The sequence below is a fragment of the Hippoglossus hippoglossus genome, chromosome 6, assembly GCF_009819705.1.
Source record: "Hippoglossus hippoglossus isolate fHipHip1 chromosome 6, fHipHip1.pri, whole genome shotgun sequence".
Taxonomy (NCBI): Eukaryota; Metazoa; Chordata; class Actinopteri; order Pleuronectiformes; family Pleuronectidae; genus Hippoglossus; species Hippoglossus hippoglossus.
The window spans coordinates 5,956,432-6,100,610 of record NC_047156.1 but is presented as its reverse complement, the minus strand read 5'-3'; the positions used below and the strand labels follow the sequence as shown (position 1 = coordinate 6,100,610).

General features: G+C 43.2%; 1 protein-coding gene across 1 annotated transcript; it reads left to right on the top strand.

Moving 5' to 3' along the window:
• The first annotated feature begins 23,861 nt into the window (after positions 1–23,861).
• tmtc2b (transmembrane O-mannosyltransferase targeting cadherins 2b) lies at positions 23,862–119,165 on the top strand. Its single transcript, XM_034588348.1, has 12 exons — positions 23,862–24,358; positions 66,079–66,655; positions 86,589–87,435; positions 89,648–89,762; positions 90,169–90,254; positions 92,265–92,449; positions 93,586–93,664; positions 98,088–98,209; positions 105,145–105,226; positions 107,039–107,153; positions 111,835–111,898; positions 117,909–119,165. The coding sequence occupies exons 1-12, from the start codon at positions 24,276–24,278 to the stop codon at positions 118,086–118,088; spliced, it is 2,535 nt and encodes an 844-aa protein (XP_034444239.1). The 5' UTR covers positions 23,862–24,275; the 3' UTR covers positions 118,089–119,165.
• Positions 119,166–144,179: the final 25,014 nt, after the last annotated feature.

The following is a 144,179-nucleotide window of genomic DNA, read 5'->3' as shown; positions in this document are numbered from 1 at the left end:
GTATTAATTTAGTGTGTTGGCCTTGGGAGTTTGTGTTTCATTTTTCAAAACAAGACACAGACTTAACTGATTTCAGGGAAAACATCATTCAAGCTGTCCTGTGAGCGTGCGTTCGCTGCCAGGAAACCTAAATCTAATGAACAAAAAAATTCCATTTCCAACAAAAGAGACATATTCTGCACATATTCAGGTTGATCATTTTAATTTGGGTTATTACTTAAAAGAGGTTTTCATGCAATAATCACTTTCCTCACACCGTCCATTGCTGCAGCTCCTCTCTTCAGCCTCTGTCAGAAACACTTGAGTTTAGCTCCTTCAACTTCTTCTCCTTTAGATTGTTTTTTTTTTAGCTACTTCAACATTTCCCGCCTTTTGCATACATGTACTTATACGATATCGAGTATAGTTTCCTCACTGAAATCTTTTATCAGCGTCGTCGCAGTTATTACAGTCCTTGTGGGCTGTTTCAGAGGCTTCGTTGCCATTTGTGATGTCACCAGTAAGAAACATGAATGAGTACGACAGTCGACTAGTTTGTGTTTACGTGGAGAGGATCTGCTATATTCAGACACTGTTTACTTGGGCAGCGCTTCAGAATCACGTCTGGTTTACTCAAAGAGTACAAGTGAAAAATCTTTTGGCTCCGGATTAACAATAACTGTTTAGAAATCATAATAAACTGGTAATTTGTTGGCAACCTGCATCCTCCCGTTTGGCTTCGAAAGCATCTTCTCCAGTGCAAATGCTTTTAGGAGACGGTTACCACAACTGAAGTTATGGTAATTTACAGCAATATAATCTGTTTACATTTATACAAATTGGCATTACATCCTCGATATGCACCCAAAAATGCAGCTTTTCCAAGTCAGAGGTGAGGAACTGCATAAAGCAGACATTACTGGGACCATCATCCTCAAGCCCAAACATTTCTATCAATCCACACATCTCATCTGGAAAATTCCTTTCCCTTCAATTTGACAATGTCCCTCAGAGGACGTTCAGATTCAATCAAAAGACAATTTATGTCATGTCAAACATCGATATGTCACCTTGAGCCAATCCGTTCCATGGTGTCATGGAAAGTCTACAAGGCCGGAGGCGTCGGTGTACTTTTCAGATCCAGTATCGGTGGATTCGGAGCGTGAGTCCTCACAGGTCCCGCTGACAGGGGAGCTGGTGTTTGGAAAAGTGGCCACATTCTCTGGTCGTCCCCTGTAACCTCACACCCGGTGTAGCCTGGTCGAGGGGAGCATGAGGAGCTGTGGGAGAAGGCCGTGGGAGCGCACTGTAATCCAGCTGTCAAACGAGTGAGGGATGAAGGCTGGATGTTCTGCGGGGGGGAATATGGTGGGAGCGGATTGATATTGAGGCAAACACTGTGGGAGGATATTACACCCCAGATTGTTAATTAAAGTCATACAAAGGTCTTCTGCATGTCATAAACAGACACAACCCAAAGTAGTGATCCTCCTCTTCTCTGCTGTTGGGGATAACGTCTAATTAGAGAGCTCGGGACGATTGTCTGAGCGTCGGAGCGAATCCAATCAGAAACACATGACTTTTATAGTCTCGATGAGTTTGTGTAATTAACCTTGTTTATGTCCACGTGTTGTTTCCTTCGGTGGACCCTGTCAGAAATGTGTCTGTGTAACGGGGCATCTGTGTTGTGGTAATATTTATGTCATGAGTTTTATGTTTCCCACCGAGGACACACATCTGCACCAAAGGTTCTGCGGTTTCGTCGTCCAAGGAAAGAAATGCTTCTTGTTTTTGTTTCATGCATCTGATGGTGATTTAATTTGACTAACATCAACCTGTCATTTTTCAAATTACTTTAAGTCCAGCAGATGGGACCGATTCATCTTCGGAGTTCATTCTTTATCTGTGCATGTGTGCATTGCGATTCCTAAAGCCCCTTGAGTCTCTGAGCAGCTGTTGGGATTTTACTCCTGTTTACCCTTTCAGTGAACATCTCCACATCTACAGGGAGAATTATCAATAAGTACGTTGCAAACATTTAATTTCACTTCACAATTAAATGTTTTAATTGATGATTGATGACTTGACATTCGCACCAACTTATCTGTCTTTGTGTTTAGCACTAATTAGTAGATGTTAGCCTGCAAACATGCTGCTATAGCTACTAAACACCATGTTAGCTTTGAAAATAATACTTGTGCATGTGAAACGACAATAAAGTTTAATCTAATCTAACATTTGTTACCACTTAGCTTCTTTTATTTACAGTTCAAACATTCTCACATGACTTGACATGATTTTTGTCTATTTCAACTTTTCAGTGTAAGAATCTCATCACATTCCACAGGTCAGCGAAAGACACGCAACCGACCACTGGGATGTTTCTCAGGTGCATCGTCCTCCAGCAGCTGCATGTTGATCAAAATAACTCTGCCTCTGTAGTTTCTCGTTTATGTACAGAACATTCAGACCAGACTTTGTGCAGGACTTCAGATCATCAGGTCAAATGTTTTTCTCCGTGAGTATCTATCCTTCATCTTTACGGCTGACGGTCTCATCGAGAGGAATTTCCTGTAGCGCAGTATACGGCCAGGCTGCAACAAATCAACTCCACAACTCAAACTTTCATTGGGACTTTTTTCTGTGTGTTGCTACTGATAGTTTTAATCATAATTCATCAACTTTTATAACATTATATAACCCTTTTGCATTAAAGGTTGTTTGGCTGTGTCTTACCCATCTTTGTAGAAGCCCAATTAGCTGATATGTGTGTGGGTGCGTATGATTGGTTGGTTTATCTTTTCACTGCCATAAACCTACCTTAGCTGGGGCTAATGGGTAATATCCACCGTTAAGTTGTGTTTCAGTTCAGTGAGTTTACTCATTCAGAGCTTGATAGACTTTGTTTTTTCTCTACTTGAAAACCACTTTATTGTTCGTACAAGGAGCCCGACAGAGTTAATCACCACGTGTGGCTGCAGGGGGCGCTACTGCTCAGTACAAATCATATGGGGTTGCTTTAAGACCAGAAAAGTGCTATATAAATACAGTCCATTTCTATATAAATCGAAACACGTCGGTCTAACGGTGAAGTTGCTCTATATCTTGCAAGTAATGCTGGAATTGCTGCTTCTCTGTCATACAGTGCAACCGTCTGCCACTTGCGTACATAGTGAAATCGATTGCTATTCCTTACAGACCAAATCCCAGGAGAACAGCAGACATCACCGCAGCCTATTACAGGTCAAATCTTGCTGTTGTGGACGCTACTGGACGAGACCTCGCACACAAAGGGAATTGTCTCGTCACTTAATTGTCTTGTCACTCACACTCACACTGACTGGGGTGTTAGTGTGTCCAGACCTGTGGGGGGGGGGGGACACGACTGAAGCTCCTCTTGTGTATCAGGCTCACACATTATCTCGTGTTCTCTAAGAACAACAGTCCATTGCTATGTGGGAGTATGAGTGGTAAGTTCTGGACACGATTGCTCCCCTGTGACCTCCGAGTTAACATCCCACTCCTCGTTCTGCTGAATTGTTTGTACTGTCAAATAATCTGCTTACTCAGCACTGTGGTCTTTACAGCAGAGCTACGAACAATAGTTTGCTTTGAATTGAAATACGAAAAGATATGCTGCTTCGACCATTTGAGGTTTGAATCATGTGCCATTGGGTTCATCGCAAATAACAAACACAGAGCTGTTATTGATTTTCCTCTGCTTCTCCCTGGGCAGATGTTACTACAGCAGAGATCACTAATATAGATGTGTCTTTGTGGAGCGGCAACAAAGCCTGGCACAAAGGAGCGTCTCTGCACAGCGGAACAAAGTTTTCAAACGCACCTAAATTACAAACGCATTTCTCGTTGCCTTTTCATCTGTCCCACATCTCCCTTCAGCGCTGTCGTGTGAGCACAACGGTGATGGGAACATCCACGTATCCCAGCCTCCAGCAGTTTTAGTCTAATTCCAGCAGTATCACTGTATTTTTCCATGCAGAGGTCTCAGATGCGAGAGGGACCACAAACACCGCCCTGACTGAATTGCTCTGATGGGAGACAGCAGGAGAAATTGCCCTGTATACTCACACATTGTGGAAGAAATATGTGAATCAAAAAAAGGGCCGTGCAGCTTTTTGCAATGCTGACAAAATTCAAACAGTTAAATCAACAACACATTGTTTAAATCCTCAGGAGTTGATACATGTAGGAAGTAAATGTTCACGTTTCATTAGCCTCTCTGTCCTTCATGCTTTTGGTTTACTGAAGGGGGATAGAACCCCTTGTAGAGCTTTATCTTTATAGACCGTGGCACTAGTCAAATAGACAGGACAATAGATAATAAGGCACAAGCTACATAAATAACGAAAATGTATTATCGAGACCAGAAAATAGTGGGCATGAAACTTTTAGGTTTGCTGTATTTCGGTCAAGTCTCAAGTACTTTCACACCTGAAACTCTCGACCATGGTTTTGTCTTTGTTATGACTTTCGTACGTCCTGTCATCATCACCATGTAAGTTGCGCCAACCTGTTCTTGACCTTGATTGGTTTGTAGACAGGAATGCGTCTGACGTGAGCATGTTGTCAATTCGGTAAGTGGTAGTCTTTCCGTTTGAATGGTGAGATGTGATTGAACCGCTCCACTGCTTTAATTTCGTTGCCACTTTAATAACAGTATGGAATTACTACCAGCAATCCTGTGAGCTACTTCCTTTTGTTATTCCCCCTTTCTTCCATTGTTTAAGGCAGTCTCATCTTTTTGCAATTGGTCCAAAAGTACGAACTGTCCAAAAACAGTTTTCACACTGAAAAACTTTTGGACCATGGTTCATTTGATCAGGACCGAGTCCACCTTCTTTGGTCAGACTATGTCCATAGACAGATCTTTGTCCATTGGACTGAGGCACCTTTCATAACTGTTATTTTGGTTCAGACTAAACTGAAAAGTCCCAAACTCCAGACCAAACAAGGTCGATGTGAAAGTGCCCTCAGATAATAAGGTTTGAAACTAACCCTGGCTGTATTTTACCTTTGTAAATCAATTGAATGAATATGTTAAATGAATACAGTTGCAGTATCTACTCATTGAATGTTAGCTTGTTTTCTTGACGTCTATAACAGTGAGTTGAATAGCCTGTGATTTTCTGAAAGTGTTTGGTGCCACCTGGGATGCGCCACCACCCAGATACATAAACAAACGCCAACGTAATGGAGAGGTAATTCATCTGTCAGTATAACATTTACGATAATTACAGGAGCCGCTGTGAATGCTTAATTACCGCTATGAAGACATTCATCTCTGCCTGTCCTTTAAATGTCAGTGTGACTATGTTCCGTCTGTGAGGTACGATGCTCGAGGCTTCAGGTCAGAGAGGTCAGCTCACGTCAGGAGGTGTCGTCGAGCTGCCATCGTTTGACGTGTCATCCGGAATTCATCTGCATTAATTAGCATCATTGAGAAGTCATCGTCCTCACTAATCAATAGATACTGTTTATCCATAAAGGAGAGGGGGTGCACCTGACCGATTTGTCACATGAGCCGATTAGTGTCTTTTTTTATGCAAAAACAACACCACACTGTTATTTCATAGGGGGAATCTGTGTGGGTTTTAGTAAATCTCACTATCAAGGGTCAGTAGTATGAGAATCTGTTTCTCTGAGGAATTCACAGACCTCGTTATGAACAGTTTTTATAGTTCCAATAAAAACTGCTTACAGATCCAGCAGAAATCTACTTTATTCCTTTATACTTTTTTTAATCACTTAATAAATCAGCTTCACCTAGGAGCTTATGTTTTCACCCTGTCAACTCTGAAGAAAGCTTGTTTCTGGCATTTTCAGCAGGGAATAAAGTATGGATACTAATGGAAAATAATAAAAGACATATTTAGGGGATGATATCCATGAGTGTGTCCAATTATGTGCAGCCTGATTGATATTAAGGGACTGTTGGGCCTTGGCGGAGGTATCCGCTCTACTGAGTGCCTTTCTAGTTGTGCACTTAAATCCCCATTATAACAGTTTCGTTAGCATGTATTGTTTTTTTAATCAGCTCTCCAAATAAATCACCTTGACATACCTTTGCACTCAAATCTTAGGTGTCTGAGAAAGACCAGGATAAAGTGAATATTGAATGTTTGGTCCATCACTCAGCTCTACACAAATATCATGAATCATCTTTTTCTAATCCAGCTCCAGCCTCCAGTGTTCATTTGTTTCACTCTGGGCAACCTCCCGATGTCCATCTGTTACCACAGCTCTGCTTTCAGCAAAGCTCCCATGCCTGGGATACTTGTTTTATTTATATGACAGTTCAGAGGTTTTATTTTGAGCAAGTCTAATATTCGTGCATGTGTTCTGCAAGAGTGCACCGCCAGCCCCTGCACCTGTTTGAAAATATGAAACACTAAACTGCGAATTGTCAAAGTGAAATGTAGCTCGCGAGCAAGAGACTTGGAGACGGAGGTAAACGAATACCTGCCTGATGCACACACACACACACACGCACGCACAGAGCTGTGAGTTACTTAAACCTAAAAGCCGACGACTGAGCCGAGCTCCCTGAGTTAAATTCTTCTTTGAAGCAGAGAAATGTGACGCTCGTCTTTGCAGAACCTTCCACTCTTCAGTCATCTCCCTGTTTACCGGATCACCCCTCCTCTCCTGCGTGCATGCACTGCAGTGTGTGTGCATCAGGTTTTATAATGGAGAAACTCAATGAGTGTGCACAGATGAGCCCGTGTTTTTACAATGAGACAGGCCCGGAGTGATATCATGCTCGAAGCCCTTGTACGTGGGACTTGTGCGAGTGAGGTCAGTGCCTGCGAGAGGGGGTTGGAGTGTCAGAGTGTGAAGATGGGCTCCAGATGGCTGGACGGTGGATTTATGGATGAACAGTGGCTTTGTCAAGAGAACGTGTGGGATGGGAGAGAGAGATGTGTGACCTCAGTGCTGCTGCTTCCAGTCTGTCTCTGTGTCACAAGGTTTGTCTCTTCTCTGCAAAACTGGGAGCGGGATAACAAAACACTTCTGGCATTGATTATGATTCTTGTGAGAAATAAATAGAGATGTTTTATTACCAGCATTGGAAATTCCTCAGATACTGCTGAATATGCCGTGTGCCGGGCATCTGCATGTGCACAAATCTATGAAAACGGAAATTTTCTTTCCCTGGAAATCGTTTCTTTTTCACACCAAAGCCGCAGATGATGAGTGTTGATGATGATCTCATAAAGCATTTAACAAGGTTATGACAATAATAGTAATCATCACTTCCATACAGGGTTAATAACATACAGCTGTAAAAAATATGTTTTATTTTCTTGGATCGTACAATGAAGTATTGGGGCCATGTTACAGAAATAAAAACCTGAGATTTCAAGAATAAAGTTGATATATTATGAAAATATTAATAATATCATGCAAGAATGTGATTTTCCCTTTTTAAAATGACACATAGTCTAAAATTATTACTTCATGCTCAAAATCAACATGACTCTAATCGTCCATATTGGATCGATCGATATGCAAAGTCCAGGTATTGGAATTAGTAGTCAGAAGGAAATGTGATATCAGAGCATCTCTAGATATAAAAGCTTTATATTCAATAACCTCACTGTAGTTTTTGGGTGTCAATTTGACGGTGTCACTGTGGCGCACCTCCCCTCCACAGTTCAGTGCACCTGTATCTAGTCTCCTTCTGCATTCCCTCCTGCAGGAGATGCTGTTTCTCTAACTGCAGGAACATCTCTGGAGATAAACCACTCTGCCCCCTTATCTTCAAAAGCTTTAACCAGCGGCTAATTGGTTTCTCACAAGCCTCAGTCATCACTTTCTGGGTTGTTGCATGTGGGTGGAGTGGGTTCGGTCCAGCCGGCCTGCCTGCCACTTCTAAAGCACAGCGGCTGCACGAAGAGGGAAAAAACGACGCCTTGATGGGATTAAGCTCTTCAAGATGTTCACAAGTTGGTGTAAAGCCGAGGGAAAGAGAGAGAGAGAGAGAGAGAGAGAGAGAGAGAGAGAGAGAGAGAGAGAGAGAGAGAGAGAGAGAGAGAGAGAGAGAGAGAGAGAGAAGGCCACTCTGGGCATTGCATTGTCACATCCTGTTGTTTGTCAGGGTGTGCGCTCTCCGACTCTCTGAAACTCACGCAAAGCACGCAAACACAAATCAACAGTGACTCTGTGTGTCTGGCAGCAGTAAACAAACTCCATCAGCGCCTCCAGACTCAGGAGCAGAAGAAAACGTGTTGGAATATTTGGAGGAGGATGCACTTGACAACTTTTGCAGGATCCAAAGAGAAAAAACCCTGTATGGGAAGTGGAAAGTGGAGAAGTTGTTGCTCAAATCGAATGGAAAATGACTTGCACCGGTTGCCAGATGTCATCTTAAACACATTAGTTACCTGCTCCGAAGGCATGAAACGTTTGGTGTCATATTATAATCATGTGGCAGGACTTTCACCTTTTTTTTTCTGGTCTCTAAGCAGCGAGTTAGAGTCCAAAACGAGAGCGGTTGGGTTGGTTAATGTTCGGCACGCGAAGCGAAGCCCTGCAAAGCCTCTGACGCAGCCTTAGGCCCAATGTCCTGATTTGTGAGCTGCCAAAGATTTCTAAAATTGCATGTGTGTCATTTCGCTTAACAGAAGTTTATTCCCATGACAACCGGCTTCTTTGTACTTCTGTCTCTTGGTGTTGTTACAGGCCGTGAGGTAAAAGAACCTGTGCCCAGAGAAGCTGTGTACGGAGAGCTGGACGTACTGATGATGGGAGATAATGGTACATTGGTTGAGGGCCAATAATGTATATATGGACACCCGAGCTTCAGCTTGTTTCCTGCCTATCGTGAGGCCTCAAACTTACTTTGTTTATATATTAATTGGATTTAATACTTTTAATTGCTTTGAAACAATCATTTGCATAGTTCACTGTATAGTCAAATTAATTATATGTAAATATTCTTCTTCCTATAGTGAAAACATTTTGTTAACTTGAACTCTGTGTAACCTGCAGTAAATGACTCCGTCTCCACAAAGATAGACCATTGATTGATTAGATGACTTAGATGGATGGATAATTATCAGTCAAAAAATCAAGACTGATCCACCCGCCTATCATCATCATCATAATCATCATCATCATCATCATTAATCATCATCATTTCCTCGCATGCGGCATCTAGAATTCAAAGGCTTTCGGTTAGTGGCAGGAAACCGAAATCTTGCCAGTTTCAAATCAGGAAATATTTATAGTATGTTTGTAAAAGGCAGTTTACACTTGATGAGAACAATTTAGTGTCCAATACATTTTCAGAGTGATTGGACTTGTCTGCTTCGTGGACACCAGTCAATCAGTTTAGGTTTCATTCATCAAAATAATGACTTTGTCCTTTTAAATCCTCTGGCTGTATATCGCTCAGAAACATTCGAATAGAACGAAGCTGGTTCTTCTCCAGCGATTTAATTTCGTACTTCTGATAAGTTGCGGACGTGCAAGAGGTGGATTTTTAAAAAGTGTTCGGAATCAAACATATGAATCCAAGTCCCATATGAACCAAGCTGCAAAAACACACCAATCCTTCATTTTCCATAATGCAACTCAATAGTGTTGATTTAACAATTGGTTTTTCAAACTTGCGAAAGCTCAAAGACCAGTGGAAGAGATTATATAACAATTTAACTGGGTGGGTATTGATAAGAATAAAACCAGAGAGCACAATATATTGGAATGGATGTGTTGAGAAATGACACAGTGTTTTTACTGCAAAGAGGCCGTTAATGCTCTGTGAGTCATCCTGCAGTGCATCTGTGGGTGTTTAGTGAGCATCATCACAGCACAGGCCGTAAAAAAAAACACATTCACATAACTTCAATTCAGTGTGAGAGTCTGATGTCCCTCTTCTTCTGTGATCTGTGGGTTTACTCTGTGAAACACGGCGAGTAAACACCACGCAGCAGGGGTTGTTGCAGCCGTGTGCGTGGCTGCCAGCTCCGAGTGGGGAATCCTGCCCAGTCATAAAACACTTCCTGCTCTCTCAAGTGGATTTGTGAAGTGCTTTGATAGAGCCACCAGAGGACAGATGATACGGAGAGGATGCTGCACGCTGCCTGTAGCTTGTAACCGAAAAAATAATCGATTGATGACTAATATCATTTCTACAGGACGAGGATCCGATTGTTGTAGTTCCAGGGACTCGGACAATTTTTATGACCCTTTCTATCTGAAGACGGCGTGTCCACTTTTGTCCCACTAAGCCATAATATCCTGGATGTGAACAATTCCATCTTGCGTCATTTGGAGCCAGACTTTCAAGGTTCAAGGCATTTTTATTATCCCAGAGGGCCAAATGGTTGTACAGCCAGCAGGTAACCACATAAAAACAATAAATACATCAACAAATACATAAAAACAAGGCATTTAAAAGGTTGATGGCGGCCGGGATAAATGACTGCACAGGTAGTGATGGTGGAAGCTATCGATCACGCCTTATCATGACATCAAGTAACTATTTAAAACCAGAGTTGAGCCACTGGAACATACAGCATGACAGCATCGATCCAAAATGAGAGAAACCATCTTTGAATGAACTTATCTGACATCTGTTTTGACTGTTTAGTTTGGTCCATGTCCCATCTGCTAACATTGAGGAGGCAGGGTTTATGACCTGTGTTGCAGCAAGCCACCAGGGGGCCATTGAGAAGCTTTGGCTTCACTGTGTGTGCGCTGTTATATCGTCCATCCTTATACAAAGTCCAAATGCTTTGGACTTATGGGACATTTTCATCATTTGAAAGGATAAGATGGCTTCTCCTGAGTAGCAGAGGACTCAGGGAAGGACTCAGTGGGGGATTTTGTAACATCCAGTTAAGTTTCTGCACATTCCATTTCCTGTTTTATTTTGTTAATGATATCCTGTCGTTTCACTTCCTGGTTCACGACCACACACCTCGTACCTGATAAGTTTCCTGTTCCTGTTTTCCTGGAAGCTCTTCTCTGCAGCCCCCCCCCCCCCCCCCCCCCATGTGAATGTGTTCGAGTGTTTTTTCTCGTGTTGCTTCCTCCTTTCTGACCTTTTATTGTGTTTATGGACTTTTGATATTTGTCTCATCTGGACTCTGTGACTGTCCAGATGCGACTGAATTGTGAGTAAAGACTAAAACCTTCGACCTTGGCTCCTGGGCTTTGTTCAGCCCACACAACACATAGCGAAACGTTTATTTCAAAGTAAACCTTGGTGCTTTGATCTCACCCTGTCATACACAAGCATTGCAAACATGGCAGCAGAGAAGGTCATCCTTGAGGGAGGTGACGTGGGTTAAACATGTGTTGAATACTTTGTCAGAACACCCACATCACGTGAGGGAATTTCCAGAAAGTTAAAATCATACAAAAGGGTTTGTAGAAATCAGAAACACTTGAAATAAGTGATATTAACTATTATCAGCTTATTCTATTTAATAACTTCAACATGTCTTTCAACATCTTCAATTGATGCAAACACCAATAAAAGCAGCAGCTGCCTCATTTGTAGGGAACTTCAGGACCCAACGTGTGCACTGCCTTTTAAATACGCTGGGGTTCATGTGCAGGTCACCGCTGATCAGGTGACATCTCTGACACACCCACCAAGCAAGAGTCAACCGAGTCTGTTGCACGTTATTCTGAGCAAATGTGTCGTTCAACCTGGAAACCGAAGATAAATGGTGCAAAACTATTTTGAGACTGAACGTTCCCCAGATCTCCTGATTTTTATCTAAGTTTAACTCCGCCTGTGTCACAGATTCAAATTCATATTTGAACTTAATGCCACAAATTTAAGGTCTTGTGTGTTTGTATAAATTCTACACGTAGTTGACGTGAAATTTAAAAAAAAAAGGAACCAAAAAACACCAAGTAGAAAAAGTAGAAACTGTCAATTGAATCACTTCCAGATGTCCGGGACATAAATAATCTCAAACACGATCCCTTTCAAAATTGAAATGTTGCATAAAAATGTCCAAACACGACGAAGCCACTGTTTATCGCCAGTCAAAATATTTTCCACGACATCCTCCACATCTGTCCCCACCCATGTCTGCCGCGCCCGGCTGCGCTGTTGAGAAGACGGGCAGATTAAAGGGCCCATTAGAGGCTCGATGACACCCTATCCCGTGCATCACTGGGGGAGCGCGGTGGACTTCCAGTAATCCTTGTCAACGATGTAAACAGTTTGGAGTATCACAGCGCCCCAAAAATGCAACAAAGGACAAAAGATGTCATTATACGTGTGGAGGAATTTCCCTCGTGGTCATTATTCGTGATACGAGCTGCAGTATCGGAGCACTCTGTAATTTCTTATGGGAGTTGGAAGCATGTTTCTCTTGTTATTATCTCCCAGGCTTTGGCAATGAGGCTCCGCGTGTATGGACTGTGTGTTCTCTCTCTTTTACTGCAAGTCACTGGTTCAGTCCTAATGAACAATAATGGCCGATCGCATAAGCGTGTTGGAAGCACAACACTGGAGTTTAATATCTGCTCTCTGGGGGTGGGGGGGGGGACTATAAATCGGATCTTTATTTTCAAACAGTGGGTTTAAGATGGACTGCTTACAAGAACTTGGGGAGTCTTAATAATCACCGGCAAACAAACGTCTGCAGCACTCCATTAGAAATTATGATGTTGTAAAATAGTCTCCTGTAACAGTTAGAAAGCCAAAATAAAAAAGGCTAGAAATCCCTCAGCAAAACAAAAAAAACTCTCATTCATTTTTTAAAACTTGGCCATCTCATAAAAAAGCGTCTCACAGTCAGGAGTCTATGTACATCGGGCTTGGCAGACACTCGTGTGTGTGTATATGCAACATTTAAATCCAATTTCATTACATTTGACGGAAAATATGTCGAGGCTGTTTGTGGTATTGTGGTGTTTTGAGAGCTCGGCCTTTGTTTAGTATCTGTCATCTCTCCGCCTTGCATTGCGTGAGCTGGCAAACACGGCTGCGACGAGAGCTCATGTGCTGTTGTTCTCAGTTTGTTTTACAGAAATGCGCCACGGACTCAGACGTATCAGATAAGATCTGATTGTTTTACACTGAAGACGTCGTCTTGAATGAATGCAGAGGCCCCGGTTGGGAGCATCTGGTTATATCAAGGCCGATCCTTCAGACTTGACCCGGGTTCAACTCTCTAAGGTTGACGTGTTCACATTTTCCTCATTGGACTGTTGTTCACTGACAATATGCTGCAGACGAGCTCAGCTCAGCTCTGCCGAGACTGAGATCTGTCATCAGGCTCCGCAATAACTGAGAGCAGCTAGAAAAGCAACTCGTATAGTTTTATATCATTTCCATTCACTTGAAACAGTCACAGCGTAGACAAATAGACGATGTGGCGAATATAGTCGAGTCTTGTGAGTTGTGATATGATGAAAACGTCCTGAGCATTAATAGATGATTTCCATTTATTCTGGGTCAAAAAATGAAATTGTACTGTTGATTGTTTACGTTTGGTTCATTAAGCCCCTTCACAAGTTAAATAATACAAATATGTTAGCATACTACACAATAACTTTAAGCTAGCAAGTTAAAATAGGGGTAATAGGGGCGAGGTAAAATAGGGGCGAGGTAAAATAGGACTCTGGTCATTTCAGTTAAAATCAGGTAACATTGCATATTACAAATGCATATTTGACTGTTACATATTTTTCTCGGTGCAAAGCTGACATTATTGTTCCATGAAGTCTGTCTTGTTTGAATCATAGACTTTTGCCTATATAAAGATGGATAACACATCTTAACTTCTTCCCACTAGAAATGAACCCATTTTATTCTGGATATGAACTCAGAATCTCACAGAATCACTTTTGTAGAGCTGCCATTGTGTCCCATCTTACAATCTACGGTTTGAACAGTAGTGTCCATTACATTGAAAATCTACATTCATTTCAACCCAGACGGGACAAAATCATTGCAGTCTGTTGCTTGATCCCAGAATTAGACGTGTGACACGTGAAACTTATCCAGTATTTAGTTTGAAAACAGCTGATTCTGAACTCAGATGACACATATCCCTGTTCTCTCAGACATGTAATATTATTAATACCAGTGTCAAAAATGTTGGTTTCCTCTGATGTATAATAACACATAATCCCTGAGCCCACATCATATGGTCAAATTACAGCGTAAGTGTCGTCCTCTTTGACCCCAAACAAGAGGTTACTGCATGTCCCCTTCATATGAGGCCAGACTGAATTCCTGATGTGTGGCTCCACTCAAGTCCTGGAGCACCATGTGGATTTCTGGCTCTGAACCCGAATGGAGCAGAGAGGAAAAGAGAGACGGAGACAAGAACAAAAGAGAAAAAACGTTGGAGCAACTTGCTTTTCCTCGCCTGTGAGCCCGTCTTCATCGCTGAAACTATTGCGTAGAAAGTGTAAGCGTGGCCCAACAATTTGTTGCGCATGTGTGCGAGAGCGGAAAAGTAAGTCGGAGTGACAGGAAGCGAGAGGAACCGAGACAGAGGAGGATGGAGGGAGAAATTGTGCGAGAAGTGTGCTGGCAGAAGGGGGGGAGAGGGAGGAGGACACATTCGTATGCAAGGTTTAACTTTGGTACATTAGCATTCAGAGACGAGTCACTCTCCATGATGTGTTCAGTGCACTATAAATCAAACAGCATGTTTACAGTGTGGGAGTGCGGCGATGAAGGGGGTTATTGCCGATGCAAGGCACACAATGAGGCCACTCCGAGCGCTTCACATTTGATTTTGATTTTATGTGCTAAGGCGGCAGTTTGAGGCTGTTCTCGATGCTAATGGCGTCCAGGAGAACATCTTGATGAAATTGATCTGACTGATAATTGGCATCCGACAGACAATAAAAACTCTTTTTGCCAGGGACATCTTCCAGTGATTCATTGAATTCAGTTAACTCATTTTCCTTCTGAATGTTTTTGTGAGCAAACGCTTTTGTGGCACGGTCCCTCTGATATCATCTGTGGCTGCTCCTCACTAACGTCCACTTGTTTAATTCAGTGGGATCTTTCTGTTCTTCATGCACGGATTAGGGAAGGGACTGGATTGGTCCCAGTTTGTCCCACAAGCCATTGTAGCTTGTTGAAATGGAATATAAATATATATATCATAACATAAATACCAAACCGATTACGTCACTGGTTTCAATGGTTGATTTAGATATTTATTAACATTATTAGCATTATTCCATTATGTCTGCCATAAGTATTTACTTTGATCTTTTTGATAAAAACCATGAAAACAATATCAAAGTAAGAACAAATATTTAAAAAAGAACATTACTCATACGACTGGTGTACTTTGAAGATTGTTAACCATCTTATTTCTTCAACTGGTAAAACACAAATTTCTTTTGTTCAATTAAAGTTGGCAATTTTGTTAAAACTTTAATTGATTTGTGTGCTACGAATTGAAGCATTTTTCTTATTTTTACTCTGTTGTGACAAACTTTAGAATTTCCTTTCGGGCAATCAGGTGAATCAAGTCTGTTCATTCTCTTTTTAGCTGTTGTTTTGGTCTCCACCAACCCATGAAGAAAACATCGGGCTCTTCAGCTGCTAAGTGCTACGTTGTGTTCACCAGCTAGTTGCTAAATGTTTGGTCCTGAGAAGGGAGTGCACAGTGGGGTTTTGAAAGTTTTTCCATTGTAAATAGCAGCAAGCTGACGCCCAAAATAATAATATGGGAGCAGTGAGAGTGAATGAAAAGAGTGAAGTTGACAGTCAGAAACCAAAACAGTGAGCTCAAAGATGCTATAAACACTTCCACTTAAGCTTTGTCCCAATTCAGGAGCCACATCCTTCAGAGGCCTTGGTCCAGGAGAAACTAAAGAAGGGAGCAGACTGCGAAGGCTGTACCGAAATGAGAAGGACAGAGGATTTCCTATTTGCGTCACCAGGTTCACCTCTTCTTACCACTGTATTGTTAGCAGCTTTGAGCCTCTGCACTTACACTTACTTATCATGACCTGCGGGTCAAAATCTGGAGAACTGGCTACGGAGTTTGTGTTTGCACATCGAATTCTCCTGGATTTCTACGGACTTTATACCAGGAGGACCGGCGGAGTAAGTCAGCAGAAACTGCGGAGGTCTCACTCGGACATTTGCGTTCACACATGCACCTCCTCCTGCGAAAATAAAGAGGAACTGCAGAGTTCAGTGCACGTCTGGAAGCAGCTTTACTTAGTTCATCCACCGAAATAGCTAGCTTGTTAGCCAGTAATCCTGGGATAGATTAGCCCGATGAGGATTCAATGATGGATTCATTTGTCTGCCAAGTTTGAAGAAGACTTCAAAATGGGATGGCCTAGTTGAGCCAATTGGTTCTCAAACACAGCCTCCGAAGGATGTGGCCCCTGAATTCATTAATTTTGTTTCATAGGCCTCTTCTCAGGCCCTTGTGGGTGTCATGACTGGGATTAATTGACAACTCCTCACTCTTCACCTTAATAATTGTTATTGGTAGATTATTGAATTGTAATTCGTGGCATAACTCAGCCCATTGCCACACTGCACTTTACCAACATGTGCGTTTGTTACTTTTAAAAGTAGAAACGTCTGCTGTGACAAAGGCCTTGTAAAAAAAGCTGTTTTATTTTTTCTTGGTGGTATTTTTAGTAACATGTTAAAGAGTATTGCGTATTACGAGTATTTACGATAATGTGTCCTTATTTCCTCCCTCTGGTTGCTCGTTCAAACATCTGCCAAACTGCAGCGGAGCCAACAGACTCACGACGTCTAACTCGATCACATGACGTGACATCAAAAAATACACAATTCCATAACATCAACAAGACTCTTGTTCACATTAAGCCCTCCTCTAGCGTGTACACTCACCAGAGGAGTCGAGGCTGGGGCAAAGGAGCCGACGTTTAGAGGATCCCTCGACTCCGCTCCCCTCTTCCATCTTCTGCTGAACACATTAACTCGGATCAGCTGTGCTTCTCATCAGCGGCACTCAGACTGAGGACCAAATGTTACACATCAAAAAAAACGGCCGGGACGGATGTATAAACACACGCCCTTGTAAACAGCCGTGCTGGTTTATGTGCATGTGAGCAGCATCCCGACACACACTCTCATACTTTCACACACAGCTACAGCCCTGGGATTCACAGGCAGCGTAGGTATACAAGGACAGGGCTCAGGGAGCTGTGTGTTCATTCAAATGATTGTGCGTCCTCCGTCTGAATACATCTGTGGGGTTTAGGTGGGAAATATGCTGGCAAAGTGTAAGCTGTCCGTTGGGCCTCGTTAAAAATGAACATTTACCAGGTTTATGGTAACGGTTGCTGCTGCAGATTGTAGTTTGCAGTTTCACAGATAATCATACTTGAATTTATGTGTATAACTTTGAATATTACTACTTTTTGACCATCTCTCGGTTTTATTTAACTTATTTATAGAAAAGGACAGACGCATGACGTTGAGTCATCAAATCGACCTCCAAACATATCATCATTTCTGGCTGCATTGAGTATCTGAGAGATATTCTCGAGCAGACTGGAGGACAGGCAGATTTTTGCTCTGCAGAGAGTTCGTCATCTGAATGTCCTTGGGCCAAAGGCTGTAATTTTTGCAGCTTTTAAAAGTCACAGGAGGATCCTGTACAAGTCCACACAGCTCTGGTGGAACCTGCCAGTTGCCAGAAGTGTGGGAAACGAAGGTTGGCTATGACAGAAGTTTCAGCGATTGTCTCTGGAGTGGAGACGCTGATTGAACCGTGGAAAGACCTTGCTGCGGGTGATTTTCATCGCACAGATGAGTGTGAGCACCCCTGTGTGCTGTGACCGTCCTGAAAAGGACACGGGCGGTGTGCGGCTGGCAGGACACGTCTGGGCTGGCAGAGATTGTCCCGCCACCACCACCACAATGATCTGATCCCCTTTCCTTGGGTCGAGTTAACAGGGAAAGATCGGCATTCGGAAAAAGCCACAGCATTCCTCTGACAATGCCTATGTCTGTATAGCATAAACAGATGGGAGCTCTTGGCTTCGCAGCATCCCGGCTTAACGTTGCTTTAGGATCTATTGTTTTTATTTATAGCAGGCTGCTGCTGTGCTGGCATTTTCATCCTGTGGAGAATCTGGTGCCTAATCAAAAAGAACTGGAAGTTACTGAACCCTCCGCATAGTTAATGATAACACAAATTAAAGCGGACGTTTAATATAACAGGTTTCGTACAATGTGTCAAAACGCACCATGGAAACTGTTCATTTTGCTGATAATTCGCTGGCTTTCTCTTCTTGTAGAGAGATTTTATTGTTCTTCTTCTCTGTCTCTGAGCCATAAATAACCCCCCCCTGCTCGCTGGCCATCGAACCTTAACCATTTCTCCCGTTGTCATTTTAAAGCTTCACGGCGAATGGTTAAACGCTGAGCTGCTACTTGGAAGGTAGAAATCAAAGGTATTCACCCACGCCTCACCCACTCCAGCTTGGTTTGATTTCACCTGGCAAAAAAAAGGCGAATCTGCCTCAGAACTCGTGGCTTCAGAGAGATTTAAAAAAAAAAAACAAGCGCTCCCTTCCTCGCCAAAGATAAAGACTCCCCCTCTCTGTGTAGACTTGAGAGGGAGGGAGGCAGCGGCGTGGCGGCTGCTGCAGGGGGCATCTGGGTTCAAAGCAATACGCAGGGTGTGCTGATGGATTCCTAAGATGGTGGTTACTCGAAGAAAAAAGTAAAGTATAGCTGCTTATTTTAAAGAGCCAAAGAACCTGTGGGTTATGTGCCACAGATGTAGGCAGGTTCATCCTAAAGATAATAGCAAGCCTCTCTCTGCACTCCTCTGCTCAGGATTAAATTGGTTTTTAAATTGGAAATGTTGTTCTCCATGCACCATCGCACACTCAGACCCAGTAGAGCTCAAGCAGCCATCACCTTGTACATTAGGAGGGAGCAGGTTCAGCGTAATCTTCCTAACAATCTCCAAAGATCTTTTTCTTATCAATCCATCAAACTTCCTGCTCCACCGTCTCCGTCACACTTAATGAAGCTGCCACGTCGCTAACTCGAGTGGGGGGAAAAAAAGCGAAGGACAAATTATACTAATGGAAATGCCACTACGTGTTGTTTGACGGACGCATACTTCGCCCCCCTCCTCTCGATGAGCCCGTCGGCGTTACGTTCCCCCTGACTGCACCATCAACTCTGAAGTGAAAAGTAATTTACAGATGATAGTTGCTGAGTAAGCTGCTTTCAAGATGAATCCTCAGAGCTGATGTCTCGCAGTAAAGATTTATCCTGATTAGTCTCTTGGCAAACACGTTGGAAATCAGGGCGTTTTCTCACCTGAACCACGGCTCATGGTTTCGTCACGTTGTTCACACCAGTGCAGTGCCCATTGTAAACCTGCCTGTGTGGAATGGACTGTGGTGACGCTGGTTGGTTGCATCTTTCTTTCCGAGTCTGTAAAAGGGGTCTGCTACAGTCGAGCCACTGCAAGAAGAAACCAGCAGATCCCCAAACCTGAGAACACCTACATGGGCTGCGTCTACCTATTCTTTGTTTTGATTGAAGGAAATGAATAAACTGTTCTTTTTGTTGCCACTCTAAGATCATCATGGTATCACGACCAGCATCCCCAACTTCAGGCGCAGAACTCGTAGTACGAATGACCAAACGTCCTCGTTGTTCAAACGTTACATCATCAGCGTCTTCAGACTGAAAGTAATCCGGTGAGCCTAGGCTACTCTGGAGAATCCGGTCAGTTGTTCTGAAAGTCAGCACTATCCCAAGAAGTGTTTTCACACTGCAAACAATCAAAACCACCTCTTTTGGTCGTATAGAATTTTGGCCCGTTGGTCCGAAGCACCTTTCACATCTGTTATTTTCGTACAGACGGTCTGAACCAAACAAAGCAAGGGAGGTCTGAAAGTCCCCCTCAGATCACACGAGGATGAAGAGCAAAGAAAGAGTTACGGATACAAAAATATGGGGCAACAATTGGCGACAGTTCTTTTGTTTCCATCTTGACTCAACATGAAACACCACGTGCAGGCATTTACTTGGTTTTATTCAAGTTATCGTTCATTAAGACGCTGCCTGATAAAAGTTGTTTGTTTCATACTGAATGTCAGTCGCTGCAAAACACCAACAAAGCACATTAAGCCTCTTGGCTTCGTGCAAAGCCGTACTTACGAGCGCCTGCGTAAAGCATCACTTTCAGTTTCACCGCACTCGGTTTTTTTTCCATGCAGAAGTGATTTGGCCCTCAGACGTTGGGTCTGAACCTGTAATTATCTAACAGCCAGAGCAGTGTCCCTGTAATTCCTTTAAACCGTCCAGGATCCAGAGACGTGCAGGGAGGTCTTCCTCTGTCACACTCATCAGGCAGAGCCCCACCCGGCCGCCCTCTGTCTCTCCTCCACACACATGCACATGTTTTCACTTTGGTCCGGACACTTTACATATGTGAAGCTGAGAACTGGTAAAGATAACGCACAGTGACTGTGATTCCTTAACAAGGATGAAAGGATTTAGTTTACTCTAAATATCAGTTTGATTCCCCTAATCAATAACTCTATATACTTAGTTATTTATAATAGATTTTATATACTTTATAAACCTCACCAACGATGCATCATATTTTAGAGACGTACAGTATACATGTGCTGTGCTTACATACAACTTTGAGGGACTTGCACTTAAAAATTTCAAACCTCATAATAATTCCACTAAAGCTCAAAGAGAAATATTGTGCTTTTATCTCTATTAAATTTACTTGTTACTTTAGAAATGTATAATTTATATACTGGGCCAATGATAAGCTTCTGAAGAATGATGCATTATAGTAAATTAATCTGCTGGACTGTGTGAATTTGAATTTGCTGAAAGTAGAATTGATTTGATGACAAAGGAAAAACTACCGAAAAAACCCAAAACAGTGGGAGAGAACGTTGAGACATCAGAGAGACAAGTGAGGATGTCCCCTCCCAGGACGGACAGAAGTGCAACAGATGCCACGTGTAACTGAACACATCAACAAAATAACAGTTTGTAACATAATGGAAAAGTGTGTCGATGTTTAAAGTATTTATACATAAGAAAATGTCTGATAGAGATGAAGGAAGCAGCAATGACAAATTAAAAGGAGCAGTTATTGTCAGTAATAGTAGAATATGTGAGAAGGCATATTGTAGTCTTGTTGTAATCATTGTTCACAATCAGCCGCCTCCACAATCCACGATCCAAGATCAGCATCCAGAAGTAGAGAGAAGCAGTTACACGTGTGCATATGAATTATTTGATCAATCATTTCTCTCTTTGTAGTTGTAACAGTGATGGTCCTTTTTTTTTTAAGTGAGACATTAAAGCACATGAACGCACGTGTATTTAACCCAGTGGGGGAAAAAACAGCATCGGCTCCTTCGTGTTTTGATATTTCTTCAGTGCTTGTGAACTGCAGACGAGAAGCAAAGAAGAACAACAACCTTGTGCCGGTTGCTCTGATCGGTCTAATTAATTCCTGAACTGTGTTACATCATAGTGTCCTGCTGCCGTCCTGTGAAAGGCCACTGTCTGTACTGAAACAACCCTGAATCACTACGCAGCGGGTCAGACCACTTTCTTTGTCTGTGGAGCACTGTTTGTTTTTTTTACAAATATTCTCTAATGTCTTTATATTGTGCAACATCCCCGAAGGAAGGTCGTCCAAGAACATTTCAATGGACATAGAAGAAGAGTTTGATCATTAAATGCAGAATATTGTTTCTGGAAATGAAAACATGTTGTTCATCCTGAAATTGATGATCCAATCTAGGAGAAGGTATAATAATAAGCAGATGCTGATGTTGTTCGTCATGACGATGTCGTTTTGTTATTCTACAGTATTTAAGTGTTTGAAAGTAATTTGTAGCAGTGACATAATCACTGGATAATTACTAGAAAAATAATTGTATTTATGCATTTAATTGCACATTAGAGGCTGCAATTAGAACTCTGTATGATCTCTCCACTGACATTATGAACTGTGAGCCCTCTACTGGTCACTGTGGGACCTGCTGTACAGTCGCTTTCATCCTGGCCCAACCCTAAATCAATAGAAAACAATTACTGGGAGGACACCGTGGAGCCTCTCAGGGGCCGAGGTGATGAACCTGTCACCTTTTCTTCACATTAAATCAGGGGAAATATTTTTTTTACCTCTTATGATTTAATATGACAGCTTGTCTTTTTTCATTCGAAAGGGGTCAGAGGTACATTCAGAAAACTGTGATTTCTACTACAAGCTGACTATAAGATATATTTTTAATAAACAAATTAGGAATCTTCCATCTTTTTCTTTAATTTTCTTTTTACTTTCAACAGAAGAAACAGCACAACAATGTAGTTGCTGTTTATGATCATTTATGTTTAGAGTATTGAAGCCAGAACAGTATAAGAATATAAGATTTGGCAAAATAATTCACAAACACAATGATATAACAGCGATGCCACACAATCATCTTGGAGATCTTTAATGAGTTAGGTTTTTCTAATTATTGAAATCAGGATATAGATATTAGCCCAAACCATAATTTATTCTGCACTGTTGGAGATACATGAGCAATGTGACAACACTGATTATAATAATAAACCACTAATTATGCTGCTAAACTCTGAGGGAATGAAATGATTATGAAATGAAATGAAACCTTCATGGTGTCGCTCGGTGAATCAGTGGGTTTATACCTGCAGTGACAGGACCACCTCCACATTAAGCACTACTGTTGGTGAGTGAACCTCATGGGCTGTGATTTATCCACAGCTCAGGAGGAGGAGGGGGGGAGGGGGGGCAGTGCGCATGCGCCGCAGATCTCCTCACCACATGCGTTTGGATCACAACTGCGTCAATAGACCGGAGAAAGCGAGAGAAGCAGCGGAAGTGGAGCAGATTGTCCTCCATAATAAAACCTAAATCATTATAAATGAAGAGTCGAGCATTTCCATGGGGGAAATGGATGATAAATATAAATTAAATATTAATTCATGAAGTTGAGAGAATAAAGTAATTAAACTAAAAATAGTATTTCATTTACATTTCATCTGCAAATGGAATATTCATGTTTATGTTAAAAAGAAATAATCCATGTTATATATATTCGCATTCTATATACATATTATGCAGCTTAAAGTGCAACAAATGACATAAAATCTAAGCATAGAATATATAAAAGCATATAGAGGCACACAAGTTATGGGAAATATAGATGCAAACACCTTTTCTCTGTAAAATAAAGTTTTATTTTATGAATTGAGAAAATAAACACTAATGTAAAGTTGCTTCAGGATTTATATTTAATGAAATTTGAAGAAAACATTAAGATTTATATTAGCTTCGGTTGAAGTGTGGTTCATTAAGATAAGATAAGATCCTTTATTCATCCAACAGCGGGGAAATTTACAAGAGGGCGTCAGTAAAGTGATCATAAGTAGCATGCAATACTTAAAAATATAAATGAAATAAAAACTAATATATATAATTGTAAACAGAATATGTAGCCTGTGAAAAAGTGTATAGTGAATTTAATTGCACATTAGCCATTGAGTCTCACTGACAGAAATTGACAGTTCAAAATACAATGATTCATGCGCAATCCATTCACTGTACATATGTTTTCATGTTTTTACACTGTATATATTAGTTTGTATTCCATTTATATTTTTCTATATATTTTATATTCCCTTACACTTCATGATACCTATTATTACTTACTTGACTCTTGCTGCTGTAATATTGCAATTAGAGGATTATCTCATCTTATCTTATCTCATCTCATCTCATCTTAAACATTTTTCTCAGCACGCTTTATTTTCTAGGTCTGACCGGATGTGCCACGCGCGCCCCCGGCAGCTTGACCGCGCTCCCCATCACGACGCTCCTCCAGCGGCGGAGCATCAGAGGCCGAGTCCTGCCGCTCGGCGTCGGGTGAGGGAGGAAGGAAGCACGGCGTGCGTGTGCGTGTGGCTCACTTTCCCCCCCAAACGCTGCTCGTGTTCTCACCTCCACGCACCCAGCGGCTCCCCGCAGCACCTCGAGCCCGCGCAGCTCGCACCCAACATGGGTTAGAGAGGCGGCCGCGCACGGGATTATCCACTTTGTGCACTTCGGAGGATGATGGAGGGGGAGACGGACTTGTTTTTCGCGGAGACATCCTGACAAAGACGCGGACTGAGAGGGAGGAGAGCTCGCTGTCTCTCCCGGTCTCGCTTTGCACTTTTTCTTACATTTTGTTTTTATTATTATTATTATTATTATTATTATTATTATTATTATCCTTATTCCCTCGGGTGTGAGCGACGCAGAGAGATGTTTGCAGAATTGCTGTGCGGCGCCGTGGCTCTGGTCCTGTATGTCAACACTCTGGGCGCCGATTTCTGCTACGATGACAGGTACTTGGTGATGAATGAATGAATGAATGAATGAATGACGTGCAGCTCCCACGTTACTGCGAGTCCCTGCACCTGATCCCTCACCTGTAACAGGGATTCTAACTGCTGGACAACAAACATGGAGGAATACTAACTTCAGTCGTTTGTCTTGTGCATCTAACTCCAGTGAGCTGAGCTTTCTTCACTGACACATGCAGGAAGTTCCAAGTGCAAATATCAGTCCATCAATCAGAGCATGGTCCTGTCAGTTGAAAATCTGTTTTACTTTTAGCTCTCAGTGACTTTGCAGATGTCATAATAATCTGCTCCCACATGTCCACATTTAATGATAACTTTATTTATATTGCACCTTTTTAAAAACAGCTTTAACAAGGAGGTAAAATAAATACAATCCAAGAATACAAAACATCAAAGGCAAGAGGCAAATTTAAATCAAAGACAGCGTTTGATATCAAACAAAATCTGAAATTAATGACAGTAGATATAATATTACAACATCATTTGAAATGAATGTCAAAAGATAAAGGAAACGTAAGCATAACTAAATGAGTAGTACCTACATTTCTTATGGTAGCTGCTAGTATAATGGTATATATTCCTGCAGCCTGCATGTTTTTATATCTTTACATTTCCACTGTAGTCTTCTATCTCCTGGAATCAATGTGCTTAGAAGCCTCAGTGCAAAGTGCTGCAGTCTCCAGAGCTTGGACTTGCTCCGAGTCTTGACTTGTTCCGAGGAAATAATTGATCTCTGGAGAAGACGCACACTACGTCTCTTCACTCCGCAGCAGGAGTCCCTTTGTCCAAACATGTCCTGCAGACACTTTGAGCAAAGTCTTTTTCTAATTTCATTATTTATTTGCGTAAAGAATAGCCGCGGTTACAGCGCTCGGCTCAGCTTCTGCGATGGTTTACTCACTGCTGGCCCTTCTGATATCTGCTGGCTGAACGGTTGACAGTGCCTCAGGCTCAGTTATGCTCCATCCGTGCCTTGATGTAGGTCAGAGCTGCACCATGGTTCTCCTGCCTATATGTCACTGTATCGTCTTACTATCACTTTTCACAGCTAATACAGGTCTTATTCAAGCACATGAGGATTAAATGCAGCTGCTCCGGCCAGAATTTTGTGTAGCACTGGATGACAGGTGTTGTGTGACTATTAAAACACACTCAGAGGATATAGCCTAGTGCACAAACAGTACATTAACACCCTCCACTCCTGCTACAGTTTATTTCCTTAGCAGCTGCACTTACTGTTCTGTGCAGATTTAACATTAACACATTCCCCGAGGCCTTTTTTGCTGAGAGTCTGATTCTCTTCTTGTGGCTGCACGTTGCACTCAGGGGTCAGGTGATCCCCGCTGCCCGGTGCAGGAAAAAGATGGTGTTGTGTGTCCATAAACCTGTCAGGGAGTGGCAGCGCTGTGGAGAGGTGAGAGGCTACTGGTGCTGCCGCTGCAGAGTCAGCTGCTGCTGCAGAACCACGCGCCTCCAAGTTCTCAAAAGTGAGACAGAATGCCAAACTCTTGATTATTCTGCGAGGAGATGTTAACATAATGTTATTTATTACGGCACGAGGTCTGGTTCAAGTTAGTGCAGGTTTCTTACGAAACAAACGAATGACAGCTAGTGGTTTAAAAAGAAACACGTTTTTCTCTGGCATGTTCTTTCATAGCAGGCTGTATGATCTCCAGCGTTATCTGTTTTTAACACCGTGTGTTTGGTTCAACTCGCAATTAGCAGCCGTCTCCTGTCCCCTCGGGCTCCACTGGTGGAAGGGAGGGAGATAGAGGGAGGGCGGGTGCGATTGAGATGTATGATTTTGCTAAGTGAAACAGTCCTGGACGCAGAGGCTCATCTAACTTGCTAATGCTGAGCCTGTGCAGAAAACAGGCTTGTAAAGAAGCTGTCATAATGGGAAAAAAAAAAACTCAATGTGTTAGTGACAATAAATCAAACTGCAGCAATCTGCAGCCTGGAAACTGGATTTAGACTCGAAGGACGTCAGAATAAAGGGCCACATACTCCTGCAAACGCTGATGTTTCATTTAAAGTCCTTCCTTGAATATGATAAATAGTCGCCTGATGATTTGTTTATGGATATTTTCTCACAGTGCAGCATTGATTCCTCTCTGTGGGAAGACGGATTGTGCTTCCCCTTCGCTTCCAGCTGTGAAGCCAGGGCATTGACTTTGCTCATCTAGTGATTAAAAGTTTGCAGTTTGTTTGTGTCTGTGTGTGTGTGTGTGTGTGTGTGTGTGTGGGTGCACGCCTTGGGGCTACAGAGCTGGCATAAAAGTCACCTGAGGTTTTGGAATCGATTGGGTGTTATTCTCGGTATGGAGCTGGAATACGTAATGACTTTGTTGCTTTGTAAAGGGAGTCGACAAGCACAGAAAACATAACCGTGCAGCGTACTGTGTTTTCTTCTTATCACAGGTTTGTTTAGTGGTTACACATTAATGTGAGCAAACCTCAGTCTATACATAGCAACCAAGGCTATTAGGAGGTCACGGTTAAACGAAAGAGTTAACACGTGTTACAAGAAATGTTATCCTCCGGGCATTAAAAAAAAAAAATCTCATGCAAGGCAATTTTCGGACCCTGCAGTCAGTCATGGCCCCTCCCTCGATAAAAACGACAGGCTGGAAGAGTGGCTGCTCCTCGGTGCCAAATCTCCCCGGGGGAGCTTTTCCCCTCTCGCTCTCCCCTGGTCACACTCATCATTAGCACATACACAACTTTGACACCTGCTCCGGGAAAATGGGAATCATACATCACGATGTTCATATCTCTGCTGCTATAATCTACAGTCGGAGCTAAGTGAAGGAATGGGGAAAGCCCAGATAAATGTCAGAGGAGAAATACTGGTCCAATATTCTGTGCACTAAGCCTGCACATTAGAGACCTTGCGGGGGGAGTGGCATTGTTTGCTTGATTGCTGGTGGCAAAATTTATATCATGCTCCTGGGGGGAGGGGGTGACCTAAAGGGGCAAACAGCTAAAGCACATACAACATGGGTTGGATGCCCTCAAGCTGCAGGTCCCTGGTTTGACTCCCGGCCAGCGGACCATTTGCAGAAGTGCCTGTTTGGAATGGGCTGTCTGCTTGGCCTGTGGTGATGCTAGTTGCAGCTTTCTTTTTGAAACTATAAAAGTGACCTGCAGTATTTGAGTGGCGGCTGCAGGACTCAGTCCACAGACAGAACCCTGACGCTGCACCTCCTGCACAAGGAGCTGTTCACCTGTTTATTCAATTAGGTAAACGGTCCCTTACGTTGATGAGTCCCAGCCGCCGCCGCTACCGAGCACTGGTCTCCTGTTTCTTTAAATGTTATTAATATTGAACGTATCCTGTATCCAAATCGCACAAACGTCAACCCTGCCCTTCTCTGGGCCTTTCACTATACAAATTTCAAGTGTGATAAATGATAAATAATAAATTACTCTAGAGATATGCATTCCACAGTCACACAGACATGACAGTTTTTTTTTTCTCCCGACCCATGTACACTGCTACCATGGATTACTGTTCCCTGTCGGTAGGCCTGATGGATGCGATGAACTGCAGCCACCTCATTTTTCTGTCCTCATTCAATGTCGTGAGGTGCGACTGGTCGAGGATGTGTGTGCAGGTCACGCTGAAGGACGCAGCCTCCCTGGGCACTGGCGATGATTTATAATGCTCAGACACTTGGTGAAGGCGAGTCGCTGCCTCGCCTTCATGCCCTGAAAGCTTTATTAGTGAATGAGTCTGCGATGGGGGGGGGGGAGAGGCGAAACCCTTCACGGCTGATGTGGTTTTGTTGTGAGCTCCGACTTGATGACGGCAAAGAAGCCACACAGGGCGGGTGACTCATGTTGTTTAATGATCAACGGAGACAGAAAAAAAGTAGTGGATGTCTATTTTTGGTGTCCTTCTATTTTTCTCAGTGTTTTATTTTATTTATTTTGACTCCTGCAACATTTTATCAGCCTCTTGTCGACTGTAGGCCGTGTGTGATCCTCTCTCTTGACTGCATCATGTATCGTAAAAGCCCTAAAGTTGAATTCTAGCCTTTATGGAGCTTGTGTTACTGATCTGAAGACTCAGTGTGGTTCCTGTCAGGTGGACGCTGGCCTGCGTTGGCCGACCTGCACCGACATGGATTCTGCGTCGCTGTCTGTGCCCGCGACCGCCACCTCCTTGGCTCCATGTGTCAGTGCACCGATCTGGAACCCTACTCTCATGGCCTCTAGTATACGATGGGCTGGTTAGCATTGTGGTTATGTTGAGGGCCCAAGGGCGGCAACCCAGCAGTCTGAGCATCTCTGCTTTTTTCCCCCAGTCAGGGTTTCTCCGTCTGCGCCCTGTAATTACCGTCCTGCTCGCAGAGAGGACTCACGACATGGTTTGGTAGACGCAACCGCTCCACTGTCTCTCCATCTCGCTCTGCCTCTCGTTTTCGCTGTCTGCTTTTCCTTCTACCACCCCCCAAAGCCTTTCAGGGCGCCATCTTCCAGCAGCCAATGACTGCCTCCAGATGGTCCCGTTTGGTGTGCAGTTTTTTGGTTTTTCTCCCTCCTGCAGTTTAGAGGGGGACGGTTTGAAGTGGATTCAAATGGAAGATGTTGAATTTGCTCGTAATTGCCAGGATGGAGACATCAAAGTTCCCAATGACACAGACAGTGCGTAAAAGAGTCAGTGAAGACGGCCCCTAGACTAAAGCATATACTGTACATAATACCTCAAATGACCCTGTGTAGTGTGAATAGAATCACTTTAACTAACAACAGAAAATGATCACACACACAGTGTAAAGAGCTTTATTACATTTATAGGTTCATAATTTTAATTTGGGTTTTTCCCTGAAAGGTTAATATTCTCTAATGATCAGAAAACACATCACTTTCCTTATAATGTCTATTGCTGCAGCTCCTCTTTTCAGCCTCAGTCTGAAATGCTTGGTTTTAGCGCCTGTCTCTTTAAGTTGCCCCTCTCGATAAAGCTCAGTCTTCTATGATCGGTCATCTGACCCACTCTGTTGTGATTGGTCAATGTCAGACTCTGACTTGGCTTTGTTAGGGGGCGTAACAGACTGACCGCGAGGCATACATCTACCAAATATGGGGCATGGTGACATCACAATGATGGACTGTGACATTACGACTGGATGAGGTGATTCAGGAGCAGTGGGGACTTTCCAGACCTTTTAGATTCACAAAAAACGATATATCACCAGAGGGAATTTTTATATATAATATAAACACATTCTATGTCTTCTTTTAAAAGAAACAACCCTACACTACTTGCCGAGGACCAAATAGACAAACAAAGTTGGCTACTAGCTAGAGTTTAAGATCGTGGAGCAGATATGAAAGCTATAAAAGACACATTTGTTCTTTAAGATTTGTTGAAAGGCCAAATGTTGCTAAAAGTAGGCTGAATAGTAGACTTACATTTAACAGTTTGCCAAAAAACACAACTTCAAATCAAAGTTAACGTGAAGCCATATTTGCTAACAAATTGGCCATAGCAGGCTAAACGTTAGTGGTTGATAAAGGTTGTGTTCACAGCTTGTTTCTGCTGCCCCCTTGTGGCCAAAGGTATCAGTTATTGCTGCTTTAAATTCAATGTCAACTATAAAAAGAAAACAAAGAATTGATATAAATGACTGAAGACCAGTGCGGTAGTGGATGTTTTGGTAGTGGTTACAAGGGCCCTGAAGGCTCAGCTCAGTTTCCACCACAGAACGATCGAATCTTCATTTTTCAAAGCTCTCGTTTTCCAACAGATAGACGATCAGGGAAGAAATAGTTATTTTCACTCTCGCCACAATTGCAGATAAGCTAGTTTGGCCAAAATTCATTTGTTTCTAAAAATACCAGTAATGAGGGGTTCAGATATGTTTCTTACTTGTTTGATTTACCCACAAAACCCTATAGAATTACTAGTATTTGAGTCTTGGATGGATATTTAAATAAACACACTACTTTTTTTGCCCTTACTGTCATCAGGGCCTCAATAAGACTTCATCAAATTGTGTCTTGGTTATTGAATTTCACCTCTTAAACTCAATTTGAAAATGTTGGCCCTTGTTCTCAGTCCCTTGTGGGTGAGACAGAAAATAATAAACTGAAAATGTGCAATAGAGATTAGATTTAAGAAAGTGTCTTATTGGTGCACTTCCGAACATGTGAAGACTGTTTAAGATACACACGACGCAGCAGAACTCTGGATTCACGTTGCTTTATTGTGGAGTTCCTCTTCCCTACTTTTCCTTTCTGGGTCACCAGGTTTCCCAGTGACTGTCAAAGCCGTTGTTCAGCCGCTGCTATTCGAAGATGATTTATTTTATTTCCTACAAGAAACTGGAAGTGACGATTATTTTCTACTGTCAATACTTTGTACGACTGACTGTAAATCAGCCATTTTGACCAATACTACATTATTTCAGATGCAGAAATGCTGAAGATGATAAAAAACAAAGACGAGGAGAGAAGCTGTTCTGGGATATGACAACACTGAAATAAAACGAATGTACTCTTGATGCATGAGTAGTTATAACACTGTTCACAGTGGAGAAGCAGAGTCCATCTTTATATCCACCATACTATGGTCACACCATAATAACAAATTGGCAGTGAGGCTGACCTTATGGCTGAGTGGTTAGGGCACATGCCATATGGATGCATATGCCTCGGGCAGCTGGCCGTCACTTTGACTCCTGGCCAGCTGAGCCACTTACTGCTCGTGATTCCGTGGTCTCTACATTTCTCATCTCTCCTTCGCTGTAGTTATAAATAAAAGCCAACTAACGGGATAATCTGGCATTCAGAACAATAGCATTTTGTCCCGCTGAGCCCGGTGGTCACAGTAATCCTGAATGACATTTTACATCGGAAAACATGCTCTTGTGACGCCACCGGACACCCGCAACCTCCGGGTCCAGATGGCGTCTAGACTCTTGAGATACATGATACATACATGAGTCTTAAGTACCTGTGATATCTTGATGTGGAGGTGATCACACAGAGCGGAGGAGAGGACAGCCCTACGGGTCTCGCTGTGATTACTGGAACAAACTGCTATCTGCCACTGGATGAAACTGAATATGCGTGGCGGCGTGCAGGGGGCTGAATCTCTCCAGTGCTCGCCCGCTTCAGCTGATGGTCATTTGTGATATTCTACAGCGGTAAGGCGATGTTCTTACTGTGGGATTGGAAGCTGCTCACCAGCAGTTGCCGTGTCCTCGCTGTGCTCCAGCCAGGCCACAGCAAGCCGCTTCAAAGCTGAATTAATCAGGCTCTGATGCTTTGTAATCACCCCACTGGTATGCAGCAGTTGGATGAGAAATGGGCCATATGTAGATGTTGGGTGGGTTTGCCTGGTGGTGGATTGAGGCGTTAGAGATTGTCTCCGCTGCACTGCACAAGGCGTTGACCTCAGTCCTCTTTGGATATTCTCAGTGCTCCTTGCCTGGCTATTTAATTAAAAGCAAACAGATAATCTCTCCTAGTACATCATGTGGTTATAGCAGCACACGCATACAGTATACGACTGCCGGCCCCCACACACGCACACACAGACACACAGTGATAATAATCGCCTTAGATGGGGAATAATGTGTAATACCAAACTAAATCATCTAACAAGTAAATCCTTCCTTTGCCTGGTCTGTGTCGTGTGGCAGACATGCAACCCAACAACTCAATAATGTGACAGAAAATGAAAGCTGCCATCAGATATAATTATGCATCAAATCCCCCCCAAAAAATAGTTGTTTTTTATACTCAAATAATTTGCGTCAGTTCTGAAAACGTCCTGATCGGGAGTAATGATCGTTAAGGATTCGCTATAGGTTATGCTCCCATCATTAGACATGGGTCTCAAATGATTTGACTCCACAGGGCTAAGTTGTTAATGGGTCTAGACAAGGGTTTGGATTTCGAGGGCTAATGCTGGCTGATGGCTCTTAAGCCGTGGCCACTCTCGGGCTCTTGGCCCTCTTCATATTAATGGGATTAACGGGACTGTGGATGAGAGGGGGCATGACGTGTAAGCAGAGAACCCAAAGCCATTGGAAACAAAAACTGCCCCTGTCCCCCATATCCAACAGGGATGCTATAGTTGGCCCTTTTCAGTGAGGAAGAGGAGAAGGTTACCCCTCTTCACGGGGCCCTCCCCATCTCGGTGGTCCCATTCTCTGACGAGGAACACTGGCTCTTTTCGATAAGGTTATGACACAAGTTGGCCCGTTTGGGTGAGATGCCTTTGTCCATTGTGAGAAGAAGGGGCTGTGTGGTCCCTCTGTTCTCTCTGGACCCGGAGAAGGAGGCCATTTGTCGTCCCACACACAGGAGGAATTAAGCCCCCGGTTGTTTTGGCGCGTTGTTTACGAAGGACAAAGAAACAAGACCTCAGTGTTTGAACAGAGCAGAAAATTGCTGCAGTTTTGCAGACCAAACCTGTCAGAACCAATTGGGTGAGCTCATGCTCTGGTTAGCGTTTTTCAAGTGGTGAGAGAGGAAACAGGGCAGAGGATTCACAGTTAGTCGGCCAACAGAAGCATCATTGTGTTCCCGAATAAGCCAATTCAACTTGTTTGTTTTTGGGTGGGATGTAAAAATGATGCTCCAGTCAATGCCCTTGGGGAAATGAGGCTTCACACGTTTTAGAGCTGGTTGGCTGCTTGGTTGGAATCCAGTCATCTGCTTATTGTTGCCATATTTCACTCAGTTATAATTGGAGCAATTTTGGTCTTGTGTAATTATACAAGCCATGTTTACCTCCGACGTGGAGGTTATGCTTTCACCCCTGTCCGTTTGTTTTTTGTTTGGTTTTAAGCAAAATTGTGCAAAAACTGTTGCACGGGTTCCCACGAAACTTGGTGCAAGGATGCTTCATGGGTCAGGGAAGCATCTATTCAATTTTGGTGCGGATCTGGATCAGGGGGCAGATCCAGGACTTTTCTTTAATCCTGTTTTCCATGGTGCACGGCTCTAGCCTTGCCCATCTGTGTTTGCCATGCATTGCCTTTCAAAGACTCAGGGGAATTCCTACTATTTTTATTCTTATTACAGTTCTCTCTTGTGTGTTATTTCTGCTGACAGGTTATTGTGTGTCTTAATAAAATTGATAAAATCTGTGCAGCAGCAGCACATTCACCCAAGTGGACGATTCTCCGCTCAGGGATACAATCAGTTTTTTTGTTGCACAGGGAAAACAACAAGCCCAGAATAAACCTGAATCTACTCTAAACCTTGTTGGTTATGACGGATGAAAAACACAGACTCAAATTTCAAAATAATTTAACACAATTATTGTTGAGGACTTTTTCCGTTTCTTGTCAGATTCAGCTTCGTTCCCTAAAGGACACGTGTGTTTGAATTGGTCTGACTCATGTTATTATTGTGGTCAAAGTGGATTTCAGATGTGATTACAGTATCCTGTGTTGTGTGTGTGTGGGAGGTGAGTCAGATGCAGCACAGATGGGCCTGCGGTCTGGCCACTTTAGCAACTGTAGGTAACCTGCTTCCCCCGTTAGCCCTGAAACACTAAGAAACACATGAACACTTGCCCCTTGTGCCCTTTATTGTGTGTTTAATCACAACAGCGAGAGAGAGCATCATTGTACATTCATCTTAAGGGGGGACTTAACACTTCTTTATTTGAGGGCCTGCAAACAAGCTGACAGACCAAGTCTACACCAGAATACTTGTGGACAGGGACAATCTCGGCTTTCGGAGCTGCTTCCCCTTCCTCCGTGTCCCTGGCCTCACTTCCTACCTCTGACCAGACCACAGCAGTGGAGGAAGAACATCTTTTCACAAGCTGCCCTAATTGATACTGTTGGGCCCTGGGAACCCAGCACGTGGTTTCAGTACTCTGCAAAATGCGTGCAAAGCACAACAGCCTGCAGTGTGCCACCCTCCGGGACACCACAGGTTATTTACGACCAGACAAGCAGTCTGGCTCAGGTCCTTGTATAGTTTCATTTAAGTACGTTCGAAAAATACCCACCGCACTTGTGTGTGTGACCCTTCCCAAGTCTGTCATCAAATAGCAACACAGAGATTGGGCAAGAGTTGAATCCAATCCAGAGCTGAAATCTCAGTCTCAGGGGGCTTTTCATCAAATGTGTGTGTGGGAAATGAAAGAGTGAAACCGGATATAGGTATTTTTTTTATTGGATTCCTACTGTTGGTACTGTTTTTTCTTTTCTTTATGTATCAAAATATTTTATTAAATTAAGTGCAGTGCCTGTAACTGTGGTGATGCTGGTCGCGTCTTTCTTTCTGAATCTGTAAAAGTGACCTGCAGAAGTTAAAGAACAGCCACTGATGCTGCAGACAGAGCTGTTCACCTGTTTATTCAAAGTTCAGTGACGCGTGACTCAGTACGCAGAACCCCAAGAGTATCGGCTGTCGCTGCTGTTGCCGTGAACGTACTGTAGTCAAGACCGAGTAGAGTTTATATAATATATAAATATAATAATATATATATAATATTAAATATATTGTGTGCAAATTGCACCCAGTTTGGACACTACACTTCCTTCCTTCCTTAACAACACACAGGCCAAGTGTGAAGCCTGATACGATGACCAGCTCTTGAGAAATTCCAGCCACAGACAGATAGACATAAGATGTTTTCTGGGTCATATATATATGTTTTATGTTTGGATTTGTGTGTGGGACTTCACCAAATCCAATCAAATGTCGTATATATATATATCGACTGCTTCTAATGTAGCTTGTCATGGCTCGGCGAGGCAGACGAGTCTGACATGGGAACGGCTCATGTTGTATTGTGTTTCACAGACACAGCCAACTCTCCCATCCTCTCTCTCGTCCTCTCTCTCGTCCTCTCTCTCCCTCTTTCTCTCTGTCATCTGGAATAAAATCGCAGCAGTGACAGATTGATGGAGTCGTGGTGGTTTAACAGGCTTGATTTCAGTGGTTTACTTTGGCCGAGCGCTCACCCTCAGTATCTGCGGCCCGCCGTGTTTCTCCTCATCTTTGACCTTTCGCATGTGTGACTTTCCCTCCCGGGCTATTCTGCCAAGTGAGGTCTTCCTCCTGCAGCCGAAGATGGATACACACAATTGGCCGGAGTTTATGTTTGATCTGCTGAGGAAGTTTGGGTTGGGAAGAAAAAGTGAGCAACTGTTTTTCCTTCAGCAGCCCCTGAGGTTTTGAGGGGTCTGGAGAGAAGAAGCGCTGTCAGCCGCTCTGACAGAATAATGAGACGCCTTGAATGTGCTCTCAAGAAAAATAAATTTCTAATCTGAGGGAGATTGAGGGTGTGCTAAAGAGGGAAGAGCAGAGCTGGCAAGAAGGGTAGAATGACTGATGGAGCATTATGGCATTATATGAAGGTCGGGGCCCTGATTAAGTGTGACTGCGAGGGCCTTCAGGCTATCTGCACTGAGCATGTGCTGTTCTGACTGTGAACTCCTGCTGCTCAGGGCCTCACAATATTAAGTGAGATGAGATGTTAAGAGGGTCCAAAACCACAAGGAAGCCCCCCGTGTGCTTCCTCACAACCTGTCTGGCCTGTACAGTAGACACGTTTCCCACCACCACCACATGGTAGAAGCATTAGTGGCTGTTTTAATCAGGCAGCAGCTTAAGAGGAACCCATCCTCTGTGATGTCGGCTTGGGAGCTTTGTTTTCATTTGCGTGAGTGACTGCTGGGGTCTCCGGTGAAGACCCTCTTCCTTCAGACACATGAAACTAACGGCCATTCAAACTAAATCTCTCTGAAACCTACAACCTGCTCTTTTTCAGCACAAGAGAAGGGGTTTGACCGCAATGAGTCTTTTCGCCTCACGGTCAAACTTAATCTTTTATTTTATGGAAACAAGCTCCATTATCTTGGAAGAAGACAAATTACACCGGGAATGGCAGTTATATCAAGAAACGTCTCGAGGCGAGTCAGATTCTGTCGAGGCTGAAGTGAAATTATCTCAGCCCGCTGGCAGATTTCCTCCACTTGAGCAAAGAAAAAAAAAAAGACATTATCAGCACAAAACACGAGATTAAACCACCGGCGAAGTGCTCGCTCTCCCTCCGCTGCTCATTTAGTGCCCCTCTGAAACATTTGCTAATGCAGCGCGCCCGTCACTCCGCTTGATTGATGGAGCTGATGGTTCTCGTACATGACAGCAGAAGTAAAGCAGGGCGGCCTCGGGTACCTGCCACGTGGGCCTGTCTGCTCTCCCCCGACCGAACGGCCCTCAACTGGGCGCTAACGTCATGTCACCTCCTAAACTGCACATCCCGCAGCTCTTATTCTCCTCAGGAACTTTCGCGTCCGCCACCGGCAGCTCATTGAGAGGTTATTGATTTTTAGACGAGGAATAATCTACCACAGTTTCCCTGTGAGCACACAGATGGCTGGCCCCTTATTAGGTGAATAAGGATTTCATTTATTATCTTCCTGCGACTGTTGCAAAGGCCATCCATTCATTCAGTGAAGTGTAAATCCATATTGGTAAATTAATGGCCTATGTGTCTGCAGCCTGCAGGGTCACACTTTGCATACGTTTGTATATAAAATGCATCTTCTGTGGGAGGGGCGACCCTTTCCAAAATGGCTTAAATTGGATTTTTACGACTGGATTTAAAATCGACGTTCATCTAGCAGAGAGAAACTAAAAGACACGTTTTTTGAGTGCGTGTTTTCTATGTGATCTGTTGCATGTGGCCAACGAGTAAAGATCAGATTTATGTGAGAGATTATTGTGTATCTCACACTCTGCTGCTGGAGAAGTTTGGCTGTAAATCATGTGGCTGAATGACGGATGCCAGCTGTCACCGTGAACAGATGAGTTGGAGCCACGCTGGCATGTTTGGCTGCTCGATGAGCTTTTTAATTTGTGGCAACGACTTGACATCAGTGTATTAGTTTTTTGGGGGGAAATGACAAAATGTGACGTCTGTGGAGGAATAAAGAACTGCTTTATATACCTGTTCTTAAGGTTCTGGGGACTGCGGAGGAAATGACTCATCTTGTGTGGACACCAAGTCAGAGAGGGAAAGTTTCAAAAGGCAGAAACAGAGTTTACTGGACTCAACTTTTAAATAACAGGCCTTTCAGGGATCACAGCAGTAGAGTAGTCGGAGACACATCTTTAGGAATGTGGCACTATTTAATAAAAATAATGCAAATCATTTGTTTTGTAGAAATACAAAAGAAAACTTCGTGGCACCTGGAACAGAAAGATGTTTCACATGAGGTATTTATTCACAAAATTATCATTTTTTCTTTAAAGAGGTTCTAATAGAGCTGCTTGACTTGTTTTGGGACAATTTACAGGCGCTGAGTGGTTAGCACTGTCTCTACAAGATGTGATGTTCTTGGTTCGAATCCCGGTTAAACCTGAGCCTTTCTGTGTTTTCTCATGTCTGCGTGGCTTTTCTCTGGTTACTCCGACTTCCTCCCAGTCCATAGACGTGCAGACTGGGGTTTGGTTAATTGGAGACTCTAAATTGACATCCACCCAATGTCTGGCTGGGATTGGTTCCAGCCCCTCGGTGACCCTCGAAGGATGAGCGGTATAGATAATGGTTGGATGGATTACAGTTGCCGTCTTTTTTACATTTATTGCATTCATTTATTTAACAAACAAAATTATCCCTTCTTCTTTTTTGGGCTGTGGTTCCAAGTTTGTTTTTTTTCCAGAGTAATTGGCCGTTGTTTTCATGGGCGCTTTGTGTTTTACACTAAATTGCAAACTTGGCTTTCACTCTATACAATTACAAATCCCCATCTCAGTGTTGTGATGAAGCTTCACTTGGTTCAACTCCGGTCACAGTTTGTCAACAATTAATATATTTGCCTGGGATTAGGAATATTTTGAGTAGTGATGTTCTGTAAATCTCTTCCTCAACACATTGCTCAAGTTTTTGTCGTTCTGACAGATACACTTCATGTTGCCAAGGCCTAATAGTTTTACAATTCACTGTCTGAGTGACTATAATTTTGGAAAGGACGTTTCCAAAGCCGTTCCATAATCACATAATCATCATTATGAATGATCTCATGGTATTTATTAAGAACACTTCTGGTTTTCGTCAAGAAACCACCTCGGCCGTCGCTCATCAGTGTCTGACTGATAGAGAGAAAATAACCATTTGAAATATTACCTTTTTATTCTTGGACGCCATCGGCGGTGAATTTTTTTCCCACAATATTGCTTTTCCAGTTCAACACAACCAGTTCATCTCTATTTAAATGCACTTAATCATTTTGAGCAGGAGAATCCTCGGCCGGGGGAATGAAAGGCGGTGAATGGGACACTGTGGGGAGTGGAAACCTGAGCAGGGCTGAAGAACATCCACAGATCCATCGACTGTCCCAGTGTTGTCTACACTAATCAAAAACAGATTTTTATATGTGGATCTGCAGGTTCTGAAACCTGCGAATTATCCTCTAACAATAATATTGGCAGCGGCACCTCTTCTTTTTTCTTACATTCAACTCTTTGTAAAACTATATAGCAGATGGACGATGTTTTTCTCGTCTGAGCAGCTGCATCCGCAAAATAGATTTGGAATGCATTCATTAATAAAATGCACTATTGTCCCTCAAGCTGTAATTATTTGCAGATTTGTCAGACTTAGGAGGTTTTCTGTGTAACTGTCAGTGGACTCCCAAGGGAGAGTCAGCTGCTGCAGCGTGGACGCCCGCAGTCTAAACCAGATTAAGTGTTTAAACCTTTTAGTCCCCAGTCGAGAGGCTGTTGAACTTCTCGAGACAAAGATCCATATGTTTCTCGTGTGGGATTTCTGGTTTTTTTCCCCTGCAAGAATTTATTCAGCATGTCCCAGGAAATATGTCAATGTAATGATTTCTAACCTCACGACTACATTAAATTCTTAAAGGTTTAAAAAGAAGAAGCTTGAAGGCAGTGGCGAACTTGATCTTGATCAGAAGATTCTGCTGAGGCTTTGATTGAACGCGTTATGTATCAGAACTGGTCAAACATCTTGATCTTATTTTGAAAAATTTATCAAAGAATGATCGTGTTTTTCTGTCCGCAGCTGGAGATACAGAGATAAAACCCGGTTCTCCGTTCAGCACATGCACGGAGTTTTCATCCCAACACAGACACACACTCCGACAGCTCTGAACCTTGAAGCGAAGGTCACTTGCATATTCATAAACCTTGGTGCTATTTACCTACGGATGTTCGGCTGCACATGTCGGATAATGTGTTGTGGTGGTTGATGTGTTAAGGATCAACATTAACGCTGACAAAATAAGCGGCAGCCGCCTTCTAGGTAAATACATCATGATGCTACGTGTGTCACAATGAGTCGGGAGTTGTCAGTCTCAGCTCGATAAGTAAACACAATCTATCACAACAGTGGGAGCAGTATGACAAGATGGTAAATGGTAAATAAGGAGCAGCTGAGAGCTTTCACCTTGTCAATCCGGTAAAGCCGCTCTGATGCAAGTTCAGCTGCGTGTGGTGCAACAGCACTCTCATCGCCTCTCCAGCTCTGTGCAGTAGCCTCCATTAGTTTCACTCGAAAACCTTCATGAACTTCATAAACATGTGATATGATGATCTGTTCGGCTCATTTTTCATTTTAATTTAGTCAGGGAGGGTTTTCTAATGCCCTCATTAGCTGATAGTTAGGAAGCCTCTCAGCGGGAGCACACAGTGTGTTGCATAATTTCTAAAGCAGCAAATTACACCTGATGACGTTAGAGTGTTACTAAAAATGCTGCAAGGGTAATGAGGACAAAAGGGCCAAAATAAAAATCAAGTCATCCTGTACATATACTAGAACATTTCTAATACTCACAGCTTCTGTGGTTGTGCAGGGGGCGCTCACGAGGTAGTCCAGAATGAACGGGAGCCTATGGAGCTTTAGCCCCAGGACATAAACTTTAAGGGGTACAAGAAAATACATGTTATAAATATAAGGGGTAGAAACTATAGATAAAGTTCCATTATATTCAATTTGCACAAATAAAACACGTTTGTGTGAGTGTTTTTGGCGTCACCAACACAAACGGCATTCGCCATGTTGCATTAACCAGAGCACATTTTGTGTGAACGCCACCATGACTTTTACATTTGCCAGATTTACATGTGGCTGTCAAACACAAGAATCCTTTGACTACTTGTGGTGGGTGTCCTACTGTCATAAATTCTTAACTGAGCGTGATATGCGCGTGATACCGCCATCGCTGGAAGAAAAACAAAGGGTCATATCATATATATCATATTATTTTTTTCATTCGGAAATGTAAATATGTTTTAAGCCCTTCAGCTCCATTCACTTCATTTCAATGTACATTGACGACTGCCTTGCTGCTGCTGCCCCCCGAGGTGAATTGCATCCAATTTTCGGCATTAATAGGAAGTGGAAAAGTACTAAGTAAAACTTACTTTCAAATTTTTCTCATTCTAAATAATTTAAATTATTCATTACATTTGTGGCCACTGTGGACAGATATCCTGACATGTCTCCGGCATTACTTCATCTAAACACTATTCCCTCACATACACATACAACAGCCTGACACCACATACTTGCTTGATGATGTGTTTATTGCTGCTGGGACTTTATTTATTTAAGAAAGATAGAAGTGGGTTGTTTATTTGGGAGTAGCCTCTACACAGAAGGCCCAGTGGGATAATTGTGAGATTTATGAACTGGATTAAACACCAGTGTTCAGCAGTGTTGACTATTTTGGTGAAGCTAATTCATCTTTCATGATTCTAATTCCTTTGTTTTGTTATTCTTTCCTCTCTGTTGATTTTTGCACAGGAATGAACAGAAGGTACCTGTGAATTTTCCCAGAATGCTCTGATTGTGAGGAGACAGGATGCAATAATCCAGTTTCTTTTCCATCCAGCTTTACCCTTAAACAACCAGCATACGTTTAATGTCCTATACTCTGTTTCCTCACATTGCACTCAAAGCATCCAGCTTAAATTCTACCATACTTGTTCCTTATTATCCTTCATAATCCTGCCTTTTGAGGCATGATGGGAGGTCAAAGCGAGCGTTCTAGACCATGTGCTTACATTGTCAAAATTAGTCTCGAACTATAAAAAAAATATGCAGTTTGGGTTTGGAGCATCATGAGTTTGAATGAGTCAAACAGAGATGTTAGCGTTCCGCCTCAAAATCAAAGTCCAGTGGTGGCCTGTGATATGGCTACGAAGCAGGAGGCTGGTAATTGATTTGTTCGAGCCTCTCCCCCCCCCCCCCCCCCCCCCCCCCCTTCACCGCTGCCTTGGTGAAATGAGATGACATGTACAGTCCTTAGGCGTCGTTGAGCAGAGGGAGTGATGAGGGGGAAACGAGGGGGTCCGTGACCCACAGGACGATCGATAGCCTCCTACATGACGGGGGGGGGGTCTGGAAACGGCGCTGCAGCTCTTTGTTCTCACTCAACCAAACATTTCTCACTGTACTACACTTGAGATGTTATTAGAAAAACAAATCTCAGTGACACAGGCAATTTGTTTTTACTGGCCATATGTTTGACTATATGCTCTTTCATACAACAGGCATGGAACTATTTATTTTTCAGCCGCCCATCATTATAAGTGATATCAAGGCCATAAAATGCAACGTGGATCCCAAACAAAGGCTTTTTAATACACCATTACATGGATTCCTGCTATGAAAGGAATAGAGACTTCACACACGCGCTGTGTGGGGTTGTGAAGTTCAAATTCCACATTAGAAGTCGTTACGAAGATTAATAACCACAATTCCGCTCTATTGGAAATGGATGAGCTCATATGGTTGGGATGTGGGCTTGATTGCAGTGTACAGTACCTGATGTCTGGGGAAAGTAGTGTCCATTAAATCCACCGTCCACGTCTGCTTGAGGCAAGGCCGGAAAACTTTGTCAGCATAACATGAATAATGCAAAGAGGAAGAGGTGAAAGCACCGAGTCAGATGTTGTGAGGCTGTTGTTTTGTCCTGGGTTGTGGGTCTTAGAATTGTTTCATGTATACGTTGCATGTACAGTATACAATCTCAGCCTACATCCATACTACAAGGTAGGAATTTCTCGCATTAAAGCTTGTCTTCTGAGCATGTAATCATCGTAGAATGCAGAATTTAACTGAACAGCAGCTGTTGGCAAAGACGACAGGCACAGCAACTTGTAATTGAGTGTCCATGTTGCGTTCTACACTGGTAGCCGAGGCTAATGCTGGTTGTCTACCTCTGGAAAGGGGTCATGTTGGTGGGAGCTTGTTGAATCGGCGAAGTAAAGCAGCAAGTGGGTGTGTGAGTGTCTTTGTCATCGTGTCAAATAATCTCAGTTTTTTGCTCGTCCAGATTCTCACCCTCTCAGTTTTAGCGACTCTTAAACTCCGGAGTAATTTGGACGCTTTAAAAAGAAAATGTATTAGAATGGACGTTGCCTTCAATGCATTGCAGTACTTAGCAACATTATTCCAACTCAGCTTTTCTCAGCCAAAAGAGGGAAGAGGTTAATTGCAGGTGCACTTTTCAAGTCATAAAAAATCCATATACAAGTATTTTTCTTGTGGGTTTCAGAGAAAATTCCTCAGCGCCAGGAAAGGCAGCTGAAGTGTTGGAAGGAGTAACGGCTCTTTTTGCAGCTCATAAAAAAATCTGCAAGCACACCTTGAGTGTTGTTGAAGGCCTCTCGCTGAAGGTCCCTCACTTACAGCCCTCAAAAGAAGTCCCTGAGGTTTATAGGAAAGCCGGGGGAGGGCAGCTCAGAGGATATCTGCTTTCACACCACGGATGTGTGTTTAGTCCTCTTCCTGCCGCAGTTTAAGTGTCATACAAGAATGACAGGACATCACATCATGAATACCTCCGACCCTTTATTTTGTGAGTGGCAGCGGAGCAGCCTTTTCCTGCCGGCTCCCCCCCTGCATGACCACAGCTGCCAGTCGACACCCGACACATCACACAAAGTGCTAAAGTGTGTATTTCTTTGCCCAAGATGCAAGAGTCTGGCCTGCACTGTTGGCTACTGGGCTGAACTAGATGTGTGCAGTGTGTTGTGTGTTAACCCAGTTTGCGTGACTTGAATTTTTTATATCTGCTCCATCAAGAAGAATGCACTGTGTTGCACCGGAATAACAGGCATGGGCAGGGAGCCGGGTCTCCATTGCTGCGAGTGTTTTTATTATTCTGCAGAGGTGAACGTACACCCACTACTGCATTTGGGCTGGAGACTAAGATGGAACTGAGCTTAACTGAAAATCTAGCACTTTATTTTATTGCACAAATTGGAGTTGTCTTCTTTGACAAAAACTTGCACAGTAAATCTCTGCAAGCATGTTTTTTGTTCTCTGTGCTGAAGCATCAGAAAACTAGAGTAAGCTCAGATTCATGACTTTTCATGCATCAAATGACTAAATAAATCCAAACTTACTGGAAACATGAATACTTAAACAAACATTGTGATAAGAATGACATTCTCTTTGAGAGAAATGTATTTGAAGTGCACTATGACTTTTTACTTTGATCCACGTCCCATCTGCTAACATGGAGGAGGAGGCAGGTTCACGACCTGTACTGCAGCGTGCCAAAAGGGGGCGATCAAGATGGTTTAGCTTCAATCTCAGGGGGTCGTCATGTCATCCATCTTTATCTAGCATGTGCAGATGTTGATTAGGAATAACGTCTGTTGATCTTGACCATGTTCGTGTAGCGTGTTAGCATGCTAACATTGGCTAATTAGCCCAAAACGTAAAGTACAGCTGCAGCGGATGGGCAGGTCAAAAAAACAAAACATTTGACAAACTGAAAATTCATTTATCCTCTCGGGATTTAGAATATCTCCAGGTAATTTCTCAATACTTGACATCAAACGTTTAGTGGCACTAGAGGAGAAGTCAAAGAAAATTGTATTTAATAATGACACAAATGTTTTTTTTCTCTGCACCTGGACTCTAAGTCGACATTTAAGAGAGAGACGGTCCAGGGTTCGTTGCCAAAGATGTTTCGCCAAACCATAATTCTGCAGAGTGTATACGCCTCACTGGGTAGGGGGGGGGGGGGCTGAAACGAATCCTTCCTTCCTCTCTTAATTCGCTGACTTATTACGGGTCAAGCAGGCCGGTAAATCTCTCCTGTGAGGAGCCTCGTCCTCCTCTGAACTCTGTTATCTGTGATCTGACATGCGAGCGGGGTCACATAATTAAACCCTGCTGCTTTGTACACATCTGTATGCAGCTGTGCTTTACATGATCCCTCCATGTCTCTTTAACACGCGCCGCCCTCCAGTGGGTGTCCGTCCATTGTTAAGCATGTAGTTTGCAAGTAATTAAGTGCATCAGTGGATTAATCAGTGGTGCTGATTTGCTCTGGAGATTCTCTGGAGATGAGTCTCTGTCTCTGTCTGTTTTCAGGCACAGATATATTCAAACTCAAATAGCTTCCTGAGGCTGATGGGGGATTTTGCCGAGCACCTGATCTGAGTGCAACCAAGAGTTGTGCCACAAATAGCCTGTAGAGACGTCACAAGCAGGTGCTGCTCTGGATGAATCCACATGAACAGAGCCTCGGGAACAGAGCAACAGCATAGCTCCTCTTTACCAGCAGGATTATAATTATTACCTCGGCCAAGGAGGATATGTTTGTTTGTTTGTTAGCAGGATTACACAAATCCTACTTGACGGATTACCACAAAATCTGGTGGATGCAGCATTGGTCAGGAAAGAGCCCTATTAAATTTGGGTGCAGATCCATATTAGGGGGCAGATCAATCTATCTTAATCTTTCTTTTTTGGTTGTTGATTAACCACCTAGTCAGAAACCTGATTTAGGGCTAACTTTTAATTTTGTTTATTTTGTCAAACTAACAGTCGAAAACCCAACTTTATTCCTTTTCACAACAACATGAAATTGCGAAAAAATGAAAATCCTCACATCTGAGAATAGAAATGTCTGCTTCTTAAATGAAAATGAATCAATTACCAAGATCGTTAATGCCTGACTTATGATTTCAGCACCAAATTGCTTGTCTTGTACATTGTGTTTCTATCCTATCCTCCACCACAACATCAGGTGAAAAGGGAAGAAAGTGTATTCATCCCCACAGCAGTACTGAATATTTCATCATTACTAATCTGCCGCTCAGAGAATCATGTCGGCGTGATTTCCCTGCTCCTCACTGTTTCGGTCATTACCACGACACCGGTAGCAGGACGGTCGCACACCTTCTGTCAACATGTTATTTTGGGGATTATTGCTTCCTCGCTCCGTCATGGGGGGAAATTGGGTTGACACAGTGATTTTCTTTCCATTTAAGCAGCCTTAATACTTAATGCTGTTTTGTCTGCCCCTGGGGCCCCGCTGAGTGCGCTCTGCACTTTTCTGCGCTGGCACACACTCTCATTACCCCTGGAAAAAAAAACAAAAAGGAAAAAACTTCCCGTGTTCATGTAAAACAGTGTAACCTGATTCCCGAGACCCGGAGTCGTTTGTGGGAGATTTAACATCGTGGTTGAGGCGATGCTGGTTCCCATGTACAGTCACAGAAACGGGGAAAAGAGCCCAGCAGATGATGAAGAGAAAAAACATGCACATGTGTTAACACCTATAAATATACGAGATGAGAATAACATCATCTGTTTGCTCCAGTGAGAGGGATTGTGGGAAATCAAAGGAGACAAAGGGACTGGCACAGTGCTGCTATTCCAGCTATTTTAATGCAGCCATTAAAAACTATGGATCCAGTGAATGAGGTAAAAAACAGGAGAATATCTGAAATGATAAAAACTGCTTTCAGGAAAGCGCCTCGTCTTGTAATCCCACGTCAGTTCTTCTCACGTTGGACCGACACATGTTCAGGGACGACACACGGGCTCAAGATCACCACGAGTACGACTACATGCTGATGACGTCAACTCCAATCAGAAGAGCGAGATTGCAAAAATTGTTCAGGAGACATCATCCATTATGCGCTGAAAGAAGTTATGTCTTACTCCCCTGATGAGATAATCTACTTTCACCCACGACGTGTCGAGCTGGAGCCACACAAACAGAAAATCAGCCCGCTGGATAATGGGCCCTTTAGATTCCTGTAGGAGTGGTGATTGGCTCTTTGTTCAGCGGAAAGCAATTTGAAAAAAGGTGAGAGACTTGTGTGTGTGTGTGTGTGTGTGTTTGCTTTTTATGAGCTCATCTGAGTGATTTCCCAGTGAGAGTGTGTTTTACAGCCGGATTCCTCCAGGATGAGTCTTGACTATTTGATAGGACGGCCCCGTGGCAGCCTCCCAGTCTCCAGTCTAATGAGCATCATGTCTAACAGGTGGTCCATCTGACGCTGAGGACAAGCGGAATTAGGGTGTTGCTGTGTAAAGTGCTTGTGTGCAGCACGTTCCAGGAGACTTTCCCTTTCCAGTAGCTCCACTTTTTTCTCCTTCCAGAGGGGAAATTGAATCATAAACACAACCTCTCTCGGATCAGTGATTGGCAGCCGGAGAGACTGTGTGTGGTTTATACTGAGTGACTGAACTGTTTCTGAAAACCTGGAACTGCATGAGTCCACTGACTGAGTTAGAGGAGATTTCAAACACTGTCTGGATTCTACTGGGACACTTTGTCTCCTGATCCCACTAAACGTATAAAAATTTACACAGCTGGATGGAAAAGAAGAAACTATAAAAGTGTTAATTGCTTCCAGATCATGTGATTGTACACAACTCTGGTTTGTTGCAGTAGAACTGGAGCGATATGGATTTTTTGGGGCCGATGTCGATACCGGAAACATGAAAAAAAAAAAATGATTTCCCCAAGATGTCGATATCAAACCCTGATGACTACAAAAATGTATTGATGCTTGGTATTTAACAGGTTAAACATAAACTTTATTATTAATATCAGAAAATACAAATACAAGAAAATAACTTGACTTCAAAAAAATATATTTCCTTCTTCTACTTCCATGTGTCAAATCATTCACATACAGGAATCACAGATCAAATTAGGGGTTAAAAACAAAGTTATGTGACTAAAACACTAAAAGACAATTATTTGCCACCATGTAACCTATGAGCCAACAGGTTTTTTTAAATGTTTCTGCAGAGCTTCCAGAGTTTGAAATCCTGAAAAAGAGACGAGAAACACGGAAGCATGTTTTTGGCTCAGGCCCAGACGGAGCCGCCGCTTTGGTGAATGTCTGAGACCTGATGAATAACTCCCATCTGCAGTCGACTGTTTTATCTGCATGATAACTGCAGTGAGGATCTTATCTCACATTACATTTCATTACCTAAACTTTTATTGGGTTTAGTTGATTTAATTACTCGATTACTTCTCGTGTCTTATCGTGATAACATCTCATTTCATGCAAAAAAAAACTTAGCCAGGAAAAGAAGAAAAGAAGAAATGAGCTTTGGAAATGAAACAGAATGAGATTTATTGTGAAGCTGACAACAAGTTTGTTTTGTTTAGCCGTAATAGAAACATTTCATCTCGCCAATTGCTAATTTCTAACCCTTATTCTTCTGCTGATGCTTTTTTTTTTTTGCCGCCTGCACCTTCACAGTCTTTTCCCTTTTTTTTTCATGAATTTATTGTTACAGCTGCGTTTAATCCCTCTGCAGCTCCAACGATTCACAGGACAGTCGGAGACAAAGCAGGAGCAGCAGCGTTCGTCGTGACCAGCGCACGTCTTTTGTTTTGTAGTGCAGCTCATTAAAAGTGGTGTGTTAGAATGCAAGGCCTCCGGACGGGACGGGGTCGCGTGGGTGGGTGGAGGGGGGTGCTTGTGCCTCCCTCCCCCTCCCGCCCCTGACCCACTCCCCCTCCTCTCCATTGCCGCTGCAGCTGACTTTTAATGGAATCTGATTTGAAAGCTTGTGAATAATTCCCGTGGGGTTGCGGTTTGTAGGTCATTGTGCCATTATGGTTTGTTCCTGGTCTGTCTGAGGGACGATGCATGTATGCGTGTGTGTCTGGTGGGGGAGGGGGAGCTGGAGCTGCGTTGTCGTCGTCTGGTCGAAGCATCGAGCTATCCTCTCTCTCTCTCTCTCTCTCTCTCTCTCTCTCTCTCTCTCCGTGCTACTGTAGGTGGACAAGGCCAACCCTCACCCCCCCTCCTCCACCCCCCTCTCAGGCTTGACCCACAAATCCTTTCCTCCAGGCAACAAAGGGATTATGGGAGAAATAGACTAATCTACTTCTGCGACTTTACTTATGCGCAGTGTTTGCCGCACAGAATATGGCATTGGCTTAATCTGAGGGAGCAGAACCTGTCTCCGATATTGTTTTTCTGTTTGTTTCATCACCCAAAGCTGCACCTTCTGTGCTTTCTACTCAATGGTGGAGCAAAGGAAGAAAAAAAACCCGCTGCACTTCCATCCTGAGAGGCTTTGTTTTCTTTATTCGGGATACTTGAGAGGGAACACTGGGCTTGTAAGGGGCCACCTGCAATAACAAATTACTCCCTAGTGTGTAGGAAACATCCAAAAGCAGCACTCCGGATGGTTTTTGTCTTGATTTATTAATATTCTGCTTATGCCTGAGAGCTGTGCATGAATTATAGCTTGGGGGGGGGGATGTTGCAATATGAAAAATATACCTGTGCGAAAGGCTTCCCAGTCTGTTACGTTCAGTAGCACGTACCAGAAATGACAGTTTGTTGCTTGGATAAATGCGCGGAGCACAACTTTCACCTCCGAATGGTATTTCTGGCTCGCTCGTTCCAAACATCTTTTGATCTCCTCTTTCAGTTTATATCTGGATGTCATGTCTTTATCTGCCGCGGAGGTGGGAGGTGAGTGATGGTGAGCGAAGGCGACTGAGCACGGATGAACTTATCGCCCTGTCTTTGGCCAGACACATCGGATAGAGAGCGTTTCACCATAGCTGGCTCCGTCTCGCTTGTTTAAATGTTCCTGTCTCGGTGGTGTGATACGCCGTATCCCAGGCTAATTCAAACAGTCCAGAGAGAAATAAGCCAAGGGATTTTCTGCAGTAAAGGTTAGCACGCCGGAGTTACGGGGAAAAAAGGCTTCTTGGCAGCAAACATGAACATTGTTCAGACTTCCCCAGACATTTGGAAATTATCATAAAATTATTGTTTCCCTGCACATTCGGCCTGATGATGAAAGATGGTGTGATTTTGTTCTTGGGTGCTATTGGTCTTTGAGGGAATAGTTTGGATTCGGCACCAGGGGAAGAACACGTGAGTCGTTTTTTTGTGTTGCGCAGTGTTGGACTCACTTCCAGACCAGATCCCAGATGCTGGACCTGGGTGGCCACACCCATAGCGATGTTGCCCAAGGCCTCGGTTTACTGCCTCTTTGTTTGTTAACCAAAAAGAGTTTCTGTGTTTTCTAGGTTAAGGAAAAAAAAATCATCCAGACACTGCAGTGAGCGTTCAACTTGTCGACCACTCGATTTAACAGACGAGGCCACTAAACTGTCAGTGATATTCTCTTTCCAGATGTTCTAATGATGTTCTCATCAGCTCTCACCACCTCTGTTTTCACAATGTTTCACAATGTGAGCCAGATGTGTTGTTCTGAGGATGTGAGGACATACTCTCCCGATATACTGGCCCGATTATATGATTTTTTTTTGCTATTAAACATTTTTATCAACAAAAAAATCACCTTTTCAGAACCGGTGCTCGTTTCCCTGAGATATACAAGGATGAGATATCCATCAGCTCTGCGGCTTTTTGTCCTGTAGAAGTGAAACATTAAATTCTTTCATTAAAGCAGAACATAAATCCCTGTATGTGTGGGATGGTCTGTGCAGCCAAATCCAGTTCATCAGTCATATTCATACTCAAGCTCTTAGAAACGGTCCGAATATTTTTCTCTTGCAGATATCATTTTTCTTTTTAATCCCCTATCGTGACACCAGTCGTGTTGATGAACATTATTTACGTTTGGTTTTTAAAAGAATTGTGACTAAGATGCGCATCAAAAGGGGCATTTTACACTGAATGCTTGTCAGTGTTCTCTGGTGGAGAAAGCATGTTATTATAAAGCTGTTCCACTGTCTAGTTAAAAAAATTTTGCGACAAATTATTGTTTGACTTATATTATGATGATACAGATCTGCTTGGGTAATCTAATGAAGGAGCTTTTGTTAGAATTTACTGGAAAGCTGAAATTTAGTAGCGGTAATTGAAAATGATTGGATATACACTAAAAAAGATAAAAAGCAAACTGATGAGATTATTGTCAGTTTCAATATGACATTGAAACACGGAGCACATGCAGACGGGTAATGGCTCGGAAAGGTTCGGACGTGATGTCAGCCGGCAGGTCTCTTGCAGAAGCTCGAGTTTCTCTCAACTCTCAGCTCTCTATAAGAAAGCGAATGAGCCTCTGGTGACTTGTTGATTTTGTAGCTCATGGTGTGAACCCACTGTTACACTGACTTGTTCCTTTTATGACATGAATGTTACCAAGAGAGTAGCCTGGATCACAAAAAACTGAGCTTTTACAGCTGTGTTACATCAACTATCATATTTTACAATATCAAGTCACACCGGTCTGTCCAAGAGCAAAAACTGTTCTCAGCGTTTCCCCGTTTGTTTAACCTTATCGGCGCTGATTTCAATCACAGCCTGTCGCGTGGAAACAAGGGAACTGTTAAGCTTCCCAAGCACGTCCAGGCCACTCCCCCGGCATCCGTCACACCCTGGAACAAGCTGCTGAGATGAGGCTGCCTGTTTCTATACATGCTCAGCACTGACGGATATATAATGACACTTGTTAGGTGTGACCCGCTGGACAGGATGGTGTCTGAGGAGCAGCATCAACAGCCTGCTGCTCTTTGAACCCCCGTCTTATCCGCTGGTGGATAACGCAGCTCTAAAGCCTCTTGTGTAAGAGACCTGGTCAGTGACACTGGGATGGAAGGGGACAGGGGATGACGTAAGCGTCCTCTCGTTCTTCCTTCCATTCCGCCACGATCTCTAATCCTAGGGAGGTCAGCTCCTCTGCTCCGAGGACCCTAGTTCCTTGAAGAAAGGTTTTCCTTGGAAGACTCGCTGCCCGCTCCCTGCCCTCGCATGGCGGCTGACCTGGAAACGGCAGCTGACGCAGACGAGGAGCTGAAGGGCCTGAACTGCCTCGCTGTTTTTTATTTTTTTGATCTAATGAAGGACACGGCTCCATCTGTTTCCTGCTGCCGAGGGCTGCGGCACTCGCAGTCAGATCGGATGAAGACAAATGGATAAACGGAAGGATGAGTCACAGCTTTGTTCTCGTGTTATGACAGGTGCTTCTGCTCGAGCGCGTGAGACTGGAAATATTGACATGTTTGTTAAACGACTCTGAGGGTGTTTGTGTGACACTCGTCGTCATAAATGGGTAAACACAAATAACAGACACTTCTGCTGACAACATTTTTTTTCGTCTGTAGCGGTTTACCAATTCAGCGTCACCATGTTTACCGTGTAGGCTTCCATTGTTTGCTCTGTCAATAAACAAGCCAACTCAAAATGTAGAACGCAAACACTTGTTGTGCTTCCCCTCAGGAGGCCGTTGTCTTCTCAGGAGTGTCTCTCCTTTCTGTATGCCTGCCATCAAAACCCCTCCGTCTCCCTCCTCTGGCTCTGTCCTCTTGTCTCTTCCCCCGACACCTGTCAGCTCCATTGTCCTCCCAAGAAGAAGAGTAAACCCTATGCAGACATGCTCCTGCAACCTTTTCACTGGCCCCCTCCCAATGCGACGGGTGTCTTTGTTCCTCGAGCCTTTCTTACCAGGTTTTGGGGGAATCAGCAAGAGGGCATCCGTCTTCCCATTGAGGGAGGCGTGGTGCTCGCTGCTCGCTGCTTGTGATAATGGACCACACATGGTTGTGCTTCAGCGGCTCAGCAAGACCCGGGACTCAGTGCGTGGGCACAGGCCCTGGGTCTGCATCCTCTGTCCTCCCCAAACCACCCAACCCAGAAAGCCACCCTTCTTCTCAGGCTTTTGTGAGGACCCTTTCACTTAGCCCGGGCTCCACTGGGCTCCTTTGTGCTCCTATCTGGGGGCCCGGTGCCTCAGCGTCCACTCCCCCCGCCTTTGTACACTCCACCTCCAATATGCCACCAACAAGTATTCCAGAAATGCAATGAATGCAAGTCTTTCTATCTGATTGAATGTGCCTAAGCAAAGAGGAGAGAAAGAGGTTTTTGATTTCACGTGGCTCCGGAGGTTCTGCCGACGATTTGTTGAGCTGAGCTGATAATGTGGATAAATTCATTGGGATTTCAGTAATATAATAAAACTGTATTAAATTAAATGAGATGTTTGCTTTAAGGAGTTAGATTAACATTTTTCCTGAGTGAGGGATTTCTGTTTCATTTCCAGAATTAGCTCAAAATCGAATCCACTAATTAAAGTGTTATAAGTGAATTAAACCCTTCTGCACTTCAGCACAACTCAACAATTCAGAGAACGCCACAGTCCCAGGAGCCGCCATCAGTTGAATAACCTCCACAACAGGCGTTAGAAGTCTGGATACTGCTTTAAAAACCTAATATATGCTCCTCTGTCTCCACGACCCTCTAACATGTCTGACTTTGCATTCATAAATCTTTATATCCCCGGACTTTTTAAGTTTCCTTTTTGTCCCTTTTTCTGAAGAGCGGTGTGTTTTGATGTTTGACCCACATGTCGGGGAGGTTTCTTTCTTCTTCTTTCATTACATCGGAAGCCTCGCTAATTTACAAAACTCCTGTCGAGGGCTCGTTGCGATGGCACCACCCTGAAAATGTATTAACATGAGGCATGTATATGGTAATGATCGCAAATTTAATGAAATCTCCATCCTTCCTGAGCTAGAATTTCATTGTGATGGTTTTAAACTGTAGAAGGGATGTCATTTTATGATCCTCCATAAAGTCATTCACCAGTTTTCTCCGTTGGACCACATGAATGGCATCTGCCCGCACAGATCTGCAAGAGTGAGGCATCACATGCAGTTTTTTAATGCTGCGGTCCTCTGCACCACACGGCCCTTTGTTGTTCTGCCGCTAACCAGGAATATGTGTGGAAACATCAAAGTGAAGTGACTACCCCTTGGAATAGCCCGAGCACAACACATTCCTTGTTTCATGTATTCAGGTCACCGTCCTGCCTGTAGAATTTAACAGTCTTTTTCAGATACAAGTAGTTTTTTCAGGAATTGTTGGGCTGAAAAATCCTCCATCTACACACCGGGCTTAGAATTTCTTTCCAAAATATCAATTGGATCTGTGGTTTAGAATTCCACCCTGTATGTCTCAGCATCTATTTACAGCTACCAAGGCGACATCCAGGCTGCTACTTTCTAGTTTTAAAACGCATCACTGCTTGCTACGTGTACGCCTGCCATACAAGCTTCTCTGGAGTTTTTGAGCGCCTGAAATTGAGAAGTTTGTTAATGCTGCTGGCCCCGTTCTAGTTTAAAGACTCCAGGGATAAAAGTATATGAACAAAAAGAAGGACTTCTGGAAAAGATGACGCAGTCGTCTGCATTTGCTTCCTTATTGGTTGAGGCACGACTTCCACTATCAACGACGAAGACAAAACATTGCAACAGCTCGTCCTCGTCGCTGGTCTTACTTGCTCTGTTTCATTTGCTGTAACTAAGCAACCAACTGCTTCCTGTTTACTCCAGCACGCACATGATGTGGATCAACATCATTTTAGTTTCAAAACTTATCGGTATGGATGCAGCCCAACTCTCTGTAACATCTGATCTCAGTCATGTCAAAACCTTTAATACCCCTCATCAAAAAATACGAGTCCCGAAACCTCTGAGGCCGGTGTTGCCGCCCTGAACTTCCACATTTGTAGTAGGATCTAAAAAAATATGTTTTGCTTCATAAAATACAGACGTCATTTAATGAAAAGAAGATGTAGGTGTATGCTCAGAATTCCATCATCGCCGAGGGATGTTTCTCAATTTTCAACCCAAGTCCCTCAGGGTAATATTGACATGGAGCCACTCTCCCTGTAATCGTTGTGAAAACAGAAACACAATCAGGTGTCTGTTTTACCATTAACCAGCTCGGCCCCCCCGACTCCAACACTATGGATCTGTGTTGTGTGGTACCTGCTCTCTGAAGAGGAGACTTAGCCAAACACATTGATTTCTGCTCACTTCATCCAATTGATTGTGTTAAGTTCCTTCCACAGTAATTCACAGTGAATGATACAACCTCATTAACACCTGACTTTCTTTATTTTCTTATCAATTCAATTATCATGTGCTATTCTTTTTTTATTTCTTTTGTTGTGTACATATTTTGACGAATGCGCGAAAACCTGACAACTGCCACTATTGATCGAGTGGGTTTAAAGAATAATCAAATTGTGCTGACTGTTGCAGTTTCTGCTGTATTTTAGTTTGGAATTTAATGTAGCCCGTCAGTGGGAACAAAAGAAAATTGCTTGTGAATGTTATTGACTCGGAGAAAGAGATTAGCTGAGGGAAAGTCTTTTGTGGTGCGTATACAGACAGGAGTGACAATTCAATACGATACAAAGGAGACACGAAGACACAAAAGCATTCACTGCTGATGGAGGAGGTTTTTCCATTTTAGGCCATTTCAGGGCACAGAGACCTGTTATTAGATACATGTACACTGAAGATGTATTATACAAATGTCTGTTTTGCATTTCTTAGATAGGTCTTTTAATATTTGGAAAATAAAAAGTAATAACAGATGTTTGATTTTGGATGGATTCAAGTCATCAGTTTAGTAGTGAAACCTGCAGGGAAACAATTACAGTGACAGTTGGAGTCGTGCTTTTGTGTAAAATGCAACGCGAAGAGTTGGTGCGGGACCAAAGTGAAGTTATGATTTCATTGCGTGGGATCAACTTGCGTCCCAGCCGTGCATTTTCGCTGTTTTGATTTATGCATTTGAGAGATTCTGCACATTTTCTACATGGAAAAAACGAAATGAGGAAATCCAAAGTCTGTAAAAAAGCACAGGCCCTGGTTACAGAGGCGTTGCGGTTTTGTGTGATTTTGGTGGCTGTAAAAATCTAAATGCGTAAAAAGAGCTCCTTTGCAAAAATGCTAATTGACACCATGTGGAAGACAAAGCGTTTATTAAAAAAAAACACACAAGAGGCTGTTCCTCTCTGACATGTTTATGGGTTTACAAGGTGGTGCAGTCTCACGCTATGGCAGGCGGTCCCCTTCGCATCCATACCGAGCTCCAGGCCCTGGAGACGGAGCTAATGTAAGGTTTAACTTTCCTCATTGTTTCTTTACTTTTATCTTCATCTGTTTCAGTTGTGTATTTAAACTCTGTTTACCAAGTGTTAGCCCACGGTAACAGCTGATCTTTCATCTCCTCGTGTAGAATATAAGCATCTACTCCCCCGAAGCCTGGTTTTCCTTTTCCAATTTAAGTTGAAATAAATAACAGATTAGCTTTGCACCGACCTGATTTCCTCCCTGTGCACAGGTTCACACGGGCCGTGACTATCTGAGAGCAAGCGAAAGTTAATGAGGCGGCGATATCAGCCATCAGAGCTGCATTAGTCGAGTCCTGTTATTGAAAGACCTGCGCTCAGTCCTGAAGGAACATCAAACCCCCGTCCTTCCACTGACAGGCTCCACACACACACACACACGTTGTTGTCGACGGGGGCTCCAGATCTCTGTGTGAGTGGGTTACATGTGCCTTCAATTAGGGCCTGGACGTGGAGCCCAAATGGGAGAGCTGGAAAAAGTCTGGGTTGAGAGCAGTGTGAGAACACTGGCCTGTTGTGATGGTATCTAATGAGATCACTCAGAGCTGCATCCTTGAACACTGCCATTCATTAATGTAATGATTCTTTGTGTGTGTGCGCGTGTGTGTGTTTGTGTACTTCCCAATTTACCAAATAAGCTCTCATGCTGTTCTCATGTTGCTGCCTTGTGGGGAGCTGGGAGAAGCTACAAAGCAGCTTCAGGGCTGTAAAGGTTTATACAAAGTTAATAACACTATGATCTGGGCTGAGAGAGACGTAAGCAGCCCCGGTTTAGGGGGTGCAGGATGTTTTCTCCTGCACCGTTTTGGGCCTTAAGCTGATTGGTTCTCTCTCATATTTGTGTTTGATTGATTGCACAGGGCTTCTAGAAAACAGCCACTAATCACAGCGCCTGCAGGAGGATGAGCTTCCTGAGTCCTCTTGCACTCAGGCAGCTTCTTCATATTTAAACAGAAGAGCCGAGAGGAGGAGGACGGGGACATCACACAGCTGTTTCAAATGCTGAACATGTAAGATGGTCGGGGCACTAAAGATGTCTTCTCCTTTCTGCTCCACTGGCATTCTCAAAGGCTCTTGCTGCACTTAAGCCTCCATGCAATAAACATCAGTGAGCGGAGGCCTCCACGGCGATGCGCCCATGATTCAGGCTCATCCTTCAGGGTTGCTGTGCCTTGTAAAGCCCCTCCATGCAAAAAGGTTTGAGAAGAGGGATGGCGGAGGAGATCTATTCCAAGCCCCGGCATGTGCAGGGTTTTTCCATCCCGCAACGCTGGTCCCATCTGTCTGGTGAAGGTCTCGCTTAACCCTTGCATGGGTCAACATCCTCCATCTCCAAACCAGAACACTTAAACAGCCTGCTGGTGGGTCGGGCTGTGTTGGTCTGGCACGCAACAAGGCCACAAGCCCTAGAATAGCAGCCCTGCAATGATCTCCCTTCCCATGCGAAGGAGAAGCACTCTAAACAGGAGAGGAGGAACAAATCAAACTAATTTATTACCACATGGCCAAAAAGGTCAGAGCGTGACAAAAGCCCTCCTGTTGTGAGGAGTGCTGTGGAGTGGCCCCATCCAGGCAGAGTCTGGGTGACTACCGCAGCATTAGACATGGGTCAGGCTGAGGGGAAACACAGAGGTAGAACTAGTTGGAGAACAAAGACCTTGTTCTTGGTTTTTGTTGGTGTGTGACTTTTATTTGATAAAAGCCTGCTTGGTCAAGTTTTTCCATTTTAGTGATAAATTGGATAAAACGCCTGAGATGACCTAGAGAAAATTGAATTTTTCAATTAGGCGACCGTAACGTTGTCATTGTAAGAATCTACAAAATATGGTCAAGTAAAGTTCACGAGAAAAGCAAACATAGCTCAATGTGTAATATCTTTATTAAATGATAGTTTTTCCATAGATCTCAGTAAAACCTAAATGAATAGGCTGAATGCTTTTTTCTGTGGTCAATGATAATTTGTGCCTGTGCTAAAGACGTGTGCTGGTTTACTGATGGATTGCGATGACGTCTCATTATATATTCAGAGTCTCCATCAAGAGATCTACATTTGTGTCTTGAAGGAAATGTCTGAACAACTTTTGAGTTGCCATGAAGTTTGACACTGATCTTCATGTTCCCCTGAGGATCACTTTCAATAACTTTGGTTCTCTCCTGGCTCTTCGTCTAGCACCAGCATAGTAGGTAAATACTAACACGCTAATATGCAAAACTAAGATGGTGAACCTATACTTTAAGAAGGAAGATGGATACCACTGTATTTTAGATTTTTGACATCATTTGGAGCCAGAGTTGGCGCCGTAGTGAACGTGGTCCGGAGCGGCTACTTTGAGGTCCTGTCGATACAAGTTCTTGACCAATCACAAGTCTGTATCAGCTGTCAATCATGAAGCTTCACCCCCATGTTTTAGCATCCAATTGCTAATTAAATCCAAACATACTGTAAAGACCAACACATACACGCAAACATAGACTTTTTCGGCCCATGTCCCGTCCACTAACATAGAGGAGGCAGGGTTTAAAACCTGCACCCATTAGCATTGTAGTAGTGTAGTGTGGACAGCAGGTGTTTTTGCGTCGCCATGTGGAAGTGCAAAGTGTCCGTTTGAATATCGCCCTCAAGGACTAAACCATCTCTTATGAAAACCATCTGAACTGGAGCTGGGGAAAGTCGACTGCCCACTGCGCTTCGCCGTCTGAGGCTGCTGGTGGAAGATTAGAGGCAGTGACAGATTCTGTTTAGCTGGAAGGAAAGAGAGACGAGTTGGTGCTTGGGAAAGAGTGGGATGTGTGTGAGGGGGAAAGAACGAAGGCGAGAGGGAGAGAGAGGCCCACAGGGGTGACCCAGCAGCTCTCTGCTGTCTGGCCACTGCCCTGCACATGCTGACAGATTTATTGGATACAATAATCACAGTGTAGCCCACTATATCACCCCGCTCTGCTCTCTCTGCACCGGCAGCTCCTGTAATTGGCTTTTGCACCTGGAACTGACTATAAACATCACCCAACTTTACACTTGGACCGAAAATATAACTTTGACGTCAACGTCATTAGTTTAGAATACAACAGTAGTGATGAAGGACGCTGTTGTCGCTTGAGTTTTTAGGTTAAACACCAAAGTGCAGCAAAGACATTTGAAAATTTGGTAATTTAAACTAATGTATGCAAGTTGAATGCGATATGCTCCCTTTAGTAGAGTGAGTGACATGTGCAGTTGAGTGAGCAGAGAGCTATTGCATCTTCATCATTCACGTCAGACTGCATTAAACATTTTTACAAGCAAGTTTTTAAGAAGAATTTAAACTTTGAAAATTTGACATCTGTTTGTCAGAAAGTCATAATGAAAATAATAGAGATGGACTTGCAGGCAGCTTTATCACACATGGCAGAAGCCCTCAGGCCTTTGCTGGACAGTAAAGAATTGGGCAGGTCTCATAAGTACCTCTGGCAACTTCACACCATGGGATTCAATGCCGGGCTGCCAGGATTCCTGCTCTGTCCGCCTGGTTGGTTGGGAAAGAAGTGTGGCTCACTGGTTGGTTGTTTGGTTGGTTTGCTGGCTGCCATGGTTAGCTCTGGTGATCAGTATTCCGGCCATGCCTTCCCCTGCCTGTCCTGCAGAGAACAAAGGGCTGATCAGGGATGCTAGGCAGCAGGCGCGGGTATTCACCGAGCTGAAGCACTCCGTAGAGCTGGATGAGCTCGCCCTTCTCCAGACTCTGTGTCTCAGTATCCCAGTGTTTGCTTGTCTACTGTGCCATGAAATGGAGTGAGTGTGTATGATTGTGCCAGTGGAGCAATGCAAATACCCTCCCTGAGGGGAAGACCTCTTCCACTTAGTTAGGGAGTGCTGCTGGGTGAAACCAACAGTGTTGCATCTTGAACTCTGGAAAACACTTTGCTTCCTTTTAGTACGATCTCTTTCTGTGCATTTTAAATGTGTGAACACACATTCAGGATATGAACACAAAGTAGGTTACTAAAACATATATTCATAAATACATAAACATGCCCAGGAAGCTTAGTGGATTGTGTATTTATACCTTCACCAAAAGATGGATGGGACATGGACCAAGTAAGAAACCATTACATTTTGCTGAGGAACTATAAAAAGAGGTTGATCCAGGAATATTTTTTTATCTTTCTGTAACATTGTGAGATCGAGTGTCCGCTGACATTTTTGCCAATTTACGAGTAACTAATTCATGGATATTGATGGAAAAAAATCAATTTGCAATTTGGTGCAGATCCAAACTAAAATCTGGATGTTGCTGATTTACTTGTGGTTGTACTTGTTAGACATATTGGCTCCACAGAGTGTAGTCGATTTGTCAAGTGCTGTTCTTTTCTCCATGAAATGGAAAAAATGAAGGAGTAAGAAAGTGAAACCATCCAAACTATCAATAATAAACATTTTACCTAGAAATTAAACAGAAGCAAAAGGGAAGACACATTTACATTAAGGCAGGAAGCAGAAGCATGGATACACAAAGAGGTAAACACAACAACACTTGTGAAATGATATTGAGGGTAAGAATGTTGAAGGTCAGAATCCTTCAGGCCCAGATTCGGCCTAATTACCGTCGTCCCTGACCTTTACCACCATCACCAGTATCTCATCCATCCTGAATCTCCTGCCTTTCATTAATTACAGTGACGGAGGGCAGGCAGGTGTCCACAACCAGCGATCGGAGTGTAACAGCCTCTCAGGAACGGTACATTTATATAAGCCAAGAAAATAAGGTTGGATTTGTACAACTATATCATTTTTAAGTCCTTTAAATCAATTTCAAAATGGCAATTTTTTATAGAAAATGTGATTTAGTTGAGGTTTTCTCTCAAAACACCTGTTAATATTTTGAGAATGATAAAAATTCTGTCTTGTGGTGAAAAAGGAAAAAAAAAAAACAACGTCCTCTCCAGTGCTCCCTCAGGCTGTTTTCTTTTATTGAGAGCTTTTACTATAGGCTTACTAATCGCATATGTCAAATGAAAGAAAGCAGCCATTCATTCTGGACAATAGGGATTTTACGGCGGCCCGGTGGTGCTGTGTGTTTGCTACAGTGACTAACAAACGTTTTTTTTCTCACCGGCCGTCCTCTTTCACTCACTGTGCTGCTCGGCCTGTTGAAGCTAAGACACCCCAAACATTCACAGACACTTTTTATTAATTACATTTTGGCCTGAAAATTCAGAAATAGCGAGTTGTGAAAACCGGGCCAAAGGAAATCTGGACCGTTTTTCTCCATGTTGAACGGGACCCAGGTGTTTTTTTTTTCTCCCTGGCTGAGCGAGTCTTAAAACGTTAACGCTTGATTACATTTTATCTTGTTTGGCTCGCGTCGCCGATGGCTGGCGGGTCCCATCTTTATCCCCATGCTTTGGGAAGCTGTTTGCAACAATGCAGCAAAAATAGCACACAGTAAATTTTACCCTTCTTTCTTTCTTTCTTTCTTTCTTTCCTTTTTTTACAAATTCTGTTCCTCCATCTCTGTGCTTTTCATCTCCGTCACCTTTTGCATTAATAATTGATGTATTCAAATTTTTTTTCAGAGTTGGATTTGCTTTTCTGACGCACTGAATACATTAATCACTTTAATCCAAAAACACAAAATGGGACACGATTTATTTTTCCATGTCATTAAAAGATTTCGGCGCATGCCAGACTAATATTTTCTTAAATAGCGGATTAAAATTATGGGGGATTAGACCTTTTTAGTGTATTTTCTCTGTTATGTGTTTTTCTACTTAACTATGTCTGCTAATATTAGCTACTGTGAGTGCAATGGAGCTTTGCCTTTAATGACCTGCTAGCCCATGGGAAGAAACGTTAGACAAAAGCGTGCCGGAAACAGTGAGCGGGCTACCCCGGTGTCTCCGTGGGCAGTCTAAAAATACCACTGTGCTCCTTTCACATAGTAAAGCCGGGCGGTGACATGTCGTTGGCAGACCTTTGATCACGTTCTCCAGACACCCGCCACATTTGATTTCTCTTTTCACATGCTATCACAAATGGAAATCTTTATGTGCTTTGTATTTGAAATGGCGGCTTTTCCATTCTTCGCTATCCAGAAAGAGCATCGGTTGTTCTGATGTCTCCCACTGTGGAGCCAGTGGGAATATGATTAATTGATCGCGTCTTGTCTGCACTTAAGTTTTTGGGTCAACGGGTTCAACTGGCAGGATCCAGTGGGAACTGCTGACTCATACTCAGGCGGCTGCTTTGCTTGTGATTTAGATTTCAGTTGACGTTTTATCTTGATATACATGTACGTACTCTCTACTTGAATTATCATCAGCTTGCTCCCATATGATGAGCTGCGTAAAGCATCTGTTACTTTTAAACAAATCTTTTCTCATGTGTGTGATTAACTTTAATGAGGATGGTTTTCATTACCCCTTCCTCAGGAGGTCATGTTTTCCCCTCTGTCCGTTTGTTTGTTTGTTGGGTTGTTTGTTTTTTAGCAAGGTAAAAAAAAAAGGAACTCAAATGGGTGTTTTTTATGTTTTTGGGTTGTCCGTCTATCCATCCTGATGTGAACACGATATCTCAAGAACCCCTGGACGGTATTTCTTCAAATTTGGTTCAAATGCTCAGTTGGACTCGAGGATAAACTGATTAAAGTTTTGGTGGTAAAAGGTCAAAGGTGCAGATCTGAACTTCAGCACGTCTGAAAGTGGACATCATCTATTTCTTTGCAAAAGACTTTTTTCCCGAATTCACATTTTTATTTAGGGAATAATTCATTGATCTTGATGAAAAAAATCTGGTTTATTTATGGAACTGCTATCTGAGTGTGTGGAATTTGGTGCAGATTGATTGAATTTAAGGGAACTGTTGCCATTCTAGTGTTTATTGCTGTGTCCTTCAGATTTGTTTTTTTTCACCTCCATATCGCTCCCACCTTCATCTCATATTCATTGAGCGGTTGTAAAGGAAAAGCCCTGATGACATGTCCTTGGTTTTCAATCTGATCTCCAATATCAGTCTCATCTCTCATGTGGGCGAGTCCCGCCCAGAGCGAATCAATCTTCAATTTTTGAAAGCCTCTTTACATGGGATCTTGCTGTCATTGAACCGGGCTATTTTCCTCTTCATCCTGCTTGTGCGTTCACATGGTGAGTGAATCTGTTCCAGGGGTTGGCTCTCACATGATTATTTCTCAGCTAAGGAGATAAAGAGATGGCAGGAAGATTTTTCATGGAAATGCTTTTAAACTCAGCAAAAAAAAAAGGGCTCCGGTTTTTGTAGGAAATTGATTTTACTCTGGGTTTATAATTACATGGTGTACTGCTCTGTGAAAGCAATCCCCCTTTGTTAGAGGCTAATTTATGCAAGTGATGAATTTCCAAACAGAATAACACAAACAAGACTCTTGTTTCCATCTTGGTTTAGGGGTCGGAGGAAAAAAGAAAAACTAATAATGCAGCTTTGTGACAAACTGGGAACAGAAACAAAATGCTCGGTTTTGTGAAGTTGTGAGAAGAGTGAGTCACACTGATGATACAATCAACAGACACGATTTCTTCTGCAGCATCTTTGGTTTGGTGAATTTTATTACGGAAACATCTTGGGTCTCTGAGTTCAAAACAGTCTTTCAGATAAGTGGTACAGTGTAATGTGTACAGCAGGCACAAAAGCCTCATATAATAACCTTAATCTCTCTAGCTGAAGACGAAAAGCTGCTTTCACACGTGCACTGAAGTCCGAACATTTTCCTGAACTTTTCTGGAGGAGGGGCTGCATGTGAGAACACAAATGTCCAAGTGTCTTGCTCAGGACATTTGCAGGACCTTTTCCTGCAAGTGCTCTAGCATTGTCCGAGTCAGCCTAAGTGAATACAACAGAAAATGTCCAGAAAATAGAGGACATGTTGATGAAGATATGAAGAACACAGACATCTCAGTATGAAAAAGAGGTGCCATCGATGTAGAAGACGCAGACATAGATGTCAACGTGCAAAGGCAACGAAATTCATGACTTTTTGGGGATGAGGGTAGACTCCAGGGTCAATGTGCTGTGAATAATAACAAGTCTATTTACAAATCAACTCCTACTTCTACTGCTACCCAAATCTCCTGTTGTTGTCTGACTCTGACAATCTGCTGCTGCGTCCTTCATACGTCAGAAAGATAAACAAACCGGAAAATGTCCAGAAAATTGGGTCTGAACAAATTTCATGTCTGAAAGCAGACTAAACAAACAGAGCTGTACTTAAACAATTAGAGACTTCACATAGAAAAGAAATTGTTTCATATTGTGACGAGCAAACGGATTGTGGTGCGTGGCCGTGATCTAGAGGAGCTGAGAATGAATCGACGGTGGCAGAATCAAGACACAGTGAAGGGGAGGCAGAGAAGTTTTCAGGGGCTGCTCTTGTTAGCGGCGACATGATCCCCCCCCCCGTTCCTGTGGGAGTCGGCGTGCAGGCTGGCGGTCAGGGGAGGAATGTGCTCCCAGCTGGAAATGGTCCTCCTCGCTGCCAGCTCTGCTGAGAAATGAGCCCGAGCAGCCGCAGAAACTCAATCTTTCTCTCCAACTGGCCTCTGAGCTGGTGGAGACGTGGGACGATGAAGAAATTTCAGCGGATTAATGAGTCGCCGTAGACTGAGGAGACTCGCCATGACTCGTGTGGTCATGGTGAGTTTACAGAGGAATCAATAACAAACGTGTTAATCAGCTGTGGGCGTATCCCCCTTTTTTTTGTTGTTGTTTCAAACGCTAGGTGCTCGCCGGTGTGCGTGACATAAGCAGGAGACAGTCTGAGAGGGAAACGTCAAGCACAGCAATAAGCCAAGGCCATAAACTCGGTGGGCTTCTGACTGGCACTGGCGTTCTGTCTGTGCTGTTGCTGCCAGAGACAAACAAAAAAATCTGCTGTGGTTTTGAGGCAATATATAATGTATCTGGCCTCACTGGCTCCTCCGCAGCGCGCAGTGGAAAACGGGCGCACTTGTCTCCAAAACAGCTCGGAGATGTAAATGAACCATAATGCCTCTTATGCGAGCATCTTGCGGTGGAATGAAGATCTCACTCGACAAATGGGCCAGAGGAAATAGACTGGCGCGCGTGAGTCATGAAGTGGAGAGCGGGGCTATACGGCCTCTTAAAGCCTTTGGCCGCCTCGCCAGAGAAACCCAATCATGTGTGCGCTGACCTCTCAGGCGTTTCTATTAGATCCCAGCTGTTTATTTCTGTGCCCCTCCTGACGTTCTTTGGCCAGGTATTTATTTCCCTTGGATCCATCACGAGGTTCCGTTCACCCTCCGCAGCTCATTTTTGTGATTAAGCTGCAACCCACAGAACCCCCCCACCAGCTTTCTGGTACTGAAGCGGTTGTTCGTCGGACGTCTGCCAAAATGAAGTGTTATTATCCTGAAGGAAGCAGCTCATTACTCTTGAGTCGACCGTTTTGGGGTTTTCTCACTTTTATGCTTATTTAAAACTATCTATTCAAAAGCGTAATTTACGACTCTCCTTGTGCTACTTTTAGACGTCGGCGTCTTTTCCCCACCCGACTCTCCGAACTAATTGAGTGTGTTAATTGTGGCTGCCGTTGAGGACACATTACAACCTGGTGCACTTGGCTTGTTATCACTTGTCATGTCCCATTCATCACACGTTTAATTACAACACTTCTGCTCTGCCGTTGCCAGCCACCTCCTCTCTGCGGGGTCTTACTCTGTTGTCTTCAAATTATCAGCAGCGCCATCTCCCAATGGAAGCAGCAGAAGTCTGCGGCACCTCTTACCGAGGCAGAAAAGACAGAAAATGCGCTTAACGTTACAGAGCTCCTGCAGGGAGAGTCATGCCTTTCTTGTCCCCGCTTTGACCCCTGCCGGACTTCCCCTCAGCCTCCGACACTAACACAGCTTGCGGCTGATGTAGCAGCATTAGGTTGGGTCACACAGGTTCATCCCTTTAAAGAGGGAAAGTCCAACTGACCTCTTACGTAGCCTAATAGAGGCTAAAAATACGTGTAATCTGTTTAGGAAAGTCCTTAAACAATCTAATCTCGTTGTTTAGCTCCGCTGCTGCTTCGTCCTCTTATGAAAACCTCAGAGCTGCCGTATAGTCGAGTGTCTCGCCCCCTTCTCTCGAAGTCTGCATTTTGCCAACATGGCGTTCCGCTACTGCGATGCCTGTGTTTGTTTGTGGTTCAGGGTGTGGTGCTCTTGCCTAATCCCCTGAGTCCACAGCTGTAAAGGCTGTAGCTGCGGCGGCAAAGCTGCCCAGAGCTCAGCGCTGGCACTCTGCTTCTTTGTTTGTGAACGCCACATGACCACACTCTCATGGGGGGGGGGGGGGCAATGAAAAGTTTCATTTCTCAGCAACCTATATTTTCTGCTTAGTCCACACTGGTAAAGAATAACTGTGCACTCTCCTCAGAGACTCTGCAGTGCAATGTACAATAAACTCTTTTATTGAATGTGGCACAGCGGTGAAGCAGCGACATTCCCTGAATCGACTGAAATGTCATAAGTACTCCATCAAATATCAATTCTTTATCCATCCATCATCAATAAATCATGTTTTTCATTTGTGTTCTCTTTACAGCCGTGCAATCAAGACCAATCAGGACCTGCTCCCAGAGACGCCCTGGATAAATATCTTCTACGATGACTTCTGGGGAACCTTACTCACACACAGTGGCAGCCATAAGTCTTACCGGCCCCTCTGCACCCTCTCCTTCCGCCTCAACCATGCTGTGGGGGGGCTGGAGCCCTGGGGTTACCACCTGGTTAACGTGGCCCTCCATGGAGCTGTGACAGGCCTGTTCACCGCGCTGGCTCGCCTGCTTCTCGGAGGAGGCCTGTGGAGCCTCCTGGCCGGCCTCCTCTTCGCCTCCCACCCCATCCACACGGAGGCGGTGGCAGGCGTTGTGGGCAGGGCCGATGAAGGCGCCGCTCTGTTCTTCTTGCTGTCCCTGCTCTGTTACATGCGTCACTGTACGCTACGGGGCCACGCTGGGCCCTGGCGGCTCGTGGCGTGGCTCCTCTGCAGCCTGGCCTGCGCCGCCTGCAGCATGCTGTGGAAGGAGCTTGGAGTCACCGTCCTGGCTGTGTCAGCGCTGTATGACGTCTGCGTTTTCCACAAGCTCAAGCTGCGACAGGTCATCATGCTCCTCTACAAGGTAAACAAGTTTGTTCTCGGCCCTGTGGTGCAGCTTTTTCACTTTTATCTGATTTCCTGCATCTGCTCTGCTGTCAAGATTCTGGCAAACTTGTAATATATCTGGCACTCGGCAGAGCGCATACTTCCGCCAAGGAAAGGAGCACAGGCCCAACAGTCCCCTTAAATTCAATCAAGCTGCACCAAATTGCACAAAGATATCAGAACTTTAAGTATTTGTTTCATCAAGATCTCCATTATTTCCTCAAAATGTTCGGAAATTGTCTTGCGATGTTTAAAGAAAGTACAAAAATATTCCTGGATCAACCCATTCACTAAAATCCGCTCCAAAGAATGACTGGTTCTTCCTTGGCCCGTTACCCTGTAGTTTTAGCGTAATCTTGCTAAAGGACTAACAAACAAACAGCAATGATCACATAATCTCCTTGGCTGAGGTAAAAACATATGTATTTATGTTTGAAAGGAAATCAAACAGCTGAATATTCAACTCTGAGTCTGTGCATGAGGCACATTCAGTAATGATGTAATGACAGCGATTCCAATTTAAGTTAATCTATTGATGTATATTCTGAAACAAATGTCTGATTACATTTATGAATGATAACTATCATTATGGCTTTAAAACTCGGAAATACTTTTATCTTTACAAACTTCACCTTTTCAGCCTCAGGACTAAACTGACTTAATTGGTAACAAGGTTAAAGTCTCGTCTCAGGTCACGACTGCAATTCAATTCTAAATCTGTCCCATCATGTGGCTCCATCTTTAAAATTACTTTCTTCTTGCTAGTAAACATCCAAATTAAGAACCAATTAAGTCAATTAAACTAAACTCAGGATGAGAATATAGCTAATCGCCCATCGACCCCTAGATGTTCATTGCTTCTTGATGGATAGTGTCTTTGGTTTAATAGAGGCTGTGCACAACACAACTGTTGAGCTATATAGATGATTTGCATCTGTGGTCCCTGAGCTGGAAAATGTGTGTGTTTGTGTGTGTCTGTGCATGTGCCCACGTTTGCTTGTATATTCACATTTCACAGGCCAATTGAAAGAGAGGAAAATTAAAACATTTGTCAAAGGAAATTGTTGAAATAATATAAAAGTGAAAGCTTTTGAAGCATCCAGCCGTAAATGACCCTTTCGCCCGGCAGCTCCTGTCAGAAGTATTTACTGTTTGCTGTCTGGGTTGTGTCACATCCATGACTCTCCGCCCATCATGACAAATTCAGCAGTGCACGCAAACATGACGTAAAGTGCACCGGAGCAGCCGATGAGAGGGTCAGGTGGTGAGGAGCGATAGGTGTCAGCAGGACGAGAGGTGAAAACTACGAAAGACAAAAACAAGGAGAGGAAATAGTTGAGTTGAAGTGAGAATTCCTCCCCCCCCCCCTCCACCTCTTTTTTCTGCTCCTGCAGCTTTGTGTGGTAATGAAGACCGAGGGCCTCTGCTGCTGCTGCCTTCTCCACACTGTCCTCTCATGATTTAAGTCTTATCTGACTCCCCGTGTCCTCTGGAGTACGACTCATCCATTGCTGCGGGCAGACAGGCCCTTTAATGGCTTGTCAGCCATGGCTAGACCAGAGAGGAAACAGGGCCGAGAGGGCTGGAGGAGAGATGATGCCTCAGACCTGACAGATTCTCAACTTTTTGATTGAAAATCCACAAACCCTGCTGATCTCGTTGTCTTTTGAAAAACACATGGACTGGCTGACAGATGCAGTTCTGGCGCGGAGCAGGAGCCGTCTTTTCTTTCATGGTTTGTCACCGCGGTTAACGAACTTGGCAAGTGTCTCCGGGGCAGATGTGTTCACAGCACATCCAGTGTAGCCATGAAAATAACAAAGTGATGATCATTAAAAGAAATAAATTAAACTCTAGTCATGTGGCACTTTTCATACTAACACACAGCTCAGGTGCACTAACATCTGAAAAACATCTGAAGGAGGATTCTTAACCAGCTGATCAACACTTGGTAACACAAAATAAGGTTGTGTTAATACAACTTGTTAACTTTAATTCATGTTTTACAAAGTGTTTTTGAAGTTGGTAAACAGTTTCCTTTTTGTATTACATAATATTTCATAAAAGATTAAACAGATTTAAACAGTCTAAGCAATTCAGATCCATCTATCTATCCATCTATCTGATTCAGAATTAAAGTTGTCAAGAAAGGTGGTTTTATTTTAACAAAATTGAAAACCCTAAAGACTTTAGATACGTGTCCTTATTTTCCAGGCTACAACTGAACATCTGTATTTTCTTGTACACATAAATCACAATGAAAAAGTATCATGTTCTACTAACATGATAAATAGTCAACGAAAGGAGGAATCTCGTTATATTTTGCAGCAGGGGGGGGGGGGGTGAAGTGAGGCCACAGCTCGCTCACACTTGGCATCGAGGAGACAAAGAAGGAACTGCGTGGGCTGTCAGGCACTTTTGGAAAAACAAGAAACTTTTCTGTCAGTTTGCTGAGAGAGACAACTGTAAAGCAGCACATCCCCCCTGGAAGTGATGCTGCAGCACATCCTGCAAACATGATGCAACTCTCAGCTGACAGTTGCCGTTGCCGTAGCCGGTCGTCTGAGCTGGCACCTCAGTCACATCACCTTGGAGACGCATCTTTCCTCTGAGACTCGTACCAGTATTGTGACCCAGCCTCTCGTCCTCACGGCAAACGGGTCTAATAACTAATGCAGCGTGTACATTTGTCTCTGTCTCTCTGCAGTGAGGCCGTTACTTTGACTGATAATGAGCAGAGGGAGTCGTTCCTCAAGGCAAGTCGAGCCGTCAACCCGCCTGTACGAACATTAATTCCTGTACACAGCTGAAAGGGATCACAGGGAGAATAAATACAGGGCTGGAGATCTATCAGGTGCTGAAAACTTGGCCGCAAACTCCCCAAAACAGGGTGTAAGAACGGGAAAGCTGCGTTGCAACATTTATATTCCGTGATAAGAGGGAAACTCGGCATGAAACAGAAACTGTCACCGTGTCTCGGCCTTGTCCTCGTTGGAGAACATGCATCAGTCGGACTAAAGAGCTCGTTGCGTGACAGACAGGCCACAATGGGCCGGCGCTCCGTTTTTTATTACTGCGCTCTCCACTGGGCTCGAGTCATTTGACATTTAACGTTGGAAATAGTGAAACGAGCCCTCTTATCTGATTGTGGCGTGCAGTCAATTACATTAGAGTTTTATATCGGCTGCAAATCTCCCTTTGTGTCGTTACGGCTTCTGTGTGCGGTTTGAAGGTTACAGGCAGCGGAGATTCACGGTAATTCACGACGCGGCTCCTTCATTTAACTGCAGACTCTATGCATACAAATCAGAGGGTAATGCGTGCATATTATTATGATTTATTTCTTATATGTTGCATGAGTTTAATTTTACATAACTGATCTCGGAACTGTAGAATCATGCACAAAAGACTCTTTTTCTTTAAGGATTGTAGTGAAATAAAATATAGAAAGTAGAAAATAGACATTTCATATTAAAGCACGGTATGGTTTAAGTGAGGTCAGGACGAACTGTCATATTGAATAAAGTGTAATTTTACTGTGCATGTGTGTCCTCCTGCAGGCTTTTGTCTGTGCAGTGTCCGCGTCTCAGCGATCCACTTCTTCCATTCATAAACTCTAATTGTCCCTGGGCAATACAAAATCTTTTAAAGGGGATTAAACATTAAACATTCGCCACAGGACCGTTTCTCTTTGTGTTCATGTTAGCGTTACACAAACTCCTCCAGCTGAAAGAACGAGAGAAGACAGAGGGAACCGGAGGGAAACAATGGTGCACAGGCAGTAATTGAATAAGCATATGTCGGGTTCACGGTGACGCTGCAGTCCAAGCTCTTGGCATCGTTTGTCATCCAAACTCTGCTGAAAGCTTTTATTAAGAGATCTGGTGTAACCTTAATGTGTTCTGCTGCAGTGTATCGTGCTCTTTGGGTAAATCAGGGTCAACCATCAGGATAAAAGACACTTTCATGAAAATATATATACATGTGGAGAAGTATGACCTTGCATAAGGGAAAGAAAAACTGAAAGTAAAAGAATAAAGCCGAAATATTACAAGAGTTAAACGTATTATTACAAGTATGAAGTTGTTATCTTACCTGTATAAAGTTGTAATGATACAAGAATAAATACGTAATATTACAAGTAAGCCTATAAAGTTGTAATATTTCTAGAATATATTAATAAGAGTCTAAAGTTGTGATATTATGAGAATAAAATTGTAATACTACTAGTATAAAGTCATAGTATTACACGAATGATTGAATTATATTATTTCAATATTAATTTGTAATATGAGAATAAAGTTGTCATTTTAAAAGAATAAATAATATTATCTTGTAACATTATGACCATCTCATCAAAGTGAGACTTTATTCTCATACTGTTACGACCTTATCTCAGAATCTCTGAATTCTTTTCTTCGATATGTCCCTGATAAAATACCTTTTCCGTACAGAATGTTCCTCCAGTAAGTAGCAGTTAAGCTTTTTATGACACATAACCTCCTATATAACAAACATGTTTAGCGTTGAACCCACAAACACTTATAGTGTTGATAGCCGGGGCCAATCACACACTACTGCTTACATAATTAGTTCTTTCCAAGACGTGTCCTGTGTTTAAAAGTGTAAAAGGAAACAGTCATTAAATTGTTTACTCAAGCTGACCTTTACTATGGTGATATTCAGCAGTTGCCTGATTAAAGCCTTTATAATCATGTGTTATTATGCATCCAGCTACTCACAGGCAATGACTTTATAGCCTTCACATGTAACACAGTTGGCAGCAGCGAGTGCGTGTGGTGCAACCACAGTTTATGTGGAAAAATATGCTTTTTACGGGACCGTTCCTGCACAGCCTTGGTTAAAGGGCTCATTTTCAATGAGAGACACTGAAACATAATTTGAGCTCTTAATTTAGCGGAGGAAAGAATTCTCCTTAACGTAATCTCCGAGTGTTTAGTCCATAAGTTAATGCAATAAAGTGTCTGTCCCGAGGTGTTCTGTCTTTGTTAGTTGAGCAGTAAAATAAATGTTTAGACAGTTGTTGAGAGTGAAATTGGCCTGAATGGAAGCTGTAAATATGGGAAAACAAGAACTGTCTGGCTTTATAATTCTATCGAAACATTTTCACTACAATTTTTACCCATTTTCGTTTGATGAGCAGCTTTGTTGAGTCATAAAATCCATTGTTTTAATTTGTCTGAATGCGGACCTTTCCACATAGTGTAATGTCCCACTGCTCATCCACATCTGAACCTGAAAGAGAAAGTGTCAGTTGTTTTCTGTGGAGAGGCGACACTGGTTTGTGACATGAAGGTGCAGTTTGAGCCAAAGTCCCCGAGGGGCTGACACTGCTGACGTGACCATGACAAGGACGACCCTTTGAAAACACAATACAGAAGCCTGACGCTTTCAAAGTGTGAACTGGATGAGAGAGATATCATCTCAGTGATGTCATGTCAACGCTGTGCATCCATTGGTGCCCCCTGAACACACCGAGGCTCAGGTTTATCTTCAGAGGAACTTGAGATGTTCCTCTGCACATTTCTTTGTTGTCCACGTCCAACATGCGACAACGCAACCGCTGGGAAATGATTTTCTAAATGTGGGACAAGACCCAGCTGGCCCCTCCGTGAATGTCGAGCTTACACACTTTATCTTTTCACACCTCCGGTTTTCTGTTCACACTTTGGCTATTAGTGCAAGGTCAGTGCTTGAGATGTATGTGTGTGTGTGTGTGTCTGTGTGTGTGTGTGTGTGAAATATGTCTGGAGGGTGAGAGGGGAGCTGGACTGTGAGCTCAGGTGTTGAGCTGCTGGTGAGGTTCCGACGAGGCCTGACCTCGGGGGTGTCGGAGATGGATCAGAGTGTGAGATGGGAGGTCCCTTCAAACATGTGTACATGTGATATTGCATGATTACACACTGCTCGGTGTGTATGTATATGCGCTACAGACCCGACATGCAAAATATGACATTGTTGTGTATCAGATGAGGGAAGAGCAAAACAAACCCTGCCACATGCGTTCTTACCTGGGGCTCCACAGATGCTCCTCCATGCTCTAATGGCTCCTGTCACTGTGTGATGGATTGGGCTCGGTGGGCTCAGCTAGCGCCCCCTGCCCTCACCCACCTGCCTCTCACATGGGGATACAAACCACCGCTTCTCGTCTGGAGGGAGACGGCCAGTAGGAAGTGTGCAAAAACAAAAACACAGTTGTCGGAAAACAAAAAAGTAACAAAGGTAGATGATACAACTTAAAGTATTGGCTCAAAATTTTGGGATACATGCAAATTTACTTTTAAACACTTTCATGTCTGTTCTTTTGAAATCAAGCTACAGTTAGTGGAAGGTTAGCTTAGCTTAGCACATAAGCTGTGTCCCAATTCAGGGGTCATATCCTTCTGGGACTTGTTTTCATCAATCTCTGACGGGAATGGTCTTTGTAGACTACGAAGGCCAAACTGAAATAAGATGATCGTCTGCATCACCAGTTTATCCCGACTTTACCGTTGTACTGTTTGCTACTGTACCGTTGAGCCACTGGGATAAGTTGCCCCAAGAGGAATCCAACATTGGAAGGAGCCTTCGACATTGGCTAACGTAGTCGCAGCACTGTGAGGCCATCGGTCTACACATGTAGCCTTCGAAGGAGGTGGCAACAGGTAGCCTGAAGTCTTGTCGTAATTTATGTTGTTGAGAGGCAACCAGTAGAGACTCCTTGAATTTTCTGCTCCCGGCCAAGAAAGCACGCAACCCATCATGAAACCACAACATGTATTCCACTGCAGGAGATGATATGACTTAGTGAGCTTTGATCATGGCGGCAGATGTTGCTTCCTTTTAGTCCTGTTAACAGTTTCCTGTTAGCTGCTAAGCTAATGCTAACCCCTTGCTGGAGGCATATTAACTGAAGAGACGTCAGAGTGGAAAGCAAATGAGCATTTTTTTCCAAAATGTCAAACCGTGTCTTAAGCTTTAACGGTTCTGTCTCTTTATCAGTTTGGATCCGAAGCACATAAAGGTAATAAAGACATTCCCCGCACAGATGATTGAACCGGTCTCTCGATCCCTGAATGTCAAAGCTTTTGGGGTAAAATGAGGCGAGAGCAGCCCCAGTGATGAAAAGTGACTTGAGCTGGGTTTGCTTCGGTCGACCGTTCATCAGGCGTAAGTGAACCTGACAGGCTCAGTGCCAGCGACAAGCCAGCACCACGACCCTGCCTGTGCCGACTGTGAGGAGATGAAAACAGAGCGCAGGACGAAAATGCCTCAAACAAAACCTTGTGTTGGTTTAAAAACCGATGCAAAGATTTCAGATTTCCCCCCTTTGCTTTGCTTGTGGATGAAAATGACTGCTTCCCAGTTCTTTGTATAGCCAGCGTGTCTGAGAATCGATAGTGGCATGTTATGTAAGAGGTTGGTTCTGGAAAGGAATGTCCCACAGCACCAATGTCCTGTCGCGTGTCCTCGTAGCAAATGCACACAATGTCCTTAACGGATATATATAATCTTGCAGCAACCGGCTCACAGTAATTAAATGATTTTAATTAACCGAGACAATCTCCGTGTATTTTCTCTCAACCTCTTCTTACGTCAATGAAGTTATCCTCTTTCCTTCAGCACATTCAAAGGGCAATTAAAAGCATACATTTTGAAGCTTTTTTTCAAACTATGATATAAGTGCAAATACAATGTGGTCCTTTGTTTCTGTGTCCGACCATATAGCTCTTATTTATGGTTCCTTTTTATGGCCTCAGCAAATAGACTGCCATGTAAAATCAGTCAGCCAGAACTGCATTACTTGAGTCTTCCAGCTACAATACCAGTGTAAAACAGGGCTTGTGTAAGCCTTTGTCAGCCATTTTGTGGAATATCTATTTATCTAAATTTTTTTAAATATGAAACTTAAAGGGGCCCTTTCAACAAAAACAATGCTCAATTAAAATAGATATAATTTTAAACATCTTCCAAAACCCCAGTTGTAGAGCAACACAAATTATGTAGAAGTTGTGTTATGTAAAAATGGATAATAACAAGTTGTTCAGAGCCGGATGAGTTGTGCTTTTGGGAGTTTCTTTTTTTTTTTTAAACTGGCTGTTTGTATACTCACCAGAGTAAATAAGGCTTTTTAGGAATCCTCATCAACACAAGCGGCCACAGATCCAGTAAACTATATAAACTGCTGCCAGAACTCTTAAGAGACGGACAAGAGAAATGTAATCATTCAGATGCAGGATGGCCAAACTGCCACTTTACACAAACAAAAGGGAAAAGGGAAACAAATGACGGGGCCGATCTGCTGATCCCCTTCTGCTGCATCATCTCATTGTGTTCCCATTGCATGAGGCTTGCATATGTTTGACACGTCTTCAGGAGGAAGTGTGTGTAGTGATTTTGTCAGATGCTCTGTCAGCCACTGATTCAGAACATTTTTTACCCTTAAAATAATTTAATTCTGGAGACGTGCATTGTCATATTTTGACAGAGAAATGACGAGGTTGCCCCAACACCCACGTCACCCATGTTACACTTAACTTAACACTTAGATTTGAAATGATATTGTTTTTGGATCAGGTTTGGACAGAAAAACACAGCACGAGCTTCATGGAGATTGTGATCAGATGTCGTTGAAGATCCTGCTGATGTGTAGTGACGCAAAAGATACGTGTTACTCGAAATGATAAAACAGAAGTTTATACAGCTGCGATATTTTCATGACAGTGAATATTCTTCTAACGGCTCCTTCATCAACTACACTGAGAAGTTGTTTTATGATGAAGAATGTGTCTCTGATCTGAGGAGAACACCGAAAAGATGGGAGGAATAATTTAGAGATACATCTGTGAAGTGACTTCCAAACAACTTCGAATACATTCTTCTCTTAGTCTGTCTTTGTTCACGTCTCTTCTCATTTACATGATATTTCAGTGATTGTGGAGCAATGTAGTGAATTTTCAATATCCCCTGTGATGAAGCACCAGTGGAACCATCTTCAGCTATTTTCCCCTCGTTGCTGCTCCTCTCGTACCCTCTAACTGTTTTCCATTCTTTCTTCTTTAGTGCTGAGTTGCAGTTTTCTGTCCTTAAACAGTCAGTCGACCATGTGGACTAAATGGACTCTGGCCCTCACCCAATTTCTAATTTCTCCACTGCGACACACTGGAGTGATTATCGCAGTGGTGAAGCGAAGCCACACGGGACAATCCATCGGTTGTAAACATGCAAATTGTGGAAAGAATCCCTCTTCGCATTAGGATCTGCAGAAGGAAATTCCAGCATAGTTTTGAGACCTAGAATAATTAAATCCCTTCGTTTTGCAGGATCAAAGCAGCAGCGTGTCCGTTCCTCGCTGCAGCTTTTATACAAATTGAACTCTGCTGTGAATCTGATTGATCACATGTAGAAATGTTCACGTGTTGCGTCTCATCGTCCTGTCGCAGAAGGATTGGGTGTTGCAGTAAAAAGGCACACAAGACATACAGGTGCCTGGTTTCTGTGCCAGCACATCTGGGAATTCTTCTCTCAATCCCCCAGATTCATTGGTAGTCTCCGGGCATGCTGCTGTAGAATTGAGTTATCAAGCTCTCGAGTTCGGGGACGTGTGGATGCTCGGGGGCCGACGGAAAGCAAAGCGCTGCCTGCATACACAGCATTAAAGCTCCCTCACTTCTCTGCTCCATCGTTTGGGGTTTTCTTTCTTTTCACTCTGTCATTTGTATCTAGCGTTCTTCCTCTTTCTCCCTATTCCTGAAGATCTTGTGAGTCTGATCAATGGAACCTCTTCTTTGGAAATTAGACCTGAGTTTGTTCTATCGGACATTTTAACTTGATTGTGAAAAACTGCATCTGTATAATCTCTTTTATTTCTCATTTCTGAACCGCAATCTTTATGTCATCATAAGGTCATGGTTGAGATTAGCTCTTAAGTTGCATCTACCTCAATTAAAACAACTAAAATTCCCATTCCAGCCACGACTTCTCTGTCCCCTTCTTGCATCAGCGAGGTGTTCGCCACCTTTCTTCTGCTTCTCTTCATCCCCGTCGTGACAGCAGAGCTCGTAAAGCTCAGTGTCGGAGGAGCAGTGAGACCAGAGAGGCTGAGTGCATTGGTTTTATTTTACAATGAGAGCGAACAAGCTGAGACGTTGGATTTGAAGCAGATTGTGGAGGACTTTGCAGCGCACGTGACTCACAGAGATCTTTGAACAGATGTGTAACTCATTGTTCAGAGGAGAGAATCCACAGCTACAGTGTTGCCTAGCAATGAAGCGTTGTGTCTGTGCCGGTTGGCTGCAGCCGCACTGGACTTCTGAAACCTCTTCTGAAACTGGAACTGTGACGAAAAACAGCCACAATATCCGTTGCGATACTCCCAGACCAGTCCGCTGCCACGGCTACAGTGACAGCCTGTTTAGTTCTTATTATTACAGTTTACAAATGTAACAAAAACTTTTTCATTTGACAACTTTCTTGGTTGCACCTCATAGTTATTCTTCTGTTAATTCTTTAGGAAGCTGCAGGTGGATTTATGTCTCTGAATAATATATGGACATTCCAGATATTAAAGTGATATGACAAACATCTCTCTGTATAATGCAACACAGCACAACAGCCACACATAACATCCCATCACCAAACAGTTGAGCCTTTACTCTCTCTTAATAAATACTCAGCATTTTAACCACAGTGAAGTATTTTTGGCAACGATGTATGAGACAGCGTTAATTTCACCTAGATGGACACAATACACTGCCGACTGTGTGTATTTGTAATGATCAGTTGTAAACAAAGGCTGCAAAGTGCCTGACTGGAATTAATTGGTTGCTCTTGGTACTCGCACTTAGGAATAGTGTGTAAGCCTTGAAACAATAATGTGTTAGAGCCTGGTAGCCTGAAGATGTTCTTTAATTAACTTCATCATATAATTCATATATTCCATCATAAATAATTATGAATATAGAATTGGTATCACATATTTACCCTCACTTTTCCCCTTTTTTAAAAAAAAATGAAACACTACTTACCTTGTGCTTACATTTACTTGAGTAGAATGTGAACGTTTCTTTAAAGTAACAGTACTTTACAGTACTACCAGTACTTTATCCATTACTGCATAGTATTTTCAACTTCCTAATATTCACTCTCTTAGCTCTGTTTTTGGTCTCTACCAAGTCCCGAGGGAAATATCTGCCTCTAAATTTGCAAAATGCTTCGATATGTTGACCACAGACTGTCGCTCTGCTCTATGTAGCTGAGCAGTGGATTTGAAACAAACGTCCTACAGCCCAAAATGGGGCTTTGAGCACAGTGAGAGTGACAGTTGAAAAGTGGAACCAAGTCAAGTTTTGACCAGACAGCTGAACAATGAGCAAAAATCCCCTCTAAACCAACAGGAGCTTAAGATTTGGATGATGTGATTTTGGACGACATTTTTCATATTGCATCATTGGAATTGATTTTAATACCTTTGAGTACTTTAAGCACAGCCTTGTGGAATCAAGTCTCTCTCCAAAAACACAGTCACAGTGGTTCAGTTTCCTGTGAAGAAACACAGCTCTTATTTTGTCGTTCATTTCCCAAACACACACTCACTCACCCGTTGTCAAGTCCACTGGCAAACAAGTGGAACATTATCATTTCATCAGTCATTTTGGACTGAATTTTGAATCTGGACTGCTTCATGGTCGACGCTCACTCCCGCTGTTCGTCATCTTCCCCGAACCACAAGCGCTCTTTACGCTCCATGTTTGCCGAGTTTCTCCTGTTCTTGTTACTAGCCAGTGTAAACAGCAACAAATAGCATCCTGTCGCGGTCGACCGTTACGGGACACGCTGGAGAGCTATTTTTCGTAAAAGTGGTTCATGGGAGGAAAAAAATACAATCACCGCAATTTTCTACATCCAGTAACCGACATCCCCCCCTACGGTAGATCTGCTTAACTGTGGACCCCAGCTCTGGCTTTGTGTGTCTCATTCATGCATGTTCTGTGGGAGCGTCTCTAAACCCCTGCAATAAAACGGCTCTGATCTCCCAAATGCGTCGTAATGACTGGGAATCCATGCATGGGCAGGACTGATCTTGTCGGGATACAACTGGCAACGTGCTTCCAAAACAGTGCTCCCCCCCCCCCGCCTCCCAGGACCTTGAATCAGCATCTTGTCACAGCAGATTTGCAGTAGCGGCCGTACAAACTGGTTGGCCCTCGCGGTAGAAAATAAATACGGGGAAGCGAAAGACCCGAAATCAGGAACAGTGAGTTTGTTTTTCAATCCGTGGCTGTGGTTTCACTCAATAAATATCTCCTCTGAAATGTTAAGGGTTTGAGTTGACTTTGGTTTTCCATTGTGATTATGTTCTTATTGTTTGGCCTGTCTGACCCTTTACTGCCGTCGCTTTTTTACCGAGTACTGCTGAAGATGAATTTAGAGTCGTTTCATTTTCAGGGGGCTTTTCAGGGAGTGAATTATGATGCAAGACCTTCGTGTGGCTGCGTGACCCGTGCAACAAAAGCAGAAAACAGAAAAGCAAAAAAAAAAAATGGCTGACTTGGATCTTGGTTGTACCAGTCAGCGGCTCGTGCACGAGTTTAACGTGAGGAGGACAAATTGACGTACGGAGAAGTTTCTCTGCTTTTCCACAATTTGTCAACTCGGGTTTCGGTGACCACTGAAAACTTGGAGAAGTGGAGGATTTTCCATTGATTAACTGTTTATGTTCCTTTCCTCGGGCCCTCCCTCGACTTCAGCCCCCATCTACCTACAACATATAACACAGTCCCGTCCCGTAAGTTCACATTTCACCCCCCCCTCCAGAGGCACCTTCTGGTTGGGGCAGAAAGCGATGTGTCTTTCCTGTGCCATTATCTATCTATTGATGTCTGATTGCCACTGATGGGAAAATAAATCCACCCTGATTTTGGCACTTGGGCAGTGGAGAGACCCTCTCGCGGCCCCTAACCCAGGGGTCATCTGGCTTCGGCATGGAAAGAGGACATTTATTTTAGCATGATTGGGACATCTAGAATAAGTGTGTTTAAAGAGGGTGAGTTGAAGTGAGGCAGAGCGAGGCGAGCTGGAATGTTGAGTGAAGGTTTAGAGAGAAATGGATCCCGTGTTGGTTCAGTGATTATGGTTAATAGAAGCACGACCGAAAGAGCATGAGCTGATGTGTTTGAAGATGTCTTGGTCAGAAGTTCGCTTGCTGAGATTTATTTGCTTTCAGCACATGCGTTTTAATTCCAACTACTTTTTTTCACATCAGGTCTTTGGGGACAGGCAGCGAGAATCAAACGAGACAAATGTTTAGCATGGATGTTGAGCACCACATATTGTTGTGTGGGTTCGTTTCACATTGTTTTTTACCTCCTCCGTGCTCTCACACCCCCGCATGGATGGAAACTCTCATCTTTAATCTTTTACAGTCAATAGTCTCCAACAAATTCCTGCTCATCACTGTACCGTTTCCCGCCCCTTTGCTCTTTCTCAGACAGATCCCCTCCCTCCCTCATCTTCACAGCTCTGTCTATCCACCAGTCAGACCAGCTGACTCTCTGGGTTTTCTGATGGGTTCACACGGGTTAAAAGCTTTGATCATGAGCAGTGCGAGGCAGGTCCAACACGGGGTTGGACTCCGTGACCCTTTCGCACCACGTGTCCTGCAGTCCAGCAGCACTTCACTTGACTTGAGGTCAACTACACACTGTCATTTATCTGGGGTTATCTGTGCCGAAGTGATGACAGACTCCATGCAGTTGGTCTCAGGAATGAGAATTTATCACATGTGCCATGAGATGATTCATGGTCTGATCCGTCTTGTGTCAAACATTGTGTTTATACACTGACTGTATATCAGTCACCACAGTCTTGTTTAATGTAAATGGATACTTCAACATTTTGGTGATTAAACACTTGTTTTTGAGCATTAAATCATGGATACTACTGTCATGTCTGTACAGAATTTAGCTTAGAGCATGAAAAGAGCACGAAAACAATGGTGTGAGATCGAGTAAATCAGTATTTCTTAAGCCCATTAATTCACACGTTATATCTAAACTTTGTGGATTTTGAGGGAAGTTATGATTAGCAGCAAAGTAACTTCTTGAATGAACCCTCCGTAAAAACCAAAATGTCCTTTTCACACTTTCATTTTCAGATTTATTGTTTCACATTAAACAAACGAGATATAACATGTCAATTCACGAGTATTAACGGTACTGGAGAGTACATTTTGGACAGAGCAAGACTGATCTTCAATGTTTTCAGTCTTTGTGCTAAACTAAGCTAACTGGCTGCTGCGTAGTCTGTACATAAAGATGGACGACATGACAGCTCCCCAAAAGTGAAGCCAAACCATCTTTGTCGCCCCCTGGTGGTTGGATGCACTATAGGTCGTAAACCCTGCCTTCTCCATGTGAGTGGATGGGACATGGGTCAAACTAAAAAGTCAAAGCGATCGGGTACCATTGGCTCCATTCCACAATCACTACTGGTCACACGTAGGCTCCCATTGATAACAAGAGCACAATATATAGCAGCACCCTTATCCAGAGTATTTTAGCTTAATTTTTGTACAACAGGAGGAAGCGAAGATGTTTCGTCCATCTTTATTTACACTCTATCGGCAGCTGGCTTCAGCTTCACACAGCAAATAAGCACATTTCCCAGTCAGTAGATTCATGGTGAAAAAAACCTCTGCTTAATCACATTTGGAAAACATGAGCCAGCTGTTGGTAATCCATTACATGTTGTTAGGAAGTGAATAGTTGGGCTCTTATCTTGTCCTGCCTGCTAACAATCAGGTTTTACACCCAAAGGTTCTTTACTGTCTCCGAGGAGGGGATCACAGCAGCTGCTGCTGATAAGGGGGGGGGAAGATAGATGATGAATTTGTGGTTCATCAGCCACAAGCTTGATTAGTTGATCCAGCAGTCAAGGAGGAAAGCACACAAGCTGATTGTACATCCATCCATCAAACCTTCCGAAAGATTTATGCAGACTTTTTAAAGGGGATCTGGTGTTCTCACCAAATCGGAGCCGTGTGTGTGTGTGTGTGTGTCTGTGCCTAAGGGCTTTGAAGGTGGTTATGCTCTCTGATTGGTACCCCGTGCTCATTTTCACTTCTATTACAAGTCCATCAATGTGAAGCAGAATCTGATGAAAGGCCCTGTGCAGACAATTGATCTCGCTAATGATGAAGAGGAGTCAATGGTCGGACGTGCCACTTTTACTTTCGTAAGATTTTCTCCGAGGTGCTTTCTGTCACGTCGTTGCCGTTTGATGAACAACTTAGATGTGTCATGTGATGGATTTTCCTTAAAATGCATTTAAAAAAGTTAAGGTGTGCATCGGCCAATTACTCAAAAAAAGCCTGTGTGTACCCAGAGAATTGAGCAATATTCTCCAAACTAATTAATTAAATTCCTCTCTGGGCTCTTTCCACTTCATTTTGCCTCAAGACTTCTCAAGCGGATGTTAGAATTTCTTTTTTCTTAGATTGAGTTTTCTCCTCGGTCAATTCAACCTAATCAGAGTGTTGAAGGAAAAAGGGGGGGTACCCACAGGCACGAATGGGGATTCCTTAATTGGCCTGATTTGCATTTCATCTCTAAGGATATTTTATTCACACGCCTGCCCCATAAAGGCTAAATTGTTTCAGTTCTGAACTGATTGCGCTTGAAACACAAAAGGGAGGGGAAAGAAAACACTGCCCTCATGCCTCCTACCGGGTTGTGCAAAACCACTTATTTCAAACTAAACTGGATTATAGACAAAAGACCCAAAGCTGGAATGCCTCGGTTTTTTCCTGCATAATAGAGCCGTAGCACCCGGGGAGCCGTTGCCGGGGCTGGTAATTGAACTTATGCCTTTGAATGGCAAACATTTTTGACCGCAGGCATATTAAGGAGGATGCACATGTTTGTTTATCCAAGACATAATGGACGTGAGGTTCATGTTGTCCCCTGGTAATATGTCCTCCAGAACATCTCTGGAGCACTTCCTGTTTACTCTCTGCCAATCTATTTATTTTTTGTTCAATTATTTTCCGTAGAAAGTTGGCGGGGTTATAAACGTGTGGAATCAATGGATTATTTTTATGCTGCATGAAAACGAGGGGAATCTCAATGTGCAAGTGCGGCACGAGAATGTAATGGTGTTGTCTGAGCGGGGGGGGGGGGGGGCTGCGTCCGGGAAGAGTCGGGTTGACATATCTGTTTGTCACAGTGCCAGGTATGGATGAGTACGTGCCAGGTTGTCATCAGCAGAGGTGGATATTCACTTGTGCCGTGTCATTGTGCTGCAGCCAGAATAAAGCTCTGCAGAATCAAAAAACAAAAAATAAATCAGCCGTAAACAACAGAACACCCCCTCAGGGGCGACGAGGCTGTTGTGTGGTTGGGAACTTGGCACGCTGCGCTGTCTGCATAACACCCGAGTCTTTGTTGACCTGCTCTGTCCGTCTGTCCTGCAGAGCACTCTAATTTACCACTATAGGCGAAAGTCTCGAAAGCCCTCACTTGTGCCAGAGAGTCGTCTTGAGGAGTCGTAGAAGAGCCTGTTAAATCTGAGCTGGATTTCCCCCCCGAAGCAGTGATTGAGATGCATTAACACCACTCAACAACCTCGATGGGGCCTCGCAGACCACTTCAGTCCACTTCATCCCTTTTGCAGAGTTTCAGCTCACCTGCGTGGAGAGAGAAGTGGCTGCAGGACGTCTGTTTCTACACTCCAGTGGTTTTAGGGAGGGAATGAAATGGCACGTTAAAACCGTTGTGTGGGTGTGTGAGACTCGAAGAGGATGATGATGGGGATCCATTCATCCTGAGGGTTCATATGCAGTTCGGATGACAGATTTTAAAGTTAGGCTGGAAGAGAGAGTTGTACTTTTTTGGGAACGGGGGATTTTAATGGTTCTGTTCTTCTTGTAGGTCTTGTACTGCAAATGCCTCATTTGTCTTTCTTTATTATGTGTAAATTATAAATAAAAGGTAAATAATTTTCTATAATGCACATTATTTTCAAGTTTTTGGAACTTTTATTGATAGTGTTTTTTGGCATCTTATTCATTTGTAAAATATGGGACGTAAGATTTGTACAAAAATAAATACAATATAAATAAAACAAAAGTATTTCAGAAATCTAAGACGCCGATGCTGCAACATTTTCTGGAATCTGACCCTAAAAGGAGTTTTACGATTCGGGAAATTCATTTCTTGGCTGTGAGCTGTAGCCTCTTAATTATAGTATAGATGTCAGTGTGGTTTCGATCTCTGGGTTAGAATACAGACACGTTCAATGTTTTCTATAATACTGAACTGTTTCTTTTAACTGCTACAGAAGGATCGATCCCTTCAGCCCTTCTTGATGTGTCTATTTCTGGTTTTACCTCAGAAGGCAAATCCACAATCAGCAGTAACAGAGATGCACGATTCCCTTGAATCACGACGGCTAATTAAGTTGATTCATAGACACAGAGTTGACATCAGTTCGACAGGAAATTGGGCTTTTTTTTAATAGGACAATTTTAAGGTTTTCTAAACACAGACTCCATTGTTTTGTTTTCAGTTGCTGTGCTCTTTGTTTTTATGTTGGACTGTGGTCACAGTCGGTTTTGAAGAAGGTTCATTAGACGACATGTTGAAGCGCTTCTCGCATGTGAAGTCCCTGCACAGCACAACGACTTCATATTCTTATTTCACTGTTATTTAACAGCATCTGAGAGTAATTTCCTAATACTCTTAGATTCTGTATAAAAGGCCGTTCTCTGGGATTTACTCTGTTCCGTGTCCAGCCCACATTTTCCCTCTGGATTTCCATGGGGAGCTGACGGTTACAGTTCTGGCAGTTGCTGAAATTAATGAGAAACGGGGATGTGGATTGAGACGATGACCTTTTTGTTGCCAGGCGACGGAACAACTTCTTCATCGGTGGTATATCCTCACAAAAAAACTGATGCACCGCAGGTAGTTGTCAGGTCTCCACTGAAGGTTTTGACAGCTGACCTTATACCAGCTGATTTCTTTTTGCATGCTAGTGATATATTTTCAAAAACTGCCAGGAGTGTTGGATACAAACGTGATGCTTTAACCACACTGGTGCTTGTCTGAGCTCCTGAGACGTATCAATATTCTGATTAGGGTGAAGGAAAAATTATAATATATGAATAATATAAATAGTATTATATATTTTTAGGTAATTCTCTGACCTAAAATTCTCGATTGTACCAGAATCAAAACCATTCTGTCAGGATTTTAATTTGTTGTAGAATCCGATGATATGGATTATTGTGCGCCAATGTTGATTCAGATAATTTCTTTATAGATAGATTGATAGATAGATATTGAACCTATGTGTAAAGATGTTGTTTTCAAACCCTAATAGTAGTGGCTTGAAATTTTACATTTATTCATAAACTTTATTATAAATATCTATAAATAAAAAGAAAACCCAAATAAATGGAACTTAAGCAAAACACTTTTATACATTAAATATGAACATAAATGGGAATTCTTTATGCATAGTTTACTCTTAAAGTAAAGATTTTCATCTCGTATTGATCTACTTTATATTGCCAGGTGCTGTTAGCATGTAAACTCCTGATATTGTACCAGTGCAAGTATCATAATCATTTGCTTGTAGATCATTTTCATGCCGATCTCCTGTGTTAAGTAAGTGTTGGTCTACAGCTCTTTGCCTAAACAGTGATCAGTAGCAGAGTCCCCCCCCCCCTCCAGCCACGTGTCCCCAGCGGTCACTGAATCTGTAAATGACAACGGACGAGACAAGGGAATCAATAGCACCCCCTCAAAGCAGTGGCTGGGCTGACGTTTATGATCACAGATGAGACACGTTTGTGCCCTCTGGTGCATGTGCAGATGGAGAAAGATGACATCCAGTGGTATGAAGGTAATGTGGGGTTATAGCCTGTGGTGCCTGGGGTTTAGCTTTAAATAATGAAAAGGATCGCGTCTGAGAAAACGTCCAGACTGCGATGCCCTGGAGATTTAGATTCAGTCTGTGGAGACTAATGCAACAAACCATCGCCGCATACCTCACATTTACATTTTCTATCTTTTCGGGGCCTTCTGCAGTATGGCATCATTTTTCTTTTTTTCATAACAAGGTATTACTGCAGGATTTGAGTGGACGCTGCTGCTCAAGGTTTCGAGAAATCTCTAACATTTTCCAATTTGAATAGAATGATTGTTTCTTTGGATCCAAACTGTGGGAAAATATGTCCAGTCACTTTTCAGAGCTCTGCCAGCAAAGTATTAAACAACCAAACACACTATAAATATCTCATAGGCGTTTCCCCATGTTATTTAGCAAAGTGTTTAATATCAAGTCTGTAATATGATGAATGGAGTTCATAAAGTTGTTTCTTTTGAGACTTCTATAGAGGCCATGGAGGGGGAAAATATCTGCATGAATATAGAGTTATGATATAAAGTCACTTAAAGTCACATTTATAAACAATGGAGTTAATGTTCAGGCTTGAATAAAAGACGTTAATGTGCCATTTTTCCTGCTTGTTTGGTATAAAAAGGGGTTTTAAAGAGTCAATATCAAAAGATAAATAGATGATAATGAACTGTTTTTATTTCCAAAATAATCACAGTAGCCAAAACCAATCATATCAAGATATATAAAGACTCTTTCTGCTACAGTTGGCATTATGAGGTTGCACCGTTGTGGCCACGTAGCCGTTTTATTCTGGAGAGTTGAAGTGAAGTAAGATGAGATATTTCTACGTCTCATTTCCAGTCCAAAGTTGGGGTCAAATTACAACCACCCAGAAAACTAGCTCTCCGTCGGATGCTCTCAGAAGTGCAATATATTATCCCCAACAGTCGTTCTTTTCCTTTTCCATTTTATTGAAGGTTTCAGTCTGTGTTGTCTTTGTCTTTCAGAGGAACAACGTCCACCTGCTGCTCAATGTGTTTTTATTGGCCGGCTGGGGAGCCGTGCTGTTGGCCTGCCGCTTCTACTGGATGGGCAACAAACCGCCCAACTTCTCCAACTCCGACAACCCGGCAGCCGACTCGCCCTCGCTCCTCGCCAGGTTCCTCACCTTTTTCCACCTGCCGGCCGTCAACTTTTGGCTCCTCCTCTGCCCGGACATGCTCAGCTTTGATTGGTCGATGGACGCCCTGCCTTTGATCAGGAGCTTGGCTGATTCGAGGAACTTCCACACGGGGGTCTTCTACCTTGGACTGCTCCTACTGGCTTGGTTTGGCCTGTGGACGCACCACACAGCTAAAAGCAGGGAGACGAACGGCAAAGCCCATCATTACACCAACGGCAAAAACGGACACAGCAATGGACACAGTTACCAATTCAACAATCATGAACATACGAACAATTCCCACACAGGCACTCACAGTAACAGTGCTCAAAATGGTACCAAGAAGTACTATGAGATCAGGACTCCACTGCCCACTTCTGAGAACGTAGTGGTGTTCTCTCTAGGCCTGTTGGCGATTCCCTTCCTCCCTGCCACAAACCTGTTCTTCTATGTGGGCTTTGTGATAGCGGAGAGAGTCCTGTACATCCCCAGCATGGGCTTCTGCCTGCTGGTAGCAGTGGGGATGAGGTCCCTGTACGTCCGACTGCGACGCCGGTCCTTCAGGACGATGCTGGTGTACTGCAGCGCCGCCCTGGTTCTTCTGTTCGGCGTCAAAACTGTCATGAGGAACCGCGACTGGCGGAATGAGGAGATGCTCTACAGGTCAGGGATTTATGTCAATCCTGCTAAAGGTGAGACCCAACACTGACGCACGCTGTCATTCACACAAGCATGCACACAGGTTATAAATTATTGTAAACATCCACATTTAGTTTGACTGAAAATAAGCATTTAGTCCATTTTAATTAATGGAAGTGCTAATAATAAGTAGCTTCAAAGCAGGCAGTGTGGCTGCACTAACCTGATAACATGGGGGCCAAATGAAAGGCAAGATGTTCCCTGATGCATGTACGTTCCGCTCATGTGCACTGACTCTGTAAGCCTGCTGCTGGCCCGAATAACTCAAAGTAAATCTTCTTCAAAGTGTCTCGTCTTCATCACTCAGCCTTACCACTAGATATTCAAGTTCTTACAAGTAAGAGGCAGAGTGAAGCTGGCGTGAATTTTACAACCAAAGGCCACGCTCCTTCTTAGAAATACCAAATGTTACTGTTTATCACACGTCTCGTCATCCAATCTGTTGCATGACACCGGCGGCCGCGTGTCGCGTGGAAGGCCAACATCAGCATCTCTGATTGGCAGCTTCAACAAGAGATAGAATATTCAATAGCGTTCACATTCAAGGTCACGATCGCAGAGTGAAGTGCTCCGAGCTGCTGAGGAGGGAAGGAAGGCAGGGACACACAAGGCAACAGCAGGACACGTTGTGTTAGCTAATTTCCCTTTCAGATTCTGCAGCGGAGCTGAGGCATGACAGCTGTTTGCTTTGGCAGGCCAGAGCAGCAGCAGCAGCAGCAATGTCCCCAACTCACAGTCATAGTCATTATGGCTAATATCAGATTTGAATGGTAACTCCGTCTCAAACACAGTCACTGGAAAAATTACGAAATCTCTTTGCCATAAAACTTCATAAATGTATCTGTGCACTACTGGAGCCACAGTTAAATGAAAGAGTTTTCTGCCTGCATTTATTTACACTGAATATTCTTCTGGGATCCAGTAGACGTTTGGAGTTTGAACAGTTAAGTAAACAGTGCTTGAAGGGATGTTCCATATTTTAACACATGTCAACAAAAGCAGCGTGAGCCAGAATTGTATCTTTCTAGTCTATACAACTAGTGGAAATGCAAGGAGGTGCATTATCTCAGGGCTTAGACACATTTATGTTGTACTTGTGCGTTTAATATCTGTAGCTGTGTCTCAATTCAGCGGCTGCATCCTTCGGAGGAGCTGGTCTATGCAGCCGATGTAGTCGTGTAGACCAAAACCAAAATGATACGATCTGATCTTCCTGTTGTGTCCGCAGATTGTCCAGCCCTTACAGTCGTCACCTAGCAACAGAGCTACAGACAGAAAACATTATTTTCGGTTGATTTAAAAACGTTTTCGTACTTTTCGTAATTACATTTCAAAATGAATTCTTCTGAGGTTTTCGCCTCACTTTTTGCCGCCGTTACCTCTTTGAAAAACAGTAGGTCACTGAAAGCGCAATGACTCATGGGATATTTTGAGCCGGGCTGTTGCTCGGGGGGGTGGAAGGATTCAGTTGTCGGAGCCTTCGAACTGGGACAGCCTGTGACATAATCGGTCAACAAATGAGGCTTCAGAAGGACGCAGCCCCCGAATGGAGACACAGTGTGTTTAATCACAGCCTTTTCAGAGATTCTTTAATACTTCGTGCAACCTTACAAACCTCAAATAAAGATTAACGATGATTTCTTTGCATGGTGATGTGCACTGGCTACTAAATATCAGCCATTAAAGCTCAGTGTGTTTCCCTCTTCCGCTGTCATTTTACATCCACTGAGTTTCTTTTGTTCCGTCTCTTCCCCCTCTTCAAGTCTTTTCACACTTCACCAGTCTCCGCACAAAATGTACAAAAGCTCTTAGCAACCTTTTTCATCCACCTGTCAGATACTGAATTATGCCATTCAGCAGTAATGCCATTAGCCGTGCAATAGCACTGTGGTGGTCTTCTTTTCATACCGACTCTCATAGGAATCACTGGTGGTTTTGGCACAAAGCTCCCCCGGTGTGTGTCATCTATTTTTACTCATAACGTTTTTTTGGTGTTCCAGCCTGAACACCGTGCTCCTCAGAGGTTAGAAACACTTATCCCACCACAGTGTGAGGCTGTGAATAACAAAAGGAAAAATGATTACTTTGCCACAGAAACGTTGTCTGCTGCTTTCCGGGCTTTTTAGCCATCCTGAAAAAACATGTTATTCAAGTGGGTTCTCCTTTTATTCTGTTTGATTAACTTTTGCTTTTGTAACCTGTCAGCATGGGGCAACCTTGGAAACGTCCTGAAGAGCCAGGGCGAGATGGAGGAGGCTGAGCAGGCGTACAGAAACGCCCTGTATTACCGCAGCAACATGGCTGACATGCTGTATAACCTGTGAGTTTGTTACTTATCTTTCGTTTTAGTGCTATTTTAATTACTTGAAAAGTAAAGTGCATGAACAAATGGTGTCTTTTTGCTCTCGCGTGTGTCCATTGATCAGACTTGTTCTCTCGGGGGAAGTGTCTTGTATTCCCCAGAGTGCGGTCTGCCTGACAGGATATTTAATGATGCTGGTTTAGCCTGAGGGGGAAAATGCAAAACATCCACAGCCAATACTCACACTGTGCTCAAATGTCTGTGGTTTCCTCAGATCAAATAAATAAACGGAGCTCCTTTATCAAGTGCTTGTGTTCATGCATGACACCAACAGAGGCTTATAACTGGAAACATCTCCTCTTTTTGAGTTTCTTAAGCTCTAAACGTCCGCCGCCGTCGCTTCTCCCTCTTTTGTCTGTTCCAGCGGTTTGCTGCTGCAGGAGAGCAACAAGTTCGCGGAGGCACTCCACTACTATAAGCTGGCCATTGGGAGCAGGCCAACCCTGGCTTGTAAGTACAGCTCCTCTTTTTTTATTTTTTTTATTGACAATCTCCAGCTCTTGTGGTTGTGGCTGTGCTGTGTCCAGGCAACAGTGAGCACAGGCTGTGGTTAATGCGAAGGGAGAGGAATAGGTGGCAAAGGGCAGCGGGTATACGGCTGAATTAAACATTCAACACGGCTGTCAGACGGCCTCTCAAAGCCAAGTCATGTCAACAGATCAAGTAACTGCATTATGTCATTTATTATGAATCCAGGCCGAGGCACTCTCTCCCTTCTTTGAATCCCTCCTTCCTTCCTGACGTTCCTCTTCTTTTCCATTTTCCCCCAGAACTATATTTTCCGCTCATTGTCATCTTCGCTCCCTGATTAGAACAAATAGCTGCGTATCGTACCTGATCATGCAGGAAATTAGCTCCCCATTGTTCCAGGCATTAGTCAATGACAGATAAACAGAGAACCTTAAACGTCTCTTCCCTTTTTATTCCTGGCATTAATTATAGACCTAATCAAGATCATGGTTCGACGAGAAAATTTCCATTCAGGGTGCAATTATCCAATCTGTTCTTGCCCGATAACAAGGTTAATTAATTACCCCGAGCAGCAGACACGTTAAGGGCAGAATGAGAATGTGACAGTTAAGGGTTTTCCCTCAAGGTTACACCATTACTCACTGCCTAGTTGGGAGCTAACTAGTGCAAACTGTAGCGTTTTGTAGAGATATTCTGCTTTGTGATAAAACTCTATTGATGTCTGTCACTTTTTTTTGCAGAAAATCACTTTAGAGACCAATGAAATCGGGGGGGAAAATACTGCTTTGGTCTGTCTGTGGGTTTTGTTATTTGTCCCCTGTCAGTGCTGATGCATGCAACGGGAAACAAACGTCTAGAAATTGACAATTGAGAGCCGCTCCACGTGGGACAGATAAGACTGCAAGGTGTGAGGATGCAGAGATAAATAATTTCAAGCTTTTGAGATAACGAATCCCAAGGACCGAGGCAGAAGGAAATTTCTTTGTACAGAAAAAGGCTGTTTGATTCCCAGCCGCCGCCTTTAACTTGATTTTATGTCAACGGCCGATAGGAAGACGAGACTTCCAGATTGATCTGCGGCATCGAGTTAATTTATTCCAACAGCCAGTCTCGATCGGGAGTTGTTTACAGAGGCGGGTCCACGGGGACTAATTGCACTCCGGCTGCATATCGATCATTGGACGTTGTCTTTGACCGCTCAAGAAAAAAAGTTTAACAAGCCTCCGAAAGTGTCCCACGGGGTCCAGGCAAAGGTCAGACGTACAGTTCAGTGAGCGTGGAGACGATTAACAGTGGCTCATTGTTCCAGCCTGAAGGTGTATTTCTCTAAAGAGTCGGTCATTACTCACCTTTTCAGCACCGTTCATCTGTGGCTTCAGTTCAGGGAGAAACTTAGTGTGTGTCAATGGAACAGGCCGTTTAGGGAAAGAAGTTACACACGTACAACACAATTGACTTATTTTCTTCTCTCGGAGGAAACTATCAAAGAATCGGTTCATATATATTCTTTAAAATGTCTAAAAACAACTAGAACGCTGTTTTTTCCTTCCACTGTTTTTGTGGGTCACTTGTAAACTATCACGACTGTTCTGTCGCCAAAGCTCTACCAATTAAGAGTGCAAACGGTAATGGTGGTGAAGACAACAACTCCCATGATCCCACGCTGCTTCACAATATCGTCAAACAAGGTCTTTGGTTATCGTTTATGCCCTGGTGGCCGAAGTTACATATTGTACGTTTAAATATTAGTTAAATCAACAACAACAAACAAATATGTTGCACGTATGGAGGAGTCTGGGCTTGAGGAGTAAGATGTGTTGGCGTAAATATATTAGCAAAGTAACAAACAGTGAGATGTGTCAGATGATTGGAAGTTTTACTACAAAATGCTACAACCACACAGTCGTGAATGGCCCATCGATGGTGATGAATGAAACATGCGACTTTCTGCCTAAGCTAACGCCAATTTCCGTCTTTTCTCCTTTTCAGCGGCCTACTTGAACACAGGCATCATCCTCATGAATCAGGGTCGCATGGATGAAGCCAAGCGCACCTTCCTGACCTGCGCCGACATCCCGGACGAGAACCTGAAGGACCCCCACGCCCACAAGAGCTCGGTCACCAGCTGCCTGTACAACCTGGGCAAGCTGCTGCACGAGCAGGGACATCAGGAGGTAACGACCCGCACCGCGGACGACAATCAGACATACACGTGTGCTTCAGAATCATTTTGCATGCTGGGACTTTAATTTGCAGAAGTGCATGGTAGTGTTGAAGTCGCTGTTTTAATTTGATGCATCAGAAAGCAAAAAATATCTGGTGCGGAGCTGCAGTCATTTCCAAATGTGAGGAACGGTTATTTCCTCATTGTTCCTCATAAAGCTGGTAAATGTGATAAGAAGTCCGACATGCAACTTCCTATAGCGATCCATTATACAGAATATAAACACTATAACCTGCTTAACATGCAGATCACATCCCTTCGAAATATATATGTTGGCCTTTAGATTGCATTTACTACAGGTCCCATAAACAAATGTACTTTTAGTTTAGTCTAACAAACACCACGGCTGCTACCATAGGAAAAAATCTGCACCGAGTTACACGCTGTAAAATAAAACCTAATGTGTTGAGATAAAGTGCAGCGTTTGCCTGAGGAGCCTTTAGGGGGACACTGAGAAAACGCTGGGGTTTAACAGGGACATGTTTTCAAACTGCCGGTGTCACAGGGGACCCAGTGTTTTGTGCAGATAATCGTCAGGTTGTTTTCCTACAAATTCACTCTCTTCCCTCGCCCCCAAAGACCCACGGCGCTGGCTAAATAATAACTGGTTTTCCAACGCTGCCGATTCAATCAGGAATGAGACAGTGGAGCTGCCGATTCGGTAAAGGACCTTTCTGAATAGTTGGCCTGCTGGAGAATGAGAGCAGCCCCGACTTCCTCCAACCTTCAACGTTTGCTTCAGCAATAAAATGCTCCTTCCATTAAAAACCTGAAGGGCCCTGAGGTGGCTGCACCTACACACTATATATATATATATATATCTGTACATACCAGTGTGAGTATTTGACGCCGCTGTGGTCATCCTAACAGCCGTGACACTGAGGATAGACCCTCTCTGCTCTGCTCTGTACCAACCAGCCTCCTGACGACCCCCCCGATTCCACGCTGTGTATTCACTGTGTCAGAGCTGCAGCTGCAGGGGGAGGGATGACTGCTTACCCCCAGCGCCACTTTCTCCGGGGGTCTCCCTCTTCTTCTCTAATGCAAACACCCACCCTCCTCTTTTTTTATTTGTTTCATTCACAGGAGGCCGTCTCCGTGTTTAAAGAAGCTCTACAGAAAATGCCAAGACAATTTGCACCACAGAGCCTCTACAACATGATGGGTAAGAGCTGCTTTTGTCTCAGGACCACACTCGTAAAACGCCCTTTTTGTGTGTTTTTATTTTAGTGTGCAAGTAAAAACAGAGGGCAGAGCTGAGGGTAAGGAGTTGAGCTAGGAGTTTCTTTTTTAAGAGAAACTGTCTGTCATACATCATACAATTTTGTTTCACTTTGTTGTTTCTGAGTCTCGGAAAAAACAAAGAGCCTGTCTTTTGTCTTCTGGACGGTCGACATGGTAACAGAACCAAACTTCCAGAACACTGAGAATTACTGATTGCTGTTTTTCACATGTAGCTTTGAAATTGGGATAAGTCAGGGTTTGCTAACCTCAACTGTGGAACATATCCAAAGTACGGGGAAACACAATATGAGATTTTGAGAAAAAAGTCATATTACGAGTATAAAGTTGTACTTTTATGCTCAGTGTCATTTTACAGTGCGAATATCAGAAGATCAGCTAGTTGCCTGCGTTAAAATGATGAATGTAGAGTATCCAGTTAAATTGTACTTCAGTATAAGTTTCACATAGGCTCATCAGCTCCTCATTGTCATAAGACACAAGACTTTGAAGAGATTATGTAAGAAACTGAGTCTATTCTGAAGAAAGAACCACACGGGTTTGGTGGAATTTGCCTCTTTTGGGGAGGAGGAGACGTTTGTTAGTGGTCGACTGTGAAGTTATCGTTGGTTACATCTGGGGTTTGTAGTTTTTCAAGAAACAATGAGATCGAGTCAACATTTTGGATCCAGAGGGAGTGAGCACAGGTTCTCTTTGCTGCTTATTTCCCCCAAATCTTTTTATTCTTGAACTTTCTGTAAGCTTAGGAGAAAGTAATTAGTTGTTTGTGTTTGTAGATTCCTTTGAGGTCACACATTTATCCTAATCCACACCACTAGAGCTGTGGGGATTCAGGAGATGTCAAACCTGGGTTCAGATTTCCAGCTATGGATCCTAAACTTGCTTAAAGTTCGTCCTCGGTTATTAAATATGTCGATGAAAACTAGGTCAGAATCACTGTAGGCTTCATGTAGTCTACAGATTAGTTTAAGCCTCGGCTAAAGTTTGGTGTTAGAATCTTTAAGGAGTATGGGCTGTGACTCAGGAGGTAGAGTGGGTCGTCCACTAACCAGAAGGACGCTGATTCAAACCCGGCTCCTTTAGTCTGCGTGCCCAAGGACACTTCAGCAAGACCCCAAATTGCCCCTGACGGCTGTTGTGTATTAATGTATGAATGTGACTTGTAAGTAGATCATCAGAATAAAGTGTAAAATCAGCATCAAAAACATCAATTTGAATCAGGTTTATCGGTGAAGTCCTTGTTTTAGAAATGTGATTTGAGTTTGTGCAGTAAAACAGTGTTTTTACTGAACAGTAGTAAGATTTACAATATTATTTTACTCTGGGATAATTTGCTTTGTTGGATAACAGCTGTGGAGCAGCTGCTGCAGGCTCATTATAACTACTCTCTCTCTTTGCTGTTTCACTTTCTCTCTCTCTCCCTCTGTCTCCCTCCTGCCTTCTCTCTCTCTCTCTCTCTCTCTCTCTGTCTCCCTCCTGCCTTCTCTCTCTCTCTCTCTCTCTCTCTCTCTCTCTCTCTCTCTCTCCCTCCTGGGGTCTCTCTCTCTCTCTCTCTCTCTCTCTGTCTCGCTCCTGCGGTCTCTCTCTCTCTCTCTCTCTCTCTCTGTCTCCCTCCTGCCTTCTCTCTCTCTCTCTCTCTCTCTCTCTCTCTGTCTCCCTCCTGCCCTCTCTCTCTCTCTCTCTCTCTCTCTCTGTCTCCCTCCTGCCTTCTCTCCCTCTGTCTCCCTCTGTCTCCCTCCTGCCCTCTCTCTCTCTCTCTCTCTCTCTCTCTCTCTCTCTCTCTCTCTCTCTCTCTCCCCCTCTCCCCCTCTCCCTCTGTCTCCCTCCTGCCATCTCTCTCTCTCTTTCATGCACGTGCAGCTACTTCAACACTCTGACACTTTAAAACCTGGCACGTCTGTAGCCCAGACTTGTTAGTGCCACGGTTTCTCTTATGCCTCGGCAAAATGCAGTTTGACAGAGCTACTGAGATTATGTCAGAAGTGTTGATGAAAGCTCCAGTCACCGTTAAGGAGCAGCGCTGCGACTGTAAAGGAGGCGCCGAGCCAGAGATCTGTGATTTCTGCAGCTTAGCGTTGTTTCCTCGCCGAACTGATTTGCACATTTGGCACACCTGCTCATATTTATTTCCTTCCAGTTTCGCTTGCGCTCATGCTGCTCGTCAGACGCCACGGAGCAGGAGCTTTCATCGGAGGCAGAGCTAGGTGGTAATCTGCACCCGGCTGGTGCGGCTCCAACACTCTCTGGTGGGCCGAGGAATGTTCCCCTCAGAGGAGCCCGGGTTTCAGCTCCTTGGAATTCGATGTCACTTCTAATTGCACGTTGATGTTTGTGCTAATCTCAAGCAGAGGGCCGCTGCCAGCAGGGCCAGACGAGTATTTTAAACCCCGTCAACAATAGCAGAGGTCATAACAGACCAGTGTCTGCATTTTTAAACGTATAATATTTAACAATTCTCCATCAAAATGTCTCAAAACAACTAGACCTATGGTACATATGTTGTTGACTTGCGTATTTGGATTATTTGCATCATATCCTCATCACCCGTGGCTTTGACCGTCTCTGCTATAACTTGCGACTTATCATGGAGGAAAGACACACTGCTAGCCTGTTAGCCTGGTAGCTGTTTTTTTACTTTTACTTTTACTTCCAATGGCAATTATTTATTGCCATTTGCTAGATTTTCATCTGCAATGGTGGTGAAGACAACAACTCCCATGATCCCACGCTGCTTCACGATGTCATCAAACTCTGTCTTTTGTTATTGTTTTGATTTAGAGACCCCTTGTGGCCGAAGTAACAAATTGTACATCTAAATAGCTTTGAATTAATTGTAAAATTCTACAATCTTGTTAAGGATTAATTAATCCAAAACCTTTATTAGCCATAATTCCTACTAATTGAAAAGGTTTCTACATTATGACAGTTTTGTGTTTGCGATTTTTGAGATATCCTCTAATCCATTCGCTCTATTTTCTATTGTCTCCTATATCATGGATTTCCACCTCTTGAATCTAAAACATACGGCCGTGCTGATGGATATCGTCTTGAAAATATATTCTCATGTATTACGTTACACACGTTCTTAAGCCTCAAGCTGTATTTTCTCACAATAAGAGGAAGTGACATCTTAAATTTGATGTCTTTTACATGCCCACAGAATGTTTCGAGAGCTATAACGGCGTTATCGCACTTTGGAGAAAGTGTTTTTAGATTAAAACGTCGCCCCAAGTTCTAACTGGGTGTGTGTCACCTGCTGCTTATCACGGTTTCTTATCAGGACAGTGATTAGTCCTAATTCCGCTGGAAATAAAGTTTCAGTCAGCTCTTGTCTAAACAACTTGTCTGGACACTTTGGTCGTTCATGTGTCAACAGAAATTTTTAACACCTGGGATTCGTTCACTTTCTTTCCCTTAATCTGTTTGAATGTTGATTTTAACCGTGTTGTGTTCAATTACCAGCCAATGTTGTCAAATTCTTTCAATAATGTAAGTGTTATTGGATGGCTATGAAAGAGAGGTCCTTGTTGTTTCAGGTGCTAGCAGGCGGAGGGTCAGATGTTGAGTGGGGGAGGTATCGGATGATGTCTGACAGACGCCGGGGAGCGAGAGGGAGAGCGTTAGAGACTCACTCCTGCACTTCTCTAAAAATATCCACTGAATCCTTGTTTCAGCTTCTTTTAACAACTTAACTGAATTCTTTTATTTGTACACATAGTACAACAGGTACAATTAACAACACAAACAGTATAAACATAATCTAAACTTTATTTACTGTGTATAGTGACTGAAAAGTGCTTTTATATGCCTATAATTAGCTTCCCCTCTAAAATCAACTACTGCACAAATTGTATATTTTAATCGACAAAAGACAAATTGCACAACTACACAAAGTTTATCTTTATATTGCACATTTATAAAACAGCCTAATATTGTATATAGTATTTCTATTCTGTTTCTATTCTCATTTTACTTGTGCTGCCGTGTCAATTTTGAATTTCCTCTACGGAGGATCAGTTAAGGATCTTAGCTGAGCGTAGCTTACAGATACATATGAAGAATTCTGTCTGACTGTGAGTGAACTTACCTCTCAGGTCATATTTGCCGTCTTGTATTGAGTATCAGTAAATCGTGACATTTCATCGCATGGGAATTTAGAAATAATAGATGATCATCACATGTGTTAAAATAGGACTGACACTGGGAGGTTTGTGTTGAGTTGTGTATCGGACTGGACTGAGTTCTGGCCTGTTGAGACTTGTGAGCTGAACAATGGGAAGACGTGTGATGTGTTAACCTCTGACACGTTGACCTCTGACCCCGACCCCTCGCTGTGCTCTTCACAGGAGAGGCCTACATGAGACTGAACAAACTGCCTGAAGCTGAACACTGGTACACGGAGTCGCTGCGAGCCAAGCCCGACCACATCCCTGCACACCTCACCTACGGCAAACTCCTGGCTGTCACGGTAAGATTTGTTGAATGGAACATAGAATAGAATAGAATATTACTTTACTGTCTACCAAAGAGGAAAATTGTCTTCGGCTCACCAATAAACCAGCGAAGACAGACAATGATAAAAACAAGCGACAACATAAAACAATTAGTACAGTTAGTAAAACTTAAACGTTTCAGAACTAACAAAGCTGTTGTTGGCTATACTGCTGCTACAATGGCTAATGTTAGCCAACTCCTCAACAAACAGGCTAAATAACAACGTGTCCCAATTCAGGGGCAGCTTCTGTTGGATGACACGATCTGGGCCACATGCTTTTTGGGCTGCATAGACCTAATATGAGACAGTCTGGTCAATGGTGGACTTAAAAATTGGAAGTTTAGGTCTAGGTCTCTGCCATTATCAATTTGAAAAGCAGTTTTGTCATCCAAGAATGAATCCTGAGAACGGTTGGCCCGAGAAGGATCCAACCTTGGCTGATTGCGGTGGAAATTTGTCGGCCACATTTGAAGTATTTCAATGGGACAGCCTCGTCCTGCTGCTGTGACGTAATCCATCTTAAAATGCAGCCTCCGAAGGATGCAGCCCCTGAACTGGGACACAACTCATGAGTCAGTTCGCTGACTCGTGGCCTCAGTTCAACAAAAGTTGCACGGACAAACCAGCATTAGCTTCACCTGTGCCTCACTCAATACGTGTCGAGGCAGGTTGAATGTTAATCAATCACACTGATGAACGAACTGATGAACGAACTGATGACTCTCGGGTCTGAAACTCTCATCGTCTCACTTTTCTATTCCCTGAACCTCCTCTCATTCTCCACCTGTCTCCTTTTCGTTCTTTTCACTCTGTCCGTTTATTACTCTCCCTTTCATCCACCCAGGATTCTCATCAGTTCTACTGACGGTCGTAATGTTCTCCTGAAGACTCTACAGTTAATCAATAGTGTGTGGGTGAAAGAGTGAGAGACGGGGGAAACGGCTGGAAGAGAGCGAGTATGAGAGGAGAGAGAGAGAGATGTTCCTGCCTGTCTGGGCGTAGACGTGTCAAGATTAATTTCAGACATATATATTTATATATACATGTTTACTTTAATGTAATATCCATGTATATGTCGGAAAAACAAACTTAAATAAAAAATATATGGATATCAGGATGTAATATGGTTAATAGTATTAAGAGTATTAATATTAATAGTATTTGAATACAAACTATCAAATAGTATAGTATAATAATAGTCTACAATAAATGAGTTATGAAATATAGAGCAATATATTATAAAATGAGATGTAGTAATAGAACAACAATATAACGTACAGTACGGCAGCATGGTATATTGTTATGATTCATTCCTCTTAAAACATCAAAGTGAAGTCTCACCATAAAATAAGATTACACTAGTTATATAATGAAATTATTATTATTATTGTTATCATTATTACCATCCTATAATAATAGATTTTATATATATATATATATATATATATATATATATATATATATATATATATATATTATATGCTTTGGATTAGTAGTTCTTCCTGATTAGATATAATTGTTAAGTCCATGCTACTTGTTCCTAAAAAAATCTAAATGCTGCAACCCTGTAATTACCATGTTGCCCCAATTAAAAGTAAAATATTTAACTGTGGTGAAACAAGTTTACATCTGTCCTGGTTTATACGTCTGCAGAGATAAAATCCTTTCAGAGTCACATAGCCGTGTTTCAGCAAAGGAAAGGTCGTCTATGCTGATTGGGCGGAAGCGTTTCAGGGTCACTGACTTTACGAGGAGATGTCGGTCAAGAGTCTTAAACAGTCTTCCGTTCCAGATAGCAGCAAGAAAAGCGTGTGTGGAAGAGAGCAGTGAGCTGTCAGGACGGAAATAAACAAATTAGAGGAAGAGTAGCTCAGAAGGTCAGAGGACGGGTGGAGGCCTCGTCTTCAGCCGACGTCCCCTTCTCCTGCTGTCTGGTCTCTGATGAAAGGACGTGTTCAAAAACCTGGAGCGCTGGTGTCTGAATTTCCACACGGATTCAAGACTCTTCCTGGCTCTGTCCCCTTTCATTTCCCTTTCTGGAAACAGACCCTTTTCCTTTATACTCGCTCCAAATTTATAAATTGTGTATCGCCACTGATTTGTGTGGAGGAATTTCACTGGCACATCATTATTTAGTTAAACCTGCAGGAAAAATGCAAACTTTTCCAACATGTTTTAACACTTTTCAATGATTCATTTGACATTTTGACAAAATAAAGATTTTCTTTGCATTTTCTGGCCAAAAATTAGATGAGAATTTTGACGTTCATATTTTTGTGTGGCAAATATGAAGCTACTGCCTGCAGCTGGTTAGCTTAGCATTGTGAATGGTCTGGAAACAGCTAGCTTCATGTTTGTCCATAACAAAACCACTCACCAGCATCTCTACAGCTCAATACTTAACATGTTACTTTTCATTAGTTTAATCCAAAAACCAAAGTGTAGCTGAACAGCGCAAGGCTACATTTCCCTCCCCCTATACTTTCCAGCCTTTTCAACCTTTGTGCTTTCTGGCAGCATCATACTAACATAATACTCTAATAATACCATCATATAATAATATAATACAATAATATAATTGCATAATAACAGTAAAATATCAGTGAAGTGGATCGTTGTGTGTCTAAATTAAATTGAGCTCCTGCACCACAGGATTGATTTTCCCATCTGTACTCAGCACTGACCGATGGTCAGCTCAAATTACCGCTCAGCTGACAACACAGATCAACGTCGTTCGTTAAGTTGACATGAATTCCTTTCTGACAAGATAAAAAAAAAACCATCTGAAACCAAACGCCGTCAGTTTGAAACAGTGCAGGGGAACGACTCGGTTCCTCTGGAGGACGGCGTTAAGAGTCCGGGGGAAAGTGGACGAGGGGAAGAATTCATTCGGCCGTGAAGAGAAAGCCATTTTATTCAAGAAGGTGTTATCGATTTTAGAGGAAAGGCAGAGTTCAAACCTGCGGGGACGACTCTCTGAGGATCTCTGACTATGATGGATGGTGGAGGTGTGTCGAGCTCCGGTGATCCTGAGTGCAAATAACGTTGTTTAGACGGATATACAGTCTATTTAGCCATGAAAAAACTTTTGTTGGAAAGTTTGGGAAAGTTTTTACCCATTAATCCAAGTCAGGGTGATATTTATATTCTTCTCTGTTGTGGCTGTGTCCCCTGTGCCTGATGACAACAGCATTTAAACATGATCACAGCCAGCGCAGGAAGTTGACCTGCCCTTCAGCCCCAGCCTCTGTCATCCCCTACCTCCACGCTCCCTGTGGCACGACTCTGAGTGATGAAGATGCTTCAGATACTGTCGGGGGGCTTTTTGAGGTTCAGATCCCCGCGGGGGGAGGTGGAGAGGCTGCGAGATAAGGCTCGACAGCCGGGTCAGGGAGGGGTGAGCGGACGCCGGCGGAGCTGCGCTGGAAGCTGAGGCGCAGAGAGAGAACAGTTGCTGTGATTTGTGGATGAGGGGAGGAACAAAATAGGAAAGGAAGGGGAAAGTTCATCCCACAGATCAGTATCGCGCCCCCTGCTGAGCTGACCCCTCCACACCTCCGCTGACACCGTGGGGAGGCAGGATGTGTTCCGGGCGCGGAGATGGACACGATCGCCGTGATGCTCGCGGCGTTGTCAGTCATCCACTTGTCATTTCCTCCACTAATAGGATGCAGGCTTGGTTCATAATAACCTCGGCACCCACAGAGCCAGAGCTACATCTGCACTTTATCTGACGCGATCAGGAGATTTGAGGTGGGAGGCACGAACCAGTAAGCTCAGCATGTGTGTGACAAAAGGGAGGATTTTGTATCCACACCAGTGATGTGACTAGAACGAGTGGATATTAGACAGTAAAAAAGGTGATGTTAAACACTTTCAGTTCCCACACACACCCACAGCTTATAGGCTCGCGGCCTTGAGGTGATTTAAATTCAACAAGGAGCTGTCACAGAACCTGGGCTTCTTCGTCTTTGTCGGTTCAGCTGAGCGTCTTCCTTCAGCTCTCACGTCACACAGGTTTCACTTTAGAAACTTTAAATTCCTAATTAGCATATTAACAGTATGAGATTCAGTTCCATCTTGAAGGGGTTGAGTTAATTAGAGATTCTGAATTGATCGTCAGTGTGTATGTGAAAGGTTTGTTGGTCTGTGTGTGCCGGCCCTGTGATGCACTGTGATTGGCTGGGCGACACTCCAAGGATAAACAGTAGAGATTGATCAAAGGATTGTTGATACATGAATAAGGAAAATCTGGTTTGTCATCATGATCCCTTCACCAGTGGTGGCTGTGGCTGAGGGGGTAGAGCGGTCATCCTCTTACCAGACGGTTGGTTAGGTCTGCAAATCTATGGTTCGATCCCAGTCTTCCCCATCTGCATGCCCTGAAATTGCCCCTCATAGAGAAAGTGCTGCCCATGCACAGTATGAATGTGTGTGTGTGAATGGGTGAATGACAATCACCTGTACTTTAAAGCACTTTGAGTGGTCATCAATTCTAGAACAGGGCTTTATAAATACAGACCATTTTCCCACAGAACTAAAATGGTGAACACTGTAAACGTTTACCAACCTAACATCAGCATATTGGCATTTAGCTCCAAGCACAGCATACATCAGAGAGCTCTGCATCACGGGGCTGATAGTGAGGTTGCCTGTGCATGACTTAGAACTCAGCGGTTGTGCAGCCTTAAGCCTGAAGCTATGACCTGAATTTAGCTTCCATCCACGTCTTTAAGACCAAACCCAGCTGAATCCAACGGTTGCTGCCAAATGTAAGGCCTATAACCGGCATCCTGATATTTTCATCTTTTCATTACTGACTGTGACCTTGCCAGGCATGTGCAGAACATTGGACACACGCCCTCTGCCACAGGGCAATACGTGTTTTATTGCAACAATGCGACACGCAAGAACAATTCTCATAAAACTTGAGTGTTTTTGCAGTAGAAAGGTGGTAAAACATCTAAATATGTGCAACATGACTGAAGAAATTAGAGAGAGACAGAAAGAAACTTTAGATTCTGGAGCCAAAACTTTCCGAGGACTAATGACAAATGATTAACTGGTCACTTCTTCCCACAAAACTCCCTCTGAGCGTGTTCTCCATTATCACACTCAGACCTGTCATCATCCAAATTTTTAAATCCACCAACAACTGCAACTCATTTCACAGTGTGAACGCTTAATTCCGAGGTTTAACAAACAGTCTCCTCTATTATAAAACCAGCTGGGACTCAAACACCTCCGTCTGCGAGTGTAAATACACAGAGATGATGCTTTTCAGACTGCGATCGCTACTTGGCCGCATTCAGCGATATTAAACATATACTTAGCACGGGCTTTACTTTCCACAGCATCAAGGGAAACCTCCCTCACACATTAACATAGGAAAATGATGTATTTGTTGAATCTGCAGCTTGATGAAAACGTGTACGCTCCACTAAGTATCGTCATTTATAGTAGATTGTACTGATTGGATTCGAGCCTGTTCTTCTGTTTGAATAGACTGAAGTAATTCAGATGAATCGTTTTTACTGACTAGTTCAATTTTATTCTATCTTTCAATTTTATATCAGGCTTTTATAGACTGTGCTGAACTGCAGTTTAATATCATGCATTATTCATGATAATGCATTGTCTTTCAGGGTGAAACACACTAACGGGGGGGCTGCATTGTTGATGCTTAAACATCAGCTTTTCACAGATGAGCGTGCGTTGTTAATTGTTGATCAGATGGCATCTGGTGGCCGGCTGATACCAGGAATGCTCAGAGGTCCCAGCTGCTGTTTCTATTGGCCAGCTGCTCTGTGCCGTTTGAGCTGGGATTGGTTGAATGTCACAGTTTCGAAGGACATGAGACGAGAGACGTTTCTCCTCACGCTCCCAGCACTGTATAGATTCATCCATCACTCTAAAGACCCGACCCACCACTGTACAAAGTGTGTGTGGATACTGGACCCAAATTGCTTCCTGAGCCGCACTCTAGTAAACTATACATTAACTATACAGCTTATTCTTACTGGGGAAGCTGGAGCAAATCCCAGCAAAAAATTGTCTGCGCAGATTTCCAGCGTATTTCAGGGCCAACATAGACACAAAAACTATTCACTCTCACATTCACACCTATGGTCAATGTAGAGTCTGTAATTAATGTCTGGTAGGAAGATCGTTTACCCAGAGAAAAAACAGGCAGACAAGAAAAAATACATAAAAAAGACTCCAGACGAACTGGGATCAAACAGGGAACCTTGTTAACCACTGCCGCACAATGCCGCCCTACTGTAGCACACACACACACACACACACACACACACACACACACACACACACACACACACACACACACACACACACACACACACACACACACACACACACACACACACACACACACACACACACACACACACACACACACACACAAACCTCTGTGTGCGTGCCATGCACCTGTATGGATTCCTACAGACACGTGAGCCTCTCTGTCTCTTCCCTCCCCTCGCCTCTCCGACCCTGCCGCTCCATTTCCCTCCACCGCTCTCTGGCTTGTTTCACAGCGGTCGGGGCCACACACGCTGGCGTTCTGCGGTCAAACCCTGGAAGTGTTATTTGCCCAGATAAAAAGTGTGTAATGAATAAGCCTCTGCCCCGTCTGCTCCGCCGGGCCAAGCACGACTGCGCCTACTTTGACAGGACGACACATGAGCTCGAAAGAAAAACACTCGTGGTCCACGTGTTTCGTGTCTGTTTATTAGTATTTATTGTTAGAGTAGGTCTGTGGCTTGGAGAGGGACACTAGATACACAGAGGTATTTTGGACACTGAGCTGAGTGTCTTGTTTTTTTAGAATGACTTGTTCTGAGCAGCGCTTGAGACAATAAATGACACTGTATTGATTCTGCGTCTCTCAGGGTCAGAAGACAGAAGCAGAGAGGTACTTCTTGAAGGCCATTCAGCTTGATCCCTCAAAAGGCAACTGCTACATGCATTATGGTAAGTTTTAATTTTTATTATTATTATTCCTTTTTTTTATCCTGACTTTATTCTTACAGCCGTTTCATACGCACATGCACAAAGGCAGGAACTTACACACCTTTTCATGTTGCTTGTCGGCTGACCCCTTTGGCGTCTCTTCCTCCAATCAGCCACAGTGTCGGTCTGTCCGTGATTTGTGTGTGTGTGGGGGGGGGGGGGGGGGGGGGGGGGGGGGCGGGGGGTCATAAGGTGCAACAAGGATGATTTCCTCCGATTGTTCTCTTTTATTTGATGGAAATATGGAACGTGACGATTTCAGCGTCTCTCCTGTCTCACACGACTTGAATGTGCTCTTTACTCTTCTAGTCAGATCGAGTTTGAATGAACTGACACGACGATTAATTCCTTGTGAAGCTTCGTAACCTCGTGTGTCTGAAACGCCGTTTTGTGATGAACTGATTTGTCAGCTCTGTATCTTCGCACCAGCTTGAGTCTGACATTCAAAATGATCTGTGCCAGGCTAATGGTGGATTCTTGCATTTAGTTGAAGTACTATTTGTCTTGAGTTGTCACCTGGAAGGAAGGAAGCGATGAAAAACAGGCTCAGTCTTCAACGGTTTGCGACACAACACGATAAAATGAAAATAAAATGAAAATACGTGAACTTCCTTTAGCTCAGACTCAAACATTCATCGAACAGATTCATATATTTACAGCTGAACATTGTTGTATTATCTGAGATAGAATTGAATAAAATAGGGTTGTGCCTTTTATAATAGATTCTGCATATAAATCTCTAAAAGTTTCAGGGTATCTTGAAGTCATGAAAAGTATTTCCAAGCCAAGTTTCTATCAAGTTCCTTGGAAAGTATTAAAACTTCCCCTTTTTAATTTACACCTATTGCTAATATCTGTGGACTACTGTCACTGTGCTATAGCTACAGTCATTAAAGGCATTGTCTCGTAACTGGGTGTTGATAATAGGAAAACTTTCAACTTTTTTTTGAGCCCTGGCCTCTGGTCTGTGTTGAAAACCAGATCTTACAACATTCCCCTACATGATGAGCAGGACTTACAATATCACACTTGTTACACTTGGATCCCCTTTGAGAAGTTTCTGTATAAAAATAGCAGAGCGCTTCATGACTCCCGTGTTTGTTGATGCAGGAGCTGTCTTTCCTTTATTAGACATAGATTTGCTTTGATATCCCAAACCCTGCATGCAGAGGTGTTCTTAACCTGGAGCTGCTTCACACTCACTCATGGTCCGAAGCCTCATTTTGAGTCTGCCTCTCACCTCGGGCCTCGACTAACAGCTTCAGTTTCATCCACGGTTATTAAGGAAAATATGCTCAGGTTCACTCGGTGGTTTAGCATCCTGCTACAGCAGCCGAGCAAACCAAAGTCAACACGGTGTTCATTTCTCTCTGAGCCCGGACCGCTGCGAGGGGTCCACCCTCGGTTCCCGGCCTCGGTTCCCGGCCTCGTCAGGCTTCCATAATCCCGACTCATTATGTGGGTCCGCTGAGGCTCATGGCGAACGCAGCCACACCCATAATACGACACAAACCTCCAAGCGAGAATCAGTTTCATCTTAAACAAACAGATCAATCAAGGTCAGCTAATCAGAACAAATGGGTCTGAGAGATGGCCAGAGAGCGATGGTATGCTACACTCAGATCTAGTGTTTCAGCGTATTATTTCAGGGGCAGACAAGGCCGTCCCTCCACCTGGGCCAAAGGCAACACTCGGAGGCCGCGTATCCCTCCGTGCCTCTTTGGGGAACCCTCGGTAATTTCACCGCGGTGCTGTTCTCTCCTCCCCTGCCAGGTCAGTTTTTGTTGGAAGAGTCCCGGCTGCTGGAAGCGGCGGAGATGGCGGAGAAAGCCGCGCGCCTCGACAGCGGGGAGTTTGATGTGGTCTTCAGTGCAGCCCATATGCTCAGGTGAGTGTTTGATCAGAATTCAGCTTTTTCTTTTTCTTGTTACATATGATGGTTTTCATAACTCAAGCACATGCGGAGTTGGGCCAGTTTTTCCAAGGCTGAGTAGAGGGAGGTTGTGTATGAGAGAGGGAGGTCCTCTGTCTGCACGGTTTATCCAGGGGCTTACACTTCTCCTCAGCCAGTGTGATTTACTTGGCTGTGGTCTGTAATCCTCCCCTCTCGCTGCAGTGCCAGCCTGAGAGCTGCTGGTTTGTCTTAGCGTGCTTCTCAGCGATGTATCTTCATGTGCTCTCTCTCTCTCTCTCTCACTCCTCTGCAGCTCTCTCTCCTTCTCTCTCACTCCTCTGCTGTCGCTGGCTTCCTCTCTGAGACTCTGCCTCCAAATCAGTGGAGGGTTCAGCTGATGACTCTGAGCAGCGAGAGACTTACTCACAAGCTGTCGTGTTACTCTGAGCAAGCCGTGAATGGAAATTTGTAAATACAGATACGTGCCAACGTACAGTGCATTGCTCCACTGACTGAATAAACCTTATTATACAGAGGTATAATAACCCAGTGCAGAGATTACCTTATTTAAACTCATCATGAGTGGCTCGGGGCTTTTACATTAACAATACAGCAGCCTGCTGAAGGAATATGGATTTCTTTAATTTCACGACTGCATATCTGGACCTAGAAGAGCACTCAGAAAACACATTAACCTCCACCAAGGCCACTTTATCACCACATTGAAAATACATTAAGATGAGATTCATATATAATGTACACAGGAATGTTCTTCAACTTGCTCACATTTCCACCTGTTAGATAATAGCACTTTTTATATGCCTAAGTTTTGTAGCTACGCGTCGGCAGCAGCCATTGGTCGGCCCACAGGCATTATGTTTTCATGTTGTTCGTCTGTCACAGTCTTGTGAACACAATATCTTTAGAATAACTTCAGGGAATTTCTTCAAATTGAGTCAAAACATTCACTTGGACTCAAAGATGAACTGATTATATTTTGGTGGTTGAAGGTCAAAGGTCGAGGTCACTGTGGTCTCTCGATTGTTTTGGTTTTTTTGCTTTGTGAATTTGTTATATTGAGAATGCCTCAGGAGAATTATTGATCACTTAGACTCATCAGTCAACTGCTAAGATTTTGGTGGTCAAAGGTCAAGGAAACGTTGGCAAATATAGACAAAAAGTCTGATAAAACTGCTGATGCATTGGCCGAGACTTAAGCACGGCTACACAGCTGTTGTATGCATAGCTCTTCCCCCCACCGGTGCGATCAGGCAGAATCTTCACCACCAACAGCTTTCAGTGCTGAGAGCCTCTTCCAGGGTCCGGACCCCTGGCAGCTAAAGAGAGCGTCAAGCAGTGTTTGGGGCTGAACTCCTTTCCGCTCGCTTGGCATGGGGTCCCACTCTTCCACAGCTCATGTTCTTTATGTTATTTGTCTTGGACGCAGACGTGGAAAGGCCCTTGGTTGGTGGGGACACAAGTGAATCTACACAGTGGAAGGAGTGGGGGGGTTAAAAGGAGGGACGGAAGCTCTCAGATGTGCAAATGTCTTTTATTGCTCTCTTGAGCTCTTGCCTTTTTGGACGAACAATTTCATTCAAACAATGTTTATTTTTTTAAACTGCCTCTTTTTTAGAGCGTGAATGTCGGAAAAGAAAAGCTGGTTAATGGAAAGGTCAGTGGGGATAGCATGGCGTTTATTCAATCTGGCGTATGTACGTTAAAACCATGCCCACGCACATTATACACACACATAAAACCATACTCGCGAGGGAGTATTTCTACTCTGTAAGCGCACAGAACAGTATCAACAATCAGAGAGGGCTACGCGCAAGGGAACATTTCAACTGCGGCTCCGAAAGATTTGTACGTTACCAGCATGTCATGATGTTAGACATGGCAATTTGTCCATATTTCAGCTTCCAAATTGTTTAAATTGGTTTGACTTGATAACGCTATTATGATAATAACAAGAAGAATTGGTAGTAAGTTACATTAGGGGCACTGCACAGTCGGTATTACCCTCGGGGAAGATGTCGATGTTCAGTGTTGCGTTTCAACACAGAAAAATGGGATTCTGTGCTGGAGACAGATGCGGTTTAAGCCCAAATATCTGGCTGTTGTGGTAAATGCTATTTGTTCATTCAGTCATTAGTATCCAGCGATGTCCCACAGCATGTATCATGAGCCGCACTGTCACTGAAGTGGATTGTGCATGTCTGAGGTTAATGAAGCATGTCTACACAACAAGACGGGAGAGTAAAAAAAGATCAGCGGTCGAGCTGCTGAAATGAAATATGGTCAAAAATTTCCCCCCGTGTGTTTTTTTTTATTTTGTTCAACTTCATTCCTGCTCCATTTTCCCATCACTCCTCTTCTCGTCCCTTCGCTCCTGTCGTCTCACGCCGGCTCTTCAAACCCAGGCAGCGGTTCACATACTTGGCCTCCATTGTCTTCTGCTCTCTCACAACCCGCAGACAAACCCGAGGAGTTTGTGCTGCTCCTCTGCTCATGGTGTGGCAGCTCTCCAGCTCGCCTCTGATAATGTGTTTATAAATGCGATAATGATATTATGGAATTAGATTGGTGCGTTTTCTCCCTCAGAAGGATTGTGCTTTCTAAATATTGTGCTGGCAAACAAACATATGGTTGTGGTTGGACGCCAAACCCACATTTATAGTCTCAGGACAAATTCAGCAACTGGAGTCAGTGTCTGGAACTCTGCTGGAATGTAAAATGCTTCTTTTTTTTTTCGGGGGCTGGAAAAATTCAGCTGCGCTAAAAAAATAAACAGAAGTGGCATCTGAAGTATATCTGAAGTATGTTAGTGGATAAAGTGGAGGATGAGATCAAAATTCTGTTTTTTAAGTTATGTTTGGGTCGTGGCTCCAGACGTGGGAATGACGGTCGACTGTAAAGTCTGACAAGTTGATCTAACTCAGAATAAATCTAGAAATCGGATTGCCTTGTAAAAGGTGAGTACATATAATTAGTGGGTAAAACAAGTTTGTTTGACTTAACTGAGTAGTTGTGTTTACTCAGTAGAATTTAGGAAACTGCCCCAGATAAATAAAGTAATCACGACAAAGACTGTTTAGTTTGACTAATTGCTATTTTAAGCCCACGTCAATTAGACTAAATGATTTAAGCAATCGAAACACCTTGACTTTTTAGCTTGGTCCATGTCTACTCCACTAACACGGAGGAGATTAAGGTTATAACCTCCACTGCAGCCAGCCACCAGGTGGTGATTGAGATGCTTTGGCTTGATTTGGGGAGCTTTGTCGAACATCTTTATTTACAGTCTATGATAATAACTAGATCGGTCTGCTATCATTTACACCAGTAACTATAACTGTAGCTCAAACACTATGAAACTAAGAAAAGAGCTGAAATACTTCTGACATGTACCAAGTAATGTCTCCCCAATAATATGTATGGAACACAACTTATTTTGTGTCTACAGCATCATGGGAGGCTCTGCTTATCTACCCAACCCCCCACAAGTAGTGAATGTAGTTATATATTTATCTTCAGCAAAACAAGAATTTTACTCCCATCATATGAGTTGAATTAGCAGGATAGTGAGAAATAAGTAAAAAGCAGTAAGCATAGTGATTACCTTTTACACTGTAATGTGTCACAGGCTACATCTAACTAAAAACATACAGTAAATTCTCTATTCATTCATCAGTGAGGAAGCATAAGACTGTGTTTTTTCAAACCATACATAAAATACCATTTGTATACGCAGGCTGCTGACCTGGTAATCCTCACCTAAAAGCTTTTCCTTTTATCTGAGACCACATGGATGATGATACCTTAACAGGCTGCGACAGCCCAAATGAAACTGCTTCCAACGGCCTCGCCTGCTTTGATCTTTACGACTTCAGGGGCTCTGCAGGCGGCCGTCACCCACTCTGTCCTTGACTTCGTCAAACTTTGTTTGTAATGAGACAATTGTTACCATCAGTGACAAGCGTGCAGCTGTGGACCATAAAGGTGATTTCTGAGATACGGGAGAATTAATAACAGGAAACTCTTTGTGACACTGGAGCCACAGATTTGTGTATAACAGCCGCGGATTATGAAGGAAGACACGGAGCATAACACAGGACATTTTTGTCTTGACTGCAGGTTTTATGTCCTCAGGAACAAAGTATTTCTGGTTCCATGCACGGACTCATGCCGACAAGCCATCTGTCCAAAAACCCTTTTTGTGCTAGTGCAGAATATACGACATATTTTGGTGCATGGAGCACGAATGATCCTCCATACTGTTTTCACATCAGTGTTGCAGACGCTGTCCTGTGTGCCAAACCACAGTTACGCTATACAGAAGTGTACGTTGAATATTTCTGATCAGCCTCGGATTGTTGTCGAGATTTCATGAGTTGTCCAATGAGCCAAATGTCCTGACCACGAGGTTCAATTAGAACAGAAAGAGCTTCCAGCGCATTGGTCAGCACAGATGTTATCAAACGTGAGATCCTATCAGATGAGAAACCTACGTGCGAATGGAAACGGCTTTTCCCATCCCTCATTGCTGTTCCCTCCTGCTATTTTCTCGGTGACCCCTTAGCGCTAGTAAACACGCCGGGTTCAAGGCCTCATGCTTAGCCAGGAGCAATAAAGATGAGTAATGATCGCCTCTCTCTCTGTTTTCCCTTTGCAGACAAGCCAGCCTAAATGAAGCAGCCGAGAGGTACTACGGACAAGCAGCAAGCCTGAGGCCCAATGTGAGTACAGCCACAACGAGCTAATCACCCACGTTACTGTTTACCCTGATGGACACTATGCAATCACACTCTGAATGGCTCTCCCATGTTATCACTGCCCAGTCTGCCTCCTCACAACGGCCGTCATTGTCAGTGGGTCTCGGGAAGGGTTTGGGTCTGTAAGGGCATCGGGTTCGACTGAGCTCAGAGGTCTGTTTGTGCACCATCCATCAACAGCTTCAAAGGAGGAGCCTGGGTAACTAAATTGAAAAGAATAATGATAATAACACTCTGTGAGAGGACTTTGACATCTTGAAAACGAAATGGGGGTCGAGTCCATTGGTTTGAGTGAGGGCCGCAGAGGGAGCAAAATATGTTTGGCATGTGGTCGCCCTGTTTGTTCCTGTGTCTTGATTACAAGACATCAGTTGAGGATTTTATGATCAAAATATATCTGGACAGTGTTATACAGACGATGAAGTTTGGTTCTGCATGCACACAGACCTTAAACAAACAAAAAGATAAACTTGAGGGTAACAATAGGATGATTTTGAAATCTCCACAGAAAACCATGAAATTGAGCTCCTGTCCCCTCAGCGTTGACGTAATGTTCGTCTTTTGCCAAAGCAATTTTTAACATCTAATTAAAACCAGATGGAAGATAAGAAAAATAATGTGTTTTTATCCGCTCCACTTTAATCACACTCAAATTTAATGTGCTTAAGGTGAATTGTGGGAATATTTCCATTAGTTAAATTTCATTAGTGCGGTACAGACTGTTCTTTGTGCTGTGGGAACACTTTTTTTACGTTTGATCATAGATTTGGGAATCTTCAGAGGAAAAGTTCAGATTTTCAACATAACATATGAGGACTCGGTGGTTCCAAACAAAGCCAAGCTCATGGAAAAATAAGAAGCCAGAGTAGCTTTGAAAACAATCTGTGAAGGTGCTGCTCTCTCCCGGCTGTCAGACAGGTCACTGCTCAGTTGTTGACCCTTGATGACATTTCAGATGCAAATGAACAGCATCAACAAAACATTTTCCCTATAGACGAGCAAGTCTACAAAACTGGTGACAGGTAAAATGCCACATTCAAACAAAGCAAACTATTAGTTGTGAATAATTGATTAATAACCATTTGGATGCAAATATTGTGAAAATATTTTTTGCGTAGATACTGAGTTAGCAGCTTCCAATGAAATGAAAGCAAGTTCCACACCCAGTTCTCTTAATTCATCCATGATGCAGATCCATGCCGGCATTGGCCCTTATCACCAAAAGCTCTAAATCTCGTTGTCTTTCCAAGTTCACATCATCGTCGGCATCTTCTATGTTTATGGCTCCTCTTTTTTATTCTAATGTACTTCTTCTTTTTCTTCCCTTTTTAAAAATATATATTAGTTTTTTACAGTTTTGCGTTTGTCATGTGTTGGAAACATCATCAACACACCCACTTGCTCAGTACATTTTCCTGACATTTACTAGGGGCTGGCTGGAAAAGTTCTGGAAAACGTCCGAAGACACGGACTTGGACATTTGCGTTTTTTTCCAGCTCCTCCGGAATATTTCAGGAAAATGTCCCCAGTTCAGTGCATGTCTGAAAGCAGCTCGACTCTGCAGGGACATATCGGCCAATGTGAGACCCATTGTTGTGCAGTCCCCTGATCTTCTGCTTTAAAATACATGCCGGGGATGTCTGTGGTTCCCACAGCTCTATTTCAGGACCAGACCAGTGTAATGATCACATGTCAGTTTACTTGGCATCTGTAATTTTACAAATCCCTACTTGGTCACTTTTGCATGGACGCCTCTTGGCATTTGTATTGCTTGCAGATGATGCACAATCGTAATTTAGCATCTTCATCCGTCGTCTTTACCATTCTCCTTTGTTCTCTGCGATGCGACTTGACTTAAGCCATGTACCCTGTCCATCTTCATTTGTCATTTCATGCTCTACTGCGGCTCGACTCTTCCCTCTCCAAAGGCACTGGTGTTTTGTATTAAGCACATATGTCTGCTCGCTCTGAGTGAAAGGGGACAATTCCCTCCATTCAAGGGATTTAGTCCCTTAGTCCTACAATCCCCTCTATCTAGACGAGCTAAATCCTATCGGATGCTTGGTTTGCTTTGGTTGCTCTCTGCACCTAGTGACATCTGTCCTTTCAAAGCTTCATGCAGATATTCTGGACTTAAATACCTTTCTGGAGTCATTATGGCCAGGTTATTCCCCAATCTAGCTCCAAATTCAACTCTGGCACTCTTAAAAGCATATGCTGCTTTACGGCCCAGGCTAATATGCACCACATCTGGCCGTGACTCTGCAGCTTTACATGCCAGTTTTGGGAAGGGTAGCGAGGCAGAGAGGTTACAGAGCAGCAGGAAATGAAGGAAAAAGGGAAACTTTTTGACAAGGGGAACATTTTGCAGAGTGTTGCAAGTGTCAGAAGGGCAAAGGAGAATGCAGAAATAGAGGAATAAATCTTAAAAGTCTTAGCTACGTGAAATTGGGGCAGAAAGGGTTGGCTGAGCAAAGGTGGGAGCCTACAGGGGAGACAGGAGCGAGGAAACTCAACTCGGTAATAAGTTCTGCATGGGCGGAGAGACAGAGCTCTTAAAAACTCGCAGCCTGCAGCTGCACTGAGAGGAAAACCAGGAGTCGCTTGATATTCTACCCAGGACTCTTCGCTCAGGGCGTCATATGTAATGTCACTCATTAGTATCAATCCTGGAGGATCTCAGAAAGCGTGATGTGCCAGGTGAGGTCAGCTTCTCGTCCATGTTCCTGATTGATTTGTTTCTCTGGAAGTTTCACAAAGATTTTTTGTTATTAGAGTCGTTATGAGTCATTCCAGAGACATCTTCAACTTCTCATCCATCCAGAACCAACTCCTTCCTGGACAGGCTTCTGACTCTGGCCTCTCCAACAACCTGTGTCATTCAATTTAAAGTCATATCAGTTTTATTTGTGCAGCGCCAAATCACAGCATCAATAATCTCCAGGTGCTTCACGCAGTACGGTTGAGACCCTGCAGTATCATAAAGAGAAACCCAACTGTTCCCACAGTGAGCAAGTGCTTGGCAACAGTGGAGGGAATATGTGGGCGGCCATCAGGAGATAAATGGGGGACAGTAGAGAGGAGGGGGTGGAGACCAGGCACAGCTGTGTAACTTGTGTTTAAGCACTGTCACACTGGTTATCTGTGAAGGGAATACTTTCAAACCATTGTCGTTCCATGTGAGATCACCGTGTTGCTGTGGGCCAAAGAGAAGCACGAATCGTCACTGAGACATTCCTGAGTGAGTCTGCCAGCAAGAGTCTCCAGAAGCAAGGAGGGGCCGTCTCATGGAGCCAAGCATCAGGGTGTCGTTTGATCATTGTCACTTAAATGTCTCGCTCCGAGCCATGTTTCTATATAACCTGACTGACCTCGTAGGCCCCGTTCAGACCTGGAGTTAACATCCGTCCAGAGAGATCAGATCACAAGTATGTGTGTTCACACCTGGAATTTAAATGCGACCTGAATGTGTCTCCGGTGATCACTTGTGATCTCACGTCCCTGCTCCACATGCAAATAATCACGTTCACATAGATTTGTGTGTGTGTGTCAGTGTTGATATTTGAAGCCGAAATTTGTATTTTCATAATCTTCTTTCAGATGGTGCGTATCCTCTTTTGTTTGTTAGGTTTTTTTTATCGGATTTCTATTGTTGTTACGGTTGTTGCTATGGAAACTCACATACAAGGCAACCACAGTTTAAAACTCCCAAACCGGGACCATTGTGTGTCGATGCTCATGCCGTTGACGGGTACTTTGTGAAGGAATGAGTTAGCGTCCTGGAGCTCTTTGGAAAACTTCTCCTTAGCATTACAGCTAACCGCTAGCGTGTTGGTCTGTTGAGCGATCAGATCCCACCTGTACGTAACGCTGACCACTTCCGATCACTCAGGACAGATGTTAACACCTGGTCTGAACAGCCTCTTAAGGCCTTAGGATGATTTCACTTCACTTAACAAAAATAAAATCCTCACTGACTCCAATGGCCTTAACACAAATTTCCCATATACACCTACACCACTTGTCCCTTCCTCATTGCAGCCCCAGTATTAACGTGTCACTTCCAATCACGTCCATATGTATAAACAGTTATATTTGGGCCGTAGCGTTTTGTGACTTGTAAAAATCCCAAACTTGCGAATTGATCCCCGAGCGTTATTTTGTGGTTTGACCCTCAAGTCAAACAGGAGGTAATTTACAGCCCAAACAGCCTCAGCATCACCCCCGACCATTAAAGTCCAGAACTCTGGCTGCTCCTGAAGAATAATAATAACCCGAAACACAGGAGAAATGTTGTTTTTCTTGGGGATTAATGTAATTGCACAACATTAAGCGAGCGAGGAGTCATGGAGCGACTGCAGTCGTGTCGGTTATTCCAGCCGTTTGCAGCGGTCGAAGCATCTGCATGTTTTATACGTGTTGAGGTGAGAAGTTCTTCCTCTGCAAGAGACACAATGATTATCCCAGAGTCTCTTGGATTTATTCCCCCTATGAGAAAAGCAGCATTGGAGAACGTCCTCATCTAATTCTCATGCACGGATCATCAATTATGAAACTTTGACACTGGAAAAACAGAGATGTTTTGTGAGACGAGGGAAGAACCAGTGAAGGAGGGTAGTTGACGCAACTTGGTCAAAATTAGATAAATGGCGCCTCTCTGAAAATGTCTGGATATCTGCACCTTGAATGTGGAAATGATTCAAACTCACTTAAATACATGGAAGGAAAAGTGATGTGGTTGCTTGTGTTTAAGAACACTAAAGTTTGACTCATATTCCCTGAAGTTATGCAAAGACGGCTTTTAATGTTTTTGGAGCCCAGTGCATTTCACACATTCCACAGATTTCTCATAACATTTTAAAACTATATGTTTTCTCTCATGCAAAGTACGATGGCCTGAGAATTACTGTTGATGAGTTAATAGGCCGTGAGAAAGAAATGAAGGCTTGAGGTATCGAGCACATTAGTAAATGTCAAGATGCCACAACTATGTGCACTTCCATGTGACAATTATGTATGAGGTAATAATAATAGAAAGGAAGTCACGAACACGGCAGTAAAAGTTTTTACTGCCAACTGTTTTATTTGGCTGCTCCTTGTTTCCTAGGAATCAACAATTACTGGAATTAAAACCGTCTTAGCAGTAAAACAGTAGCTTCTTGACATTATTGCACGTTTTTTCCATCAACTACGGACTCTACACCTCGGCCTGGAAACTTTGAAGTCTTTACAGTGATTGTGCTCCGAACACTTACACCCTCATGACTCACCGGCTCGTCACCGCTGCTGATGATTCTGCCCCGTGGCTCCAGCAGGAGTACACAGCATGTTCAGCTCGGCCCACTTCAAAGTGGCTGCTCCCTCTGACATGCGCGGCCACAGACATGACACAGGGACGCACAAAGCAGCGCGGTTACCGGGCTCCAAACACGGCACCGCAGCCTGGGTGGCGATCTGACAAACAGGAACCCGATCGCGTGCTGCGAAGCCTCCCACGATGACCGAGATGTGCTATTACAAGCCTGCTTCATTTGAAAGGACAATAAAACTGTTTATTTCTTATTTTATATATCCACACACATTGAATTTAAAGAGTTTTTCAATCTGTTTAAGTGCATTCCATGTGACTCAGTGATATAAAACATTTGAATCGCGTAGTACTCTCCACATCCCTTCCCCCAAAGTATGAATAGTTATGACTTCACTTGCATTATTCATCTCATAAATTCACGGCCTCTGATTTGAAAAATTCAATGAATAATTTCTTTAAACAGACAATTAGTGGTGAGTAAATAACTGTTATTATGTCAGCTCTGTCTTTCTGTCCCTCAAAAACTGAATCACTGTTAATAAGGACTGTCCTATATCTACTGTTTAATAATAGGATGTCCTGTGTTGCTGTTCTTGAAGAGTACAGGCTGTGTCTTCTTTTTGCTTGAAGCTCGTCTGAGGTGTCTTCTTTTTTCGCTTTCAGTATCCTGCAGCTCTGATGAACCTGGGGGCGATCCTCCACCTCAACGGGAAGCTGCAAGAGGCTGAAGCCAATTACCTCCGAGCGCTCCAACTGAAACCCGACGACGCCATCACCCAGTCCAACTTGCGCAAGCTGTGGAACATCATGGAGAAACAGGGCCTGAGGACGATGAGCCCCTGAGCTCCTCCCCCGCCTCGAGTACCTGCCACGTGTGTGCCGGACCCGGAGGAGAGGCCGGCCCCTGCGCTCCTTGTTCGCTCCTCTCTTCCAGGAGACATGGAGGAGGCTCAGGGAGGGCGTGATTGTGCCGCGCAGCCCTCGTAATGACTCCTGAGCTCTGCATACACCTCAGGCCAGCAGCTCTTCTCAGAAGCATTGCTCACAGTTTGGCCGGCTCCGGGCAGTTTTTGGACTCTTTGGAACTTTCTTTAAAATAAGTGCTCCCACAGGAACCTTTTTTTTTTCTTTCTACTTTTCTTTTTTCTAACTAGAGCACTTGAACCAGGAGCGAGACCATAGGTACATCCGTCAACATTTGTGATGAATTAAGTCACTTAAATAAGCAATTGTAGTTCAAAAGGGTCGTACTGATTTGTCCCCGAGCAGCAGCGAGACAAAGTACAAACGAGATCTCAGAGCGAAGCACTGAGGGTATTTTCCATCAGGATTTAATAAAGTTCTCGGTTTTGATCAGATGTTCAATCTTGATAATGAAGAAAATGAGATAATATGAAGAACTGGACGCCGTCCAAAATCTCCAGTGAAGTTTTGAGTCTGTGTATTTTTGTTTTTCACATCCTCAGTGGGTTTGTTTTTTACTCGTGAGATTACACACACTTCATAATGAAGGAATGGAAATTAGCACCGTTATTTTAAACCATTTGTCGCAGACGCCCCGGACGTTTGTCGTCAACTTTAAAAAGGGAATTCAGTTTATTAGCCATCACAGCACAACAACAGCCTCTAAAAGCTCCACACAGACTTGTATTTGTCTTGTTTTGGCAGGAAAAGTAAAAAGAAGTGAAGGAAGTGGGACTCATTTCACACTGTAATGCCTTATAATAAATGGTGTGAATCTTCTTTAGCAGTGTGCAGTAGCATGCAGGCGGCATTTTGACCCCTACTGCTTCTCCTAGTTCACAGTTAAAGAAGCCAAGTCGCCATAGAAACGTGTTCGTTGACAACATGAAGAAGCTCTAAATGGAATTATTGAGATACCCTTCCCATGGAAGTCACAGAAAACAACGGTACGGTAGTTATGGGTGCGTCGTCTCCATACTGCTGCTTCCAGCGAGGAGCGTGTGTGGAGCTGAAACAGATGAAGGAAAACTTCTAACCAAATACAGGAGCTATGCCGATGCACATTTTTTTCATCTCATGGCACGAGACATGGCGCACGTCTTGAGGGAAATGTTTTAACGTTTGTGTTGGAATAAAAACTAATTTCATTGTGTTTATATAAATGAATCCTAATATATATCTACGTTGTGTATATTATACAGAAAAACCATGCAGCAAAAAAGTAGCCAATGGAAGCTCCGACGCTGAGGAAATTTGGTTTGTTACATTAAAGGGGAACTCTGGTATTTTTCAGTCTAGGCCCTATGTTTATGAATCTTGGTGTGTAAATGAATGGTACTTAGAAAAACTTGTAGATTCAACCCAGCAGTGGCTACAATGTAATCTTATGGGGCAACTGCAACAGTTCACAAAATGTCCACTAAATGTGCTTTTTCCAACAATAATGAAAATGTTAGGGCTCAAATTGTTATTCTGGGTCTTTGCTGAGAGTCTGCGAACATTATGCACGTCTTGCTCAATGACTACCATTCATTTACACACCCGTATTTAAAACATAGGCCCAGATTTTCCCATATTGTCAACCCTCAGTTCTCTGTCTCAAGGTCTCATTTTTGTAGATATTCTGTGTAATTAACATCTGCTTGTTTGCCGTCGATGTCAGCAGTGACGTTAAATGAGATGACACCTCCCCAGAAGTACGAATATGTGCAGTATTTGTGATCAGAAAAACCTCCTGAACTGTGTCCTCAGTTTATTACATTGTAAGTTATTGCTTTGTGTTACCTCAGCAACAGAACCAGCTGGCACTGTGTTTTTACATGTAAGATGAAGGAAGTGAGCAGATATGTCGTATGTGTTAGAAAAGAAAAAACTCACAAAACACTTGAGTGGGCCCATTTAAAAAGCACCTTGAATATATATTTGTCACTTGCAGTCAAAATGGTGTCCGCACTGTTCTGTTTATGACTGTGATCACTTGTCGAGTAAAATAATCACAATTCACATTCATCCCTCCCTCACATCACAAAAAAACAACCCATGTGCTAATTTCTCCTGTGTATATAAAGTGTTCTTGAACAAACACTGATAATTGTTATTGCTTGAGTGACGATGTAAAAAAAAACAAACAAAAAAAAAAGGTTCACTCTGTGTCTCTGCTCAGGGATCTCAAGCGGTGGGTTATTGCAGAAACTTGTTCACAGAGCGTTTACTAAATTAAAGATTTATTTTTGAAAAGTTGTTGTATTTGTATAAATTATGAAGATTTGTAGCCTTTTTTTCCTCCTTTTTCTAATATAAAAATGAACAATGTGCCAGAATAAGACCTTTGTCTCTCAATGTTGCTTTTTTTCCACAATAAATTTATGGTGTTCTGCTTTTTGTTTTGCCGTGCAGCCATTTCTGATGTAGATTTAACATGAATTTATGGTTTTCATGTGGATTATTAACATTTGCCTACATTCAAAAACACACACGTGCCCCTTCGCACTCTGTAGCAACATCCACAGTTCCAAGTGAGGTTTCCTTTAAATCCACGTGGGATATCAGACTTAATGGGGTGGTCTTGCACGCTGTGGAACAGGTTTTACGGGGCATTTAAAGGTCCCTCCCCCCCTGCAAATTTGCTAAATCGTGTCATAAAATCAACTGAAATGGAATCTCCTCCGCTTTGATCTGTGAACAACAAAGAGGACATGTAAATATTACCATATGGAATCGTGGGTAGCGCAGTGTACACATGGCTGGTGTGCTTCCATTCCAACCACCCCCACAATCCAAACTCCCGCTGACAAGCAAAAGGCCCTTCCCTGAGAGCGGAGCAGTCTGCCCTGTGAAGTTTCTCACATGTCTACATGAGAGGTCTGCCCCCGAGTTCGGAGCTCGCCATGGTGCCCGGCTCCCCCGATCGGACTGGAATGCACGGACGCTGCTCGCGCTGTCCGCTCCAGTTTGAATCCTCTTCTAATAAAGCAGGTGCAACTCACATGTCTTGACAAATATTGAGAGAGTGAAGCTTGCCGCCGAGTCACGCTACAAAGGAAATGTGCTTTTAATTTGTGCAGTAAGCCTCAGTAGGCATTTGGACGTCCTCCCATATGAGGTTAACTATACGGCTGACTATGAAATTACATGTTGGTGCATATGGAAGCAGCAGCAGAGGAAACTGTTTTAGGACTAGAATATTGCTGGCATAGTGTTTGCCACAGCCTAAAGGGGTTTTGAACTATGCTACAGTGGAGTCAGCCCGAGAGGCCGAAGAAATCTGGACTGAAATATCTCAAAACTCAAAATCTACTCAATGGATTTGGCAGAAAGTCCTCTAGACAGTCACGGTTCCCAGATGGTGTGATACCCTGATGGCTTTGGTGTTCCCTCTTTCCCTCTAATACCACCAGGCTCACATTTGGGGCTTTAGGTGAAATATCTCAACAGCTTTTGGGTGGATTGTCGTGAAATTTGTTACAGACGCTCATATTCTCCTCAGTAATCACCGTGACAAGTCATCGTCAGATCAAAATCTCACCTTTACCCTACTTTGTTTTTAGTACTAATTAGTAGCTAAATGTTAGCATGCATAACTTCTGATGGTAAATATGACAGTTGTTATGCAGCATGTTTGCTTTGCAGCCAACTATGCATTTCTAGCATTGCAAACTGCGAGCATCAACATGTTGAAAGTTTGAGAAGTTTCGCAGACATTTAGTCGCTGCCATGTAAACAAAAATGTGGACTAAGCAGCTCTACTGTTATTTGCTCTGCACATGTCCAACTAGAATTGGCGTATGAAAGTCGACACATGCTAGTTTAAAACAGATAAATATTGAGTTTACTGTATTTCAGTGTCAGTGTCCTTTAAACACGTTGCCAATGCATTTTAATTTGCCTTTAAACCTCTCAACACCTGTTAGCATAGGCCGACTGCACAGCAGGAATGTGAGTGTCCATAATAAATCCCGTCAAGGATGGTTTTCATTGGCATCATCATATGCAGTTGAAAGCAAATAAATTATTGACAACGTGATAGGATCATAACCGAAGTGATAAAACACGAGCAAATTTATTTCTGCAAGGTACAAAATGTCAGAAAAGTTGAAATACTTTTCTCCTGTTGAAAATCTCGTGAAAACTTTCCCTCGTCCTACCATGGAAACATTCACCTCTCTCACGGCAGTAAACCCTGGATTCCCTCTGGGCAGCACCCTCCACTCCTGCTACTTACTGTACTTCATTGCTTTATATGACCTCCTGTATCCAGAGGAGTCCAAACAGGGAGCAAGGAATTTTTCTTATTATGCCGTGATCTGGCAAATCTGCCGGCTGTTATCAAGCAAATATGTTGTGGTATGTGCCGATGAACTATCACCACTTTGATCTGAAGTGCCTGAGCCGGGCGCTCACAGCACCAGGCCCGGCTTCTTTACAGCGGACGGCTGTGCGTGATGCGGAGAAGCCCTCCCCTCTGGACCCAATAGCCGTTGTTATTACTTGATAGAAGAAGTATTAAGATGAAGCTCCTGCATGAGATGCAAACTCTGCTTTGCATTATTGAAGTGTTTTGATGTTCAGAAAGGAAATTGTCTTTCTTTGGCATCATGTTCCAGTGCAATATGTGCCCCTGCAGCTCAGTGTAACAGAAGCTGTACAGTTTGCGAAAATTCAAAAAAGTGCTCATTACAGCATGTTAAAGTTCACAGGATGGGGGATTTACATTTTTCTCGTGTCAAATTGTAGGTAAACCCACCAAGGGGTTTCTAAGCAGCACACAGTTTTTTTGACTTATTGTGTTTATGAAAATTGTGATTAATTGGTGCCAGAAGTGGGTCACTCCCCCCCCCCCCCCCTTAAAACCCCAATTAAACTATGATATAACTAGAATGGCACTCAGTAGAGCGTAAACCTCCACCGAGGCCCAACAGTCCTGGAGCTGTTCTTTCTTGGCCCATGTCCCATCCTTCCACTTATGGTGTGTAAAGTTTTTCTTGACACATTTCTTACGGGACATTTCCACGTCATGACCTTAAATGTTAACAAACAAAGCTGGTGGTAAACTTAGCTTAGCTTCACCATGTTGGCTTTGTTCTGAGCCGAGTGAGATAAAAATGTCTTTTACACACTTTTAAACCAGAACGACTGAGAATCTCTGTTAGCAACAATTCGCTGAAAGGAAACTGTTGACATTCAGCTAATTTAATAGGAGCTATTTGCAGATTGGTAATGATGCTAACTATCTAGTGTGCTTGGAACACAGAGCTCGTATCATGGCTGCAAACTTCTTGCCTTGTTCGTCAGGGAATTCCTCTAATGTCGGCAAAAAGATAGTTTGAGAGCTGAAAGTTACGGTGTTCTCTGAAATTATCCTGTCATAGTTTTCGGAAACTTTATTTTGCTTTTATGTCTACACAGGCATAGAGTCATAATGAAGCTCAATACTGTCCAAACCCTCCCTCCTCATAAATCATGACAACACATTAAAGTCATCAGGACGATGTACATGTAGATATCCAGAATGAGTTTTAGATGTTATCACTGAAATCCGTGTGTGTTTGTGTATAGACACCCTGGGTGGTTCTCTGTCGTCTCTACACCATAAATCTTCTTGTCAGTGGCTCAGTGCTCTATATTTGGGTTTGCGCCTTGACACAAGTCTACTGACAAGCGTACATGGTGTACTACTCCTCTGAAGCTTCCTTGAAGCTGCTGATGCATGCGATTCCCAGAACTCTAAATTTAGACTTCCAGTGCCAAGTCTCACCTGAATGTCAGAAGAGACATGTAGGAATCCTCCAGAGACCCAGTCCGGGTTCTGGCTAATTGTTCACAAAGCACTGCTCTTTTCTATTCCCCCTGTTTGGACCCTGTCCCCACATAAACCAGCTACCACAGTCAATGCACACTTAGGCTTTTGTGTGTGATCGTGCACGGGCGGTCGTGTGTGCTTGTGCAGGTGTACAACGATAGCCTTAAAAAAAGGAGTCAGAGACACAACCCAGACCCCCATCTCCCTAAAATGGCCACCCCTGAGGATTTACAGAGCACTATTAACAGCCAGACCCTCGAGGCCTTGTGAACAAACCATTTTGTGTGTTTTCTTGGCAGCCGGGACCAAACACATCGAAAGAAATGGCCCCATTTGTTTCCGGTCCACATCCAACAGAATGTACTTTGTGTTTCTTCTGCCCTCGCTGATGTATAGAAGCTGGAGTGTCCTCTGAGCTGGAACATTACAGCGCGCGTGTGTGTGTGTGTAGAACGATGTGTGTGAATGGTGTATATGTGTGTAGCCAGAGACGAGGCAGGTGCGGCCTGTGCGTTTGGTAACGTCAGAATCGATTAGTTCCAGAGACGGAGACGAGATGTGAAGATCCCGCAGCGAACTGACACTCCTCTCCACGCAGCTGGATTTCCATTCAGACCCTCACGTGGACCACATGCAAGCGTGCGAACCGTCGTGGGCCCAGAGAAATCCTTTAGGCAGTTCTTTGTGCCGCCAGAAAGATCAGTGTCATGCAATGGAGGGATGCAGAGGAATTACTCATCTGACCTACAGAGAGGTGATTCCAGGTGATTTAACATATAATGACAGCCATGGCGGAGGTCTGCAGCTGTTTGAGCCGCGTTACGGGGGAATTGCATATCTAAATGTACAACATGGTTTCATCAATAGACTCGAGCATATGGGGGATGTTTGTTTTTTTTGCTGTTTTGGCAGGGAAGGCCTCGACTTGGGGGGTGGAACTCAATCAAGGCCCCACATGACAAGTCTAAATTGTTCACAAAACGAATGCCAGGATAGGAAATATAAAGGTAAATATGTATGAATATATTGGTACACATAATCGTCTGTTAGATTGAGTGCAGCGGAGTTCTGTGGACACTGCAGTTGGCTGCAAGTGCAACATTGGAATTTGCAGGCTTGATGCAATCGGCACAAACAGAAAGTGATACAGCAGAGAAGAGAGGAAAGATGATGTTGTGGGGAAAAGCTGTAAAGGTTGAGTGAGAGTGGAAGAAAAAGTGAATCCAGCAGCTGAAGTTCGGCTTCATTAGAGCAGAGAGAGACACACAGCTGACTTCAAACCCTGTCTGTCCACATTACTGCTACAGGAGCAGGGAACTGTCAGTGTCAGTGCTGAGCAGCAAATTCAACAGAAAACTGAGTTTGTATCTACAATAATTTGTGTTTACAGAATGACGTCAGTTCACAGATTATCTCTGAGCTTCTTCACCTCAGAGTTTGACACTTGTTCAACATTGTTTAATATCTTACTTCATGTAAAAAGAGAAACACTGTAATTTACACAAAGTATCTTGTACAGTGTGGACTAAGTAGCTGATTTTGTTTTGACTCTATTTCAACTTTAAAGTACACTGTTCTTAAAGTATCTTTTCTATTCTCTTACCCTGTTTCACACTTGAACAGTCCTATAGGCAAAATGACCAAAATATACATTAAATAAAATATACCACTATAGTTTTTCTGTGTTTCTATAACTTTGCCTTGTTCTTTTAAATGTATTTCAGTTTTCTGACAAAGAAGCTGCCTTTATTACTGAATCTTGTGTCATTAGTTGAACAGGTTTTCCCCCGAAAATTGAAAATAAGTAGACTATTTGCCAGCATATTAAGTCAGTTTATCATCTTTTTCTGCAGATATCACTGACACCTGGCGGCTGCTTCCTTCTGCACCCATCTGTTAAAGAATCATTTCTAAGCTCTCCATCGATACATTCCTGACGGCCGCAGCCATTTATTTCCAGCAGCCACAGCTATGCTCTTGTTCCCAATCACGTTAATGTACTTACCTCACAGGCTACAATTTATAACTACAGTGATTTGTCCCGGCGGTTTAAAAATTGCCACACTTCACTGTGTTAAGTAGATATTTAAAGTTACAGCTGTTTAATTCTTTGCAGGGCTGTTCACACTGAAGGTAAATCTACCGTAGCAGCTGAAATATATGTGATGACCCAACATGTTCCCTTTACTCCGGACATTTGGCCTCATATTTTGGAAATAAAGAGGCATTTTTATCGTGTCTCTGTTTCGCAGCCTTCTCTCTTGATTAAACTCATTATCATGCTGAAGGGATTTCTCGCTATTTTTTTGCAGCGGTACCATCCGTCAGCTCTTTCCTCGACTGGACCCCCCCTGGAGCCGAGTGGTCCAGATTGTTATTTGTCCTTAGTGCAGAGGGAACGGCTGATTAAGTTCCTCAGAGACCCATTAGAGCAGCCAACCTGTCCCACTCAGCCACCGCCACCATCCGTCATGCAAATCTAGAACACCAGCACCACGCTCCCGTCTGCCACAGTCTGCTTTATTACACCCTCATGTCAAAAACCAGTAAAAAGTCTGCCGCTAACAACTCCGGACACTTCCTTTAAAAAAACTCCCATAATAACAGAAATGGGACACCGGTGGGCGAGCGAGGACGGAGCAGCAGGTCTCATATCAGTAGGGCTCGGTTAGCCAGGTCTGACACCCCCCCCCCCTTCCCGGCCCTGCCCCATATCTCCTCTCCCTGCGGTAGCTGACCCAGGTAGCTGAGTCCCGGACAGATGGCGGGCTGCTGTGTGTTATTCCACCCTCCACTCTGGTGAAGGAGGTAATTTGCGAATAGGCTTCAGGACGCTAAGCACCAGGGTTCCAGCCCGGAGGCCCCCTGACAGGTCTGATATGAATTCCAATGGAAAATCTCCCAAAGCTGCGGTTTGGACATCAACCAGTGGGTCTGACTGAGCTCTGGAAGTATCCTGGGGCCAGTTTAGACTTATACCAACAGTATGTTGTTCCTTTTCAATGCTTTCAATGTAAAATGTATATGTGCTAATCTTTAGTTAATGATTTCCACAGAAAGAGTATACACTGAAAATACCAACCCTGGAGCCCATCGGCTATCATCTGTTGACATATTAACAGTCAATATTTTGGGCCGTCTGGTGTTGACAGTGGATATCTGTGCCAAACCTCCATCTTCCGTTCCTAGCGCGTTGTTTACGGTCCAAGTCCACACCACTCAAATGTTCTTCCACACAAAACACACACAGCGATACTTTTTATTGGTGTTTTAGGTCCAGACAACATTTTGGCTCAACTCTGTTCACATCTAACTGAATATAAATGCAGATAAGCCTGTAGCCGATGCATTTCTGTCAATGTGTTCGGCCTCTTTTGCCTCCTCAACACGGACTGTTTAACTCTGGGCAACCAAAACCTGCTCAAACGTGAATGATCCAACTAAAAACGAAAACCAGACGGATTCCAGACCCAGAGTCTTGTCCCTCGACTAGAGATTCTGCAGAATCCGTTAAAAATAAAAGGTTATCAAGGCATCTGAAGAAATTCTATTTATTGGATACCTTTTAATAGCCGAAATCTCTCATATATTTGTTTTTACCATTAACTTTTTCCTCCAGGACTTAACTCGTGAAATAAACTCTTGATAAGGCCGCTGGGTCTGCTTCTGCAGAGGTATGAGCGTGTACAAACCATTTGATGCCCAAGAATTTAGCTGATGAAGCTAAAATATCTGCCTGCGTCTCAGTGTGTTACACTGATGAAGTGTTTATTTGGCTGAAATACGTTCGGTGCTGTTAAAGGAATTAACAGACACGTTTCGTCTCATTTCTCGCCAAGATGCGTCTGTGTTTTTCATCTGTTTAAAGAGGCCTGAGTGCAGCCTCACACACGTGTGGAGTCTCCAGAATCAAATGTGCAAATGCAAATGTGTCTCCTGTCAAAAAATAAATCCTTTTTCTTTCCTCTTGAACCAAGAGATTCCTTATTTTTTTCCAAACCTGTTCTGTTTCAAACAATGCTGATGGCCTAATTACAGCCTGATTGTAATTGATGCCTTTGATTGTGTCGAGCTCTGCCATCCGCAGACATGTGAGGAGCTGGAGGCCACAGAGCTTCGTCATACAGAGAAAACCCAACAACAGCACGCACGCCTGCTTCTGTTGTGTGTCACACCAGACAGGGGGGGCGTGATGCTGGTGATTTACAGCATGAGAAAAAGATTGATGTGGAAAAGTCTTGTAAACACCCCCACAGTGCATGATCTCAAGTAAAGGCATTAAACACTGTTAAATCAGATGATCTCTAACTGCAATTCTGTAAATATATGTGAGATCATATTCAAGTGTATTGTCAATCAAAGTAGTTCAGACTCGTCCTCTGAAATAGTTTCCTGCCTTTTCCAAGGGACAGTGAGTGATGACAGTATTTCATTGCGGTTTCAGAATGAGCTCCAACATGCATGACAATGTTATGGTACCAGAGAAATATTAAAATTTCATTTTACTTTGGGTTCATCACACCTGTTAAATTTACCTCTGAGACAAGATTTGACATGAGATAGGTGTAAAAATTTAACTGTACCTTTCATACTGGTTGTGTTGTTTTAACTAATTTTGTTTTGATATATAATTGGAAGTAAAACATTCGTAATCGTTTTTTATAAAACTTGACAAAAGAAGCAAAATAAAAAAAAACAGCCCGTCAATAAGATAAATTATATATGATAATTTTCACCATTATACAAAGTGTAATGGTTTTAAAACACAGTCACTGAAACTGTGTGTTGATGGTTATTGCTGATGTTCTCCATGAGAGCTCTCCAGCATAATCTGCAGTGATTTCTCATCCACATCACTTTCTCTGCGATAACGATGCGATAATGATAATATTCCCCGGCACTGACGCAGTAATACATTTTCTGTTATTTTTTATCGGTCGGCATTAGAAGCTTGATGTTTCAGTCACAGCTAATAAGACTCAGCTCGTCAAGAACAACACGTCTGACAGTGAAATGCCATATTTAGCCAATAATTAAACCAGATTTGCAGCGATTACTCCTTAAACCAATTTTAAACATCACACTGAATTCAGATCCTCTTAAATCTCTGCTGAATAGTTATTGGTCCAAACAGATGTTTATGTGTGTGTGTGTGTGTGTGTGAGTTACTAGTGTGCAGGATATTAATTAGAGGGACTTTGATGAATTCAACCTTCCCAAGGGCTCGTGGAGCCAAATCATTACTGGTCACACACATGGAAGTGGATTTCCCCTCAATTTGCTAAATAAACAGAGAAATTGCTTGTTTCTTTGTGGACCCCACAAGAAGTCACTTCTGTCTGTCAACTCTGCTTAAGTTTTCACCCTGGTTGGTTGGTTGTTGATGGGTTTGTTGTTGTTGCAGGATTACAAAAAAAATAAATAAACAGTCACGTTCTTCAACATTGCAAGATTAATTTAGGTGATTTCCCAAGAAAAAAAATGTTGATCTTGATGAAAATTTGGTGCAATTTGGTGCAGCTTGACTGGATTTAAGGGGAGTGTTGGGCCTTGGTGGATGCATACGCTGTACTGAGTATATTAGAAAGTTGACTCAGCAAACTCCCTTTCTTTACATCCAATCCAACAAGTGCTCTTATACATATTAAAATATATATATATCTTATTAAACACATCTTTAACCCACTGTAACTCAGTGGGATCCATTCAGCTTCTCCACGGCAGCAGGAAATTTGCAAAATGTTTTGTTAACAGCATCTGTATCAAAGGTGGTTATTTTTAGGTTCTGTCATAACACACATCCAACATCGGTTCCCAGGTTTAACCCACACTGAACCAAAAGCAGTTGGAAAACAGCTGCTGCTGCTGCTGCTGTGTAACTTACAATATGTTCTTCATCGTTTATTTTTCTCCACTTACAAAAGTAACTTCCTGCTGAATTCATAAGCAGTGAATTTTAATCTTAATCCTTTCTTCAATCATTTAAACTTTTTCTTTTGAAAGCAGCAAACCATGCAGCGCTCCAGAGAAAGACTTTCATTGTACGAGTGCTGCTTAATAATGATCCCAGGTATGGTCTGGCTCACAGAGCAGCTCTTTGTGTGGCGGACACCTGGAGGAAATAGTGAAGGAGGACGGAGGCAGGACTGGTCTGAGCTTCAAAGACCATTTCTCCTCCTTCTCTGTTTGATTTACTGTGTGATTCAGAGCCTTGATGGGACTGAATTACTGAGTTACTGGAGGATATGTAAACTTCAATTACGTTAAACTGCATTGGTCACGCCAATAAATGAAGTGTGCATCAATAAGAAATCTACGGCATCAATCCTTTTGACGAAAGCGTCACTCTCGTTGCCAAACATGTGACTGGACGAGGTCGGCCGGTGAACTGCGAGGAGCTAAAACGTTCCGCCGCAAATTACACGTTTTACCACAGTTTCCTGGAATTCCCTGGAGATCATAAATTCGAAGTTCAGTCGAACTAAAACTCTTGTCCTAATACAACATCAACAGCAAATGACCCTTCAAATGAACATCTGCGGGCCATATTCGGCTGGATTCCCCATTAGCTCCGAGTGCAGGAGACCACATGTGAAAGGTGCTCGAGATTCACGAGCGACTCAAGGAAAAGGTACAGTTGAGATGAAAAAACAACAGATTTAATGTTGCCACAGCGGGAGTGGGCTGCCCTGCTTTGCTCAAGGGTGCTGTAAGAGTAGCTGTGGAAGGAAGGTGCTGCTCGCCCTACTCCGTGTTGGTGGAGTTGACGCAGTGACCTTTTCTGTTCACGCACCAGCTTCTGAATCCTCACAGCCACAGACAGCTCATGTGGAACGGTTTGTCATGAATAGGTGAATAATTGATATGTGGCATCTAACCTCACAATTCCCACTGCTGCCATCTTGTAGCAAGGAGGAATTTCATGTAGTGAATAGATGGGTAAAGTATAGAGCACTGACTGATATGCATCTTTGGGGGATTGATATTTAAACTTTATTGTAAATGACTATAAATAAAAAGAAATCACAACATACAACCAAATATATAGAACTTGAATCAAGACAAAATCATTTTTTAACATTATTTCTTCAGTAAAATAAGTTTTAATGTCGGCGCATTTCTGGAGACATAAACACTGATACTGATATGTCTGTGAAAGACTCATATTAAAGTAACATTTCTTATGTCTTAATTCTTTCCCAACCTTAACCATTATCTTTTTTCATTTTCATAAATATACCCTTACCATATTCAGTTTTTTTTGTTGGCCCCCCCTAAATGGATCTATTGAAGCTCCACTTTCTTCTAAGTATCTAACCCCTCTCTCTTCCATTCGTCTCAGACTGATTAACAAGTATTACAGCTCTAGTTTCTTACGTAAAGATTATGGACAACAAACTGAAAAGCGAGTTTTTTTAGAGTCTCCTCCATCTACAGCCACCTTCTGACTCCCGTTGCCACTCTATCTATCTAGTTATCCATGTGCCTCACTGAAGTACTTGGATCGGTGCTTCCACTGGTTGAGAGTTGCAGAAGTCTAAAGTTGACTCCCTGAACTAGCTCACAGGCTTCATATCATAGACACCACCACTGCATGTCACAGGCATGCAGCCATACTGTTTGCTCGCATGGCAACGAAACTTTGCGGTCGGTAAAACATCATGGAAACAATCTTCTGTTCAGGATCCAACTCAAATGGTGCAAACCTAGTACAAAAGATTATAGTGTAAATCTGTAATGTAAACACCAACATCCAGCAGCTCCTCCTGCCTCCTCCGTGTTTGGCACAAGGTTTCATCGGGGGAGTCGTATAGCAGATGATGAGAAGAAGCGGTGAGTGAAGGAAGTGAATCCTGCCAAACTAGGTTTCATCATTTGTCAACATATTACAAGGCATTTTCTGACATTGTTGTCAAGGTTTGTTGTTATTTGATGACATCCATCTCTCCTAGTCCGCCTGCTGCCATGTCAATAACCTCCTCTACTGCGTTTTTATACGTGCCAGAGGACAAACGAACCAATCACAGCAAAGATTATCCCACATGTGAGCGAATCAGGCCCTGGAAGACGTCCAGGGTGGAGGTCTGCAGAGTTTCGTTTTGGTCGACTGAAGAGGCATGAGCTTGTTTCAGTGTTCAGCTGCTGGTGTGCAGACCTCATCCAAGACGATTATAGATTTTCACCATGTAATCATCTCCTGGAATCACATGATAGGTCTCTATACTTCAGGCATTTACATTGAACTTCTGGTCAAACGTCGAATTATTGTTTATGCACAAGATATATGAGCTTGGGTTTTGTTTATGTATCACAGAGGCATCTGAACATTCTGCTGGATAGTTGAGCGGTATGAGCGCAGGGCAGGGAGGTAAATACAGCCAGAGGTCGGATGAGGTTTTGGAGCTGTTGTTTCCAAAAGGAACACAGAGAAAAACCCAAACCACCTCAATTTCAGTGACTGCGGTTAAAGGTAAAGTGAAACTATCTTCTTCAGAGTATTTGGCAGTAAACAAGGAAGGAGGTAGGACCTGTTCTTTTTAGCAGAAATAAACAAAAGAGAAAAGAACATAGTGTTCATCTCCGAGCTTTGGGAGTTTTATAAGATACCGGCGTATGAAATAAGGATTAAACTCCCCAGATATGCTATTATATCAAGCATGATTTACACCCTCATTCACACTGTATTCTACAGCACGCAGCCCTTTTCATGAATCAAATATATTAGCTCTGTGTCAGAATACTCCTCACTTATCAGAAACACTTGTCTGCACCATACTAACTGACATCATCAAGAATCCAACGCTCAACCATCTGTGTTTTATCACAAAGCATCTTCTCCCTGGTTAGCTCCTTCCACTGCTCATAGTTTCATCCGATAAACAATCCCACAGGCCGATACGGGGGGGAACAGGAACGCATGAAATGGGCCTGGTTTGGTAATCAGCGTCAGCAGATGTCCGTGGCTTTGTACTGAGAAAGAATAGCATTTGGGAAATAAACACAGCTTATCACTTTAAAAAGGCTCCCAGTGGGCACGATGCTCCATTTGGTATGAACATGAAAAAAGGGAGAAATGATTTTCATCGCAGAGAAGCGCTCATCCATCATGCCGTCGAATGGCGGAGGAGACAGACGGCGTATATGCTGCCGTGATGGATTTGGCTGTTTCATCACCGTGATATACAAGGGTCTGGATGCTGAGTAGTGAATGAACGAGCTGCATTTAAAGACAACTTTTGGTTGATTTAAACTGTGACGAGGCTGTTTGACAGAAACCTGATACACTTCAAACGAACAGAAAATCTGCTGTCACCGATCCTCTCAGCTGACAGGGCTCGAAAAACGTTTCTCTACGTAACCAACCTGATAATGGTCAAATGCAATATAAACATGAAATAGCTGTACATGCCATAGATTGTACATAAAGATGGAGGACATGACAGCTCATTTGTTCATCTCCTGCTGGCTCAAGTTCAGGTCATGAACCCTGCCTCCTCCTCCCTTTAGCAGATGGGACATGGGGCAAACTAAAAAGTCAAAGTACATGTTAGATATCTTTTTCCCAAAGAAGGTTTCTGTCATCTTAAGTATTTCTTATCAAACTGACTTATGTCCAAAGGTTCTTGTGTCTGATTAGTTTTGTTTGAAGCAGTTATTTGATGCGGATTGGTTGAGACCTCACTACTGCTCAGACTCTGGCTCCAAATGATGTCAAAACCCAAGATTGGCATCGCGCGTATCTATAGTTGAGCTTATTTTTAGTCCATCTTCATAAACTGTCTATGTTAAACAATAATCAGCCAAAACATTAAAGCCAGTCATTTCCATCAGCCCCATCTTTTGCTAGTTTTTAATGAACAAAAACTTATGTTACCTTCTTGAATTTGTACATGCTAAAGTTAAATGGTGTACATGGTACATATCATAACTCTTTAGCTTTAGCATAATGACTTTTAGCTTAAAGTGCTTCTAATTAGCATTAGCAGAGAAATTCAGACAATATAATCGGAGGTAGTGCACAAAAGTTTTAATAACAAAATATGAAGGTAACAGGGTGCAAATTAAGTGCAAGATAAATTATGTAACAAACCACAACCAGTGTCCGGGGGAATGGGGCCATAGTGTTTCCAGAGGGGGTGGGGGGGGGGATCCAGGCGTGCAGGGTTTTCCAGAGGGAATCCTGGGAGTAGTGTGGCTGGGGAGCAGAAGAGCGTGACAACAGTGCAGAGCAGGAGACAAACAGCGATCAGGGCACAGGCGAGCAGCTTCAAAAACAAGCTTTCCCACATATGCATGAGTTTGGCCACGAGCGTGAATCTGCGATGTTCCGGCAGAGGCCTGGTGAAGTGAGGTGAGTAAATGGTTGCAGCATCTGGAACAGGTGTGTGGAGGAAATTGACGGGGGCGAGGCAAACACACGTCAACCGTCCCAGAAACAGGAAGTAACCCAGACAACCGTACAATAAACACAATCCTCACACTGCTACCGAGGCGGCTGGAGGCCAGAGCTCATGTATCCTCCCGTTTATAAAACAAACCAGACCAGAGATAGTGATATCGTGGCCTTTCACCTGCATAAAAAAAGCACTTATGTAAAATAAACAAAAAATTACTTATCGTTGAAAAGACTTTCCACCATTCGTAGTCAATGTTTTCGAGACTCAGTATTTTCTCTCCCCCACCTGGGTGGTTAACTGGCAAAAAAAAAACAAATCTCTTGTCATTCACTACAGAACTTACCATCCAACACAAGCACCACCAAACCCTGCAGTGTATTTGGTTTTCCTTGAATCAGAGACCACATCCCTCGTGGAAATCATGACCAGATTTATGTGTTTGAAAGTAAACCAGAGGTCTCCCACCTCACTTGTGTTTGATTCGCTGCAGAAAACCATCTGACGCCCACACCGGCGAGAAAAGGTCAGAGTTTTCATTGCAAACTAAGAGCAGAGAGCATCGTCGTATTAAAAATGCAAACTGAAATCCTCCATGTTCCTCTAAAAAACACAAACTGCAGTGCATCTGACCCATTGTGACACAGGCTGAATTATTTATCTTTCATGAATTAATAAACCAAACATCACAACAAGCCTGAACCCTTCTGAGATATCAGATGAAGACAAATGTACAGTTCGGATTGGGAGGGGGGGGGAAATTTCTTTCTAATTCTTTTCAAATTCCGCTGGAAAATGAAGACTTGAATGTTGTAAGTGAAAATTCAAAGTCATTTAAATATTCATATCTTGCAAGGCTTTTCTTGTTCAAGTTAAAAGATTGAATATAACTTCTCTGACACTGCAGCTGAATAATTATCCAGACATGCAGGCTGAGGAAATGTACCCAATAATTACTTTTAAAGGTCCCATTTACACCTCCTAAAAAAGACCCGTTTTCAACCAAGTAACATTAATATTATTGCCGTGTTCTGGGAATCACCAAGCATTTTAGGCTGTGGACCGTTGAGTAGTTTAGTCACGACAATAAACCACTACACTTCCCCCATTTTACTACTCGGTTCATTTAGCCAGGAGCGGAAACTGGAGAGTGAGAACCGACCAAAAAATCCGCACTGTTGGAAATTCTGTTTTACAAGTTCTGTTCCATTTTGTTTCCGAGTGTGTGGGTCATAAAATACATTGTGTAGTTTGGCGTTCACTTTCTTTGAGCGTTAGATGTTAGCTTAGCTTAGCTTTTTGCATGGTACCTGCAAAACTTCAACATGTTGTCTTTACACTTGAAAATGAATGTGGTAATATTGAGCATTTCAGCTGCAGGTTTTGACAGAACAAGGTTTGCTGCTTCAGTCTTTGTGCTACACCAGTGATATCGATGTTTTCATCTTTGAAGTCTCTATAAGAATGACACAAACAATGGTAAACAGCAGAAGTAACAAAATTGACCAGGATGTCTATTGCCAAACAATTATGTAACCCACTGTCAAACAGGAAATGCGCAAAATGCTCAGACAATTGGCATTTTCCGGAGTTTGCTTTTCACATATGAACAACGCAGCAGGAGATTGTCCGGCTCAGATGTCTTCACACCAGTCTTTTCTAAAGATCTCGTATCTTTTTGTCTTTTTCAAGTTGACATCTTCATTGGAGCTTTCTCTACCTTCATGTGACCTCTTCTTCATCCTGAGATATTTCTTTTTTGTTTTGTTTTGTTTTTGCAGTTTTACAAACCGTCTCATCAACACACTGTGAACTTTCTGGACATTCCTGCTGTATTCTCCCATGGGATCACTCTAACATTTTCCAGACAGTTTACAAGGGAGCTGGTAGAAAAAGTTCCGGAAAATGTCAGATTTGGACATTTGCGTTCCCTGCAAAATATAATTTCCGGACTTCAGCGGATTTTGAAAATATATTCACAGACGTTAGAATAGCATTGTTCTTCTGGAACTTTTCTTTCATGTTCCTTTATTTCTCGAGAGCAGTGTACACAGTCTGTTGGGAGCCATGTTCTGCCCACTCAACAGGTTTCTCTCTGTGTGACCATAAAGAGACGGCTTTCACACTTGTCATTCCGTCGCTAATTCAAGATGAGCCTTACACCCCTAATTACTCACTCATTCATCCTCTTCACACAGTCCTTTCCTCCATTCTGTTTCACAGCACCAGCAGCCAGGAATGCTGGGAGAGCGTCCTCATTATGGACCAGACAGCAGTTTGGGAATAGTTCTTCAAACACAAGTTTGGTGGCCGCTTCACTTGGAGAGATACAATCGACCTTGGAGTGTCCCTGTGGGAGAAACACTAAAGCTGTGTTATGCGACTGAGTGTGGGAAGAAAAGTGTAATAACTTTCACCTGAATGCCTCCACTCTACCAAACACCATGGGTTTGTCATTCACAGGCGTCAAGACCCCTCTGCATTCAAAGAAGGAGGCCTGCAGGGATCTCGCACTAATGAGGCGGCAGGCATTTCCCTGGCTTGTTGCGAACCCATGTGTGTGTAGAGCCTTTCTCTCGACTAGAAGCTGCACCCAGTACCAGCTACTATTTCTCAGAGTGAAAGGGATTCAAAATTAATGATGCAATTATGCTAATGGAGTTTCCAGACTGGTTCTTCGCCTCCCCTCCTACTAAGTATCAATCCTGTTGAAGAATGGCAGCGTGAAAGCGTCGCTGCTCAGACTCAGGGTGTATATTTAGCCATGAATCTGCGCCGTCCCGAGAGATGGCATGTGTGTTGTGCAAAGTAGACAACAATGAAATAAATAACTTGGCTCTTGTCACTTGGCTTTTCATGCTAAAGTGGTAAGACTGGCTGAGTGTTGAGCGTATTTGCTTGAGATCCAATGAGTTTTTTTTATCATAGACTGCATCGAAAGACGGACGACACGTCTCAACTTCCTCCTGATGTACAAAAATTTACAAATTTAGATCATTAGGAGCCAGAGTTTGAACAGTAGTGATGGTGGAGAGGAGCTGTGGTATCAAGGTCTGACCTGCACACATCCTCAAACCATCGCAAATCAGTCTTAGCTGTCCATCATGACATGTCACCCTATTTTTATGGAATCAAATAACTGATTTAAACCAATCTTACTGGGAAAAAGGGATAAAAACTACCTAAAATGACAAAAACCATCCTGGAGAAATTGTAAAATGTACTTTTTGGGGTATTTGTCCCATCCGCTAACATGGATGAGGCGGGATTCAAGCCCTATACCGTCAGCCAACAGGTGAAGTCATGTCGTCCATCTTTATATCCACAGTCTATAGGTTTTATCCACAGAGTGAGTATATTGCTGACAGTATGATATCATACACGTCTCTGCAGCCATAGACCATTGTATGAACTATTCTGGCATGAAGGTGCAATTTTCTTCTGTCACGTCGAGTTTCAACTCTTTCCATCCACCTTCAAGTTGCACTCGTCCTGTCGGGACGGTCAGAGTGAGTCAATTTTCTTGTCATTCACGGACACACTCAATTACAGGCCTGTGTGATACTCGGCCGACCATATGGACGTATACCTTGACATCTGCTGGTCATAAAGACAGTTGAAAAACCCTCTTCGAGAAGACGTGGTACCGTATGAACGATTCTTTTTTCTCTCAATAGTGACAAATGGCCGTGATCTAAGAAGAGGGCCTGTAATCATGCCTGAAGTTTCTTGAACAGTGGCCACGTTGGAAAACCCGAGGAGAAACCCATATTTTCACTGGCACTTCTACTATCGTGCAGCAGAGATTGCTTCGGTTCGTTTCCACTCAGAACCGATGCTTAATTTCACTCAGTGTTTTGTTAGCCTTCAAACCAGAACACGCAGTGGGCAGCGGCAGCGGATTACTCTAACTCGACATGTCAGCTCCAAGTCCTGCGTTTGCTTAAGATGCATTGAAGAGCGGCAAAAAAAATCTAGGAAATTAAACCTCTGCCTGGCCTGGCGCTGGTAATATTTCAGCGGTCTACCAACCACCATTGTTAGACCGACCGTTCTTAATGTTTCGCAGAAAGGAAAAACATCACCATGGCTGTGTTCGTCAATTCAGAAATGCCACGTGTGCTGGAAATTGATTTAGTTGCTTTAACGTATTCTTTTCTCCTCTTCTTTTCCGTCCTCAGCACAATGTGTTTATGTGTGCAGCTTCATTAGCATAAGCTGTAGTCACGTTGTACTTTCTATTGTCTGCTGTATTGGCTTTGGAGACATCTCGTCTCTCTGATTGCCAAAACACTCCCAGCAAGGACCCATATGCAAATAGCGCTAATCACACTTTCTAATCAGGCAAATTCATTCACCACCTCCGCTAAAATACTTGTTTTGTTGTGTTTGACGACAGACTGGAAACAGCTTCTTCTTGACTGACAGAAAATGATTATTTATACATCTTAGGCAGTGAAAACACACCATTTGAATTAGAACGCACAGAAAAATGCACAAAAGACGGCGGTGCTCTGGGGTGGTCGCGTTTTGACGAAACGCAGCAGTAATTGGAAATGTTACACCTGCAAGTCTCTGCAGAATCACGCGTTAAGATCGTTCTCCTCCTCCAGAGACAAACATGTGTTTGTGGACATGAAGACATTTGTGTAATTGTTTTTGTTCCACTGTCCTTTGGCTCACTGACGGTTTATCACATAGACAGAGTCCTGTGTGGCAGCTGTTAAATGAACTGGAGCTGTGTAACGCCTTGTCGTGTTTTCATCTGTACTTATGATGCCTTATAATTTTATTAAAGTTTGACACTAAATTTGATTTTGTTCCCTCTGCTGCCTTCAACGAGCTTATTGCAATTCTCCAGTCAGCTTTACGAAACAATAACTGTCACATTATACAACATCTAAAACCACACTACACAACCTGAATAATAGAAACCCGCAGCCTGACAACCAGTCAGTGGGAGAAATGAATACTAACTAATAGGAAACAATCCTGTCTGTGTTTGTAAATGTGGAGGGGGGAGCCTGCTGAGGGTTCCCAGGAGCTTTCCCTCCCACGAACAATACCGAGTGTTTGCTTTTGTCAGTCACCTGCCACACGATGACAGAGAGGAGGCCGCCAACAGCTTGAGTCAACTCGGGACTGTGCCGAGTAACGAAGCGTCTGAGCTGCAGTGACTGTATCTGAGGGTGAATGGCGTCTCTCAACTTACTGCTACTATCCAGAAATTCTGCCAAAACATCCTGAATTCGAAGGCTGCCATCTTGTGCCGGTGACTTCATTGTTAGGGACCAAGCAAAAAGGCAAAGGACAAAGGTGTAAAACATCATTTTCCCTTTTAAATCAAATTGAAACCCTTTTTTTTTCGAATGACAAATAACTAAATACCCATACAATTTACAAATGTAGGAAAAATACCTACAAAATCAAGGTTAAAACTCAACTAAGTAGTAACACAACTACAGCTTCAACATAACTAACAGACCTGCCCATACAAATGACACAAAGGGGGAATATATGCACAGGTGGACTAGTCCAGACAGGCACACAGGGCAAACCTAATCAAACATTAACTACACAAATAAACTATCAACACACAAACACAAACAACCTATCAAAATAAAGTATATACACAAACAAATAGACTTCTCTATAAATTTGGTCTCCTCCACTTCCTGTGGGCTGGGCTTAAAAGACCACTTCCTGCAGGCATCAGGCCTTTTTGCCAGTGGAGCTCTGTACAAACAAAGGGTAAGTGTTATTGCAAATTAAAGAGAAAGACAGAACAAGTAAAGAAAAAGGCACCAGGGGGCGATGGAGTTGCTTTGGCCTCACCTTTGGGGAGCTGTCGTGGCGTCCATCTTTAAACACAGTCTATGGGAGACAGAGTAGGTTGAATGAAGTTGACGCAAAAAGAAAACAGTCTTGTTACATTCATGCTGTTTTGGTTGAGATTCTATTTTGCAGGTGCAGGAAAAATATACCTCGAACATTTTGAGCGTTTAATCATCATTAGATGTGTATTTCAAACGTCCACATTTTTTTGGGGGGGTTTTCATTTTCTATGATTATTCATGTTACACTTTGTTTTTTCACCTTGAAAGTGCAGTTAATGAAATGAAAACAACCGAGCCGGAGTCATCACAACCATAATATTATGATAAGCAGAACAGAGCAGATTTCAGAAAGTGTTTCTGACGGGCAGTCCTCACAGACTCTCCCCCGCTTCCTCACAAAATGACATTTCACGTGTGTGATGTATTGGAAATGGAAAAACTTAACGCAGCGCAGACAATTAAAGCTGCATGGGTTGAAATGTAGAATACGTTGGGGGGGGGGGCTCCCTCCACACATGGAAAAAGTTTACAGGAATATAAGCTGTCACACTTATTCAGGGCTGGATGATTATTACTCTGTTAATGATGATGCAACGGTTTTGTACTCACAAGAGCAGCAAACAAATATTCTTTAAAAAATATGTGATATAAAACCCAATACAAATCCCATCCCATATAATACAGATGCATTTCATTGTATTAATACCCATCCATTCATCCATCAGCCACACTGTTTATCCTTTGAGGGACGTGGAGCCAATCCCAGCTCACAGGGCTCACACAGACACAAACGACCATTCACGCCCACGCTGACACTTATTTAGAGTCGCCACTTAACTCAAGCTTCATTTCTCTGGACTGTGGGAGGACGTGCATGTAAAGGAAACCCACACATGCATGGAGGGGCAAATGCAAACCTAACACCCAGAGGCCCTGACCAGCAAGTTCATATCCAGAACCTTGTTGCTTTGAGGAAACTGTGTAACCGCCCTGAAGCATCCTAGATACAATATACAGTATTTATTTGGTTACATTTTTGATGTTACTTGAAAACACACTTGAGTCCAATTCCAACTAAAAGTCTCTGTAAAGTGGAGAGTCTGAGGGGAATATCAGTAGATTTGCCAGCAAGAGTCAAATTGAAAAAGTCTTTACATGAGACGTGAATAGTTTTCCAAAAGTTAATGTCCTTGACCTCAGTCCATGTTTTTATTTCTCCAGACAGATGGTTAATGATGGCCTCTGTGTTTTCAGTCCTTTACTCCCCTTTGCTTTCTTGTACGTCTTCCAGATTCTTTTCTCCACGAATATCGTGACAGAATTATTGCAATTTATGACAATTCCTCCTGAGGGGGATATAGATGTTTGTACCAAACACTACATACAACAGTTGTTGAAACGTCTTTCACAGAACCACTAGACAGCATGATGTCACACGAGGATCTTCAAAATCAATTGGCTGTATCCTCTGAGGACCATGAATATCTGCACAAAAGCAATAAAATCCAGCTGTTTAGAAACAGAGGTCCGTCTCAAAGCGTTGCACTGACCGACCAGTCGAGGGACAACACTATTCCCATTTGCATGACTGGAAAACAAAGTAAACAGCAGCTGCTTTCATGCCTCAGAGACCTTATTCATTCGCCAGGAAAAACTCCTCTTAATGTGCCCTTCGCTGTATCCAGTACACGAGAGACCCTGCACAATAACATGGCTGGATAGAAGTTTCAGGAAAGGCTTTATTCTAACAGATTAACTATTCAACTCAGGAGCTCGTCATCCAGAACCCAGCATCACTGCAAATCCTGCCCATGTATAAAACATGCTTTTTAAATCTATATTTAGATAATGTCATGATGAAATGTTCCCCCGGGAGCTAAGCTCTCGTTAGCAGCAGAACAATACGTTCAGAAACGAAAGCCCTTTTTTACTCACTGTCTTTCCTTTTCATATTTCCATATTTCTACACACACACACTGTTCTTTGACCACCTCATTTACATTTCAGTGGTAGTTTCCAGTGGAATCGCTAACAAGGAGCTGTTGAAGCCTTCGCCCGGGGGCTTCTGCTCAGATGTGGTCCACGCTTTGACGGATGAATCGCTGGTCAATCTGCAGTTCGTTTCCCTTTCTGTTGTAGGGAAGAAGTGTGAGTTCTGGCAGTTGTTTAGCTGCTGCACAAGCTCCAGGTTACCAGGACTGTATTTTCACTGCTCATATTTATACCAGAAAAAAGGAGGATTTATGCCTTTGACGCTGTGACGACAAGGTTTCATTCACAGAGCTTTTAATCTGCCTGTCATCAAGTTTAAAGAAAAATACAAAAAAGGTATCAACACAACTTCTTGATTTGCATAAAAGTTTTCTTTTTAATTGAAGCTGCATCAAACCAGCAGCGACAACAGGTGGAGCTATAAACAGGGATAAAGAGCTCCCCCAGTGGGGCTTATCACCACGTCTCCAGAGTAATTGAACGTCGCCTGTCCATTCTTTCACATCCTGTCCCTCTCACGCTGTGACATTTCAGACATGTCCCCCTTACAGAATGTCAACCTGGATGCTGTATCCCGGGCCATTAATCTCCCTAATTGAATAAAGATGAAGAGAAACCACTGTGATGAGAAAGGGCAGAAGAGTGTCTGGGGTGTGATTTAATGACCCGAGTGATTTATGGCAGAGGATAACACCCTGCTTAAGACTGTGTGGGTGGCATGTCAGAGGACAGCTCGCAAAAATGCCCTTTCCACCGATCTGCCTTTAGTACCCGGGGCAAATACCCCTGCTGCACCTCAGCATCGTAAATTTCAGACTGACACAGGAGCCAGGGCCGGAGAGAGAGGGAGAGAAAAAAGTTTGTCTCGTTTGTGGAATACGTAAGTGGTCAAACCTGAGAGGAGAGGAGAGGAGAGGAGAACGAAGGGAAAGGACAGGACAGGAAAAGGAAAGGACTTGAAAGGGACAGGATAGAAAAGAATACGAAGAGAGGACTATGTAGGAAAGGACAGGAGGAAAGGGAGGACTGGAAAGGAAAGGAAAGGAGAGGAGGACATAATGTGAAAGGAGAGAAAGGAAGGAAAGCAAAGTGTGGTTGCCAGGTCAGGCATTGTGGGCCCCGTTCTGCTGAATGCAGCATTAACTTGACAAATTAAAGGCCCAGCTTTGTGGCATGTGGTCTCCTCCAAGGCTCATTAGTGCACAATCACAATTAGCTCCATACAGTGTAAAGTATGCAGCTGCCGGAGTGGCTACTGTAAATATTCAGCAAATACGTCAGCGTCCATGAATGACCACATTAGTGAACCACTGCTGCACCCTGGCTTATTATTTGTATAAATGTCATTTGGACTCAGTTAAACTCTGACGTGCGGCAGTTTGAATGAGGACTTGTTATTTTTTTTCTTGCAGGAGGAAGCAAACGGGCACACACCTGTTTTTCAAAAAGTCTCTTCCCTCCTATTCCCTTCCATATTTCAAAGGGAGGCTAATGACATTCCCAGACGCAGTGTGATTACATGGCATGTTAACACTCCTGAAGACAAAGTCCCGTCTCAGGCCGAGGAGGGAAATCTATTTTACAGCAGGGGCAGCGCTGACGCAGATGTTAACAGAATCGCGGCCCATCTGCCTGGAGGTGACCACCCCTGTGGGGGCCCCCGCTGGTGAGTCATGCCATGTTTGTGCACTGTCACATCAGCTGTCAGGTCGTGATGAAGCGGTTAAATCGGAACACGGACCCTCTCACGCAGGTGGACCGATGAATCTATTTAAAGATGGATGATGCGTCTCAGCTTCCTGAGGAAGAGGAAGCTGCCATCTTACTCCGATGACGTCATCTGGAGCCGGAGCCTGAGCAGGAGTGATCACAGTGTGGAGCCACAGCGTCGAGGTCGTGCCAATACACATGCTCTACTAAATGTGAGTCTCTCTCAGCTGTCATGACG

Coding starts and splice junctions, on each gene's coding strand:
- tmtc2b (XM_034588348.1), top strand. CDS start 24,276: ATGTTTGCAGAATTGCTGTGCGGCGCCGTGGCTCTGGTCCTGTATGTC. Junction 24,359..66,078: donor GATTTCTGCTACGATGACAG/GTACTTGGTGAT, acceptor TTCTCTTTACAG/CCGTGCAATCAAGACCAATC. Junction 107,154..111,834: donor AGTGCAGCCCATATGCTCAG/GTGAGTGTTTGA, acceptor TTCCCTTTGCAG/ACAAGCCAGCCTAAATGAAG.